At 40.2% G+C, this 134,291-nt stretch overlaps 2 protein-coding genes across 7 annotated transcripts; one reads left to right on the top strand and one right to left on the bottom strand.

The window, feature by feature from the left end:
* The first annotated feature begins 21,884 nt into the window (after positions 1-21,884).
* Positions 21,885-55,318, top strand: rtn4a (reticulon 4a). 4 transcript variants are annotated; one of them, XM_036540591.1, is made up of 9 exons: positions 21,885-22,531; positions 30,409-30,465; positions 31,004-33,106; positions 43,015-43,222; positions 45,781-45,919; positions 50,702-50,771; positions 52,022-52,068; positions 52,319-52,377; positions 54,380-55,318. In XM_036540591.1, exons 1-9 carry the CDS (start codon positions 22,093-22,095, stop codon positions 54,420-54,422), a joined length of 3,165 nt encoding a protein of 1,054 aa, XP_036396484.1. In that variant the 5' UTR covers positions 21,885-22,092; the 3' UTR covers positions 54,423-55,318. The 4 variants fall into 4 exon arrangements, with proteins under 4 accessions (XP_036396484.1, XP_036396492.1, XP_036396503.1 ...); XM_036540599.1 differs by lacking the exons at positions 30,409-30,465; positions 31,004-33,106; XM_036540610.1 differs by lacking the exons at positions 21,885-22,531; positions 30,409-30,465; positions 31,004-33,106 and adding an exon at positions 38,862-39,137.
* A 1,253-nt stretch (positions 55,319-56,571) lies between these two features.
* Positions 56,572-131,908, bottom strand: LOC118785780 (echinoderm microtubule-associated protein-like 6). 3 transcript variants are annotated; one of them, XM_036540715.1, is made up of 42 exons: positions 130,756-131,908; positions 104,830-104,989; positions 103,471-103,569; positions 102,166-102,234; positions 101,279-101,464; positions 100,066-100,201; positions 97,267-97,468; positions 96,863-97,000; positions 93,093-93,349; positions 92,423-92,635; positions 91,813-91,980; positions 91,229-91,335; positions 89,149-89,267; positions 87,901-88,087; positions 87,233-87,338; positions 85,849-85,942; positions 85,511-85,611; positions 84,734-84,936; positions 83,650-83,761; positions 82,267-82,394; positions 79,955-80,096; positions 79,084-79,236; positions 78,708-78,839; positions 77,965-78,053; positions 77,028-77,195; positions 76,707-76,908; positions 76,031-76,157; positions 70,095-70,176; positions 69,561-69,690; positions 69,221-69,319; positions 68,630-68,650; positions 67,311-67,484; positions 66,839-67,047; positions 65,896-66,053; positions 65,310-65,424; positions 64,935-65,123; positions 63,212-63,384; positions 62,953-63,115; positions 60,848-60,951; positions 58,207-58,360; positions 57,404-57,504; positions 56,572-57,276 (listed from the first exon to the last, which is right to left on the bottom strand). In XM_036540715.1, exons 1-42 carry the CDS (start codon positions 130,950-130,952, stop codon positions 57,252-57,254), a joined length of 5,892 nt encoding a protein of 1,963 aa, XP_036396608.1. In that variant the 5' UTR covers positions 130,953-131,908; the 3' UTR covers positions 56,572-57,251. The 3 variants fall into 3 exon arrangements, with proteins under 3 accessions (XP_036396608.1, XP_036396615.1, XP_036396621.1); XM_036540722.1 differs by having other exon boundaries at positions 70,095-70,173; XM_036540728.1 differs by lacking the exon at positions 68,630-68,650 and having other exon boundaries at positions 70,095-70,173.
* Between the last annotated feature and the right edge of the window lie 2,383 nt (positions 131,909-134,291).

The raw sequence follows: 134,291 nt of genomic DNA, 5'->3' as shown, positions 1-134,291 counted from the left end.
CTGAAGTGTTGTAGTGATTTAATCACATTGCTATGCTGCAAGAACCTGCTGGAAACTTGATCACAACATGCTTGACAAGACAGATTTCTGGAAAAAACAAAACAAAACAAAAAACAATCTAGTTCCTGCTCTTGCTGATGGACAATTTCATGAACTTGTTCTGGCTTTACCATAAATATTAGTTTTGAACCTAAAAGTGTATGTGAAGATTTTAAGTTGGGTGCGTACAAACATTTAGAGCTGTAATATATATAGCTTCTGCTATTTCCCCCACATCTCCTCATCCATAACATTACTGTAAGGAAAAATGTGGGCCTTTATGACTGAACCTGGGACATCAAAACCACGAGTGTATTAGAAGTGAAACATTTCAAGTCTGCCAGCTCACAGATTGATCTTACTTAAGTGAACAAACCTGCTTGTTGGGAGGTCACTGCCATATGACTGACAGCTTGTTGATTTTTTTTTTTTTTTTTTTTTGATTTGATTGTTGATTTGATTTGGCCCCAGAATACACATCCAGTAAATGTCATGAACACAAAGTACACCACACACTTAAAATGAGGAGAATTTGTCCAAGCATGAAAATGGAATGTCTTATCTATCTGCCAGAGCATTTCAGCTTCCCAGAGTCAGGAGGGCTTCATCTGTGGGTGAAGGTCCATTGGTTTAAATTGCTTTAGGGTGGCACAAATGCATTTAAGTCAAGTCAGTACAAACCAGAACCATTCCAGCCCTCAGAAACTGGAATTGCCTACCTCTGAGATACACCATATGGACAAAAGTATTCAGACGCCTGACCATTACATTGTAATGACCTCGTATTCAAATACATATACTTTAATATGGAGTTGGTCCCCCTTTTGCAGCTATAACAGCTTCCACTCTTCTTGGAAGGCTTTCCACAAGATTTTGGAGTGTTTCTGTGGGAATTTATGAGGTCAGGTACTGATGTTGGACGAGAAGGCCTGGCTCGCAATCTCCGTTCCAGTTCATCCCAAAGGTGCTCGATGGGGTTGAGGTCAGGGCTCTGTCTGGGCCAGTCAAGTTCTTCCACACCGAACTCATCAAACCATGTCTTTATAGTCCCTGCTTTGTGCACTGGGGCACAGTCATGTTGGAATAGAAAAGGGCCTTCCCCAAACTGTTGCCACAAAGTTGGAAGGATAGCATTGTCCAAAATGTCTTGATATGCTGAAGCATTAAGATTGCCATTCACTGGAGATAAGGGGTCTAGCCCAAACCCTGAAAAACAGGTGTGGCCAAATACTTTTGTCCATATAGTGTATGTTGCATTTGTTCTTTTTTCCCCAGACCTACATCGGCCCTGGTTTTAATTTTGCTGAATTGGTGACATCAGAACTGTTTCCCAGGTTTCTCCCTGTCTTACCTTTACATTGTATTACATTATTGGCAGATGCTCTTACCCAGAGCAACTTACATCAGTTACAATGTTATCCATTGATAAAACTGGATGTTTACTAAAACAATTTGGAGATAAGTACCTTGCCCAAGCCTGCAACAGCAGTGCCCCAGCAGGGAATCAAACCAGCAACCTTTTGGTTATGAGTCCTGCTCTGTAACCACTTTGCTACACCACCAGCTTTGTGTGTTGTCTGTCCTCTGGGGAAGACCATACAGCACTACTTTGTTTGTGCATTTTAAAGATGGATAGATAGACAGACAGACACATGAATAGACTGATACACATTAATATAAAGTACAAAAAACAAAGACAAAATACACAGTAGTAACAACCATATATGAGGAGTGAATAAGAGGCTGAAGACTGATGTGAGACAACCCTTCCACTGCCCCCTGAGGAAATCCCATGATGTCTGTGACCATCCTTCAACACTGAAGGCATGTCTCCTTCATTTGCAGATGAGGGTGAGAAAAATGTGTTAATGGAGAGACAGACACTAGAGGGAGTTCTTGAGTCACATCTAACACCTGCCTGATGTAAAACAGCTCTGGCAAGCCTATCGCAATGCAAGTCATGCATTTTGCAGACTGCCCACATATCAGATTAACAATACTCTAAACTAGTAAAACAAGTGAATCTGCAGTTTATCATTAACACGTATGGTGTTCAATGTTAAATGTAACAGTGAATGCTCTTCTATAAGAGTGCTGACTATGATCCTTACTCATAAATCACCATACAAATAACGCATAACATTCTCATAACAACATGTTGATATGATAGTAACTTTGGACTACATTTTCACATTATGAGAATGTCACGTCAGCTGAATGCTAGTGAGTGGTGAAAGGGAGGGTGTATGTTTCAGTAATTTTTTCTCAAGAGCTTGCAAGACTAATTTGCAGGAATAATCAAAAATCCTGTGTAGACTGATCATGTAACACAGTTTAAATGCATTTTAAACATTTTCCATCTAGATGAATATTTTGGTTTCTATTTCACAACAGAGTTTCATTAGCAGAGGCAGTAATGAGGAATGCATTGCCAGTCTTTGTGTTGCATGCTGTTATATCACCCAGAGCATAAAAATTCAGTGGCGGATAGAGGCTGTGTCTGTGTTCTCCCAGTGCACAGAGGTCGCTTTGTTGGACTGCTGGGACACTTTATGTTAATGTGAGACATCAGAGTCAATACAGCCTCCTTTGTACACAAACACAACCCACAGTCAGCCAATTCTTCAGTTTCATCTTTGCGGTGCTCATTAAACACATTAAACCCTGTCGAACAAATCATGAACTGTTTGGATCTAAACTATCTCACAACAAATGCGTTGCCCTAAAATTCCCTATAGAAACAACGTCGGACTCACAAAGATCCTATCACTTTACTCATTGGTGGGATTTTTAAACGAAACAACTCTAATTGCGGTAGCTGCTTGGTGCCTCATCAGTGGGGCCTATTTGTAAACAGAGGAAAACAGGAAATCACTTGATGTTCACCAGGAGTGACTCATCTGCAGTATGGCTTTTGTCTTTGGTTGTGATTTTTTGCTGAAGTCACCTGTCAGGAAGGCCTGGTGATTGTATTTCAAGGGAAAACTCAGTAATCATTCCAGCCACTGATTGCTTGGTAATATGACTACCACAAAAGGATGTTTTTTTTGTCATTCTGGTAACATTCACATTGACTTTCTGTTGAACTGTTTGCTGTGGTCTCTAGGTGGTCACCCCCAGAACATGGCATTAGCTTGGATCAGTGGATGTAAGCCTAAGCAGTATAATTGTTGTGTGTATTGTGTTATATAAGCTTGCATTCATTAGTTTGGAAATCAAGAGTACAGAGTGATCTGACATCAGGGTAATTGCAACAAATGAAAACATCAGATGAAAAAGCAGTCAGGTTCTTTGAGTGTAAGAAAATGCCACGTGAATAAAAAGGAAATAGTCTGATCTCTCTGTTAAGCAGTAGTCATCAGGCACTAATATGAATAATTATGAAATGCAAAAGTTTCAGGTCAGTGTCTGGGTGAGAATCTTATGAATTGAGAGCACTGCACCATCACAACAGAGCTTTCTTTTAAAGCCAATAACAGACTGCGTAGGCTGTACAGTCACTCCTGGCCAAATAAATGAAATAGGCCATGCATTAATATTGACTAGAAAGCTGTTAGTCTGCCCTTAAGTAAAATATGAACATTTTTACCCTTGTACAGGATCTGTTGTGTGGAGTATAATTTAATGCCTGTTTTCTTTTACTGTTGGTAAACTCACAATGCATACAGGTCATCATCAAATCCACTGGGACCTTTCAACTGACAGCACATACTGTACGTATGTGGCAAGTGAATGTCCCTGCTGTGTTTGTTTGTTTGTGTAGCATGTGTAAACTCCTGCTTGTATGTACAGTGAGAATACACGTACATTTGCAAACACCACAGTTGTCTGTGAATCATCACATCTTGTTGAGGCAGGCAGGAATGAATGAGTCTCCACCTGCTGCTGAGCGCATGGCCATGGGCGCGGTGTTGCATCACACTTGGATGCCACCTACAGCTCCTGTGCCGACGGGCAGGACTCAGGCAGCTGCTGAAATTTGCACAACACTGTAACAAGGTAGTTCAGTGTGGATGTAACACTGTAGCAGCACTGTGAGGGAAAAGTAAATGAGGAATGGTCCTCTAAGAGCCTGTGGCTGCCTGACACCAGCATGATTCACACACAGCCTCTCCCAGCTCCCTCCCCACAGCCACCGCTCATTTAATTTGTTTTTCCACAGTGGCTGATGGGATATGGGACATGCCACTCCCAGTATGCTGTAGTCCATTGTGTCTGTCAGTTGAGTTTAACAGATGGTCGTTATAGCTGGCCTTATAGATGTTATACAGTGTGATATAAGATTTTCACTCTCCAGTAAAGCTCACATAATGCAGTAGTTGTACACACTATGTTCGCAAGTCACTGGATGGGGATTGTCAGGTCATAGGTGTGAGGTGTCCTGCACTTCAGCTCATTTTGTCTGGCCAAGCAATCCAGAGTGGCTGTGTGGAGCCAGACTGCATCTGCAGAGGGTGTGGGTGGCCAAGGGGGGGGGGGGGGGGGGGGGGGGGGGGGGGGCAGAGACAGCAAGAGAAATGGAGAGAGAGAGAGAGAGAGAGAGAGAGAGAAAGAGCATTGTGAATGCAAGGCAGAGAGAGAAAGAAAGAGAGGAAGAGCGATTATTACAGATGGGTAGGCAGTGTGAGAGACAGGGGATGAGAAGAAGAGAACAGGTAGATAGAAAGGCAGAATGAAAGAAAGCAAGAGGGCTAGAAGGGAGACAGGAAGGCAGAAGAGGAGAGGGAGGGAGAAAAGGGGGGGGGGGGGGGGGGGGGGGGGGGGGGGGGCAGACAGAAGGGCAAAAGGAGAGAGGTAGAGGGAGCAGGCAGGGTGGGAATGTTAGCATGCCGCATCAGCATCTCCTCCCCTTACCCTGCTGTTATTGATCTGCCGGTCGGGAAGGGGTGATGGGAACGGTTGGAGACACACCCATGCTCAGCCGAGGGGGAGGAGATGGAGCTCTGTGACAAGGCTCTTCAACAGTGCGCAGGTGCTGGGGGTGGGTGGGGCGAATTACATGCGCACTGACTGCAGACACGACAATGAAAAAACAAAGGCTCTCATACACACTCCAGACGCACTTAGAATTAAACAAACACACTTCTGCTCTGACAAGGACATTTCTATAGAAAAATGTATGATAAAATGAAATCCAAGTGAAAAAGTATATATCTTAATGTCCTTTATAACAAAATGTTTAGCATATGGTTACAAGTATAACCATTGTTACCTCTTGCATACAGTACATGCAATTTTATACAAGCATTTAAGAGTATATTACACTTTATACATCATTTTACAATATCCTCTACAACATGGCTAGGAAACCATGGTCCTGGATTGCTGGAGATATTTTTGTTTTGGTGCAACAATATTGATGAGTACCTGTATTCATAACATTAAATTGGATGAATGGAAGTGATTTCATTTGGCATTTTGACATTTGACATTTTGGCATGAATTATATTATAGATATATTAAGAACATATTCCATATATTGTAAATTTATATAAGCATATAACATAAGGGCAGAATTGCATACATACACATAACAAAGAGAGTAGGAGATTTAAAAAGAGGAGCATATTCTATTGAGTAATTTTAACTTCATGGTTCTTTTGTTAGACAGGAATCTATTACACTAGAAAGCAACTGGCAAATTTCAGCCAGCTATTAGTCCTGATTTGCTTTACGGAGAGGTCAACCTGACATTTACCTTTACAGAAATGATTGAGGAGGTGAAACAGACACACCACTTTAATGCTCTTTAGCTGATGAGATGCAGGTTGGTATTTTCCATTACAGTTTAACTGCGGATCATTTGAGTCTAAAATGTACTATTCTACTTGTTTTAAGGACAACCATGACTGTGGAACATTTTAAAAGGGCAAAATCTCAAACCTCATACCATTTACAGCAGTAGAAAAGGCATAGATAAAATATTTTAGTGTCAAAAGCAATGGGGCAGGGACCTTGAAATATGTTGCTATCTATTTGTAGGAGGATGAAAACACCCTAAACTATGCAACAATAATAAAGGAGCCATTACTGAGGGAACGTCATATTTGCAACAGATGTCCTGTACTAATGTGATGTAAGCCTTGCCCCAGTGATCTTGCATAATCCCTCTCAAATAGAATTGTGTTCTTTACTCTGAAGCAGGATTAGGTACTTGAAATGCCAAGGAAGTCAAGTATTTTTTGGAATTAAACAAAAGCAACAAAGCCTCTTACAACTGTTTTTGAGGCTCAGTCAAGGCTGAAGTCAACTCACAGGACCAACTCACAAGGTTAACCTATGAGAGCTCCAGCTATCGCAACGCTTTCTTGGCTTTGGTATGGCTTCTCCTCTGTTAGGTCTTGTAGTAACCTGTCCATCTTTCATTTATATAATCTTTAGTGACAGCACACTGCACCATGTTACAGTCAGTGCCTGGAGCAAGAGGAGAGGTTCACATGGCACAGGACTGTGAGTGTTATTACTCCCTCTCAGTACCTGCCTGCAAGCCTTCCCCAGGTCAGCACAAAATGTTCTCATTATACTGCTGTATCACAGCAGCTTTTGAACATGCCCTCAGCATTACAGCAATTACTAAGCAAACATTACAGATCTTTGGGTTTGAAGTATATTTATTTTTGTCCAGCATTCCACCAGCCTTGAAAAACATTGGCAACAACCCCTCCAAAAATGACTGGAATTCTGTTTCCACCTGGGTATCCTTTGAAACTATTGCTTTTATGGATACAGGTTGTTGTTTATGTATTCCTGAGTGGTGGCAGTTGCACTTTTACTGTGGCATATTCTGAAAGGCTTTTCTGCATTTTTGTCAGAGTAAAAAATACTTACTTCTCTCTTAGTGTTTTTTTCCCTAAGTCATTACATGTCTTCAGCCTTTAATGCAGTGGGAAAACATTGGGGGAAATATTGCTGAGAGAAGTCTGGAACTGGCTCAAATCAGTGCTGGAAATCTGCATCTTTTGTGCCTTCAGCATTTTTTTTATCAGCACCACTAAATATTTGAGCATAAGTTAGTAAAGTTAGAATATCCATGCTCATGTCCTGTAGTCAAGTATATAGTGTTACGCATGGCATGCTTTCAAATGACACTCACTCAGCCCAACAGAATTTCTCAAAATATGAATGGAACCAAAGGGGCTATACATCAACAACATGGCGAAATTAAACAAAAGCAACTGAAAGCATGCTAATATTAATTTGTGAAGTCTCAAAATAAGATAAGATATTGGCAATTAAACATGCACTATTTTGTGTGTGCATTTTCCCCTCAGCAACCTGTCTAAAATGGAAAGCGAACTGCCATTGCATTTCATTGATATACTAGTGCCAATTCATTTTTCATCTTCAGTTCAGCCCCTCTGCATTATATGAGCTGACATGTCTGCCCAGTGAAAACAGCCACCAGTAAAAAGGCCCCAGACAACAGAGGGCAGGGGAAGGCTGCTATTGCTCCACAGAGACTGGAACAACTAGAACAACTTGCTACTTCCAGTAGCGTTACTGCATCTTAAGAAACTGCCATTAAAAAAAAAATGTTCAGCTGAGGAACAAAGGCATTGGTTACCACAAAAAATGAGAACTCAAGTCACAAGCTGCCTTGATAACACTACTTTGCTGTCATCTGTCTTCTGGCTTATACTGTTGGGTTAGTAAGGACAGTAAGCATCCATAAATGGTGATGTTTGCTTCTCTCCCAAAGGCAGTTTTCCTGCTTTACATCTCAAACTGTGGCATGTTATTATAAAAGGTCCATGCTCCTTTATCTCATTTAATGCTTTCATGTCACCCCTGACCAAGGCCTTCAATTAAGCAGTGGCACTGATCGCTCCGTCTGACTTTCATTTCCGTGGATTAAGGCATTGCCTCTCTGGTTTTGCTGGGGAGTGGGAAATACCTCTGTTCTTTCAGCTGGGCAGCTGGACATATTGGCTGGAAATCATATCATTCTTTGAAGTCCAGCTGTCTCAACATTGTGTCCCCAGGAACACCGGAGCCTTGAGAACTTTGTTATCACAAAATCAAAAAAAGGTATGTTATATTAAGGTACAAAAGACTAGGAATATATTTTTACTATCTGTAAAAATATGGTTCATATATTCTATATACATTATTGCCATTTCCATATGTGCAATTTTACATTGTAACAATGTGTAGAACAAAGTGCAAAAGTACATGTATTTTACCCTGTTTACAAGAAAATAGGTGTAATAGTGCACTTAGCCCGCCCCTGCCTGTAGCCTCTCCCATTTTAAATCTAATTTGTCCCAGATTCTGATGCCGTACAACTGACAGGATGAGACTGTGAAAAGTAGTGAACTGAGAGATATGTTTGCTCTATATCACATTAATAATTGATATTACAAGTCTTCCCTCTGTTGTCAAGGATATAGCCTTAAGCCATGGGCCTAACATGACAGTAAAACTGACGCTACCTTTGGCTTCAAAGCCTTAGAACATGAGCGACTCATCATTTTTAGGTCTTCATGTATTTTAATGTGAGGCAACAGAAAAGAATAACAATTTGCATATCAAACGTATCACATACCAAGCTGCAAGGCCAGAAAAACTTAATACTTAATTCAGAATTCCCTCTTGTGCTGTTCCCCAAAAGAACAGTATTTTAATTGGATTAGCTAACTGAGGTGTTTCATTTTTATGAACAAGTAAGATGGCTTTGGGGTTACTGTGTTGCTTGTTTCAAGGCCCAGGACGTGTCTAAGGCCCTGTTCACACCTGGTATTAACATGCGTCTTTGGTGATCTGAACACAAGTGGACTGCTCTAACTACGTCCATTCACACCTGGCATCTCCATATGCGTCTCGAGTGACCACTTGTGATCGGATCTCACTTCCCCGCTCTATATGCAAATAAACACATAGGCCTACATCATTTTCGTTTGCAAATGAGTATGGACGCTTGATTGGAGATAGTGTTTATGACATGTGAGATGACAAATTTGGTGATCATTGATCGCTGTTTTGGGACATTAAGCCACGTTAAGATTTTTCCTTATAATGGGCGTCAATGGAGAGGAAAACGTAGTGAGATAACGATCATACTCCTAGGATTTTGGTTTAGATTTTTTTGACAGGAGGAACTGTTTCTGACAACAGATGTCAGACAGAAATTTGGTGATCACTGATCGCAGTATTGGAACATTAATCCACGCTAAGTGTTTTAGAATGCCCCTCTTGATATTCATGATATCGTAAATCTTGACTCCCACTAACATTTATTTGTAGAACTACAACACTTCACGTATTATTCATAATACCATTTTCCCATGTAATATATTGCATTAGAACTTGCGAACTCTTGGATCTTATTTAGATTGGATCTTAGCGCTGTCCCCTTGTCATCGGCTCACCAAAGATGCATGTTAATCAGGTGTGAACAGGGCCTAACAAAACCAGAAAAGTACTTCTATGCTGCTGGATTTCTTTGTTGTTGTCTGTTGCTGTTTAACAAACCCAGATAAATTTAATTATATCAGTCTTCAGTTTTTGCAGGACTAGTGACAGTCGAACTATTGGCCAGCCAATGGAGAGCCTATGTGGGAGTATACTGCAGCCTTAACCCTTGGCTCTGATGCAGTAGCATACCTCTTCTGGACCAATGGTGTCTCTATGTTTGTGTGTATGTGTGTGTCTCGAAGCCAGACAGTAGATATGAGACCAAATCTGTGACGGCAGCCAACTGGAGTGTTGATAAAGGGGGCCGGTTGCAGGTCTTGAGACCATCTCAGCTCAGATCTCATTATTCTGCATGTCTAAGTAGTTTGTGCTGTTTTGCTTGTGTAATCAGGGCTGTGATAAAGATGCTGTGCATAAGTCCTCTGGCTGCATTTTCTGCTGAGCACTGCTGTTGGACCCATTCCACTGAATTCACAAATGAGAGATGCCCTTAGATATGACTGTCTTTTAAGTGCTCCTTTTGTTCTTTGGCATGAATAGTTTCCTCTCTGCAAAAAGTGTGTTGGCATCAGTAACATCTGCAAGGAGACTGTACTGCTCTGAATGGTCTAGAAGTCTGACATCATCAATCCCAGAAGCCTCTACTGGCACTTCACATACAGCTCACTATCTCTCACTGGTATAATAGAGCTTTCCCCCTGGTTTGCTGAAGGGGATATTTAGAGTTTCTTTAAGATGGTTTACCTGGAGTCACCATTTCATTCCCTGTGTTGTGTGATTTGTAATCTTCTCCAGCATCCTCCTCCAAGCTGCCGGGTCTGCTGACACTCTGTAGGCTGAGGAGATGGTAGGCTCATACTATTCAAAGTCTTGCACCTTTGTTGGCAAAGATACAATGTTCTCATAACATTTCTAAGATATTTTACCTGTATTTAGTATGACTCACAACTCACAGGTCCAACCCTTACTCGCCGATGGCTATCCACGCCCCCTGTGTTGGCAAGCACTTTCTCCCCACTGGTGCTCTCTTAACTGACTGCCTGACAGAGAGGAGCTCTTTAATGCATGTCAGACTCAGCACACAGCATATATTTCACAATATCTTAACCAGTATCATTATATTTGTGTATTCAGTTTGATAAGACTTGATCAAGAATCAATGATCAAGAATTTTGCAGTGTACTCTTAAATGTATGCATAATATTATATAATATTACAAAGTGGCAGTAAACGATATAAATGTAGTATATGGTACCAGTTGTGCTCTTTCTGTGTATAACAGGAATGCTAGATGTCAACCAATGAAATCAATAAAAACATCTGATCCTTGCACTTACTGAAAAGACACCACACCCCCATCAATAGCTGGCTTTAACTACAAATAATACTGACGTGCTCACTGGGCTTATGATGGCATCAGCAGGTTGCAAGCCTCTTTCCCCTCGACCCAATGCAGATTTCACTTGGCCAGCAGCCGCTCCCTCTGCAGCAGCAGAAGGAGCAGACGTGGCTGTCTGGTGCCAGGGATTATGGGTATTGCACGTCTGCCTTACAGAGGGACGCAGCTGGAGTGCAGACCTCTCCACGGGCTGAGTGGCTCCTGAAATATTGATACGGTTATATCATCTGCTCAGTCCCTGTTACCCAGTCATTAGCTAAAGCCCGCACCATAGAAACACATCCACAAAAGACATGAATGTGTGAACATGACCTGCCTTTATGGGTTTTATTAGTCAGTCTGTGTTCCACACTTCCCACTTATGGATCATTATATAAAATTTAAAAATCTTTTTTATAAATGTGAAAATACACTGTATTTCAATTAGTGTCACTTTCAGTTATGCAATTTTATGCACACTCTATAAAAGTACTAGTACTACTAGTGCTACAGTGTAGAGTACTATGTTCTACTACTATTATAGTCCTACTACATATTCAAAGACATTCAATGCAGGATATGTATGTACATTTGAATGTGACAGGGTTTATTTTGTTTGCAAGGTTTAAATTTCATAATATAATGTTCAATCCTAGATTGACATGGATTAGATTTTGAAGTGTTTGCATTATTGAAGAGTTGTGTACTAACACAAAGCCTAAAAATGTGAAGTTGACTCAAACCAAGGCTTGCATGTGGAAAAACTGAGTCTGCTGTCATTGAGGAAGGGACTGATCTCAATGTCTGAGGCATGTGAAGGCTTTACCACATAGCTGTATGTCCTGATGAAATTGTATATCAATCATGGTTATACTGGGATCATTAGGACAAAGGGTTGCTTCTGTTACTAATCATTCAGGCACAGCATAGTGTGTGAGCATTATGAGCTATCAGCTAAAGAATGTAGAATATCCTGTATGTTTTAGCCTAGATACTGTTCATACCTGTCTAAGTGTATGCACCGCTTCAGTTCTGCCATCTATTAGATATTGTCACAGTGTAATGTTATTTGATGAAGGGGGGACACCAGAACTTTTAGTTTTAAAGTATTAAACTGTATTATTAAAAACAATAACACCAGGCTCATTTGAACCTATAGCATAGACAACAGATATTGTAAAATGATGTAATCCTATAATTACTCTGTAGTAATGTGGGATTAGGTTGACATTGTTAGAGAGCTGGAGAAATGTTGAAATAATCTGCATTATCTACAATATAGTTTACATGCACTCTTATTTTTAAATACAATCGTATCTAATTGGTGTTATCAAGAATAAATAAAGTTAACATGTTCTATTTCTTATATTCTAAGAAAAAAATATTCAAGAAGATAACATTCTAGGAAGATTAACCACATCTGTTATGTAATATTCCTGTTGTAAACTTCAGGGTCTCCTTACTTTGTGGTTTTACCTCATAGCCTGGGAGAAATAACATATCTATCTGTATGTTTGCAGCTGACATGCTGTGCTCTGAACATGACAGCAATAACAGAGCAGTAATACAAAATGAACCAGCACCACCATGATGATCGCTATCCAAGCCAGGGGAGGATACAGTAGGCAAACATCACTAGAGCTCAGCTACTGCACAAAAGACAAGCCCTAATAGAAACACTATGCCACCAGCCTTTAACTGTGGCCAGTCAGCTGAAAACAACAACAAATCTCTTGCATGACAGATCGCGAGGAATATTTGTGCCAGTTTGTAAGACCCAACGCCCCCCCCACCCACTGCAATCCATCAGAGCACTGTAAATCAGACTCGACTGTCTGCCAGCTTTAGAAGAATTTTTTTTTCTAAACACAAAGGCCTTGCAGAACTTGTTTGAGGCTTTGTTCAGGGGTGGTTGAAGGTTCCCTGCGGCTGCAGCTGGCAACCCGGAGAACAAGCTGAGCGTCTCCGGAAGACAGGCCTGGCTCTGTGCTGGCAGCCTTGGCCCTCTCCTGCCCTGTCAAGGGCAAAAACACCCAGTGCCACAGAGCCGCCATTACACTGCACACTGCAATGTTTGTGCTCAGTCCCCGCATACCCATCCTACATGTGGAAAAACTGAACTTCCTCTTCTGAAGGAGAATGAAGGCATGCTCCTATCCTTCCTTCATATGTGTCCTTCAAGGAGATCCGCAATGGCTCAATGTTCTGGTCCCTGTCATACATGACTGACAATTATAATAGTTATGCTGATGTAAGGTGCCAGATTTTTTCATCATCTTATCTGAAATACCATAAAGGTTGTAAATCTCATTTCCGAAAAAAAAAAAAAATGTTGTCTTTCTTGGGTAGATGTTACGCCCAAGGCACTGACAGCAACTCAACTGTTACAAAACAACACCAATAGGAAGGTGTTGTTTTGCAGAGGGCTGTTTGATTAGGAAGAGATATCATTGTCTCCTATCAATGGAATCCACTGTGAGGGGCTTGCTCAAAGATGATGAGTCACTATTGCACACCCACAGCTGATTTCAAATGATGGAAAATATAGATGTACACTCACTGAGCACTTTATTAGGAACACCTGTACACCTACTTATTCATGCAATTATCTAATCAGTCAATCGTGTGGCAGCAGTGCAATGCATAAAATCATGCATATACGGGTCAGGAGCTTCAGTTAATGTTCACATCAACCATCAGAATGGGGAAAAAATGTGATCTCAGTGATTTTGACCATGGCATTTCTGTAACTGCTGATCTCCTGGGATTTTCACACACAACAGTCTTTAGAGTTTACTCAGAATGGTGCCAAAAACAAAAAACATCCAGTGAGTGGCAGTTCTGTGGAAGGAAATGCCTTGTTGATGAGAGAGGTCAACGGAGAATGGCCAGACTGGTTCCAGCTGACAGAAAGGCTACAGTAACTCAGATAACCACTCTGTACAATTGTGGTGAGCAGAAAAGCATCTCAGAATGCACAACACGTTGAACCTTGAGGCGGATGGGCTACAACAGCAGAAGACCACGTTGAGTTCCACTTCTGTCAGCCAAGAACAGAAAGCTGAGGCTGCAGTGGGCACAGGCTCACCAAAACTGGACAGTTGAAGACAGTTGAAAAACGTAGCCTGGTCTGATGAATCTCGATTTCTGCTGAGGCACACAGATCAGAATAGGTAGGGTCAGAATCTGGCGCCAGCAGCATGAATCCATGAAACCAACCTGCCTTGTGTCAACAGTCCAGGCTGGTGGCAGTGGTGTAATGGTGTGGGGAATGTTTTCTTGGCACACTTTGGGCCTGTTAATACCAATCAAACAATTTACCCATCTTCTAATGGCTACTTCCAGCATGATAATGCACCATGTCACAAAGCAAAAGTCATCTCAAACTGGTTTCATGAACATTACAATGAATTCAATCTTCTTCAGTGGCCTTCCCAGTCACAGGATCTGAATCCAGTAGAACATCTTTGGGATGTGGTAGAATGGGAGATTCGCAACATGAATGTGCAGCTGACAAATCTGCAGAAATTGCATTATGCAATCATGTCAACATGGACCAGAATCTCAAAGGAATGTATCCAACATCTTGTGGAATCCATGCCACGAAGAGCAAGCACTATACTAATACTGGCCCTACCCAGTATTAGTATAGTGTTCCTAATAAAGTGCTCAGTCAGTGTATATTTTGACTGGCGATTGCACAAAAACAAGAACATGCAACACCCTTGGCTCATGGCTTGGCTGCTGCAGTTATCCTACACAGCTAATTCAGATAATTCCTACTACAATGGCATAGATGCTATAGTTATGTTTACATTACAGTGTCAAAGAGAGCAGTTTTTGCAAAAAAAAAAAAAAGTGCTTCCAGTAGTGAACATATGGCAGCGCATTTTCACGTATTGCAATTGCATGAAACTGACCTGAATGATTGCAAGGACGATTTGAGCTGCTGGTGATGACAGTATAACCTAAAGCTGTGTGCAAAGTTATCTGTTTCTGGCAGACCTAATTTACATTAAAGGATATTATTATGCATCATCCAGAACTGCATATGTTGCCTGTTGTGTAAATGGTAGGATTTGGTTGAAAAGTAATTTTCCTTTTAAAGCACTTTACCTGTTTCCAGTGGTCTATTCTTACATCAGTCTAATATGAACAATGTTGCAACAATAACAGAATTATATCAATTGCCAGCAGGGTATTGTACCCATATCAGGTAGAGAAATACAGTAGATGGGCTCTTCAGGGTCAGGACAAGTCATCAAGCCTTAATTAAAATAAAGGAAATTATAATCATTGCTGGGAACCTGGAAGCATATGGAAAATGTTTCCATTCAGAATTATGGACCATAATTAATATCTTGTAAACAGCAAGCTGCATTATATGTAAATACAGAATGAAGGAGCAGCACCAATTAGTGTAAATCCACATTACAGTGCTCACAGTCAAATTCCAGCATACAAATGCAGGCACTTTTCATTCGGAAGAAATCCCTTGGTTTGTGTTTCTGCACTCTGACAGACCCATATACTTTTCATTTTGGGTCTTTTTAAAAATGCTCCCAGAGCTTGGAAGTACTCCTCAAAAACCAGCTATTCTGAAAGGTAGTCTTTCCTGAGTCACATTTTTGTTTCTGCTCTGACACAGCTTTATGCATTATTCAAAATCAGTCTTCATGCAGTCCTAATGAATAAAGGAAGAAGGAAAACACACTACAGGAACGAGGTGGACTGGATTTCTTGTGGTTGTGGCAGATTCGAAGAAACAAGAAATTTGTTTATTTACTTTGATATGCTTTCTGTTCAATGAATTTTCAGCATTTTTCTTATTCAGCAACCACTATGCATTATTTTCTTTGTGTTTTTCATGCACTAGCTTGATCTTCCACAGTCATTATCCTAGACATGTGGACGTGTAACATGTGTTAAATTTGTACACAATAAGAAGTAAATTTGCTCATTTGGAAGCACTGAGGTGATTGAATCTGCATTCACATTCAAACTCTCTGGAGTGGTATTTAAAGAGTGGTACACTGGAGGGCCAGGGTGAGGCTCACCATCAATAATGCAGATGGAGCTGTGTTTCAGTGTAGCCACTGTGTGCATTACACAAACAGAGACACCAGCCACAAATGAAAACCGCTCAGTTTATACTGTACGGCTACCACACAAAACCGTCTCTTTTTCAGGATGGCCACTTCAAAAAAGTAACATAGCTTCAAAGATTGAATATTCAAATAACTGAACCACAGTTTTTATCTCCAAATGAATTCTTCACTTTCAGGCAGGAAAATGAATAATATCAACAAATTACCTTCCATTAGGTGTAGTTCCAAGGCTCTGCTTCTTTAATAGTAATGAAAGAGAATGAATCTTCTTTTCTTCATTAACAAACACTGTTTGAATAATCAGGTATTTGCACATATCCCTGTTTATGAATACCCACTTTAACATCAGCGCAAATAGGAAGTGGCAGTTTGCCCCATTATGCTTAATGCAGCAGACAAAGTTATTTATTGTTTTTGCAGCACCTCCTACAGCAATAACAAGCAAGACCAGGCACTGCTCAGCAGCTGGGCCTCAGCAGTACAGTTTTAACTACTGGTCAAAAAAAGGTTTGATTCTGTTGTTTTGGGGGAACAATTCAGTGAGTCAGTGCGGGACACTATTTCCTCGGGTGCATTATCACAGTTAAAAAGTTGGGTGATAAAAAATGAGGCACTTTAATGCTAGTACATAAGAACATAAATAGGATGCACTTGAGTTGTATCCTGACCTGTAAATCAAATTGCTCAATTTTTATCATGCTGGAAGCACACAGTGGCAAGCCAGTGCTTCTCTGAACCTGTAGGCATAAACCACAGGAAAACTCTCATCCCACTGCTTGGTGGTTTAGGTTATCCAGGATGAAACAAGAGACAAAGTGTTGAACAGTTTTACCCAGAGCATAGGCCCTCCCTCGCTTAAGTGCTTCCCAGCCTCTGAGAATGTAACTTCTTATGAGGGTTCAGGGATCAGAATACTATCTGCAGATCTCCTTAGTCAGCTGAGATCCCCTCTGCTGTGCCAAAATGTTTGTTATAGTTTCCCTCATACTTGATAAAACATTCACATACATTCACACGGACAGGTCTGTCATCCACTGCTACAACTTCCATTGTGCAGTAATGCTCCTAGTGAATATAGTCGAATCAGGATGTCTCTTGTTTCACAGTCATAGTCAAGTGCAGTAGCCAAGTACAGGCCTGACCCCTGTGTGTATGATAGAGATGTATTTAGTGCTAAAATGTGGATAAACAACATAGATCATGATAAAGCTTTTGTGCATGTGGTGTAGTGGTAACAAGTAGGGCTTGTAATAAAAAGATAGCTGGTTATATTCTCCACTGGGGCACAATTTCAACAGCCTCTGTACTGCCTGAATCATCACCAGCTGCTCCAGTCCTGCCTCTCTAGCCCAACATAGACCTGCATCTGCCAGCCCCAGAGTGATATGATGGTAATCCAGACAAGAGCTGGTGGTTTTTGACCCAAACCTCACTAGCTTTTGAGTTGCAATCATCCATGTTCCCCACCAGCTGCTTGAAAGTGGCTTACATCTCTCTTCTCACTGGCAAAGCACTTTCTTGGGCCACAGCCATCTAGAAACAGAAGATCCCTACCTGCTCAAGTATTCAGCTCTTCATCAAGGAAAAGAGCGTTTGATCATCCAGTTAGCAGTCAGGAGGCAGTGAAACGACTTCTCCAGATTCACCAGGGCTCCCTTAGTGTTTGGCCATTGAGTTTTGAACCCTCACTGCTGAAAGCCAGTGGAATCCAGAGGTTCTCATTGCTACATTCCATCATAACCTTTCTGAGGACATTAAAGATGAGCTGTATCCAGGGAGTCTGAAAGATCTAGAGTCCCTCATCAGTATGGCCATCCAGGTGGATAATTGCCTGCAGGAGAGGAGGGGAGAGCGTTAGGTTAATGCCCCAAGTGTTAATATCAGCCAAATACCACTTGAGTGTTCTCAAGCCCTCCCTAGTCCATTGATGCTTGACCCAGGAGAGCCCATGCAGTTGGGCAGGACTCGACTCTTTAAGTCTGAGCCTGACTGAAGAATGCAGGAAAAGTGAAAATGCACATAAAAACAATACTTACCTAAATTTGTAAAAGTACACAATGGTCAGATTGAATCTGGTCCCTAGTGTTGTTAGCAAGTGTTAACACCCAAAGTGGAAAAACACAGCTATCCTGGGGGCAGCACAGACTTTGTCCTGAGCACAGACATATGCATACATCTTGGCAAAAAACACACAAGCCTGAAGTCACACTACCATCAGAAAATTGTCAGCCTATCTGCAAAGAAATGAGCAAAGGTTTAGCAGTGCTCACACACAAAATCAGCCAATATAGGTCACTGCAAAGCTTTAGCTAAAAGGAAGATAAGTTATAGCAAAGCATAATTTTGTTAATGTGCGAGATGATTGATAACCTTGTGTTAATGGCTGGTGAGCAAGGGCAAGACAGATGTTTGTGCTCACTAAAATCAATACATTGGAAACCAGATGGGAAATATTGAATGGAATATTCATACTGCCATTTTTTTGTGCCATCTTCATGTTTCTGTTAGGTGTCTGATAGAGTGGCTTCACATGACATGTCCTGTCATATTTCTGGATATTTTATTTGGGTCTCTAAAGCAATGATCTACACTTTATAGATGTTAACTCAAAGCACAAACGGCCTGACAACTTTGATTTGCAGCTGGAATTGTAGCAGTGGAAGAAAGAGGCTTGAGATGCAAGAAGACATCCTCATTTGTCAGGAATATGAGGAGGATCCAGATGCAGACCAGACTAGTGAGAAGTCTGTTTGACAGCTTGGAACCAAAAATCAATGTTGCAAAACAGTCCAAGGTCAAAAGTCCAAGAGGGTTAGAACACACACACAACCAATAAAAAAACCCAAACACAAGAACCCTAGTACAGGCAGAGCTTGTCAATAAGGGATCAGATAGGCACACAGGAACAGTAGGCACAGGCAGAAGTCAAAGTCAATAAACAGGCAGGAACAACCAAGCAGAGAATAATCCAAATCAGCAGGCAAAAAGGGAACTCCAAAAGGCACACAGATACAAATTCACAAAGGCTGCAACAAAACAGGCAAAAACACTGAGTCAATCTGAGAAAGGACAGGGAAAACAGGGAGGTTTAAATACACTAATAATGACAAAACAGGAAACAGGTGAGTAGAATGAGCTTCAGGTGGTGGGAGCGGCGGGAGGGCAGACTGGCAGGACAGGAAGTGGGATGATGGAGCACATGACTTCTGTAAACAAAAGCACATGCAAGACAACAACAAAAAAAACAAAAACAAAGACACACCCACAAACACAGACAGGAGAAAACAAATAGAACAGGAAGACTTCAGATGGAGGTCCTGACACTCATTAATATAATTATTTTGAGTACTAGTGTGAGTTGTCTAGGCATGTCAGACAAACTGATTTCTTCCAAGGTACAAGACCATGTGGATTTGTGCAACTAAATCTGCCCACTATTTCTCAAAGAGAATTCTTCTATATTTGTTTATCTGAGAGTAATTACCATTCATACTGGTAAATGGGGTTATTTGAGGTGTACACTGCCTGAACATACCTGATCTCCAGCTGAAGTGTCAGAGGGGGTTTGCCTATTCCAGTGTCACTGCCATTCATTTGTATAAAATATAACTGTGTGCAATGTGCCATTGATGCAAACCCTAACACACGAGAAAGCCAATTTCTTCTGCTGGTCATAATTGACACAGCCGGTTCAACTCCGGGCTATAGGGATCATTTACATATTTTATAAGAAAACAAAAGATGTATTTTAGCACTAAACTTCCATGTTCATAACAAGAAGTGTGATTGCTCACAAGCAATTGCATTTATATTGTTTTACTTTGTAAACTATTATCATATTAAGAGAAATTACTCAGTTTTTTACTACTTTTTTTAAACTATCACATCATATGTTTAATTCATTACATAACAGACATCATATAAGGGCCTGCACTAAAAATGTATATATATATATATATATATATATATACACATACAGTGTAGCATAGCGGTTAAGGAGCAGGACTCGTAACTGAAAGGTTGCCGGTTCGATCCCCACTGGGACACTGCTGCTGTACACTTGGGCAAGGTACTTAACCCACAATTGTCTCAGTAAATATCCAGCTGTATAAATGGATAACATTGTAAAGAACTGTAACCTATGTAAGTCGCTTTGGATAAAAGCGTCTGCTAAATGAATAAATGTATATATCGAGTACCATATTAAACCTTTACACTGATTAAAGAGGCAGCATTTCCCAGGAAAATAATCCCTGTTGCAATAAATTTCATTGCTACATAACAATTGGCAAAAGGGATTTCCACTGTGGGTTCCAATAACCACAGCAGACATCTCAACCTGCATCTGCTCAAACCGCTGCTTACATTTAGAAACTGCGTTCAGAACATTGGGGTTAATCAGCATGTTACGAATTGTGTTTCTTGGAGGTGTATTTCCAGGGGCAATACTATATGTACTGCTCTTACCTAGAAAGTCGTTTTCTGCGTATAAATTACTTGCATGGAGACATATTCCAGTCTAGATTTAGTCTACATTTAAGTCAAAAAAGTTTACTTTGAAATACACTGTTTGGTGCAAAGTCAGAATAGATCATCTGTCATACAGAAATCAGAGAAAGAGTCAGAGATCCATAGAGAGACAGCAATGGAACCAGAAGCAGAACCAAGGAGAGAGAGCTAAGGAACCAGAGAGAGCCAGACACAAAAACAGAAGGACAGACACAGAGAAAGGGGGTTCGAGCCACAAAGCCAAAGATCTCTTGGGGAAACAGACTGTGACAGTCTTTGTTAGCTAGAGAGTGCTCACTACCTCCACGATAATGGCGGCAAGGTGAGGAAGATTAGAAAAACATGGAACTCCACTAACTTGCTTAAACGAGCATTAAGGCATAAAAACAGCGATACATCCACAGAGTGGCGGTGCACCTCAATGTTTATTGAAGAAACCACTGGAACTACAAAGGCCCACTGTATGTCAGTTTTGTATGTGCGGAGATAAAGCATTCAGCTCAATCCCAAATGAGAAAGAAGTAAAATATCCCAGTATTCTGTGCACTTTTGCGTCACCCACTGAACGGCAATGTTTATAACAACTGAATATTTGCAAGAAGAACATAACTTTAAAATAATCCGATTTTACTGTATTTGAAGTCGTGGATGTCAGGAAGTCAGTCCAAGAAAACTGCATATCGCGTGCTTCCATCTTTTCTTCCTAATAAAATGCATTTGCGTATTTCAGAAAATGACATTCAACAGTATACAGTATGAAGTGTTGTATGAGGTGTTAACGTTAGTCTACACCAGCCGTGAATTTCGAATGGATATTATTTTCACTGGTTCAGCGAACTATTGGTGGTCTGCAAGAAATGTACTATTTAAAAGCCTGTTGCTTCAATCTCGATCAAGATTTACTTCGAAAACATACTACAGCTGTACGAAAAGCAAAGTCGAAAAAAAATCCGAATTATTAAAAATCTGGATGCTCCGGTCTTCTGTATGATTTAGAAGGTTCGCTATCAGAGATTAAGCTAGTTAACTGCCAAGGGAAGATACGCTAGACTTTTGCTAGCAAGCTCTGTGGGTTCCATATGTATACAAGGACCTTCATCTTTATATTTTTGTAGGGAAACTTATTTAAAATGTCTCGACGTTGGAGCATTTAGCCACCTTGGTGTATTATTGTTAAAGATATAAAATCGCAGACATATCCCCCAACAATTTATCTTCCTCATGACTAGCTTTCTGGCGTAGTAACCCCTGTGTGTGGCGAGCAAATTGCCCTGCTTTCCATTGGCTAGGTAGAGAAATGGACGTCCTTAGTTGGGTGGCAAACGACCGTCTATGCAGAATGTCATTGGTCAGAAATGAGATCAGTCAAAATTGTTTTTTGCAGTAATTGGCCTAACAGTGCTCATTTGCATCCCAGTGTTCTGCAGTGTGTCTGATTGTATGCAAGCGGTATTTTCTTTCGGCACTCTGGTCGCGATACTCTTGTCCGTTGGAGCACTTCAAGCTATCAAGCTGCCTGGTTCGACTCTGCTTGGAACTGACAACGGAAATATATCTTGCGCCACGTACAGTCACTGGCATTTTACAGTATAACGTTTTGATCAATTGTCTACTGTACGAAAATCACTTTGTAGGAGAAAAAAGATGGAACAGATATCTTCCACAACACCCCCAGTTGATGAACTTAAACTTCATGAAGAGTGGGACGAGTATGGGATGAGGGATTCTCATAAGGCATTCGATGACACTGCAAGGTTTCTTTTAGACAAAGAACCCGCGGCTGAAGACCTACTGGACGACGATATCTTAGATTTAGCCGGTGGGGCTCGGGATGCTATCGAAAGGCACAAAGCTACCCTGCCACGCTTCGAGGATCCACCGAGAGATGCATTTTCGGATTTCACCCTCTCTGGCCCTGCGCCTTCAGAAAAGGAGTCAGAGAAAGCGTCGTTGTTTGGCGGTTTCGGGGATTCTACGGAAAAGCAGACAAAAGCATTGGATGAAGTTCCAGATACAGAAACACTTGAAGCTGCTCCCAGTAGTCGAGAGAAAGACTCATCGCCACCGGCGGCACCATCATCTTGTGAGTAACATTAGCTAACTGTTAGCTGACACGCTAGCTAGCAACTTCTGCTTGAGGCTGAAAAAAGGAAGTTTTAGGTTTGCGGTGCATTCCACGTTGAAAGTTCTTACGTATTTAGATCTAACTAGTTAGCCGTGCTTGTTGACGCCAGTTTGCATTGCAACGAGGCTAGTTAATGATCTGGATCTAAAGATGGGCGTCAACGCAAGTGAGATGTGAAAGCCACATGCCCGTGTTTTTCTTGCCAGCTCACAGTCTTTGTGTTGGTGTAACACGACGCAGTCAATTTCTAATGGTCTTACTAGCTACCTAGTTAGCCATCTGACTTGTATCTGTAGACTAATATTTATAGCAAACTAAATACATAAGGACAGAATGGCCCACGTCCGTGGTCTGGAGAAAATAATTTAATATTAGCAAGCTTAGGTGAGTTGTCCGGCATAGAGCGCAACAGGAAGCTAGCTCGTCTGAGGTGACTGTAAACGCGCAGCTGACCTTAATTAGTTTAAATGTCAGTTTCTTTCAGTAAATATATAAAACGTGGTTATATAGCTAGCAAGACGAGGCGAGGTTGTTCCCAGGGCTTACAGTTACAGAAATTAAAACATTTCATCTTTACCTAATGTTAAACAGCGTTATATTTTCTGATGAAACTGCATAGCAATATGTTTTCGGATTTGTTAAGAAAATTTGAGATTGGCATTAAATAATATTAAAAGCATACAATGTTTTGGAATGCATTGGCTCCATAAATTAAAAGCTCAGATAGCCACGGAGGCCAGCTAATTGTCAGTGACAGTGCATTCATAGAAGGGGCTGGGAGGGGCAAATGGAGAGCTAGCTGTTGACAGACAGTTCTGAAAATCGCAATGAAAACCTGACTGTAGACTTTCTCCATTGTAATACATTGTAATAGTGGTCTTGGAAAAACGGGGTAACACATATTGTGCACATTGGGAAATTAAGGCTTTGCATGTGAATGTCAAAACTGAACCGTGTAATTTGTGTGTTTCCGGGACAGCCCTCATCTGTCTGGGAGTGCCCTGCGCTGTAGGGCGAGCATGATGTGGCCCTACTGTAGCGTCAGAACGACTGAGGAGAAACTGGCAGTACTGTAGCACAATTACGTCTGTGCCTGTCCTTGTAGGAAAAGAGTCACATTTTTTAAAGGAAGCACTGACAACTTAATTTGTAAATAGTATTAAGTTGAACTTAAATTGATTTTGTATAAGTCATAACTACAGTTACAGAAAAAAATGCTTGATATAGTTTTAATGGCTGACAGGAAGATAGGCGTGGAATATTTTCTCAATTTGGCACGGACAGAAATAGTTTCTAGCACAAGTTGTCTGTAATTTAATACAACCTACTCTGTTACTGTGTGTGTTTACAAATAATGTTGGGATACCAGTTTGAGTGTTTTATACAGTGTGCACAACGTTGACTCTCGTTGTTCATCTTTTCAATAATTTGGCAGTAATGTCATTATCCTGATGGCGTTGTTTTCTTTCTGCTAAAAATAACCATAATGCCTTGCAAAGAAATAAACCCCTCAGTCCTTGATTAGCAAGTCTCCTTTGAAAGGGATCCAGTAAACCCTGATCAAGGTATACATATTTTTTGTGTTTAACCAATGAAGCCTTGGTTTAATTAAAAACCCCTGTAGCACCAGCTCATTTGGGATCAATCATGTATATACTGTATTAATGGGGTTATTTTATGTAATTTTCCATTCAGAAAGTCTTTAAAACAAGTGATTATTTTTTATGGGGAATATTTTTAAAAATGAAAAGGAAGTGATCATTTTTGTTACCCATAAACCAAGTACTCAGTGCCAAGTTAGGTCTCATTTTATTTGGATGTCCAGCCTTAAACTTCAGGCTTGTCTGTGTATTATTGGAATTGCTTGACTCCATTTGATACTGAAGCCCATTCTTGGCTGCCTGAAAGGCAATGTTATTGTTTTGTTCCATTGTTGTGTATGCTTTGTTTCTAAGGAATTAACTGAATATAATTGTCGACTGCATCAGTCTGTTGGTTATCCCTCTCTCAGCTGTGTTCTGTGCATCATGACAGTGAGTCAGTGTTGCCACAACAGCTGTTATGACAGCTTTCCAGTTCACTGTAGTCACATTTACACTGACTAGTTAAGATGCTTGTGTGCCGTCCCAGTGTGACCCAGTGTGGTGGTTTGCATTTTAGCTGATAGAATCCCAAGTACTGCTCAAGTTAAGATTAGCATTCATGATGAATAGGCTAAATTAATTTATATTTAATGAGTTTGAGTGAAAGCTTTTTTGGTGAAAATTCCATTCTTAACGTCACATTCTAATATAACATATGCTACTATAATATGAATCAAACATATGCCAGTCTTGAAACTACCAGACCCCATTGCACACAGCAGACAAGAATATATAAATAGCCAAGACATAGTTAAACAGGTCTAAAAGGCTGTCGCGCACAGCGGACAGGAACATATCCACATACGCACAATATTTTAACAGCACAACAGCACAGGTTGGATGCTTTCCTGGATCCGCTGGTCTTCCATTGTGCTCTTTTTAGAAGCTGGTGCTTTACTAAAGAAATCTGAAATTCGTTTCTGTGCCATTGTGATAGCTACCTTGTATGATGGAACATTACTAGCTACTAGATGACTAGGGACATTCTAAAACGCTTAACGTGACTTAATGTTCCAAAACTGCGATCAATAACCACCAAATTTCTCTCGGACATCTCTTGTCAGAAACACTTCCTCCTGTCAAAAAATCAAAACCGAAATCCTAGGATTATGGTCGTTATCTCAAGTTATGCGTTTTCCTCTCCATTGACGCCCATAATAAGGAAAAGGCTTAACGTGGCTTAATGTCCCAAAACAGTGATCAATAACCACCAAATTTGTCTGACATCTCACATGTCATAAAGTAAACTCTACCTCTTATCAAAAAAGCAAAACTGAAATCCTATGAAAGGGGTAACTATCTTGCGTTAAGCCGTTTCTTGTCCATTGACCCCCATTATAAGGAAAAAGCTTAACATAGCATTATGGACCAAAACGGCGACGTATCAGGACTACACTTCTGTAACATATTTTTGATCATGACGTTAAAGAAGCAATACGACGACCCAATGGGTTTAGTATAAACACTGACGTTTTCATTGAAGTTTTCCCCATAGGAACCCAGATTTGGTGATCATTGGATGTTATTTTGGAGCATTAAGCCACGTTAAGCCTTTTCCTTATAATAGGCGTCAATGGAGAGGAAAACGTTTAATGTAAGATAACGTCCATACTTATAGGATTTCGATTTTGATTTTTTGACAGGTGGTTGTGTTTATGACAAGAGATGTCCGAGAGAAATTTGGTGATCATTGATCGCTGTCTTGGAACATTAAGCCACATTAAGCCTTTTCATGTTAAGCGTTTTAGAATGTCCGGATGACTAGGCTACGTGATGTCCGTTGACCAAGATGCTTGGCGTTATTTTAATAATTAATAATTATTCAGCATTGCTAATTATTTCTCAAAATTTCCCCAAGCATTAAATTCTTGGGTAAATAACAACAGAAGAATTATTTAAAAAGTTTTAATACGTTTATCTGGCAGAGAGAGCTGTGCCTGTGATGTCTGCCTTTTCCAACAGGAGGTGCTGCAGCACCCGCAGCACCCCTACTTCCCACGGCCCTGCCTTTGTCACAAGGCTAGGTTGCATTTACTGCTGGAGAACAGAATGACATGTACACAATTGGTTTTAAAGCATTTGTTTTTTCAAAGTGAACTAATAATAAGCTTCCCTGCATGCTTTTGGTATTTAATACCATTATTAAGTATCCACTAACCTTGCTTATCAGGAATGTGCCATCACAGAAAAGTCTTTTTCCTTGCGAACTGGCCATAGTGTGACACTCATGGATGCAACATGAAATGGTTCTTCTTTTACACACTGTAACCTGATGACGTCAGCTTGTTTAGGAGGTCTTCAACTACTGCCTTTGGAGTTACAGTTGTCACTCAAATTGTTAGTCTCACACCCCGTCGTGCCAAGATAGACATTGTCTTTTTTGCAGGGTTACCACAGTACCTTAAGATTTCTTAATAATGAACAATATAATGAAAAGTAGTAAACTTGGCTTACTGGGAATTCCTTTGTAGTCATCTGCAAACTTCTGCTGGTCAATGACCATTTACCTGCAGTTTTTAGAAAGATTAAACACTTGTGCTGTGATTTTATGTACAGAAAATTGATAGCAAACATGGAAAACGAAATGCTGTGTGTTGTCATGCTGTAATATTTTATGTGGTAAAGGTGTCCACTCCTGCTTGATTCACCTGTGCTATGAGTGAGTCTGCTGTCTGCTCTGAGTTCGTCAACACGCTGGACACAAAGCCTCAGTCAGCTTGCTGTGGGAACACCTCATTTCAGATTACATCAGCTAGATTTCTGTAGTGTCATCATCTCGTAAATTAGTTTATAACCTAATTCATTTCCTTTTCACTCATTACAGTGAGGGCAGTGTATTTGTTGATCTTCAGAATTTGCATGTATACTGAATGTATACTTGTACTGAATACTCAGAAAATTAAATAAGAAATGTCTGTACAGCCACTCTCCAATGTAGTCAACAGTGCATATCATTTTAGAATCTGGTCAAATTTTGACTGATGTTTGCTTTTGATTTTGTGTGAAGGTTTGAGTCAAGTTAAGATGAGCTGTCTAAACTATTAATAAGTAGCGATACACTTTTGTCATAAGTGTAGCTAGCATAGCTTACTTAAGGCACTATAGTGAAGCCTGCAGTTTGGTGTGTGTTCAGTGTTTGATTTCAAAGCTTTGAAAGAAATGACATTCATCTTTAAAATCGGCTCTGCATTGCAGAGGGAGAAAGTTATGAAAAAATTTAAACCCTCATTTGACAATATTATGCTGTTTATTTATTTTATACTGTAAGATGCGTGAGTAAGCATGGTTAAACCACCATTCTTTGTTCTTCCTTCATGGTGGCATTTGTTAATTGTAGAACCTGTCAACATCACTCATGTTTAATATCTTATGTTTGTTTGTTAGTGCACATGTGATATTAAGTGGGTTACACTGCCATTTAATTGAATTGAAGAAATTTCTAGATGTTTCCCAAGAGTTGCTACTCAGTGTTATTATTTTCCGGTGTAAAATGAGTATGCCAACTGAAAAAGTTATATTGGCTTACCTCCCTGTATTCTCTCTCTGGATGATATTGCTCCAGAGACACTTTTGCCAAAAGGAAGCTGGGCATTTTAGATGAAGCTGATGAGTGAAACAAGTTCTGGTGTAACTTTGGATGTGTTTTTTTAATGTACAACATCCCCACGCATTTCACGTACATGCTAATGACAGGTAACACTGAGTAAAAGTAAATGATTCATACAGATGCTGTAGTAGAAAAAAATAACTCAAAACTTGGATGTATAGCCAGGTGTTCTTTGTATGCATTTGTCAAAAAAACTCAAAATGCAAATCCAGTGGGCTTAGTGATTAGTCAGTTTTAAACTGCATTTTGTATTACTGCCTTCAATAATTGCAATTCTGAATTCTGCAATATCTTAGACAAGAATTGATGAATTTTATGAATAACAGGCCAAAATTATCTTCCTGTCATCCCACTTCCTAATGGCTGAAATGTGCGGTATAGGGTCCACTGTTGTAACTGTCATGCTCATGCTTTTGTCTTTGTCAAAATAGTAGGTCTTTGATCCTGTCTGAACACTTCTAAATTACTATTTACCTTAACTTGTGCAGTGTATGCTGGTGGAAAATCATGACCTCAGGGTTTGCCATTACGAAGTGTCTGAGGTCAAATGATGCTGACAGCGAACAGTTTTTACGTAGTCACATGTCTCAGTACTTGATTGTGTCTGGTGGATCCCACCAGAGTGCAAGAGAAGAGTGTACTACTAGAGGAAGAAAAGAATTTACTGTCTTTGTGGTTTACTATGGTATGAACTAAGAATGAGTTAGGTGTAAGGAGGCTGAACTTACTGTCTATTTAGTGAACACTTGAAGGGTGTGAATCCACTTTTGATGGTGAATGAGGACTCATTAGCTGCTGAGATTTCACAGAATATAAAGTATAATTTACTTTATTAAATTGATGCAACACAATAAATGATAACAAATAATGTATTTTCTAAGTTAAAGAATCATTGCGACTAGGGGTGGACGGTATAAATGGTATAGAAAGTACACCGGTATACATTTGCCCTATGGTATGGATTTTGACTATACCGTGTTGACCGGTAGAGCCCTCACAGATATGGTTGTAACTTCATCGAAAAGACGCGATACACATCTCGATACATTGCCAGCCATCTGATACATTAAAGATACATATGAAGCACCTACTAATGCTGTACGATATGATTCAACCCTATTGCGATGCAGTACAATTTGACATGATTTGATTCAACACAATGTGATTCAACCCGATACGATGCGATGCAAAAGAATATGATGCCATGCAATTCAGCATGGTACAGACAGTTTGATTTTATTTCTTTGGTTAGTTGTGCTGCCTGTGTACTTTATAGCAGCACGGCATATTTTGCAAATTACATGCGTCTTGTCAACATGTCCGTCTCTTGAAAAATACGAAGTGACGCCAAACATTTGATTTGTAGAAATTCGCGTGGAATGTGTAGCTCTATATGTTCCATGGTAATCCGTGACTCGCCCAGACACGCCTCCAACTCGCGCGAGACTTGGCCGAGAGACTTGACGAGAGAGCGCACTTGAGAAGCAGTTTAGAGAGGAGGAATCTATAAAAATATTGATCTTTAATCCCTGAGTCAGTTTTTGTTTTCACTTTGTCCAGTTTGATTTTATTGTATTTCATGAAAAAGTGTTTTTCAGCGATGGAAGTTACTTGAGAAAAGGTTTTGTATTTTTTTGATTTATTATTGCAGTTTTGCACAATAAATGTTCTTAAAATACCTCTGTACTATGTGAAATATGTCCTAGTAATACAGTTAAGAATACAGTAATAGCTGCCATGCAGTTGCCATACCAGTGCTTTACCCCTTCAGAAGCATTTATATTGAAATTTTAAGAAAAACGAATATACTGGGATATATACCGTTACCGTCCGTGCTTCAAATTATACCGCGATATAAATTTTAGGCCATACCCCCCAGCCCTAATTGTGACCCACCTTAGAAATGCAAGCACAGATATGTTTAAAAAGCTGTTAATGTCAGCATAATAGTACAACATGATCACATAAGAAATGTTTTTGTATGAAAATTAACACCTTCCTTCTTTCCTCTGCCCATTGTTAGCTGTCCACATATTGTTCAGTTGGTGTAGCCTTTTAATCTTCGACAATGAGGACCTTTCACATGTTTATGCTAACATATGAAAATTTCGTACATAAATATGAACAAGCATTTGTGTTTGACTGATTGATGTAGCAGTTCAATGCTACTCTTGAAAGAATGCTGAAAATAGATCAGCTACTTCTTTAACTAGTTACATGAACACTGCTTGATTGCCACTGTTGAGAAAGATCTAATTACTCTTTTTAATTGAAGTCATCACTTCTTTAACAGCACATTTTAAAATGCACTTCTAAGCAGAGTGAACTAGCTGAATGACCCATACCTGGTCCTTAGACCCGCTGTGTTTGCTGGTTTTTGTTACTGCTGATGGAGAGTTCTCTGTTAAGCATGCTTGATTGCAGACTATGTACATGTTTAATAACCTGTTAGGCTTAATGTTAATGTACTAACAGATGTGCATACAGTACCTTGTCTTCCACGCATACCTCAGGAATTCTGTGCTTTTAGCAGCAGCAACTGGCTGTTTGCTGGCTCACTGAGCTGATCTCTTTTACTTTTTCAGATGAATCCATTTTTTCTTCCTCTGCTTCATCTCAGCCTCTGATACAGTCCTCTGCAGGCAAGTTCCTTCTGCTGGCCCTTACTTATCTGTCTCTGCCTTGCATATTCTGCTCTTGTCCTTTCCTTGCTTTTTTCCTGAACTCAAGCTGAGTCGCCGACTGCATGTTTGTAGCTTGTATCTGTTCTCAGCATAGCAAGTGTACTTACCCTCTTCAGGAATTGTTGTTTGTGTCCATGTGCTCCTGTGTCTGTTTATTGTAAATTAGTTACCTGTCCTTGAGCCCTATCCCCATCGTTGTCATTGTGTAGTGATGAAATTGAAATAACTGCAAGCAAGTTTCTGTTTTGTTGTTCTGGGTTTTCCCTTCACTGAGCACCTTAGCTTTTTTTTTGTTTGCATGCTACTGAGATTTTTTTAAGATATGACATGTATCTCAGAGTTTTGAGGTAGAAAGGTTTGTTACTGTACTGAGCTTCTGTTGTGGTCACTGATGGGAAACCCAGTTTAGACTTAACCGCTTCCATGACCCCAATAAATATTTTTGATAGTGAAATGTGTCTTGATATATGCCATTTTCCTTCCTGTCTGGGCACAGGGGGCAGAAAACATCCACTGGGACAGGAGGGTGATAGCTTCGGTCTGGGAACTGTTGCACCTGTCTCCCCTCTGTCTCCTCTTCATTCTCCTGATTCTTTGGAGGAACTCTCTCTTTCTGACAGCCCCAATCAAGCCCCCTTTACATCAGTGCCATTTGGCTCTGGCCCAGTTCCGTATGCTAAAGACTACTCTCAAAAGGTCCAGGACATGCCTTTTGGTGAAGAGGTGAAAATGCTTGAATGTAAAACTGGAGTTGACAACTCAAACATCACATCAGGCCTAAATGTTGATAATGACATGTCAAGAGAGCCAAACAAAGAGGGCTTGAAGGCGGCTACCTACTCTGAGAAAGATAGTGGTCAGTTCTTGAGCTCCTTTATTTCAATGGAGAAAGATCTGGGATCCAGTGCAGATCGATCAGAATCATTGTTTTGTGAAGACAGTGGAGTTGCTTCCTCACCTGATGAGAAGTTAGGCAGTTCAGTGGAGTCTCAGGATGGGAAAATGGATAGTGATAAGGAAGGGTTTGATAAAGACTCTGAATCAGGAGAATCCACTGGATCCACTCCAACTCGATCACCCATGAATCTAAACGTTACTACTCAACCTTATGTTACATATGCCTCCTCTAACCCAACAGCAAACTCAGAGGCTCCATATCTTGACTCTCAGGACAACATCAAGGCAATAGATGGAACAACTCAAAGCTTGTTTGCTTCAAAGAAATCTTGGTATGAGACTGACCTGCTGACAGGCAAAACTAACACAGATGATTTTCTATCTGAGATGAAGACCTCTTCTGCTTCAAAAAATCCCTTTCAAGAGTTTTCCCCTATCTGCGACTCTAAAAGTGGGTTTTCTCAGTATGGTGAGATGTGTTCTGACAGTAGGGCTGTAAAATTGTCTGAAAGTCCTACACCAGACTTAGTGCAATATGCACAAGATGGAGAAACACAAGAGGTCACCTCAACAAAGCATAAAGATGAAACGCACTTTGATTTGGTTCATATGGCTTCTGATTCTTTTTTGGAACCTTCCAATCCCTCATTGCCCCTTTCAGTGTCACCTAAAGAGTCTGAGGACTCTACTGCCCAACCTTCTCTCCCAGATATCCTAGAGTCATCTCCTTTGAGCTCTGGCAAACGAGACTCTGATTTATCGGAAAGTAGCCCTGATTCTGAACAGAGCCCAATTCAGGAACTACAAATGGAGACCTATAATGTCCCTTCTACTCATTTGGCAAGAAATCCATTCGCTTTTGATACTGACCCCAAAATGTCAGTTTTGAAGGACATGTCAGTGGACATCGGAGCAAGGGGAGCCGAAAAGACAGGGCATGATGTTCAGATGGGTCTTGAGAAAAGTGTTGGTGCCTTTGATCTAGTGAAGGAGGTGGACAGATATGAATCTGTACTGTGCATGAACTTGCCAACAGGTGTACCATTGAAAGCAGCTCCTGAAGATTCGGATTCTGAGAGCCTGAACACAGATTCCTTGTCTCCAGTTTTGGAAGTGATGGCAAGGAATCCAGAAAGTTTTCCAGTGGAGAATGAAGAGAAAATGAAGGATTCCAAAGTACCACCGGTGAAGGAGACTAAAGATTTTGTGGAAAGCGGAATGTTTACGGAAGAGCCAGAATCAAGAGAAGTGCTAGAGCAAGAAGTCTCCTCAGAGGAGTTTGAAATCATAGAGAGGCCCCCTACGGGCATCATAGATGAGTTTTTAGAAACGCCGGATCACTCAAAATTGGCAAAGGCCGCTGACATTGGTGCAGATAATGACATGTCAAATTTCAGGCAGGACAAGGTAGTCGTGGAGGTTGGGTCAGAGTTACATGGAGTTACATACAGCTCCTACATGCCGTTAGTCCAGGCGTCACCTGGTGTTGCTCCCCAGAAGACCAAAGCTGAAGTAGGAGACCCATTTGCTCCCACAAAAGAGTTCACACATCAAATCAAAGAGACTCTTGGCCACTTCGCTGGTGAAGACCATAATAAGTCCGCTCCCTGCCAGAAGATGGTAGAGAACGTTGCTCCTGATAAGGCAGCCCTGTCTGATGCCTCTAGAGGTGCTGGGTTGCCAAGCCTGAGCTTTGAAGCAGGTAAATTCCGCATTTGTGTGCCCGTTTCTGTTTGGCACATGATCATTCCATTCACCCAAGAGTTATTCCCATCACTCATTCGTTTTTAGACCTTTTTGTATTTTTTTATTCCCTTTGCATGTGGGCTGACCACCACACTGCTTTTAAATGTTGTGTGTGTGTGTGTGTTGGTATGGACTGCAACCTTGATGAAAATTTACCCATTCAAGGGGTTCGCATGAAAGTTTTTCCACATAGTGTTTTCCACACGTGTAATCTCAGAGATATTTCATTTCATTGCATTTCACTGTTCTCAGAGTTGTGCATCCTTCTAAATGGAAGTTAAAATGAACACTTAATTCAAAATTAACGTTTGATTCTAAAACATCTTGGATTTTAAGTGAACGTCTTCTGATACAGCCACATTCATCTGTTACACGTGTAGAAAATTCACATGTAAACCCAGAGGTTTTTGTCTGTGCTTGTCCCTATTTGTCCGACAGTCTCCCTGTATGTCTTTGGTTTTACTCTACTTCTGGTTCCTGAGTCTGTAACTAGGTTTAGTAAGAACTGAAAAAATCTAGATAATTCTTCCCAGCAGAAATTTAATAGAATACCCCTCAAACCATGAAAGGCCATAGAGTCCACTAATAACTATATTGTTTTATTTTTGATTTACGTAACTCACTTCAAATGGAAAATCATTCAACAGTGTGATACCATATCCACTGTCACGTTTAAGTTAAATTTAAGTTTAAGTTAAATGAACAACCTGAAGTGAAAATATGCATTGGGGGGCTGTGTAGCATAGTGGTTAAGGATAAGAGTGTCTGCTAAATGCCAATAGTGTAATGTAATGTAATGCACTGGTCACTGGTCATGTGAGATACAGATGTACTGATGAGCTGCCAAAATGTTTCAGCAAGCCCAGTCATCAGACTATACAGCTGAGGGCTCCTTAAATCACAGGGGAAATGAGAAACGGTTATATTGTTACATGTCTCAGGATAATCCTCAGAACTGATGACAAATTTTGACTGTATTCATCTTTTTGTTGTGCACAGTAGTACAGCGTAACACACTTTAAATCACCTCTACCATGTGTGTATTCGAGGGCTGTTATATTAAGCAAGGTGATAGTATCTGGGTTCATCTGTGGTTCTGCTCAAAATGAAGTCCTGAAAAGAAATATCAGACAGTGGTAGCCTTGTATTTTGTAAGACCTGGTTTATCTACCACTCTTCAGTACACAGTGATGTTTCTTAAATACTTGTATTTTGGTATGTGTGTGTAGCGAAGGGCCTTGTCAGTCAGAAAAATAACTGTTCTTTCCCTTAGCATTTGCCATACCTTCACACAGCTGGGAATATAATTATATTAGCAAGTTATGATATTGAATTACAGTGCCATGTTTAGTGGGGAATAAAGTAACAAAACCATATCTGCTATGTACCTGCTGTATAGACAACTCATCAGTGCTGTTGAAATTTTGCTATTCTATCAACATCAGTTTTTCTCTCTGTACTGCCTGTAAAAAGCAGGCAAGTATACTAGGAGCATAAATCTTTTGTTCTTTGCTCAATGTATGAGGAGTATAGGAGGGCAGAGTACCTGGATTTACTTGATTTCAAACTCATATAAGAAAGCCAAGACTGTAATATGGAAAGTGGTTCAGTCTGTGCATGCTATCTGATCAGTCTCACTCTAGCCCGTGGCTCAGAAAAGATCCGCGTAAATAGTCCAGCTGGTATGTTTTGCTTCACTTCAAAAGAATTTGCTCAGTGGAATTTGATTATCACTGTTCCCTCAGCCTCGTTGGAGCCGTGACTGGAAGCAGTCAGATTAAGACAGAGGATCTAGAGTGGTTTCTCCTGCCAGCTTTGTTCCCACCAGACTCCCTTCTCAATCCTATTAAGGGCTCGGCTCACATGCCAGCATTGGCCCCACTCTAAAAATTTGCACCATTAGTTGTCCACCATTATTTGTCTGGTTTCATGGAACCAATCAGGAAGAACATTTTAAAGCTGAGTCACTTAATTCTCCTGCTTTAGAGTGAGCTGGGGTAGCCCTACTAAGGAAGGTCTTTTACCTTCAGCCTGGCAGTTAGAAGTGCTGTTTAATTCCTGATACAGTTGCGATGGAACGTGTCTTTTGAATAAATTTTATTTTTTAAATAATCTTAGTGGTTCAGGATGTACATTATGATGTAAGTTAGTTTACTGGTTAATGATGACAATAATTGACATAAATATTTTGTATAATAATTACCTGTAGCAATGTACACTCTATGGTCACAAATATTCGGACGCCTGACCATTACACCAACAGGGACTGTAATGACATTGTATTCAAATACATATACTTTAATATGGGGTTGGTCCCCCTTTTGCAGCTATAACAACTTCCACTCTTCTTGGAAGGCTTTCCACAAGATTTTGGAGTGTTTATTTGAATGAATTTGTGCCCATTCATTCTGTAGAGCATTTATGAGGTCAGGCACTGATGTTGGACGAGAAGGCCTGGCTCACAATCTCCATTCCAGTTCATCCCAAAGGTGCTTGATGGGGTTGAGGTCAGGGCTCTATGCGGGCCAGTCAAGTTCTTCCACACCAAACTCATCAAACCATGTCTTTATAGTCCTTTCTTGTGCACAGTCATGTTGGAATAGAAAAGGGCCTTCCCCCAAACTGTTTTGCCAAAAAGTTGGAAGTATAGCATTGTCCACAATATCTTGGTATGCTGAAGCATCAAGATCGCCCTTCACTGGAGATAAGGGGCCTAGCTCCAACCCTGAAAAACAGGTGTGGCCAAATACGTTTGTCCATATAGTGTATGTGTAAAGAAACCTGTTTTCCATTTTCCATTTGTATTGCGGTCTATTTGCGATGTTGCCAGTTCTTGGATTTCTCACTGAAGATTGGTGCTTTATTTTCACTGCGCTGTTGTCAGGTCAGTGGGTCATGAGAGCGGGAAGCATTTTTTTAGTACCGAATGCTGAGTAGTCTTTTTGAACATCATTGCTTATTAGAGTCTGGCACAGGTACAACACTGGAAACATCAGCCCAGCAGTGCACACTACCATCAAGGTTAGTGTTTCCTAAACCTTTTCTCAGGGGCACTCTATATGTGTGTGTTTCTTCCATAGTTTCTTAGGGTTGGTCGAGCTGTGGATTGAACACTGACATGACTAGAATACTGACTTGTATTTAGTATCGCTTGGCAATTAATCTACTGTTATGCATTTGGTGGATGTGCATTTGTTCTCATAAAAAATATACAAGACAAAAGGTTCATTCAAAATGGTTTTGTTAAAGTCTACCCATAGCTGTTACAATGAATTAACAACCGAAATGGTTAATTTAGCAAGTAATAAAGGTGTTGAATGGAGAACTAATTTGTTTGAAGGATAAATATTTAACAGACCTTTAAGAAATACCTGGTGGAATGGTGTTTTTCTGTTGACACCAAAACACCATTCCAGTAATGCATTTCTCTTAAAAGAATCTGTTAAATTATGCCAAAGATTAACACTTTGATGATGAGCAACAAACAAGAATCATTTTGTGGCAGTTTTATTAATTTATACATTATTTGTAACAGCTGTGTGTTTTTCGTCCTGTATCTAGCCTTAAATACAAAAGTAAATTGTAGGTCTTCCTATAGTGCTATAAACACATCATGGACAGGGTTCCACCTGTTTTTTGTAAGTACCCTATGTGATCACATTCCAGTCAGCAGATGAGCCAACAGAAAATACTGGAGCTAAATTGTCTGGCCAGCTGCGATGTGTATGCTTGTCAGACATAAAAATGCTGTATGTTGTCTTTATGTGGAGGCATGAAGGCTGTGCTGTATTACTATTTAATCTGTTGTGAAGTATGAGGCATCCCCTCAAAGCAACATTCTGCAGTACTGTATGATGTATAAGGTCACTTTACACACTAAATTATGAAAGAACATGGTGAACTGTGATCCATGTTCCAAGATCTATGTGTGCCTGAATCCCTTGTCAGAAGGAAAACCATGTTGTGCCAATTGATTTTGATACAACTCTGCTTTAGCTACAGTTTTTAGAAATGCTATTTGGTTAGAATGAGACAGATCTGTTCTCCAAATCCTTATGAGACAGTCCCCCATGCTTATGGAAGTAAAACTTGTTAACAAATGTCTTGCAATTAAGGAAATTATTTTCAGTACAGGAAAAAACAGTAGCAGCATCTGCAGATTGTTTCTCTATATACACAGCAATGTATTGTGTATTTTAAATCAGATGAATGTGTCAGCATTTCTGTATCTTAAATAATAAATTTGCCTAAATATCATTGTAATGATTGAGACAAGACAGCTAACAGCTCATTTAAAACCGTAGCAGTAGCCATAGTATCCCCAACAATATGAGAGTGCCACCTATATGCATTGAAGAGATAATGTAGTTGTAGAAATACTGCATATTTAGAATGCAGTATTTTTATCTTGAGCAGTAAGATGCAATACCTCAAAGTACTCCAAAGTATATCCCCAACTATGTCAGCAGATTATTTTTTTTTATCTCACCTGGGATGTCTATACTCATTTGTCCTCTCAGAAATAAAGGTGGGAACCTGTATACTGTAATAAGATTTAAAGCATAAAGGTGTTGTGTGGGGTGCTGTTGTTCCTAGTGCAGTAATTATAAATGAATTATCCAACCTGTGATGGCAAAGGAATAGCAGTAGGGATTGTGAGAGATAACTGAGAGTGCGCAACACTGGACTGTTAAACAGTGATAACCAATATGTTTTACTGGCTATTTTATTATTGGGTATGTTTCTTAATCTGTTTTACATGTGACCGTTTTGTGTGTTGCCTCTCAACTCCACTTATTTCAAACTTGAATTTACTGTGGTTTGGGTAACTGGAGTTCTGTACTATCAGCTTTGACATTATCAGTTGGACTACAGCTCTACTGACTCACAGAGTGTTGAACGTTGCCCCTTGTGATTGGTGCATATTGACGGCCTTATGTGTTGGTTCAGAGACTGAAGCGGATCTGATAACACTGCTTACATTGTGCACTAGTGTAAGAATGTTTTAATGTGCACCAAAAACTAGAATTTTGGCATGAAACAGTCCATGAAATCAAGAACAGCCATATCAGATTCAAGGTCCAAAGAGGTGAGGTGAATGCACGGTCTTGTTGGTCCTGTAGGAAATTTTGCGCTATGAGTGTGGTGCCCTCCAGTGGAGGTAATGCTAATTGCAGTCTTTTTTTTGGTTGCAGTACTTCAAGATGAAGACTCTATGCTTTTATGGCGTTAATTATTAATGGTGATGTGATTAAATTCTAAGATTCATACCTTGACAGTTCAGTGTAGTCTTGAGTAGTAAGGTTTTAGACACCTCTTCATTTGCTGTCTGCCTCTCGATAGTTGCCACATAAATTGGAAAATCACATTTGTTCTCTTAATTGTCAGTATGACCAATGGCAGTGTGGCTGTAAGACAGCAGAAGATAGGGGGACAAAACTTCAGGAGTGCTCTTCATGTCACTCATTGTGGTTATAAGTATCGAGCAGACGTATCCCTGAACACATGGCTGAACTCTGATTAGTAAAGTGTGATAGAAAAGGGAAATGGAAAACTGCGTAGTTGTAGACAGTGATTCCCCCTTGTAGTGTGTGTGTGTGTGTGTGTGTTTGGGGTGTGTGTATGTGTATGTGTGTGGGTGTGTGTGTGTGTGTGAGAGAGAGAGAGAGAGAGAGAGAGCGCTTGAGGGGAGGGGAAGCTCTGCCACTGCGTCACTCTGCTTGGGTGTGCAGACAGTCAGCTGACCACAGCCTTGCACCAGCATTGCTCCAGCACCGGTGAGCTGCAGTCTTTTTCACTGGGGGAGCTTGTCGTTGAAGTCCGCCACCACCCTGGGGCTGCAGGAGAGTCACACCCCGTCCTCCTTCACTTCCACCACCCCTGGAGCCACACTGGAATGCCTAACTGATCCCAACAGCTGAGGGTTACGTAGCTCATCCGCAGAGACAAGATGGAAAGCCAGCCTCCAAAACACTGGAAAGACCAGGGTATCTGCCTTTTATTCATGGCACCCCTCCTGTAATACAGCAAATTTCTTTTGCATACGAGAGAGTGCTAAACACTCGTACTTGCAATGACTCGCCTGATTAATTTACAGCAAAGCAGCAAAGCTCTTTGACGGTGTAACTAAGTAATCCTGAAAGTTGAAATGGCAGTCTTAAGTGAACAGTTCCACTGTGTCTTTGTTAACGTGTGTGTGAGTGTACGGGCATGTGTCAGCAACTGTGCTTTGTGGGTGAAAAGTGCTGTAGGTATACAGTCAGGATTGCCTTTATTTCTTATGTGCAAACTGCCCTGGAGATTAGCTGAGCAACCTTTGAACAGAATGCTCCTCTGCTCCAGTGATAGTAGGAATTCTGCTCAAAGGTACGGAGGGACTATAACGAAAGGGGTGCTGGAATTAAATGTGGTTTTCCCTGCTAAATAATTTACTGATCTCTTCAGTCTATTAAACATTTGCTGACAGAGAGGAATTTAATGCATCGGGGAGCTTCCACCCTCCTGAGTCCTAAGTCTTTCTAACAGTAATGTCATTTCAGGCCTACATATATGTAAATGTGTTGACAGACTTCTGGATCAGCAAGCTTAATTTGAATTGGCGTCAATTTTCATAGTGACAAAATTCTAATGAAATCATAATTGGATTATTTGTGTGTTAGGCAAATCTGTTGCTCCCCATTTGGCTGTCTGAGAGCAGTGTTTTCCCAGCTTTAGTTTTCCCCTAGTCTGCTGTGCAAGTACCCTGTTGGGTCAGAGTTGGTGCTGCAGAAGCATTAATTCTACTGGGCTGTCTGTCAACAGGAGCTGCTGTTGCAACACTGCAAAGTGGCTCAGCATGTCGGCAATTCATTGGAAGATCACTGTGCCATGGGTCAACTTCCTATAAGGGTTGAGTAATGATGGGTGACAAAACGCGTTGTCACTGTGTGTGTGTGTGTGTGTGTGTGTGTGTTTGTGTGTGTGTGTCTGTCTGTCTGTCTGTCTCTGTGTGTGTGTGTGTGTGTGTGTGTCTGTGTGTGTGTCTGTCCGTTCCATGGGTGTGTGTGGTTGAGAGGGAGGGAGATGTGGATGGGCCTGTTTGTCCTATTGTATAGTTTGGATGCAAGTGTACTGAACATTCGTAGGACTATTGCGCAGTACGGTAGAGAGCAGCATGGAGTAGTTCCAGTTTCTTTATTTTTTATTTTTATATTTGCCACCATCCTGTGGCACAGTCGTACACTTGTAGGCATGTACAATGAAAGCTGGGGAAAGGATAACTGTTTCTTAGGGGTAATTGTGCCGCAGTATTTGAAAAAATTATGCTCTCAAATAGACCTGTAACTTAATTAGCTTCTAAAATGGTACTGTAGGCCTCACAGTCCAGAGAGCTGTAATTATGTAATAGTTCAATAGTAAAACACTTGTCTGGACTATTAGGCTGCCAAATGTATTCCCAGTCCTTCTTGAGCTGTGTGCAGATTTGTGGTCATGTTTCTCTCTTTGACAAATCATTTCAAATCCCGGGGTGCGAATTAAAAGTAATAAACTCATATTTAGGTTATTTTCTCGCTACCTCCAAAAGGTACAGGGTGAATGTTTTAACATTGCAATGCTTAATTAATAGTTTCCCAAATTGTAAGGAAATTAACGTATATTGGTTATTTATTTAAAAAATTGTATTGTAGTCTGGAAATTTGATAGGCACATTGCACAGCATAGTCAGAGTTACCACGCTGCTGTTTCACCTACAAGCTGTGGAACTGATGCGCAAGGAATTGGGAGTGAACGCAGTTTGAATGACAGAGTCGGGGGTTTTCAGCTGCTGCGCGTCGCTCGCACATTCCACTCGGCAGACCGCGAACGAAACGAGCCCGCCGTCACTGTCGCCTTGCTCGGATCATTGTAAAATAAGCGACCGAGAAAGCGAGGAAGACGACAAAAACAGCGAGTTGGACGCAAATAACGCCTCGGTATCTGTGGACCTCCAGTGACCCTGCAGGAAGTGAAAAGCCTCGTCTCTGTTCGCTGTGCTCGGAGCTGGTGTATGCAAGCAGCCACAAGATGGATGCCAAGCGGGGTTGGTCCCTTCATCAGTGCCTGTGTTTCATTGTTTGCATTCCCGATTTCTGCAGTACCATTGTTCGGGTTCGACAACAAATGTTTTTGTTGTGTGTTGAATTGTGGCACAGAGGACTATTAGCTCGTTAACTACATAGCTAGCAGGCTACCTAGGTAAAGAGCCAACCAGATTGGTCATGTCGGAAGACAACGCACTGGAGCTCGTGATGACAGGGACAAGATTGATAGAAAAAAAAAAACAAATATGAGGATACACTAGGTTAATATGTTTTGGATAACGAATAAGATGACCATAAAATTGTCGTAACGTTAATTGGATGAAATCAACATCTAAACCACGACCGACAGCGTTTGGTTGTGGCTAATTTTAGCTGACAAGACGCTTGTTCATGCTTACATCTACCCAATACAGACTGCAGCGTTGAATGAGGTCGCTCGTTTGCGGCGTTTATATCAGACAAAGCCGCTCGAGAACAGGCGTGCTTGCAGCATACATGATGATGATTGTACAGAGTCGCTTTGACGTCTGCGTGGCGACGATTTCTTTAGCAAAGCGGCAGCCAGCCGGCCAGCTTGTAAATAATTCGATTCCCTTTTGTTGCTTATGTTCAGCGCATGCGAAGAGCTGCACTGTTGATCTGTATTTTTTTTATACAGACATTGAGAGGAAAATCAATGCTTTCGTCCAAGTTAGAGCTGCGTTAATGTGTCTGCAATCGGTTATAGGGAGCACAGTACATTTTAAAGACTTGTGTTTATCTTGGTTGTTAACCTCGTGATACTGGCATAAATTCGGGTGAACAATTATAAAATCTGGCGTAGAAATAGGTGAGGAGCTGTCTAGAACCCTAATTAGATAACACGGTCGGTCCATAATTTAGCTGAAAGCATGTAGCAAACAAAATACAATGACGTAGTTTTTTAATTGTCAGTTTTTTTTAATTGTAACATTTGTTTTATCATTTTATCCCTAGTAGTAGAACTAGAATCAGAACTGGTTTATCTGTGTAGCATGTTCCATGTTAATATGATGTCAAATTTGTTGGAAAGTTTTCCCCTGTAACAAGTGTAATCCTACTGCCTGAGACTGACCAGTGAGGGATGAGGATACTGTAATGCTGTCTGTAATGACTTGTGTACCAGCTGTAAGGAATTACATGGTTTTCTTCTGTGATCAGCACTTGCGTTGGAATAAGAGGGACTGTACCCTCCTAATTGTACACACACCCTTTACACTGCACTGTGTTGCTTTAGGGATTCCTGTTAAATATGAATTTAAACAAGGTGAAGGTCAGCTTGTAGCATGCAGCATTGCAGTTCAGATATACCTTGCCATACCATCCTACTGTCTCAGCATGGTTAGAATGCATTGGAGACTTCTTTCATGACCTCCAACTGTTTTGTGATGCAGGCTTAAATAAAGGATTTTGTCTAGAGCTAGACCATTTGTTTGTGCCCTGCATTAACAAGCATCTGGAGATTTGTGCATAACTGTTGCTGGCGTCCTTGGTTTGATATCTGCCTGGTTTCTGTTTGTGTCATTTTATTTTGAAGCCAAAGAGGAGCTATTTTAGTAACCTTAGAAAATACCTTCTCTTGTCAAGATGAAAAAGGATAATTTCATTTCCAAAGAAAACGTGTCCCTTTGTATTTTCCCCTGCCATCATCACATTCCTCATCATTGTTGTCGTGTTAAGCCTGTGGCCTGCTGTTGTGAGTGATATTTGAATAAACCTCCTTAAGACGGGACCTCTGGACCATCTTGCCCCACCCTGACTTCTTTTTTCTCCTCATCTTCTGCAGTGGTGGACCTCCTGTACTGGCGTGACCTCAAGAAGACGGGCGCGGTGTTTGGAGCCAGCCTTTTCCTGCTGCTCTCCCTGACCGTGTGCAGCATCGTCAGCATCTGCTCCTACGTGGCCCTGGCCCTGCTCTCCGTCACCATCACCTTCAGGATATACAAGGGCATCCTGCAAGCCATCCAGAAGTCCGAAGAGGGACACCCCTTCAAGTGAGTCCTCACCTTTTTGTCACCCTTCTGAGAGTCCTGTTAGGTTCTCTCCTCTCCAGTCAACTCCACCTCCCATGTAAACATCAACACGCTCAGTCCTTGTTACGTGCCCAATGGGTCCAGTTGAAAACAACACAATTTAGACTGCTCTTATTGCAAACAGTGCCTTTTATTTAGTGTGATCTCACCTCGGTGGGTCATTGCCAGTATGGGAAATATCTTTTCCTCAGGTTATTCCGGATCATTACTTTATGCTTTTGTGTGTGAGACAGATACTTGTTGAGCACTGGAAACTGCTGCAGTCTGAATTTACTTTATTTCCCCTGCTTTCTCCATGTGTCACATTGAAGTGATTTTCTCAACATGCAGACCTGTTCTACATGCATGTGTTGTGTGTATGTGTGAGCGAGTGCAGGTAATTACACTGCCCAGTCACGGGAAGAGTGTGGAGCTGTTCCCTGTTCTTGGCAAAAGTACAAGTCTGTAAAATTGAGTGACCTGTTAAGATTTAATTGCCAGGTTTTTCCTCAGAAGGTAAAGTACTTACAGTGTTTCCCACAGGTCTGAAATATACTTGTGGCGGTAGCCGGTGGAAAGGGCCAGCATTATCTGCCGGCACAAAAATGGTCTACTACATGTGACAAACAACAAATACGTGTGACCTTTAACACAATGTTTTGATTTATTGAGTATTTCTATCAATTTCACATATTTCACAGATCCAACCCCCCCCCCCCCCCCAACCTTCCCCTCCATCGACCCACATGGGGAAAATGAGATAAAGTAAAAAAAAAATGAAGAGTAAAACACTCTTTAGTGTGTACAAAGATGGCACTGTTTGTCAGAGCACTTGATCTTAATCTTTCTTATATTTAGCCAGGACAACTTTGCTGCATGTTGCGCAGTGGTCAGATTACGTGTTCTGAATACGCTCGAGTCTTGTAGCTACCAACGCAGCATAGTTGCCGCTTTCTTTCATAGAATGTGAAGCTATGACCAAAGTCAGAGTACAATTAAGCTGCACACACTAGCGTTGGGGCGTCAACGCAACACTCAGCATAGGCTTGACGTACTGCTCAGTCCTCCACATGACAAGTATCCTAGATATGTAATCAACGCTATTTTAAAAAGTAGAGAGTGGGAGAAATCAGGCAAAGACAGAACCTCAAGTACTTACTATCTCAACAACTTTGCTGAACGTGCATTTCAGCAAACAACAGGAAAAAAAGCCCTGGCAATTGCTCTGATAGTTCACCGAAGGAGGAAAAGAGTCCGTAGAATGTGTGTTCACGAAACATTGCTGTCTCGGGATCTTTGATGTTTAAAATGTTTCAGATGTTTTACTTTTACCTATAATTTGTTGTTAAACTGTAGACATTCAAATGTGATGAGTCAGAGACGTCTTCCAGATGAGCAAATGCTCTTAAATACCTCTTCCAGATCTATCGGCATACCTCATCTCGGAGATGTATGTGTGCTTACAGGGATACTAATAGACTAGCTAGCTATCGGGTTCTTTTGTAGCTCTGTAACATTAATACTATAAACTCAACTTTGGATTTGTGAGAACAACTAAGATAGCTAGCTAGCTAATAACTGGGGACGTAGCAAGCTTCTGAGTATGTAGCTAATAACTATAAAGTATTAGGCTTACAGCCGAATCTACAAACCTGGTAGCCCCATCTCGATGCTAACTTTGCGCCATGCATGGTTTTTTTTTTTTTTTTTTTTTTAGTGAGGTCGTGGTACCGCTTCGAAGTGGTGTCATACAAGCCTGACACACAGCCTGACACACACAGTATAAGCTTCTCCAGTTTGTCCTCCATTTTGACTTTGATTGCATCTTTAAATTCAATGTTTATATTTCGCGCTGGTGTCGCGCCGCCCATGTTCCAGTACGTCATACTGTAAAATCATTGGTCATACTCGGAAAGGTCAGCGCAGAGCGGTAGAAAATAATTGATCGCAGATGGCGTCGTTCTCTCGGACGGATAAAAAAAATAAAAATAAAAAATGCTAAAATGGGTTGCCAAATATACTTTGGTGGCTGTTAATACACCTGGGCGGCCTGCCCAAGTAAAGTCTGTGTGTGGGAAATACTGACTTATGCCACTTAGCTTTTCATGACTTTAGATAGCTTGACCATTCTTCTTGAGTGAAACAAATCCACGCTTTTAAAGACCAGCAAAATATACAAAATATACAATATACAAAATATACAAAATCAAATTTTTGACACTTCTGACTCTTTAAACTCTCTCCCAGACATCTCCAAAATTCTGAGAATTTGTTTGTTGCTACTGAGCAAACTGAGCATAATCCCCCTTCCAGATGTTCAAACTTAGTGTGTGCAGTAGTCAGCCTGGCCATGGATATGTTTTCTCTGATGATCAGATTGAAGTGGGAGATAGCAAATGAAGCAATAATGAGAGGTTGAACCAAGCCGAGACCCAGAATTCTCACAACAAGGTGATAATGTTGCCGCGGCATGACAGTTACACCTCGCGAGGCGTGTTGACTGGGAATGCTAGTCTGAGGCCATGTGCTCCTGTCTGCAGGGCTTACTTGGATCAGGATGTGGATCTCTCTCAGGAAGTTGTCCACAAGTACAGCGACATGACCCTGGCAAGAATCAACTCCAGCCTCAAGGAGCTGCGCCGCCTCTTCCTGGTGGAGGACCTGGTGGATTCCCTGAAGGTAAGAGCATGCTCCTCTCTCACAGAGGTGTTTACGTAGGTTTGTTCTACCAGTACTGCAGCAACAGGACCAAGCTCATGAGATCCAACATGGAGACACAAAACATTACCAAAACAAATCTTACCCACTTATGGTCATAGCCTTATGTAGTAGTTGGGTGTGAATGCACCACCTTAGTATAATGCCACTGTCTTGTCTTTGGCCTAATGAAGTGGGAATCAGTTCGGTTCAGAAAACCCCAACCCACCATAATCCCTCCATTGATGCCTGGCATTTCAAACTGCTCAAACAACTGCAGTGGATTCCCACCGGGGGCCTTGTTGAAGCAGAATGGGTTTTTTTTGTCTTGCCCCAGTGTTCACCTTGCTCCCTCATTGTCAGTGTGACCATGCTGGCCAGTCTTGGATGCTCTGTCAGTTCCCCAAAGCTGGGCCCCTGTGGACCCCCCCATCCCCTCCGAACACAGGCCCGTATCTCTGAGGCTGTCAGTTCTGCTGGTCTGCACACACTGTACAGAGACTGTCAGCATACAGAGTGTGACTGTTCTCTCACAAGCTGTGTGTGCATCAGGTTAGAAAAGTCGCATGCATGACTCTTTTACCCAACTCTATGGATTAGGTAGCGCTGCAGTGGAAATGCAGTGAGTTCCCCTCTACAGGAGGTCAGTCCCTAATACATCAGGAGTTTGAGACAAATCCAAGTCTTGGATCATCCACTCTGCAGTATTAGATATGGAAAACGTCAAATTGCATTGGAATCTAAGCTTACTGCTTTTCCTTTTATAACAGGATGTGCAATGTGCCTTCACTTCAGTGTAATTCACATCCTGAAGTCCACGAACAAATGGCGTTTTCTGTCAGTGTGTGGAAGATGATCGTTTGGGTAGGGTGGTGTAAAACCATTTTAAGAATCTCTTGGTATGTGATTTACAGCCGTGCTTTATGCTTGTTGTTTGAAGCTGCTGCCGGGATGTGTCTGTGTGTTGGAGGTGTTGAGTGCCCCCATGATCCACAGAGATGTTGTTTCCATTCCACCTCTCTGGCCTAAAATAACCCTGGTGTTCATGTGTGTATTACTGGGGCTTTTTTGACTCTAGAAAATCTTCACAATCAACATGTAAAAAAACAAGGGGACCCATCATTTTCTCTCAAGCTATGTTTTTTCTCTCTTGCAGTTAGTCAAAGTGTAGGCAGGTTGAGGTAGAGGCAAGTCACGGTTTCTCAGTGATTCTATGAATGTTTAGACTGTGGACTGCTGGTCTCAGGCTGATCTTTATTCCTGAAGGCAGGCTGTTCAGCACATGATGATTTGATAAGTGAGCGTGCGCATGTGTGAGTGTGTGCATGCACGCCACAATGTGCTGGGCTGTGTGACGCCGGAGGGCCTCCAGCATCAGGGGAGAGCTGCATGGAGGGCTCTTGCAAACTGAAAAGGACCGGCCCCTCCGCCTCCACAAAGGGCCCTTTGTTGGCCATAGTGGAGGGATTTGGAGGGCCTGAAAGCAGTCCAGTGAATCACAGGGGCAGCGGCTCTGCCAAGAGACGGGTCCAGCTCTCTATGAACCCATGGAGGCATATGCAACAGGAGGACGAGCTCATCGTGTGTGCGCCGGCTGTTGTTTATCAGCCTCTGAGTGATGCTACCGTAGCGCATGGCCCCCTGCATACGCAGTCTCAGGCAGCTTACTGCCTCACCTGCTGCCGCAGGCCTGGCGCTCTGCTTCTCCCGGGAAGCTTCTGGAAGTACCCGGCAGTTACCTTTTCAGCGACACACAGGACTGTGCTTTAGGCTTTGTTTACCTCAGAGCTGAAGGAACAACAATTTGTATCTGTTGCCTCAGTAAATGACTAAAGCATGCAGTGAAATTAAAGCAGTGGAATGTGTCAATACTTACACATTTTCAGATCTTTCAAAGTGATAGCTTGATTTAATTAACAGTAATTTCAAAATTTGGAGGGGTCTGTTTCATTTCACATTTTTTTTTCTGGTCATGTGGTTTTAATAGGTTTTAATAGGGATTGAGAAGGACTGTACTAAGACCGGTAGCTTAACAAAGTGCGATGCTACAATTCAGAATTGGTTTGTTTTGGCGGACTATATAACAGAGGAAGTAAAGCAGCCAAATTATTGTAATGTAATTGTTGCGAAGAAAATACATCATCACCATGATAAGAACTGATGTTAAAAAGAAAAACATTGATGCCTGCTGATTAAAACACTGAAAAGTGAAAGGCTGAAGTTAATATAGCCCTATGTTTGAGTTCTGTAAGCTTTATTTTTTGCACAATTTCACAGGAACTGCTGAAATGAGCAAAAGCATAATGAAGAAGAGACACTTGAGACTGAATTTATGTTGCCTATGTTTTGTACTGTTTTCTGGTCAATGTTTGTATTAAATGTTTATATTAAAGTACCTTTTAAAATCTTGAGTGGAACACACAATACTGCTTTTATACAGAGCTGTTATTTTTTCTGTTGAGCTCAACATATAATCTTCATGGTAGAAGGCCACTCCCCCGAAGCACAAATTGGTATTATTGAAGAGCTAATGTGCCTCTTAGTACTAGTAAATGAATGGTATGCCTTTGAGGAGAATTGTTAGCTTGGTAAAAGCCTGTGAAATATTTGTTCATCCTCATTAATCATTCAAGACAACTTCTGCAGTAATGTATAACTTTCTTTACATTGTTTGGTAACCATTCTGTAAAGGATGATGGCTTGGCTTAAGATCTTTGTTTTGAGGAGACTTGACTAATCTAGGTGTACGTGCTCTCCCAAAGCTGTAGGATAACAATTAATTATTCAGCACTGCTGAATGCACAAGGGTCACCCAGAAAGTAATGGCCCTTTTTTACCCTCTGCTTAAATGTATGCCTGCTGAAGAAAAGTTCTGCTTGTTACATCTGGATGAAAAACTTTGATCTCTGTGACAAGCAACAATATGTTTGGCAAACATATAACATGCATAACGTCTTTGTCTTAGTTACCCACATGTTGAGGCTTTTGGCTATATTTCACAGGCTCTGATTTCACTATGATCTGTATTGAGATTTGTTTTATTAATCAGGTAGTTTGTAAACAGATGTGTGAGTAACAAGTACCTTTGCTGTAGTGCAGAATGAGATGCAGAGGATTAAAAATGAACTGCCGTGAGCTGTACAGCACAGGGGAAAGCACGTTCATGTTAGCAGTCAGCAACAACAACTGAAACATTTACACTTCTGCACTACAGTAACAGCTTAAACACATCCAGCTGAAAGGCAAACTGTAATGTCGCTTGAGGGCAGAACCTTAAACGGTGATCACTTCTGTTCCGATGCCAGTCTGACTGTTAGCTGCATATTTGCATCAAAGGAAGATGACTCGTTTGAATTCTGCACTGTATTTCAGGGCATGATACTCTCAGTATTTTTCTGCCATTTCCCAAAAACGGAGCAGGATGGTTGAAAGTGGTATAAAGTTCCTATCACATATGTGATCATGGCTTATTCTGTAACACAGTCAGCCTTTGGCCCTGCTCCAGGAGGCATTTGGCACCAGTCCGTCACGATGGGTAATGATGTCGTAGGGAGGTCACCTGGTTTGGCCTGGGAGAGAATACACTGGCCAGGTAGTTTATTTTTCTATCCATAATCACCCATCTAATCCAGGACAGCTGTTTAATTGTTCACAGAAATGGATTAGCTAAATTGCTCTTGCAGTCGAAGAAGCAGCTGTGTGCAATCTAGAAATTAGTTGTTTCAGACTTGCAGGCAAACTGGTATAGGTTGTTTCAAAGTTGTGAAATGTTTTTCTTTAAAATCTGGGGAGCTTGTTAAATACTGTGGTCTTAGCGACCTATAGCTTTGTTATCCGAACGTGTATACTGAACGGTAGAGTCTTATTGTCATGCTGACGGAGTGCTGTGGAGTAGGCATTAAGTACTTGGGCCCTTTCTCGCCAGCGTCTTGGCCCACAGCCCAAGCAGAGTACTGCATTGCGTACGTGTGGGGAGCATGGCTGGCAGAGCAGGCTTGAGGATATGGAGATAGGGTTTCAGGAGTACCCGTTGACCTTTTTTGAAGGTCTGGCACCCTGCGGCCCCAGGATAAATAATTCATCTGGCTCCTGGCTGCTGGTGGCCTGTGGTGAGATTGGGGGAATCTCTAGGTCCTCGTTGGCCAGACTGAGGAAGCTGATGGCATTTCACTGTGAAGAAACTGGGCCTCTGGCACATGGGCATGTGTTGAGTCAGCTCATGGAAAACACACTGGCTAGCTGGTGCTTGGGAGACTGGAAATGGCACTTGATTCTACACGAGGTCTTCACACCTCTTCCCAACTGGCGCATAGAGTGCACAGAGTAATGTGTGGGCCTGCTTTGATTTTATGCAGAAACACAGTCCTGAAACCATAGTAGTGTTTGGGGTCTCTGCCAATCTTAATAAGTAAGGCACAGTCTGTACATTGTTCTGTCATTCTGGGACCTGTTAATTTGCACATAGAAACACTTAAAAATGTAGGGCTTCATTTTTTTTTTAATTCACCCTAATGAGTTTATTCATGCAAGTTTTTATAGGGCAGTTCAATAATAGTTTTATAATGTAGGTTACACATCATCAGAATAGCTATGAACATGGTCTGTTCTCCACTCTCTCCCAAAACACATAAATGATTATGTGTCATAACCATGCAGTAACATGTTAGTTGTGGATTACTTGATGCAGGGTAAAGGAGTAATGTTACAGTAAATATGTATTCAGAAGCATTTTTAACAGCATGGGTGTTGTTTTTTTCATTGCAGTTTGCTGTGCTGATGTGGATCCTTACATATGTTGGTGCCTTGTTCAATGGATTGACTCTCCTCATCCTGGGTAAGTCGTTACTTTCTTCTCTGTTTACCCCAAACCCAGTGGATTCAACACATTCTCCAAATCTCCTATGTGAGAGTTAAGTAGACTAGAAGGCATATGATATGACAAGCACCAGATAATGAGTATGTTTGTCGACCGACTGAGTATTTGGAATTTTGAGATAGTAGTTAATTATATATTAATCTGTATTAGGGCTTGAAAATCTTCTTGAAATCTTTGGATAATACATTAGATAGTGATGCAGTGTTATATATAATGTTCATTGTTGTTTAAAAATCAGTACATACACCATAGTACATGCAGTATCCAGATGCCACATTGTAAACTAGGCATCTATTCCCCTATTTAACTGTAGTTAAATTTTATGATTGACAGGTGTATTTGGTTATGTGAACTGTCCATCATGGATCCTCCCAAAATAAAAAGTAGAATTCCAATGTGGGCTCTTTGAAATCTGTAATGGTGGACTTTTTCTCCTTTTCATTGTCTTGACCAGAATAAAAAGCTTCAGAAAAAGTTTTTGTTCTGCGAATCATAAATGACTGAGCAGGGCTGCTTTTATTGTCAGTTTAATCAGATGTGGTTGTCAGTGAGATTAGAAGCTGTTTTTGTGTTCTCCTGTCTGGCAATATTATTTGCAGCACATGGTTAGCATTGGCTGCTGTGTTGTATGCTTCCAATTCAGCTTAAAGTTGTCAAAAATAACAATTTTGTCATAATACCAAGACTGTAAATTTTAAAATTGGTTGAGAGCTTCATTAATGGTGCATTCAGTATTCCTAAAATAGTGAAGGTGTTGGAGCTGTCTGTATCTGTTTGATGAAAATTTTGCCTTTGTAATTATGTAAAATGCTGAGACAGTTACTGAAAAAAAAGCTTCCCTCTTCCCAGGGCACACCATATTCAGTACACACTTTTTATTGCTGATCTGTGATCAGATTTCACTGCCACAATCCTAAGCCTTATTAAAGCAAAATTATCTTATTTTGGATTTTTCTTTTACCCTGATTTTACCCTAATTACCAACTAATCAGTTCAAAACTAACTTTCAACAGTTCTTACTCCAGTAATACTATTAGCTTCATGACAGTAGCTTTAGCATTTCAACACAGGTCATTGCTGGAGTGTTAATGAAACATATGTTCTGTATTACAGGTCATGCTCAGGAAAAGCTTTAATTGTGCCCATTTACACTTACTGTAAGAAGGGCAGTCTATTGTTTGTAAATATGTCCTTTGTTCCTTTTTCAGGTCTGATTTCAGCATTCAGTCTCCCGGTTGTCTATGAAAAATACCAGGTATGTACTCCAGCTCAACTGACACACTGTTTTTTGGAAGACTGTTTGGTAAGCAAAGTGGTTTAAGAGAGATTAGCTGGTACTTAGAAATCCAGTATTAAGATTAACAAGACCTCTTGGGCTGAAGTTTAAATCTGTAAAGGCGATATTGAAGTTATTGGCAGTCTTCTTTAACAGTGAATTTTAAGTGTAGCTGTTGGTACTTTGTTATAGAAGATAAACTGAATGAGTTCTCTTTTCCCCCTTGTAGACGCAGATTGATCATTACTACGGGCTCTTTAACAACCAATTCAAAGACATTGTTGGAAAGTAAGTATTCATTTCCGTTCTGTTATTCTGCGTTCCCATGCTTGCCAGTTTATCCTGGGTTGCCAGGGCAGCATTTGTAAAATAAAGTGAATTGGTCCTTAAACCCCATCTGTCAATCATAAATGCTAGCGGTAAAAGTAGCTTCAAGATTTCAAAGGTACTTAATTGCTGGAGAATATTCCCTTCCAGCTTCTGCATTGCCTATGTTGTGGCCTGTATTTTGTTGAAACAGTCTTGTCATTTGCAAATGTAAAATGCTGCATCCATGTGTCCATCTGTATCCATGACTATTGTGGTTAGTTCAAGCTTAAGTTCTACTTTTATGAGAACAAATCATTTAACACATTCTGAGTTGCAGATCTCTGGTCTTATCATTTGCCCAGTTATCATTATTCTTTAAGCCATGATTATTTGGCACCTTTGCATGCGCACAAATTGGTCTCACGTTCGGCTTCAAGCTGTGACAAATTTGTCGTCTGACAGTAGCCCCAGATTTCAGGCTGTTTGATTAGCTGTCACATGCAGATATACCTCCCTGCAAAGCACCCAAGACACAAACAAGGTACAAGATGTTGACGTTGAGTGCTTTGGGTGGGGTTGTTACTTGCTAGATATTGTTGAGGTGCAGTGCCTTTCAATGGAGACTGGAATGATGGTGCAGAACCATCTGCACCTACTGCAGTCTGATGGAATATCAGAAGTGCATTTGCCACTGTGCACAGAGCTTAGGACACTCACTTCTGCCAACAGCAATCTCATTGTGTAACTGCTGACTTCTGTAATAGGATGTGTGCACATGTGGGTAGATATTTGGCATTTTTGACAGTGTATGAACTTGGTTAATGAAATGAATTCTTTTTGGAGAGGTAGATTTTAATCAGGTATGACTACTTGTATCTGTTTGTAAGCATGCAGTGTATTTATTGATCTCTCTTCTTTTATGTATTGATTCTCTGTTATTTCCTGTCCTGCATATATTGTGCATTATAATTGCAAGACACGATGCACTTCTAGCTATTGCCCAATATCTTTACTAGCCAGTTCAATTCAGGACCCTGCGGGAATAGTTTGGCTGTGACTTGAACACCTGTCACTGGCATGCATGGTGAAACACCATGCAGTACCAAACACAGTGCCAGCCAAAGGTATTTGGAGGTACAGTTTGTATGTCTCCTTCAAAAAGGAGTTGAGGGAGTTGGTAAAAAATTTGAATATTTGATCGCTTAACCTAAAAAGTAGTAGCTTTGCTACTTTATCAGAATTCATACCAATAAAACAGCATCCTCTGCCGCATTCCTCTACAGGACTGCAGGACTGCCATTGATGGCATTATTGTAATATTAGTCTCAATTAACATGTAGTACTAGTGTTAGTCCTGCTGTTGATTAAGCTGTGCCCGTGCATTTTATGTAAACTGCGCCATATAAATCACTAAGTCACCCTGGAAGTCTTTGAAACAGTCAGAATAGTCTGTTTCTTCCCTCAGTAGTTTTCATTTGATTTGTTAAAGTACTTTGATTGATAAATCAAATGAAAAATATTGATGGAAGAAACATAGAAGAGGGAAATCTCCTGTTTTGAGTAAAATGTCCTCTCGCATTTAAAAATATGTACTACTTACCACCAAGGGCAAGACTGGTATGACAGACTTATCCTCATCTTACATCAGGTCACAACCCTGCTGTCAAATATGCATAGAGTGGAATTTTGTAAATGCAAGCAACATTTCTGCTTTGTATGGAAGTGGTTACATTAATGCTGAATCGTACCCTTTACGCAGTCACATTTGGAAAAATGTTTTTTTTTTTTTTTTCTTTTTCTTTAAATGGGACCAGTCACTCGATAGTCAATGCGAATCTTATTTAAGGTTGAGATTTTTTTTTCCTTTTCCCAGCTTGACCCTTTTATTTATACATTTTTTTAACAAGGTCTTGACTTGCCTTGACATTTGACTCAACTGTCTCCATTTCTAAGCAGTGTGCCTCTTTTTCTTCCCTGTCAGGATCCAGGACAAAGTCCCTGGGCTGAAGCGCAAGTCAGAGTGAGGAGCTGCAGCTGGCCAGCACGGCCGGGACATCTGTGGGGTGGCAGGGGGCGTGGGAAGGGGTGGGGTGAGGGTCAGCACCCTTGACATTGCAGTGTAAAATTTCTGTCCAGTTCAGTAGTCCTAGTGTCGTGGAAAACTTAACTCTTGTCATTGGTTTTCACCAGCTCAAGTATCTGTCACTGCATATTAAATTAGATCTAATTCTTATTTATCCTGTTTAAAACACTGGTTTGTATTTAAGGAGGTAAAATGTGGTTTGACAGGTTAACACAGCACCCTGTTGGGGTTTGTCTTATGTCAAGGGAAAATCGTGGTGAAGCCAGAATTCTGTTTTTTTTTTTTTTTTTACTTTTAAAGAGGGACTAAACTTATGAGATACAATGGTTCCATCGTGGCAAAAAATTAGTATTGATTTTTGGTATGATAAAAGCGTAGTGGTATTGTGATTTTACTGTTTTATCAATTGACTCTGTAGTGTTTCACAAAGAGCTTCTAGCTTTCTCCAGCAGCTCCACAGCGTGATCCATGTTCCAGAACTGATCTGAGAGCAGTTCCATAGCAGTTCCATAGTATTTCTAGAAACATTTAGTATTTTTGCGAAGAGATAAAGCAAACATTTTACTGTCGTCATTTTCACCTCATTGCAGCTGCCTAGTTAAAATTCTGGAGGAACACGTTTACAAACATCGATTTAAAAAAACGCCGCTGTGTTATCTGTGGACCCAATATCTAAAGCTGCAAAACTATGTAACTTGGAAACTTCAAGCATTGTTTGTCATGCAAGTAATTGTGAATGATACTTCATATAATTGTGATGAGTTCTGCTGAGAACTGTCTGTGGAATGCATTGTGAAATGTAAACAAGTACCAATAAAGCTTATAGAGGAATGCTAATGCTCCAGTCTGTTTTGCACAATGAAACTCAGGATACCAAGGAGCCAGTGGCTGTGTGTGTCTGAATGTGTGGAGATGTTCTCAGTCTTGCACTCTGCAAGTGTTTTTGATGAAGTCTCGTATACAGGGAGAGTAGGAGGAGAGACTTCTTGGTGCTGTAGGTTGATCGTATGCCACAGGCTTATCCCAAAATTAATACTGGCACCGTGAGAACTTCCAAAAATATGATTTTTCACTTCGGGATTATGAGTATTGCATTTAGGATGAATATTAACTGGGATGAATATTAGGTTTGAGAGCTTTGTAACTAAAAAGACCACATGTTTTAACAGCATTGTGTATCTTTTAATCTGTTATAACTTGTACCATATATCATAACATTTGAAAGTTTGCTTTTCCACACATTCTTTATCAATCACAAAAAACTAATAGCCTTCTCACAGCTTCACAACACGTACATTTGGGCACTCATTATTGTCAGCATACAGAACCAGGAAAAAAAAATTGCCTAACCAATAACATTGTAAAAAAAAAAAAAAAGTTTGAAATGTATTCAGTGTTAACACATTTCCATGGTTATTATAGATACTGGTATTTGTACTATTGCTGTCACGCTGATTGACACAGGGATTACAGTAAGACAAACATCACAGTACAGGTAAAAACACAGTAAGGCGAAACGAACAGCAGGAATGGAAGGAGAGAGGAGCGAGGCTATGAGCCGCTGCAGCAGTAGACCACACAGTCAGCTTTGGTGTGCCAGCTCCCTTTGGCCTTCACTCCGATCGTCTCACCTTTTCTTTATTTGTTGTTGCCCAAGTGGTGCACAAGAATCATTTGGTTCACCAAATTTAGCAATGGAGGTTACTTCCTTAAATGAACAGAATGCTGAAGTGTGTCTTCAACACATCAATATGTCCATCTGGACCAGTATTCTGCTCACACTTACAAAATTGCTTCACACCCTTCATGTTTGATACACTAAGTACAATAACTTCAGTCATATATAACTAAGAACAAATACAATGACATTTTCACCAATATAAAAATAAAATGCATTAAAAAACCCCATAATCTTAAGTACAGTACTAGTGCCTGGAATGGCTCCTGAGTACCATGTATTTGGGTATTTCAAGGTGGAAGAGCTGTCACAGAACATTATCCAAGTACAAATTCTACACTTTATTTACAAAACCACAAAAAAGTTTCTGCATATCAAATGAATGAAATTAACACTATTGATAGCCCTCGATTTCCAATCTGTAGCACCAGATAGTATTAAAATCTATTAGGCACTTGCATGTGTGTTGAGGATTAAGAACACAATGAAAGGCTTTTTTAAATCAAATGGCTAGAAAGTTACATTTTCATGAAGACGTCTTGATAAAAATATTTCAAAACAAAAAGTTAACAAAAAGCTCCTGCCACTTCCTGTTGTAAGTGGGTGATAATGTAAACAGGACTGTCGGTAACTCTGTAAAACGCCATTCTCCTATGGCAAAAAAAATCTTCTAACACATTATTAAATTTATTATAGTACCCCGGACACACATAATCTGAGCCATGGGCATTATGGACAGATGAGGTATTAATTAATGTCTGTGAACAGTATTGCTCCAGGCACAAGTTGCCCCCAAGTGCTGGTCCAGGGTCAGATTTCTCTATCACAATTCTGTCCTTAACCATTACAAGTGGAAAAACTGGTCTTACATTAGCACATAGGGTCAACTTATGCTTAGATGGAAAGGTATTGCACGGTGTACCCCCATCCCTCGACCAACACCAATGTCTTCAGCATCCCTGTTCAACACTGAGGATGTGTGAACGCAGCATTTCAGGAATAAATTAGTAGCAGCCGCAGGTTTGAGGCATTAGAGTCCCCGTCATTTCGCATAGGCCGGAATTGAGCCACAGTGCTTTAGGTGATTCTTCATTAGAGGCATTTCCATACAAATACACTGCGAGAGAGAGAAAAGACAGTCAGATGTCAGTCAGTTAAATAACACTCAATTAAAGTCAGTGCGGTACCTGCAAGCCTTCTCCATTTGGAACATTCTGCAACATTTGGGATGTATGTCAGCGTACCTGCAGTCATCACCTCCTGTGCTAATCACATACTTGTCATCGTAGGAGAAACGTATGTTGGTGACATGAGCCGAGTGTCCAAAGTAACGTTTGTGTTTGGCCTGCAAAAAAGTATAGGAATAGTCCATACTCTATTAACGTCACACACATCTCAATGACAGACATGACGCATTGATAAATTTGTTTTACGCTAATGCCAGTTTTTTTCACATTTGAATAATATTTATATTTACATTCGAGTCAACATACTGGTGCCTTCTACAGACACAAAACAAACTCCCAATCTGCATATGATGGAGGGTGTTAGGCAACTCTGATAATCCAGGTCAGATACTCTGCGGATATTAAACAAAGCATACTTATCTCCACCTTTAAAATTTAAGTTTCACACTCGATAATGAGAAAAAAATATACAGAGGGAAACTCATGAATGCTTCATGAATGTCAAAAAGCCAATGTGGGTGTGAACACATGACACATGCCTCTCTGAAGTACATATCAGTATATGGTTGGATATGAAATAAAGAATATGTAATATATAATGAACATATCTTCTAAAACACACCACAATATAAAAAAGTCAATACAAATTATTTTACATTATTTTAAAATGTGTCCTTTTACAGTATATTCTACAACACATAAGTTCAATTCTTACACTTAATACATACATGAAATCATCTAAAACTCACATTTTTTAATGAATTCAGTTCATGAATTCAAATATATTCCTTATATTCTTGATTTTCTCATATATTCATTATTGCAAAAGCGCCTTTGCACAATAAAATAGTGGTGCTCACAAATTTATCCGGGCATGGGAAGTCGAAGAGCTTGACCAGGCCGAAGTCGTCCCCGGTAACCACATTGAGGCCAGCGTGAGAGACGCAAGCGCAGTTGACATCAGCCTTGTCCGAATTTCGTGGCCAGATCCCCAGCACCTCATCTCCTAGGACGCTACAGAGATGCCAAGCACAGTCTGAGGGTCAACCCTCACAGTTTGGTCTGTACCCGCACATACACACACATACAATGCACATTCTGCATGCCTGTGGCTGACATCTCCAAATGGATGTCAGCCCACCATCTAAAGCTGAACCTCAGTAAAACGGAACTGCTCTTCATCCCAGCCGGCCCTTCCCCCCTGCATGACCTCTCCATCACCGTCGATGGCACCACAATACCATCCTCTCAGTCAGCAAAGAGCTTGGGCGTCATCCTCGACAGCAACCTGGACTTCAAGGAGTACACTGCTCGCACGTCACGGGCCTGCCGATTCCTCCTCCACAACATCAGGAGGATTCGTCCGTTCCTGACAACATACGCGATGCAGCTCCTTATCCAGGCCACAGTTCTCCCTCGCCTGGACTACTGCAACGCTCTCCTCGCAGGCCTCCCAGCCTGCACCACCCAGCCTCTCCAGCTCATCCAGAACGCAGCTGCCCGACTAATCTTCAACCTCCCCAAATTCTCCCATGTTACTCCCCTGCTGAAATCCCTCCACTGGCTTCCTGTTGCAGCCAGGATCAGATTCAAGACCCTGACCCTCGCCTTCTCTGCAATCAACAGGACAGTCCCTACCTACCTCCAAGAACTCATCCAGCCCTACACACCAGCCCGAGCCTTGCGCTCAGCAGCAACTGGACGCCTCGCTCCTTGCATGGTCAAGGCAGGAGGTGCTCGTTCTGCCAGACATCGGCGTTTCACCTACATCGCTCCCCAGTGGTGGAACGAACTCCCCGTCTCGCTACGGACAGCTTCTTCACCCCATTCCTTCAGACGGGGCCTGAAGACACACCTCTTCAGACTCTACCTGGACTGACCCAGCACACAATTGCTGCCCCCCCCAATCAGTGCTGTCGTAAATTGCTGTGCTTTTTAAATTGTGCTTTTTAAATTGTTTCTTGTTGCCACCTTTACCCTGACGCTCATTGCGCCGTTTGAAGTTGTTGAAGTTTGCCGTGTGAAGGTGTATCGTATTAGTTGCCCTATAGGCTGTAATTGTACAAATATAATAGTACTGTGTCCTCAAACAGACGCTGCTCTCAGCTGAGAACTGTCTCATTGTGGAACTGTACACATCCTGTCCCCGTACTGTCGCTATACTTGCTGTATGCACTTTTGTAAGTCGCTTTGGATAAAAGCGTCTGCTAAATAAATAAATGTAAAATGTAAAATACAAGCACATAGCTGAACAACAGGCTGGCTCTGGACAGTAATAAAAAAATAATGGTGCCGAAAACTTGAAACAATATGAAAAATAAATTATTTTGTTAAAAGACGACACTTAACTTTGCCACAGTTTGACAAATTGTGTTAATAAAAAACGGAGAACCTATCACTTACCATATTAATGATGTTGATCTGGAGGAAATTAAGTGGCCATTACGATGGCCTTAGGGTCACTGTTAACTATTATATGAATATCTCTAATGTATTTACCTGAAGTTGAATACTGTCTTTTGTGAAAGATATGTGTTGTTTGCAATCTGTTGTGTTTGAATGATTAAAGTAGATATATTTCTTCAGATTCTCTTTAATATTAGTCCCTTAAAAAACATTTTTGAAAAACAGACTTACACTTAACAATTTTCTCAGTTGATTGTTCCAGACACCAAAAAATTATTTGAATAAATAGTTAATCTTCATCAATTTCAATATAATATTAAATAATGATTAGAGGCACAAACCAACAGTAATCAACTGAAACACTGTAAGAAGGTTTAGTTTTTATTAGTGCAAGCTTCCAACAACATATGACACTTATCTGCCACAGATAATATCTTATAAATAATTAGACGTGAGATGCCGATTGTTTCTTCGTTAATATCCTAGTCAAGTTAAAGCTTGAATGCAACACAGGCCTGGGACTAGGAAACTTTGCCTTGGGTAGTAAAACACACAGATGGTGCTGCTGGCCACACAAAGAGGGTGTCTGTGCTGGAGGGAAACAGACAGCTGCAGACAGTATTGATCGCCCTGCATCCCCCTGATCATTATCAGACACTCCATGCACAGCTACAGCACACTGTCTCTGGCTACTGCACTGGCTCAGCTTTTGCTCAGCAGCTACCTGGTTTTGAACTTATGCCTTTAGCTGGACGTGCCAAAAAGCAGGCGGATTTTCTCTGAATGGTCAGCATTGGTTGGAATTACATCAAGGAAAATGTTTTCCTCTTTTTTAATCCTCAGATGTAGATCATTTATGTAACTGGAGTTCATTTTGTGTTTTTCTACTAAGCTATCAAGATCACATTGAAATTACAGGACCTTATTATACAAAATACTAAGGCAATACAAGAATACATCTCTGTTTAACAAGCAGACTTCCCCTGTCCTTAACTAATGGCAAACACAAACTCGCTGATCATGGGATGAGGCAAGGGGTGAGGTGGGTATCAGCTCACAGCCCTCACAGGTGTCTGGTGTTGGTGGCTCACTTACCTTGTCCAGGTAGCCCAGGTGATCCTGTCAATGACAGCTTGCTCGAACACCACCTTCCCTGAGGGCACCTCATGCACCTGCCGTTTATAGGCCCCTGTGGACACCTGCAGAGACACACCCATGGGTCTGGTGACTGAGGTGACAGCCTCATCCTTGTTGTGCTTTTGCACTCACAGACAGGAAATCAATCAAGTTGGGCAGCATCTGTCATATAGTACAGTTTGCACATTTAGAGGGTGACAGTGGGATTGCACGCAAAAATAAAAGCTGTGTGTGCAGTAAACCCAGTCACATAACCTCCTTTCAAGAGAGCACAAGGAACCTGGAAGTGAGTTTGGAAAACAGGTCTTTGTTATTGTTGTCTGGCAGCCCAGGTCAAGGTGCAATGTAATTCATATGATAACATCAGAGGGCATTAAATATCATGCACCCAGGACACTATGCCCACGCTAATACAGAATTAGCATGTCAGGCACACAGCACAGTGTCAGTAACATAAAACATTTTTAACAGCTGAGCACCGTGGTTAAATTTGGAGCAGTAAACTGGATAGCTTTATAATTTGGCCATCAGACAACCACCTTAACTACGCACATGGAAACAAAACACATATACAAAGCATCATGAGAGGTAATATGGACACTTGTGTATGATCATATATAACATACTGAAGAGTCCATAACGTAAAGCTTGCATTTTCTTTTCCATACTGAAATGTAAATGTTTTCGTTTATAAGTTGTGACAGTAAAAACATGTCTCTAAATTACTGCAAGCATGAGTACAGTTGAGCATTACAGCAATATCTAATACTGTATCCATATGGCATTACAACTGATGTTCAGCACATAAAGTGCTTCCCCCATCAAGAAATTTCATATTGCTTTGTCAAAGCAAACTTTCAATGTTGAAAACATTACTGGCAAGATAGAGGATTAATTAATTTTCATTAATTTCATTAATTCATTCATTTAATTTCAATTTTCATGATTTTTTTCCTGCATATTACACAAAAATCCAAAAGTGTAGGGAAATCTCTGTTTAATATCTGTAGTTCAGATAAAGGAATGGAATTCATTTCATGGAATAAATTTCTCTTTAATACAGTCTCTGATGTCTAAAACATACATAAAACATCATGGTTTTCAAGATGTCAATATAAGTAATTGAAATATTATTCAAAAGTCCTTATTTAGGCAAATGTCTTTTTAAGCTTAAGTTTTTTGAAGCTTTTTTTAAGTTGCTGGCAAATAAAACTGGTCATCAGTGTATTCCTCTAACTGCATTATGCAAAATAATGAATGTTTATGTTGCAATAACATTATGAGTAGTCTGACAAAATGCCTGTCTATTGTATATAGATTTACTCTCATGCCTCTGTTTACAAAAAGTGCCTATATCTACCACAAAATTTTTCAAGCAAATCGTTAAATTTCCCCTGGTTTTAAAACTGGTGAGCTGCAAATTGGGGATGCAGAGATATGTACTTGGCCAGTTTCTGATTGTTCTGCAAGGTTAACAATTATGCTAATTTAAGTAAGATTCCCCCATTCTTTCTCATTATGTAATTACATCCAAGGGATAGTATTATCTTTGTTTTGTTCACATGGAAGACTTTTATCTGTTTAATTTAAAACCAATCACGTGTCTCTTCATTACAATCAAAATAATTTAATGTAACTCAGTCTCATGGTTGCACTTAATTTAATTTAAATGAAGTACGTAAAACACTGTGCTGTTATGTTGCAAGCCAATTAAGTGAAAACACACTTGAAAGTGTTGTAAAAAGTAATCTGCTGCAAACATATTACCAGTTTATGGCTACCTTCCGCATTTATTCATTTCAGGTTTCAGCATTTCATAACTACTTAACTGCATAACAACAGATCCATATGGTTAGAAAACTCATTTTTATGTATAATTTTTTATGTATCATGTATCATTTTGAACCTTCCTGTTTTTTATTTTATGCGGGACAAAACTGGCATACAATAGGTACTCTAAACCATCAGTTATTGTGTGAACTATACAATGAGAAACCCACAAAAGCTAAGAAATTATCCTTCTTAAATTGCTCTGTGTCTGTCATCCTCCACTCCACTCCTACCTTAATGTACTTGCTGTCAGCAGAGAAGTCCAGCTGGATGACAAAGCCAGGAATGTCCTTGCAGAAGCCGATGCGGTTCAGGGCAGGGCCCAGCGTCAGGTCGTAAAAGTCAACTGTGCTTTCCACTGACCCAACTGCAAGCAGTCGGCTGTCTGGGCTGAACCTGCCAGAGAAACAGAGACGGGAGCACCTCCATACCCAGGTGCTTTATACCCCCTATACCCTTAGGTAGCTCTTATCCCCCTGCACTCAGACTCACCGGATGTCCTGGATAGCCACACTGCGGTCACGCTTCTTGCCCCACACTGTGAGCGAGCTGACCATGAGGACGATGAACTCGCCGTTCTTCATGCCAATGGACACCATCTCCCCTTCGGGGCTGTAGGCCGCGCACTTGGCCGGGTGGCCCAGGCTCACCTTGTTCAGCAGTTTCTGGTGGGCCAGAGTACAGCAGAATCTCACTGCTCAATGTGAGGTCATAGATGAAATGTTCTTAATAAACTGTTTCTGTAACATGATGGCAACATTACGTTATCACATCACAATGTCAAAGACAAAGGCAGACATCTCTCGAGACTGTGGTTTCTGCAATGGTTTAGAATGAAAATGGTGCAGGAAATGATTAAAATATCCTGCCATCAAACGGGGTGAAAACAACAGGTAGAAAACGAACCAGATCCAAGCAGTTGACTTGCATAGAAAAAGGAACTGCGAAGAACAAGCAAATCAAATGAGGCAGTGATATTACAGGATGTCAACATTGCTTATAGAGATAAATTTGGTCTACTGTTGATTTTTTCCAGCTAGCTATGAATAACCTGTTGTTGTTGATCATAGCTCTGCCAACGTAGCGCATGTGGATGTCAAAATCATTGTGCATGCCTGTTCCAAATCTGTTAAAAAGCCCTTTCTACTATGAAGCATATGGCACATGACTCCTGATGACGGCCTGTGCTTTATTGCCTTCCGGTTTTAAAAATGATTGGCAGTGCTGAGAGTCAGGTTTGCACCAATATGCAGCTGCTGTGAACAGGCTGAAACTGACACTGAGATAGGCTGCCACCTGACACAGGTCATGCTCTTAGTTCTTTCACTATATGTGGCTGCGGTGTTGGACATGTCTGCTAAATCAGAGACAACCCACCTAACAGGCACATGAAGTAACATGTTTATGATGATGTATTCATTCAGTCTGTTTGAAGTTAGCTCAATGGGCTAAGGTGAAAATGAGCTACAGCTGAAATACTTCAGCTTCTGCAGGGGATGTCAGAACAACAACTTTAGATGTCTGGATGGCAAGGTTTTCTAGCCTTGCTTACAATCCTGACTGAGTGATGATGCTATTTAAGTAAAAGGTTTTTGAGAAATTAGTTATAACTATTATAACAAATGTTCCTTGTGCCGTTACACATGTATAAATAGGCAGGAAACGCAAACAGCATTATTTGGATGACAAGGTAACAGTGGTTACTTTGTAATGCACATTACAAAGGTAGCTGGCTAATTATTGATAACTTTATCATATATAATATTATAACAGTGATCTGATCACTGCACACAATAAAGTAAACAGAACCTTGTCACCTTTAGATATATAATATTAATGTAATTTTGTGATGATGGAATCTTGTTTGGCAGGCAGCTAGAGATATTGCCTATGATGCCTATGATGATAATGAAGCTTACAACAAAATTTAAGCTTATAACTGAATGATTGCTATGTCAACATGAACATTGTTCCATATGGTGCTTGTTATCCGTATGGTGCTTTTACATTATAACTTTGTAGCATTTCTCTTGCAGCCTTGTTTAGTTTAGTTTATTAGCTTATTTAGCAGGGATCATGTACATCACATTAGTAGGGGATGTAGTGGCATTCTTATGATGTATCTATGGGGTATGTCACCCACAGCTCCCATCTAATCACTTCCAGCAACAGCACATTTTTAAAGTTTTGCCTCCTCTGATGCCCAGCAGCTTACCTTGTCAACCAGGTCCCAGATGCGGATGGTCCCATCATCGCTGGCAGAGATGAACATGTCTTTGGAGGGGTGCGTGGCCAGGCCCCAGATCTCCCCCCGCGTATGACCGTTCATCATGATGTTGGAGGCAGCATTCTTCTCCCCTACCTCGATGACCTCACCATCCTTTGTTCCAACCAGTATCTTACCCTTCATCATAAAGGCATCAAAGCACACGGATGTGAAACAGGGACACAGTCCTTTTACGGGGTGAAATTACATTCAGTGTAAGCCAGGTCATTTAGTGGGTCAGTCAGTAAAGTAAATGGTTGAAATGGGACAGGCTGTACACACTACGGATGAGATCAGCCGCATTGCCTTGTCATTTGTTCTTACCTTTCCCCTGCACACAGACCTCACGTTCTCCACCATCTGACCCGTCTCCAGCTGGAAGGCCCGGCAGCGCTTCATCTCCTGGTCCCACAGCTTCACTGCCCCGCCCTCCTTAGTCCTGCAACACACATGCTCACAGCTCTTCTTATGACTAAACTCCACCTGAGGGCATCAGGGAACCACTAAACCCATTACGTTTTACAGGGATCACACAAGCTCCAATGGGAAGACCAATGGACCAATCAGGTTTAAAATATGATTCACACACTGATGCTGAGCTATCTGTCTGGTTGATTACTATGTTGATTGAGAGTGATCTGTAGGGTCTGCAGCTAGGATGACTGTCATCTGTGGTTCCTCAACCCTGAGATGTCTGTGTCTCTCAGGAATTTAAGCTGACGGATAGGAATGAGGGGGGTGACGGATATGAGTGAGCAGATGTCTGTCACCTTGAAAAAATAACGCTGACCTACCAAGCCCCCTGAGCTTCTCTGAGACCGACCCTTTGCCTCCCATCACCTCCTCCAACCCACACTGCACCGAACTTCTCAATCCCTACTCCCTTCTTCAACACACACAGGTCACTCACGGCCTCTCCTTGCCTCCCGTGACGATGAGGCCATCCCTCAGCGTGGTGTACATGGTGCACACCGGCCCCGTGTGTGCTTTGGCCACCACCCGCACCAGGAAATGGTCCCGCCAGACGTACACGTCCCCATTAATGGCACCTGTGAAAGTCAGGTTATTCTGGAGGGGAGAAAAAAACAGACACACAACTTGCTTTTAGTACAAAGCAAAATGGAGGCACGGATAGCAGGGACAGAAAAATCTATATTCATCAGTATGTCATATCGTTAGTATTTATTTGCTTGGCAGACAATCCAGTGTGATTTACAGCACTTTGCTTACATTTTATATATTATACATTAGATCTCGTTATTTACAATAGTAGAGCTCCAACTGGAGAACCTACAGCTTTTAACAGGTTACAAGCCAGGTTCCTTATTCCCTCTACAACACTGCCACCCCATATCACAAAAATGCGCAAAATGATACATAAAATTCTGTATCTTATGGGCTATTCTGAAACAAAAACAATAGACATGTGGTCATGGTGTTTAAAAAAGCCTTAAATAATCTTTTGTTTTTCAAAATAATTTTGAATACATAACCACGAAAAAAACTGTGGGAAGTGTTTTACATTACATTATTGGCATTTAGCAGATGCTCTTATCCAGAGCAACTTACATCGGTTTCAGTTTTTACAACGTTATCCATTTATACAGCTGGATATGTGCTGAGGCAATTGTGGGTTAAGTACCTTGTCCAAGGGTACAGCAGCAGTGCCCCAGCAGGGAATCAAACCAGCAACCATACATTTACGAGTCCTGCTTAACCACTATGATACACTGACATTTTGGTATGCCAAATCAGATATACAAGAATGCAACCATGCAAGATTATTCCGATAAACATGTATAACAGCCAAGGAAAGATGGTGGCAGATGTGACAGGTTGGCTGCTTTACTTACAGCACCAAAGGCCACAGACAGCATGGTCTGCATCTTGCCGTCTTCCACAGAGCCAATAACCCCCTTCTTGTACATCAGGGAGCCTCCTGCCAAGGTCCAGAACTTGATGTGTCTGATCCCCACAGATACAAACTGTGTGTCGGAGTCAGGCCTGAACTCCACCACGAAGATCCGATCTGCATGGCCTCCTTTACTGGTCACTTTGGCACCTGGGTACAAAATACCAAAGCAAGCTGAAAAGCCTGAAAAGCCTGCCTCCATAAAGACAGACAGACTGACAGACAGGCAGATACATACCTGCAGATACTACATGCAAAGCTAATCCTGGCATTGCTGACCTGGGAAATGTGGCATGTGAAACCTTACTTTCAATCACTTAACCAGTAACCAATTCCCCCCAAAATGGAATATTCTCAGCAAAGAAGCCCCTACTTCCTGCTGCCTGCCAAAACAGGAGGAGAGGCGGCCTCACCTTCCTGCCATCGCCACACAGTGATAGTGTGCTCAGGTTCCACGCCCACTGAGAGCAGGAGCTTTCCCGTGGCACTGAAGTTGATGTAGCCCACACCCTTGTTGTGTGAGCAGCGCAGGACAGACAGAGTCTGCTTACTCATGGCGTCCCATATGTGGATGGATGGGGTGGTGCCTGTGAGGGAAGAACAGATGGTTGTTCAAGAGTATGCTTTGGGTCTCTATGGCAACAAGATCGTTGTTCAGAGAGCTCTTGGAGACAGGGCAAGAATCATTTGAACCCTTTCTGTCGATCTATTGTGGAGTCAAATACAATATCCAGAGTGGAAGAAACAAAACCATGTGATAATGAATATGGCATGAGGTTTATGAATGGAGTAATGCCATGGAACTTAATGGACAACACGACTTGCTGTGAGAAGAGTAACTAGTCAGACATAAAAGAGCATTGATCTAGGGGGCTACTAGAACCATCTTTACAAAGAACATGCAACTTCTGACCCAGAATGTACATAAAGGCAACAGCACAGCAGACATTACCCAGTTCCTGTAAATACATGATTACAGTTGGCAGAAGTTTGATTTCCAAACACCTTGCTGCTAGCTGCCTGTGTTTTTGCTGTTTGCAGTACTCCTGTATATGTTTACTATATTTTGCCACAATGTCCTTGCAAGTTGCTCTGAATAGGAGCATCTGCAAAATAAATAAATAGATAAACCTAATAATAAAGTTAACAACAACAATATTAATAACATGCTACATTGCACATGACCTAAATGAGTTATCCAAATGAACTGCACAAACCCATCAGAGAGGTAGGGAAATATTTAAACTTTCAGTATGTACGTGCTCTGAAGTGTGTATGTTACCCTATTTACGGACACCCTGCAAGAAGCCAGAATTTTTGATTACACACCCTCAAAACATGTCCATGTAGCTGTCTTGGACAAACTAAACCACTCATATTTTTGCAAGAATGTATAAGAATATTTATTTTCTAAAAATAGTGACAGTGATCCCTTCATTGTTGTTCCTCTTAATATTTATATATATTTAATATTTATTGTTTAATAAAATGGTGTAGATTTCTTCAAGAGCAAAGATGAAGGACAACATGAAGGACCCCAAAATATTTTCATAACTACTGGAGTGATTATCACAACTTGTAACCGTGGAACAAAACAGGGAGGTGACTAAGTAAATATGTAATAATCCATCATAAACAGGGAGGTGACTAGGTATATATGTAATAATCCATCATAAATGAACAGGGAACCCCAGGAAAACATGAATGAGGAGGAGGAATGGGGCTAGCTTACCTGGCAGGTCTGTGACATCACCTGTTATGTGTGGGCGATGGGAAATGAGGAAGTACCAAAAGAAAACAGCTGAAATAAGTTGTTCATTTGTAATGCCCAGACACACAACACCAGCACAAGGAGACAGCCAACACGCTCAATGCAAACAAAATGATCTCAGCAACTGACTTTAAACTAAGACTCATAAAATCACAGCAGTTCCAAAAGGGACATGACCAATGAATTAGGAAACATGCAGTCAGAGAAGTACCTTATTTAACGAAAGCATTCTCAGGTAAGAGTATGCCTATAAAGGTAATTCAGGCTAACCTTAGACTGTGAACTCCATAGCCTATTTTATTGGAGTATGTGGTAGGGGTAGTCAAGTTTGGTCCTGGGGAGCCTCAAAGTTTGGGGCTTTTATTCCATCTCAGTTCTTAAACAGAATCATTCACTAGACAGAAGCTGGAACAGCCTTTTTCCCCTGGTTATAATAAGATGTCTCTAAAATCTCTAAAATTTTTTAGCGTTGGTTCTCCAGGATTAAACTTGACTTCACGCATTTACTGTAACAAACATGCACAGATAACTGAGGCTGATGCAAACACTCACCAATCTGCCCAGTGGCTATGACGTTTTGATACTTAGGATGTTGGTTGACGGTCAGACAGAGGATGTCATCTGTGTGCTCAAGGTAGAAACTCTGGGTCCCTGAGCAGAGCATAACAGTAAAGCACTGCTTGTGCACTAAGTGTTGTCACTTTGGGTTTAAAAGAAGTCCATGTCATTTATAATGCTATTCTGTTCTAGGGGGCTTCTCAATCCTTCCATTTAGTGTTAGACTAACAAATAATAATTACTTACAGAGAATATTTGTTACAAGGTTTCCATGCAATGCCTATTATCCTGCCCCCACCCTGTCACTGAGTGACAGACTCCATACTGGAGTTACCTGTGGAGAGGTTCTGCACTATTGCAGCTGCTGCTGTGTGGAAGATGATGTCAGCACCATCGTTGAGGTAATGTAGGTTATTGCGACAGTCAAAGCCCCTGTATCCAAACACATGGTCCAGCACCAACTCCTGGAAACAGGATGCAGACAACAACATGATCAGGGAGCAGGGCAAACCCACTGCTGCCAGAGCTCTGGTCAGATAGATAACCAGATAAATCCCCAAAGACACTAAAATAAAGCTCCAACTCAGCTGAGATAGTGAGGCATTTTTTTAGTCTTCTTGCACTTTTTCTACACAAAAAAGCCCTAATGAAAGTACAATAAAAATGTATTCTTAAAAATATGAGTTTATATATCCCAAATCATGCATTTAAAAAACATTTTTAACAACATTTTTCTCACATGACATAATTTGCCTCAGATTGCAGATTGCTAACTGCTTTGGTGCGTGTAATTTTGTGAGAACTGGCTTGTTTCCAGTAGTACGTTAGTCCACTGCCACATGTAAAATGAAAAGCCAGTTGGACAGACCTCCACCAGTTTCTTCTTCTTGGTGACATTATTCTTCTGCAGCTTCTCTGGCAAGGGGGCACCTCTGCTAACAGGTGGCCTGCTGGAATCAAAGAAGGCATTAATACCAGCCCTAATTCCCATGTAACAGCTACAATGGACCACATCAGTGTTCCCTGTCTGTCCAGATAAACTGAACAATAAGATGCTTATCACAGACAACTACACCTGCCAACTTTTCCAATGTTAGACATCGTTACTACAGTAAGTGTAAGGTTATCTCAATTTAAGTGGAGACCAAGACCTAGATGCACTTGGAAACGTCAGTTTGTATATGTCCTCAGAAAACCACAATGTTGCCTGTGACACATGCGCCTTGGCCACGTTTCTAAAATAGGATCACATAAATTTCCTTTGATGTACAGTATGGGATGTGACAAGGCCATGAGAGAGGATGAATCAAACATGGCTCCATCTCTCAGCTGATATGCACACATGTATAATCTGTTAATGGCAGAAAATGTCAAGCTTCGAGTAGAATTACTCCATTTTGACATCAATACAGTAAATGTCTGTCTTATTTGCAAGGAAAAGTGCTTAATTTAACACGGCAGCTTCTCTCACAAGCCTAAAATGTAAATCTAACTGTGAAGAAAAAAAAAAGCCTGCACTGCTGTGACAACTGAAGTGCTACTGACCTGTCGGAAGAACGTATTCCATATGCATTACACTGGACTTAACATAGCTGCATTACTTTATTGGATAACACACTAAAATATGCCAAGCACACAGATGATACAAGAGTAAGGCACAGTGGTGCAGTGAGAAGATCTGTCGCTTTGTAGCTCCTGAGTTCAAGATAGAAACACAATGCTGGCTTTGTCAGTGCCTTCAGTTCTCATCCGATGCTATTTGCTATTTGAAACAGTTTTTGTGTACATGGGTCTCTGCAATGGAATAGCATCCTATCCAGTGGGTCATATGCCTGCTGGGAGTGACTCACTGCTGTCCTTTACAGTAAGGATATAACACCGGTGCTTGGTGTTTTTTTTTTTTAATTCAGGTTTTGAGCTTAACGCCTTAATTAGATCAATTATTTACTCTCTTTGGCATTTTGGTTAAACAATACACTGCAGCTGAAGATGCCCTGCATTAATTAATAACTGGACCAATTCAGTGAGGGCAAGTGGTCAGAACTGAAATAAGTTAGCGTATGACTTAAGGAGTTGCTAATAATGGATGAATGCAAAACATGTGTAATTGAGTAAATTAAAATGACAACATACCTTATTAAGCATGCTTCAACTGACTGAAGTTACATTCATTTTCAGTTACATTACATTACATTCATTTAGCAGACGCTCCTATCCAGAGCGATAGAATACAAGCACAATAGAATACAAGAGTATCCATTTAAGTTGAATGAGCAACAGTGTCAGACCAGTTAATAATAACCATAATCAATAACTGAATAATAATGAATAATTTAATCACCCTCCTCACCAACTGCCACCAACAACAAATTATGATATTCTGACACAAGAAATATTTTAAGAAATAAAAGAATTGCTTTGACCACAGCATACATCTTCTCAAATTTCACACAGAAAAACTGGTTTGGCCATTCACAATTTAAGCCATTTTGATTTTCAACATGTAACAATGATTCTTCTGTTCTCCATAAAATCTGAAAAACAACACAATAAAGTCACAAAGCTCCTTCACCAGTTCTGAACAATGTTAGGCTGCTGCCTCAGAAGAGTTCACTTTAGCGTTTGCATTTGCTTTTCCTGTTATATTTTACATTGCTTTATTAAATATCCTGTGTTGCTTGCACCTAACCTCTGTCGTCATTTCAAAGCATGGCATAGTTATATATATGAAGATACTTCTGAAAATGAAAAAACCATTTCAGATGCAGGAATGAAACCCAGGATACCTCAGAATGCTGTTTACAGGAATCACTTACAGTGCAGGGGGAGAGAGTGTGAATTTCAGCAGATCTGATTCCTTCACTTAAGACCCCTTTTTGCTCTGCCTTTAAAATGTTACACAGATGCTGCCTGGAGACAACCTCAGAATACTATTCTTGTATGACACAACACTGTTGCTCACCCTGGGACACAATAATTTAAATGAGAGAGCACTCATTAAGAGTGTGTGTGGTGGGGATGGTTACGGGATTTGTAAGGATGACAAGGTGAGAAAACCATGTTAATGCCTGAAAGGAGCTCTCTCTCATTCTCTCTCTGTAGCTCCCCCTACCTAACAGCAGAGCAATAGAAAAACTATGCCACTATTCAATGACCAGGACTATTCAGGGTTCCAACTCTAGGGTTCATTCTGAATACCTTGAGCAAAAACCCAGGTGGAAATAATTACAATCACCTGAGTGACACGTGACTTATGAAAAGCAGCATAAAAAGCCGGACAGAACTACCAGAGTCAAGAAATAAAACAAATGAATATTGTCATAGAGCATATTGGTGTACAGTCACTTCACTCTAAACCCAGACTTCATGATGGATTGGTTGCCAGTAAGAAGCAGCAGTCAGACACTCCAAAATAACCTCTGCTAAATTACTCCAGTTCCAGTGCTCCTGGTTGTTCTTATCTAGATGCACATAGTAAGTAAACCTATTTTTGCAGCATTCCACAGAAAAATGCCTTAGTCACATGGATGAAGCTTTTCTGTTGCATTTTTAACTACAGTATAACCCATACTTATATGCAAGAAACAAATATTACTCAATATGTCCAGACATTTAAGAATCAGTAGCTGTGCTGCTGCGTAAAACTGAAATAAATCTGAATATTACAGGGATGAATCAACCATTTTCCTGCATGTGAGTTATGTAACGCAGTACTTACTTGACAATTTCCTGCCTCCAGAGGAATGCAGGTTAAAACACAATACAGATATTAAAGAGCTTCTGAGGAGAGTGTACTGGATGGAGCGCGCATGCTGAGTGATGATGGGAAATGAGTGAGGCTACGATTTTGTCACAGAGGTCATGGATCCTCGAAATTCAGTAATGTTGGTGAAATATGATTTTATCACAGAGGTCATGGATCCCATGATATTCAGCAATGTCTGAAAATTTCTAAATAATACCCTACGGGTAGCAGGGAGAAAAGAAAACAAGACAAAATCCAAAAAAGTGCTAAATAATTGCAAATATACAAACATACAGAGTATATTTGGAGTGGTACTGCAACTACTACCTTTTCACAGGCTCAGTCTTCTTGTGTTCACCTCAGTTTCTTGTGTTACCATCTTTGTCAGATTATTATACAACACGTGTGTAGCTAATTATGACTGTGAGATGACAGTGGAGACAGTGGCACACCGTATTTTTTGTGTGCAGCTCTTTTCCTATTTGAAAATAATTCATTCTGTCATTACTGAAGACTTAGGCGCACAGTACACTGTTGGTTTCTCTAATGGCCTGTAATGGTTCTTACAGATTTCGTTCAATTCATTTCATTCTCCCATCAAATGTTAATGTTCACTGTACTCTCTGAAAATATCTTTTCATGCTAAGTGCACAAATAGGAATTAAGAAAATTCTTTGTAAACCTATGTCCTTTATTTACTGCATTAGATGTGCACATTTGGGACTTACTGCTAACCTGTGACGTTCGCATAAAATTCCTGTGCTAAAACTGTAGCCCTGGGGAGATGGAATGGCTGGCTTTGAACAAAGGCAAAACCCAATTCTTTCTCATTTGAGGGATGAAGTAGTTAACTTCACGAAATGAGGATCAGATTATACAGTAGGAACAAAATTACTGGAATGTTATTACTCATCAAAACCAGCAGTCAAATGTATGCAAGAACTAGACCGCCATATTAGACAGGATCACATCAGAACCTTTGTTCCTAGTAAAACATAAGTCTCGCAGGGATTCTAGAATGCCCTGTTATACTTCCCTGTGTGTATGCCCACTCAGAAATCCATATTGGGATGGGCTGAAGCTTGAGAAAAACATTCAGATGTTTGTGTTTGTCCAGAGTATACAGTATTCAGTCTATGAATATGTCCAATCCAATAAAACGTTTGCCTCTCATGCAGGTCCATATATATATATATATATATATATATATATATATATATATATATATATATATATATTTATGTATATTATATATATAGACCTGCATGAGAGGCAAAACATATATATATATAATGTATACTATAAATAAATGTATATACTGTATGTCAAAATATACCCCATATATTACGAAGGCACACCTTTTGAAATAGTCAGTTTCTTGCAATTTTATATTTATCTTTCAATATGCATGTGTGAAATTGAACGTATAAAAGAAGCAATAATTATTGCTTCTATAACAATAATACAATAATAATTATAATATAATATAATAATTATAATAATAATTCATATTAATATGAAAATATTTTGCAAATATTTCGACATACGGCTTATGTATTCTCAGAATTTTTCATTTCATATTTGCCATAAATAGGGACAAATGTATTTCTACATGAAAGACAAGATTTCAGATTTTCAGAACACTAGCCAAAGATAGATTGCTTTTCAAGCATGGATTATTACAGGTTATTATTATGGGCTTCAGTTTCTGAAAATCATGGAGATGCAGGGGGAAATATGGCAGTATTGTATACTGTGGGCAGTGTAAAAGAATAATGATAATTTGAACATGGGATATGTTGATTCCAGCCAATAACATACCACCTTGTTAGCAGAACACAGGGAAAACAGGAAATTAGTAACATGCAATGAGTGGTATAGAGCAAGTCAAGTGACACTGGTAAATCAATAGCCATCCTTTCATATGATGAATGATAGGAACAACAACAATGGTGGGAATGATGTTGAACAACACCACCACCAAAAATGTATCTTGTGATGAAAAAAATGACAAAATCACATGGTGTATTAAAGATGGCTCTAAAAACAGTGAAATTCTCATGAAGCTACACTGATTGAGAGATAAGGAATGACAGTATGTAATGTCTTTGCGGCCACACTGTGTCACTGCCTACTAATTACAGAGGTGAGCTCCAAACAATCTAAGGTTAAACAATGGTCACTGCTAAATGGCAAACATAAAGGTCATTGCTAATATACAACTCCCTCAATTAGACTGATTTTACTTTGGGGATGTTAGGGATCAAAGTTGTGCTGTTACAGTTTCATATTAACTGAATTGCACTGAATTGACCTTTAATCCACTATGCTGTTAAAGCCCATATAATGAAACAAAACAGTGAGCTGTACTGTAATCTGTCTCATTGGGAAATGGTATTGTAAATGAAAAAGCAACATTATGTATTAATAATGAGAGAGAAATAGTGTGACATCAATGTTAGCATACACTGAACTCAGTCACAGAAAGATGACCTCAGCTAGGGGACAGTGACAACACTGCCGCTCCAGCACACACACGTTGGCTGAGTCATTGCTGAAATTGGAATATGAAAGGATGTGAGGTCACTATAGCTGCCGCAGGAGCTCACTACTACCAGATAAGTCAAAGCTATTGTGAAAATTGTTGAAACAAATGACTAGAGTGAACTAAGCATTGAATTCTTTGTGTATAGATAAAAGATACCTCTTGGCCCTAAGGACTGGGACCCTACTTCACAGGTGTTTCCCCCATACCCGTTATAAAATAATGTAGCACTCGTTTTTAGTTCCATAGTGACACACTCCTGCTGAAAATGGGGACCTCAAACCACCATTAGATGGCAGCAACATGTAATTGAAAGTTAAGAAGGTTTTGGGAATTCTAAATGCCTTCTCCTTACCATTAGACAGTTACATTATGTTCACCTGAAACGTACGTTCAACCAGAACCCATCACCTAAAAGCATGAGGAACCCCATTTCTGTACACAGTCATTATTGAGAGAGCAAACATATTGCGGGATTGCCATATTAAATGAGGAAATGGATGGTGGGGTGTACCTTTCTTCTGTCAGCACCTCCTTCTGCTGGTGGTGTGGTTTGGTGCCTGTCATCTGCCGGATGTTGGCCACGTAGATCTTAGAGACGTAGTCTATGCTCTTCTCCCGGGCAACATCGCTGTCGTAACCTGCACCGATATACCTGTCAGCCTCCCAGCATGTCAGAGAGCAATTCAGCCATTCTCAATAATTAACAATTAATTCATTGTTACTAGCTACTAAAGCAGTAACTCAAACACTCAGATCAAGAAAACTGAGCTCACTCAAGTGACAGAGCTCTTAATAGTTTCTCCACTGACTCAATGGTTAATTTCAATTAAGAATTTGTGGACATGCATGGGGCGATGTTGTAATGAGAAAGCAGGTGCACATTAAAGCAATACACACATACTCAAAATCACCTTATGATGAAGAAAACCATAGTTCTCAGCAACAGACCAAATCCAATCCTGCTTTCAAGGAAAAAGAATGCCTTACCACTGCCTCCCTGAGACTAAAACTGGCAACTTGGATAGCATGCCTCTTTCTGTGGATTTTCTGTGGACTAGGGGAGAGGACGCCCTTCTACGGGCATAAATAAACAGACTTGCCAACGTCAAGTTCCCCTGAGGGGTAAGGCTGGTGCTGCACACTGTGAGATAGTACGGTAAATATAGACGTATGGAAGGACGACTTACCCCCGTCCTCCTCTGCATCATCGTCTGACTCTTCACTGTCCACGGGCTTGTTCTCTCGGTTGACCCCCACCTCCCTGGACCAGATCATGAGCGCCGTGTCCAACCCCCCCACTGTCAGTAGCGTGGTGTCGTCATGGGACCACCGCACGCTGGTCACATGGGCACTGTGGGCTACGTACTTCTTAAACTTTGCATGCTGACCCTGTGGGGTGGGCATTAAGGCTTTATCATCATGGAAAAGCAGCTTAGCCCCAGCATTTGGCATTCAGCTGGTGACTCAGCTGAAATTCACCACTGTGGAGATCTTCTGTGCTCCCTTACCTTCACTGGGTACACAAACAGCTTGAGGAAGCCAAAGTCATCCCCAGTGGCCAGCAGCTTTTTATCTCCTGTGAGGGCGGTGGCATTGACGTCACTGTGGGAGGTCCAGATCCCCTCACAGGTGGGCCCTAGTACGGACGTCCAGGTGGCCCACTCGATCTTCTCAATCTGCTCGGGGGCAGGCATATTTATTCTTACTTTAGCAGGGCCAAATGAAATCAATTTTATTATTTTCAGTTTTCAATTTTTTTATATTTTGTTGATTCCCATTTCCTTGGTTTAAAATCATATTTTGTTTCATTGTAAAAATGTCCAGAGTTTCATCTTTATGACAAAAAGTACATGTGGCAGTTTTCACTTAGAATTTTTTAAATTGAGAAAAGAAAAATATTAACAATGGGGTGAAAATTTGAACAAAACAAAACTTTGTATTGTATATGTTCATGTATCTTAAATTTACTGTGGAACAATAAACCCCCAGATTCATAATAATAATCATTAATAATAATAATAGTCATAAACAATTGGTATACTCATTTGCCCTGAACTTTTCCAACAGGGCCATATTTCTAAGTATCTCTACTGCTTTTTTGGGCATTCTTTTAGACATGATTGAAGTCACTAGCTAGTGCTTGCTCAGGAACCCGTGCTTCACTTCTCTAATTGGAAGCAGAGACGGCTTTGTCAGGGCATTCAGTATTTACAATGTATCTGTGACATTTCCCAGCTGGAATTAACAGTGATTCCTCAATTTACCAAATTCTGTAATAAACCTCAGATTCTATTAAATTCTGTTTTCTCTGCAACACAGAATTCATTTATCCCTACATTAGGATAAAAATCTAAGAACGAAAAATAGTCTTTTACTGGAAAATCATTTCTGTGGTGCATCAAGGGTATAAAAAAGAATCGTATTAATTTTTCTTTTATTTCCTACCTCAGTGGGGTGGATAGTTTGCCTCTTTCCTCTTGGGGCTTCGAAGAATAATTGTTCTTTGGCACCTGAATTAACCTGTAGCAATTTACCTACATTTTGGAATAAAATAATGAGTTACAATAGTATAGAAGTATAGTATATTGCAGTATAGAAGTACAGAGATATCACAGCTGCAGGCATCTCTGTAGCTTAGTTCTGTTCTTACGATGATAAAATGGTTTTTAAATTAACTACAATTGTTTTGGTATTAACTTACAACCCACATCATTATGTTTGGACAAGAATTTCTTACTGTTGTACGTTTCGCCTCTTACAAAAAGCAAGCTCTTCAATAAAATCAGACAACCTGGCAACCTGTCATCACAAGATCTTTGCATCTTCATTACAAGATCTCTCAGAGAACCTTGGTTAAGCACATGGGATCATGAGGGAAAGAACACTGGCAGTAGACAGGGATGAACAGGTGAATGAGAGACCAAGCCAGCGAGGCTGAGCAGGTACACAGTTCATCTTATATTCTGTAGGACGTTTCTGATTGAAAACTGTCATGTGGTAAATCCTTTGTCTAAGGGCAAAATTCAATCTTAATAATGACAAAACACGTACAAACTCTCATCAAACATAGTCTAGATAGGGTGCTGCTATTACCATGCTAAGGGCCTCTACCCTGCAGTGCAGGCACAAGTGTACACCATGGAGACCCAACAGAAGCCTGTGACTGACCCCTCAATGGCCAATCTTACCACGTGTGTCCCAGTCAATGTGCCTGATGTAACTGGAGGCTCCTTTGCAAATGCCCACTCTCTTGCTGGTCAGCACATTGTAAATATCCACAAAGGAGTCATGAGAAGCCACTGCTAGGTATTTTCCAGCATCTAGATATGAAAGAAGTAAGAATTACAGGTTTTCACAGGTATTTCAGCTAAAACTTATATATTCAACACACTTCTTTAATTTAAGAATCTCTGTGTAAGTCTATGTTTCTAAGAGTTTGCATTTGGTGGGAGGATGCAGAGATGATGGGTCTTGTTGTGGTAACATTAACAACACTGATGCAATGTAACAGTAATGCTGAAAGAATCCGGCGTCAAACCCATAGTGATGCCAGACAGGAGTTACCTTGTGAAAATCTAATATCAGAGATAATGTCTTTCCTGTGGTGGAAAGACACCATGTCCTCCAGGGTGTCAGCGTTCACCACCAAGAAACTGCCATCATTCATGCCAACCGCTAAGGCTTTCCCATCAGGTGAGAAGGCACAGCATCTCCCACCTGAAACACACAGACACGATGTGTCAGGATTTCAGCGGCTGCTTCCCACAATGACCAACAGGCGTCCTCATAACAGCCTGTCTGGATTTTCTGGCTGTCGCTTCCCCAGACTTCCAGCAGATGTCCCGTCTGCCTGTTCGTGCATTGTCTAAATGAATTAATCTGTTTCATCTGTGTTTAGTTAGCTTGATCATGTGTTTTGCGTGGCATATAAGCTCTGCTTGTTCACTGGTGCATAGCTCAGTCTTGAGCTGCCATGCCCTCTGTATGTCCTTGTGCACTAAGCCTGGTTTTCCTCAAGCCTTTAATAAAACTTTGTTTTTCTATACCCCATATGTGTTGCTGTGTAGCCTCTGCATTTGGATTTTTCCTGCTCCATGTAACACAAAGAGGAGACTCTCTCCAGTGGAGGGCAGCTCAGAGGCAGATCAAAGACCTGCAAATTAATCAATCTGTCTATTTTCAGTTAAGCCACATATACTGTTGAATGGAAATACATTTGTCTAGATGATGAACTGTGTAGATTTGAGGGCCTTTTGGAGCTCCAGTACTGGATACCATGCAGAACATTTCAGTTTTCAGAATGAGGATCCATCCTCATCCATCAGAATGAGGAACATTATATAAGATGAGCAATCACAGAAGCGTGGAAAGACGATTTCTCATAGCACATAAAGTGGGTGTATGGAGCCCACATGTGGAGAGGTGAAGGCTGTACCTCTTTTGAGCTTGCGGACAGCGACCATGCGATGGTTGGAGGAGAGCTCCCAGATGCGAAGGGTTTTGTCGTCACTCACTGTGGCACATATGGGGAGCAGTGGGTGCGTGGCCAGGCCCCAAACCTCTCCCTCCATGTGACCCTGCACACAAGCAGCCATCCTGTCAGGGTAAGACATTCCTAATACAATGTTTGACACATCAGGTAGCCTTTGTGCTCAAACTACTGGTCCAGGAACAGTTTATCCAACCCTTATCCTTACCCAAACCATTATGTGCAAGGAATGCAAACTGATCCATGATAAATATTCAGTACAGGATCTATTTCCACATTTTTGACAGGATTTTTCTTGGGAGGTTGCTAATAGCTGATTGTAGCTAATACACCACACTACAGGTGCATCTAAAAAAAAATAGAATATTGTGAAAAAGTTCAATATTTTTCATCAGTTATTTAAGAAAGTGAAAATTTAATATATTCCAGACTCATAACACGTAAACTAATGATAATTACGGCCTACAGCTCAAAAAAATAAAAAATGTATCTCAAAAGATTAGAATATTTCATTTTGAGTTCGATTAAATTACCATTCATACATACGTATAAATACTGGGTATCTCTCTGTCTAGTTCAGTACACGCAACCACAATCATGGGGAAGACTACTGACTTGACAGTTGTCCAGAAGACGATCATCGACACCCTCCACAAGGAGGGTAAGCCACAGAAGGCTTACCGCTTACTGCTTATCGTTGAAAGTGCTGGCTGTTTGCAGAGTGCTGTATCGAAGCATATTCATGGAAAGTTGACTGGAAGGGAAAAGTGTGGTAGGAAAAGGTGCACAAGCAACAGGGATGACCGCAGCCTTGAGAAGATTGTCAAGCAAAGCCGATTCAAGAACTTGGGAGAGCTTCACAAGGAGTGGACTGAAGCTGGAGTCAGTGCATCAAGAGCGACCACGCACAGACGTCCTCAGGAAATGGGCTACAACTGTCACATTCCTAGTACCAAGCCACTTCTGAGCCAGAGACAACGTCAGAAGCGTCTTACCTGGGATAAGGAGAAAAATAACTGGACTGTTGCTCAGTCATCCATAATAAATATAAATGTAATAAAAATAAATGTAAATGTAAATGTAAATGTCCAAAGTCCTCTTTTCAGATGAAAGTAAATTTTGCATTTCATTTGGAAATCAAGGTCCCAGTGTCTGGAGGAAGAGTGGAGAGGCACAGAATCCAAGTTGCTTGAAGTCCAGTGTGAAGTTTCCACAATCGGTGATGATTTGGGGTGCCATGTCATCTGCTGGTGTTGGTCCACTGTGTTTTAACAAGTCCAAAGTCAACACAGCCGTCTACCAGGAGATTTTAAAGTACTTCATGCTTCCGTCTGCTGACAAGCTTTATGAAGATGCCAGTTTCCTTTTCCAGCAGGAATTAGCACCTGCCCACAGTGCCACCATGCCACGCCGCATTGATGCAGTAATTTGTTCTAAAGGAGCCCCAACCAAGCATTGAGTGCATAAATGAACATACTTATCAAAACGTGAACATTGCTGTATTGTAAATCCTTTTTTGATTGATCTTTGGAAATATTCTAATATTTTGAGATACTGGATTTTTCATTTTCATGAGCGGTAAGCCATAATCATCAAAATTAAAACAAAAAAATGCTTGAAATATTTAACTTTACGTGTAATGAATCTAGAATATATGAAAGTTTCACTTTTTGAATTAAATTATAAAAAAAATAAACTTTTCCACGATATTCTAATTTTTTGAGATGCACCTGTATACACAACTTTTCTATTGTGGATAATCAAGTCAGGATCTGAGCTATGAGGTAGTATACACACATACAGTATCTGGCTTGTTAGTGTATAATAATGGTATAATAATGGATGGTGTCATCACTATCACTTCACCATCTCAAATCTCAACAACAACAGTTCAGTGTGGAAAGCCCAAGGGAACAGGCACCTTTTCTCAACCACTAACTGAAACTTTCACAATTGTGACCCATGCACAACTGAGAGGCCAGGATTCTGCATATACTGTCAGGCCACCATGTAGAAAACATGTTTTTTCATAGTTGTTCACATTGTAGTTCATAATATTTGATTGTGGAAACAAGCCCTGTGCTGTAGGAGAGCGCTGGCTATAACAGAGACATAATGTCAACAAGCAACAACAAAGAGGGGAAAGGAGGTGAACTGAGAAATCTGACACACATGTGGACATGCACACACCTGAATGCATGCAGACACACACATACACACACACAACTATACATGCACTTGCACACAGACACACGCACCTGGACCAGCAGAGTCATGGGGCCGCTCTTGTCGATTTCAAGAATCTCTCCATTCTTGGTCCCCACCAGGATGTGACCATGTCCCAGAGTAATGGCACGGACTGAGGGGTTATCCTCCAGCAGTAACCCTGAAGACCATAAGAAGACCACTGATCTGTCACCTAATGCCCACTACAGACAAACTATGCAAGCACATTCTTGCTGTCGCTGCTCAGGAAGCAGAGTTGTTGAAACAAGGAGGTGGTTTTTACGAAAACTCTTCCCTGCTGATCCCTTTCAATATTATCTGAGAGGATGCAGGTAGCATATTACTTGCTGAGAAGGCCAGCACCAGATAAATGGTAACAAGATGATAAAGCACACAAAGTTACATGAACAAAGATGGGACAACGGTCAGATACTAATTTTATGATAAATTATTATCCATCATTTACAATTGAACCCTTTTTATTAGGGCAGCGTCCTACAGTTGGAGCCAAGAAAAAAGACTTCAGAAATACAATGTCTACACAAAATCCATACTGAAAAATATGTATAGTTATTTTCACTTTTAAGATACAGGACTTCTAAAACAAAAAGCCAGAGAATATGAGGTGACAAATTTATACCCAACAATCACTTATCCTGATAAGGCCCTTGAGAGAGGGGAGATATACATGTACTTATCAGAAGCCGGCGTGTTGACTTGCTGTTCATGCATCTGTCACCATGGGCGACAGAGACTGACAGTGGACTGGGACAAAAGTTCACTTTAACAAGTGCAGCCCCCAGCTGCTCAAAGGAGCCCCTGTACGATGAGGGCAATCGCTGTTATGCCCAGCTCATCTGACAGCTGGGCCAGAGATGTCACAGCCATCAGTGCCAAGTGATAATCTCAAGAGGCTAACCGTCAGCAGAGTGCCACAATGGACACGTGCCACCCAGACGGCCTACGGTAAACTGCAAAAAGCGCAATGAACAGATGCATATTTCATGTTTTTTTTGAGGGGGATCTATAGGAACTGAATGAGGTGGAGACTGAGGGAATTGCTGTTTTAGTATTTGTTCTCTTGTTAAAAAGGCATAAAGACTAGACTTCATGCATTTCAGGTTCAGACTTACTTAGATGATTTGTATGTAGAATATGTAGAATAAAGAATAGTGCTTTTCATATTGAATATGAAAAAGTATCCATCAGTATAAATTTTAATACATTTTAAAAATAGTATAAATTATTTCCACATATGTAATTGTATGAAAATATTGTAGAGCATGCTCTAATACATGTTTTGAAACCATTATATTTTGGATATCACACATACATAATTTTACATTGGGGAAATGAAGACTGTTGTCTATGTGACGTGGTCCAAGGCCTTAAATAGCCAGACTGAACTCTCTTACCTTTGGATGAAGGCGACAGCGCTGCCCTCTTGATAGCGTATGTCTTCAGACACCTTTCGAACATGTCATCCCATAGCTCCACCACACCATCTTTGCCTCCCGTCACAAAGCCCTGGGGAAAGTATATGGCATGTGCCGATGATGATGTCACCCCATTTTCAAATCATGAAATCACATGGTTTGGCTTTCCAAGAAATATGTGCTGAAAAAATGCTGGCAGCTATACTTGTTGGGGCCAAAACCTACCAGAAGGACTGCTTTCAATCAAGAAGTCAAGCTTTGAATTTGGATGGGAGCTCTAAACTGTTCTAGGTATGACAGGTATCCTTTCATTTTATCTACCAAAGTCATGGCACCTGTTGCCATGAAATGACAGCAGTTGTTGTTTGCCACAGCCAGCATTCTTTTTGCTGGATATCTTTAAAATATACCACTGAGTCAGCTGAGTGCTTCCATTCAGCTTTGATCAAAGTAATTGCTTTGCATTTTTTTTAAAATGACCCCACAAAGAACATAAACCGATACTGTTTTGTTAATTAGTTAAAACACAATCAGTGAAATCACATAATGAATTCACACTGTAAGATGGAAGAGAAATGCCATATCTGAAATTAAACCAGCAAATTACATGCAATTAAAAAAAATTCAATTAACAAATTTATTTTGAGTAGGACAATTAATTAAATGGGTTCAAGATGGTGTCTTTGCAATAGTTGTGAGAGCATGAATGAATGTATGTGTCATTCTGGAATATTCCTCTTTGTTGTTGGGAGTGCACTGTTGTACCCTAACCATGCAGCTGCCAAGAATTTATTTAGCTAAAAGAATTGCTCCTCGAACTAATCCATTCACTGGTTGCTCTTTATTTGTGCTTTAACTAAACTGAGCAAACTATGAGGTCAGTGGGACAGCAAGTGTTCTACAGTCTACCACACAGCACATCAGACATCAGACTTGAGTAGGTGTAGAATCTACTTAGCCTCTCCGTTTTTAAAAAGCAGTTCATCTGGAGTCAATGTCTTACATTTCACATGGCACCAGTCGTGACTCTACATGTTCACTGTGCCAAGCACCAGCCCCCTACCTTGTCCAAAGAGTACATGGCAAACACCGGCCCGTCGTGGGCTTTGACGGTCTTCAGCAGCATGGTGTCCTTCCAGATGTACACATCCCCTGTGGCCGCCCCGGAGAACACAAGGTCCTCTGAGCGCCCGTAGCACACTGACATCATTGTCTCCAACTTGCCCAGGTTCCCGAAGATCCCGCGCTTGAATATGAGGCCTCCACCTTCAAAATACCATTCCTCCATGAGCACACATTTCTCTCACATGGACTGCCTCTCAATGCACATGGCCAGTGCTGCTGCCTGTTTGAGCTGATAACAGATCTGTACTGTTAAGGAATACAAAGTTCCTCCCAGACGAACAAGGCTGGAAGATCTGTCACTGCCTAATGTTTCTGCCAGATATCTGTATTAAGAGGTTTTGTGGATAATTATGGTTGCTGAGAAGCCCCCAGTGAAAAAGACCCTGGTGAATAAGTACCTTATATATGAAAATGTGGTAACATACATAACTACAAGAAAATACACATTTTCAAAGCATGTCATATTAGACATCATAAAGTTATTTGAAAATATCTTGCTACTTTCATATATGAAATTCCCATATAATACATTACAAGTTTACAATCTTTCAAATGGACACAAAATAACTGCACATATACAAAAGTAGCAGTAACAGATAACATCTTTTAAGACATGCAGAATATTTTCTGCATTGACAATATGCATCCATTCATCCATGGATTCTGGATTTTCAATTTAATTGTGATTTCATATTTATAAGGGATGGAACAGCACCTGTGTGTTGCCAAAACCTGATGTGCTTCATGCCCACTGTGACCAGCTTGTCCATGCGGAACGGGTTGCACTTCACTACAAACAGCTTGTCCTTGTGTCCTCTAGAGAAAGAGAGAGCTGCAGTTTCAGATGCGGCCATTTTTATTTCGGCCATTTGTTTCTGGAATATTTCTAAGAATGCACATCTGGATCCAATTAACTGGGTGTATTACATTTTTATTGCATCACCAAATTGTTGTTGAACCCACTTGTAATTATTGCATCATGACAGACATACATGTAAATCACTGCAATTTAATCAGTCTTGCCAATAACTCCAGCATGTGAAAGATCATTACCTTGCTGTTGCCAGCTTCTCACCCTTCTTCCAATCCCACACCACTATTGTATGATTGTCATCAATACCAACAGATAGCAGACTCTTCCCATCCGCTACAAAAAATAGAGAGGAAAAAACTTCCATCCCTGCCTTTGACCATTTCATCTCTCAAAAAAGCATGGCAGCAACAGCATTCAACATTTTCTTGGACTAGATACAGTTCAAATACATACAGTACAGGCCACGAAATGCTACGAAAGTAGTTCTTGATGCTCAGAATCAGGCTGAACCCAAAGTCTACCATGGAAAAACTCATGTGTCGTTCACATTGCATAGTACCCTCTGCACAATGTACTGTGGGCATGCATCATTATAGTAAAGCAATGGCAGAATAATTCTAGTGGAAGAATTCATCTGTATGCAAATGTTTGTTTGAAAGGCACACAGTGCAATGTGATAAATGCACTGATTAAACTTCAACACACATCTGTTAAAACATGCTGAATTTCAGACCTTAGCACAGCCACACTTTCCCACCGCATGAAGAATATTCTGTTGGCCTAAACTGGATCAAATAGGGTTGCCATTTGATGATCACACATGTATTATCATGAATAAGCATTCATATAATTATCATTTCAATTTAAGACACATGAATGCTTTAAAATCAGCTAATAAAAGAATGAGAATGTGTAAGAAGTACCATCTAGTTTCCATATACATTGCATTTTTCAAGTTGAAATTCGAAATAAGATTCTAACCCCATAACTGAGAGCTAATTTGCTTACTGCTACTTTTCCTTACTGTCATATACTGTAACTGTAATGGTTGGGCAGGAGGGACCCAAATGCAGAGATCATTCAAACACACGGGAGGATTGCAAACAGACAAAGAGTCCTTACTGAACAAGCAAAGCATAGGCACAGCATGCAGGGAAGCTCAAGACTGAGCAGGGAACAACACAACAGGTGGGGTTTAAATACACCAAACACTCAAAGACTAATTGCAAACAGATGTGATCAATCGGTCAATGATGCACACACAAGAAAGTCCCTCTGGTAGGGGCTGAGAGAAGCAGCAGGCAACCGGGACAGGCTGGCAGTCACGAGGATGCCTGCTCGTCATTTTGGGAAGCTCCTTCCGAAACCCTGACAGTAACACCTATCTACACTTAGGCCATCAAACTACTGGATACAGCTAATTACTAACTACTCAGATTTCCATCAGGGACTTAAGTCCACATTTGTCAACTCACAAATCCAGTGACCAAACTTGACCTACAGTCCATGTCATTGTGTGTGACTCTGCACTCTGATTAACCAACCACCTTGTCCTTCAACTGCAGGGTTTGACCAGGCCTATGTTGTGTATAGTGGAGACTGCCATATGCGGAATGGGCATACCTGTGAAGTCCAGTGCACACACCCCTCTCTGGTGATATCCTCTCAGGAGAGATAGGCACTTCAGGGTTTGGATGTCCCAGACATGGATGGCTGGATCCCGGCCAACCTGAACATAATTGCAGCACAGTGGCCACACAGTTTGACCACAGCACATTTCCACCAACACAGCTGGACTGTAGTGATCTTTTTCCGTGACACCGCCATCACAGGCTGCAGCCTCACTCAGTCAGACTCCCATATATCTGGTGCATGACTGTGCTCTTCACTGAGATCATTATGCATAAACTACAGGGAGGAGCATTGCTTTTTACCCACTTGCCCCTTTTGTTATGGGAAACGGCAAACCCATGCTAACTGAGCAGGTGAAGTCCACACTGCTTTTGGGTAGTTAGCCTTTGCACGTGTATTATCTCAGTTTTGTGCACAGTTGTCACAAGGCGTGCTATAAGGCTAAGTGGGGTTAAACAAACTGTGCTGTGAGGCTATAGAAACTTGCAAACAAATGACGGACACTGCTCCTCCCATAGATCAACAGAGGTGGACACCAATGCGCATGTGCATTATGTATCTATTGCTGTTGACTGACGAGGCTTAGGCTTGAGACGGTGGCATCTATTCATAGAAACTGGAAGTGGCAAGAAACTGTGAGGCAGCCATTTTGGCTGTACCTGTCCTGTGGCCACATAGTCCTTCAGTGGATGCACTGCCAAGCTCAGGATGTCATCGTCATGACCCAGGTAGAAGCGCTGCGTGTGTTGCCCCCGGTTGTAGACAACGGCAACAGCAGCCACATGGTACACTGCCTCCCCCGCCTGTGTGTAGAAGAGGTTGTTCCTGCAGTCCCATCCACGGTACCTGCAGAAGCCCAGGGGAATGCATAAGTTATCAACACTACAGGGCAAGCGGAACATCTAATACAACAGCAGGTGGGAAACATGGGACATGTGGCATGAGAGTGCTTTTAGAGGGTGTCCGAGCTGTCCCTGGGAAATACTACTGATGTTAGAAGTTTCTTTCACACAGGGTGGAGAACCTCCTTTAGCTATGTGCGTTCTGTGGATAAAGATTACAAACATGAAGAATTAAATCATTTGACTTCCAGCTGCTTAATCTTGATCCTAAATTCATGTAATGTGATGGGATGATCCAGTTTTAACTTAACTGAAACAATCACTGATCTTCAGATTTTCAAGGCATTAGAGAAAAAAACCTACCTTTAAAGCTAACAACTTTGAAAAATGAAAATAGCCACTGTACTTTTTAGAAAGTTGGTCACCGCAGTATTCCCAAATATTTAACTATTGGCTTCTTGATCTACTCCTTGAATGTGAGAGGATAATAACAGTATTGGGAGTTTTTTTGCAGACATCTCATCTGACTTCTATTCTATTCTTTTGCTTCTGCAATATATAAAGTAGTATGTCATTTTAACCTCTCCATTCCAGTTCATCACAAAGGTGCTCGATGGGGTTGAGGTCAGGGCTCTGTGCGGGCCAGTCAAGTTCTTCCACACCGAACTCATCAAACCATGTCTTTATAGTCCTTGCTTTGTGCACTGGGGCACAGTCATGTTGGAATAGAAAAGGGCCTTCCCCAAACTGTTGCCACAAAGTTGGAAGCATAGCATTGTCCAAAATGTCTTGGTATGCTGAAGCATTAAAATTGCCCCTCACTGGAGATTAGGGGCCTAGCTCAAACCTTGAAAAACAGGTGTGGCCAAATACTTTTGTCCATATAGTGTATATGTAAACCTAGATATAAAATTTCAGTACATATGAAAAATATGCTCCTTAGATTTGCGATCCTGCATTTTAAGTTTAAGTGTAAGTTTTTGACCAGGACCTCTCAGCATAAATTTGGCGGGGTCGTACTCAGATGTCTAGGCATCTTGGTGCTGCATGATGGGCAGATATTACCCATGAACAAACTGCAGGCGAAGCCCCTCCTCCGGGGCCTTCTGCCGCTTCAGTGAGCTGACCAGCTGCCTCTGCTCCCTGCGCTGCTGCTTCAACTGAGGTAGGTCTTCCTTGTATACCTGCAATGACAGGAAGAGGTAGGAGGGATGGGTAGTGGGCTGCTTCCAGTGCCACACAAGGAGGCTCTAAGAGCTCCAGCAAATGGCAGTCTGGGAGCAGCCACCAGCCCTGAGATTGGAATCTAATCAGCCAATCAGATGTGGAAATAATTAGTGTTGCGTGTAGCTTCTGCACTGATCTAAATATAACTGCTTGGGAAACTCCACTGCTTAGATGTGCTTCAAGTGCTTAAGTGTGAAGATTCTCAGTTCGTCTATATTCTCTTTTCAATCATTTATAGCACACTGGCCACTACCCCTAAAACATGTCCCCTCTCCATGTCTCAGGCCACTGTGGATGGGAAGGTCATTTTGGGTGCTAGGCCCAGATGATTATCATGACATCACGTTAAATCATCCATCTGCTGATATAGGCCATTTGATAAAACAGAAGCATCTACCCTGTTATACACACTTTGACCTTGATGTTCAGTCTTTTGCCTCTCATCTCTCAATCATTTAACTTCTTCAGCTGCCATTCTCTTAAATTCCTGTTTGATCTGAGCTCTGAGAGAAATATCTCTTTAGTTGTCTCATGAGAAAGCACTGTACTTCCTGTATTACTCTACTGAGGCACTGGATGAAAGATAGCATTGAGAATAAATTGCAGACTTGAACCCGGGCATGAAGCTCCTGAGAAAGGAGATCTGAGAGTGTGACCTTTCTCTGAGCTACTCTAAGATGGGACAGCTGAATCAGTCCTGTCGAGACAAAGAATGTGGTCCTCCTGGAAGGGTGACTTCAAGGCTTCTAATTAAACAGAATTACTTGCATGTTTCACAGGGACAAAATAACCATAGCTTTTCTTCAATATGCTTTAATTCATACAGATGACAGTCTGTTTTGAGAAACTAGCTAACTCATGTAAAGTGGATTCAGTTTGATTTCAGGTAGTTAACAATTCCTGTCTCCTTTTCTGGATCGTTATTTTTTACTATAGCATGGACTCTGAAGAATCTTTTGTCTCATTTTCTATCCGTTTTGTTTCCACAACTGACGACAAGACATAAAATACCCACTGTGTTGTAAGCTCATTGATTTAGCCCTATTGTTACCAATGCTTCGCTGGACAATCACAATGACGGATTCTCAGATTTGTGGGATATGTGACGTCACATGTGACGTCTATTGCAACGCCACAGTTACTTTCGTTAAGGTCACAGTCCGTAGAATCTATCTAATTAGACCAACAATGGCATTACTGGAACCATACAGCAACCTAATAGTAGAGATGTTCTACAGCGGCTTCATGCATGAGGACATTGCTTACAATTTGTCGCAATTAGGTGTTCAGCATGCTCAGCATGCTTAATTTTGTGTTGTCCGACATCAATGGTAAACAAGTAAAATAAAAAAACATGGCAATTCTGGATTTCTGTTTCTCAATCAATTGAAAGAAAAGAAGGTGCACGGAACCTGTCCTTTTTTAACATGGTTTGCCCTAAGGCAGGGCATATTAGTAGAAAGACTGTTTTATGTCTTGCACTGAAAACTATGCTGAGGGTAAAATAATGGTAGTTTCAAGCTGAAGACAATCTCTGTTGTGATCCTTTGGCTGTCCTACGGTCTAGAATAAAAATTCATCCTACATCTAGCATGTTGAGCAATGAATGAAGCAGGTTTTACTCACAATGTTGTGTAAGTGTCAAGGAAATAATAACACCTGCATAAATTTTCTACAAAAACAATTAACAGCAAAGTGCATTGTGGTTATCAGAATCAGAACATTAAATAGGTCCTGTCACATATAAGGAGATTTGGATTAACTCAAAAAACTGACAGTGTTGCTCTTGAAAAATTCTTTGCCAGTAACCTAAATAAGCAAATGGGAATGGTGAGAGGACATCACTGACAAGAGTATACTTTATTCTTACTTTTACCACACTTTCACCAAAGCCTATAAATCCAAGAGCGGCTTGTACCTGTCGCTCATAGTTCATCTGGGCCTCCTGCTCGATGTCAGAATCCAGCTCTGGAACATCTGACAGGTCAGAGTCAGACGCCTCACTGTTGGAATCGGCATACCCTTCTGAAGATGACAGAAGAGACAACGATGATGGCACAAGAGCTAATTCTTCTTTCACAACAGAGACCAAGGGAGACGAATCTTCCCATCTCTGCGCTGGAATGATCTGCCTAACCTGGTGACGCTAGAAATGTACAGTCTCTTATTAACTTCTGTTCATATTTAGATCTTCTGTGAACAGTAAATCTGCATAGCCCATGCTCTTGTATTTTTCCTTCACATATTTCTCCGTTAATATCTACACATTGTAGCTGTATCTTTCTTCCTACAAGAATGCAATAATTGTAATAATTACAATAATAATGTCAGATTTATGCTTAACTGTGAAACCAGTGCCTCCTTAATTATTCAGTGACAACTCATGAAGCCAAGTTAAACCAGCTGCACTCTAAATTCTAAAGGTTTCGCAAATTATGTTACTTTCACAGTTCAGAGGCAAGGTCTTTACATGGGAGAAATCTTTATGCATTGGCTGGTTACCTTGGAGAAGGGGCTCTAGGACTCCATTCATGACACCCTCAGGCAGAAACCTCCACTGGAACAAAGAGTGATCTGCACCTCCAGTGCTCAACAGCCACTGCAAGTCATGTGACCAACGCACATTGGTCACATGCGCGGAGTGGCCAATGTACCTCTTGAATTTTGCCCCTGTGCATAAAGTAAGGTACTGTATTTGTGATCAAACTGATTCCACCTTGCAAGCACTGGTACTGTGAAAGCTGTTTTATGTGATTGTACAACCATTGTACAAGAGAATAGTTTCAACCTTGAAGTTAACAACACTTGTTAAAAGTAGAGGTGGGGTTATCAAAACGTATACGTAGCCTCAAGGACTTCACTGTCAGGACCAAGTGAGAACTGGCCTCACTTTAGGAGAGGAGAGGTAACTGTGAGAAATATTTTCTCTATAGGACTGCATGCATGTGCACATCAAACTTTCTTTATGTTCCTGCGTAGAAGTGAGGCAAAATATGTAATAAGGGTTTTGCCATCATCATGCACGTATAATTGCTTATTTAAAAAAGCAAAAACACACTGAAATCACATCTTACAAACTACATTATGCTTTGAATTATGCCATATTGTGCACCTTTTCTCAAACCAGGGAATCGGAAGAGCTTGACAAGGCCAAAGTCATCCCCTGTAGCCAGCACAGCACTGCTGTAGTTGGCATCCACAGAGTTGATGTCGTTGATGTTGGAGTACTTGGGCCAGATCCCACTCACTTCAGGACCAATCACACAAGTCCACGACACCCAGTGGACCCCCTTCATTTCCTCTTTAGTGGTCACATTCTTCCCAGCTGCAACAAGACAGACACAGAGACTGAAGGTGCTTTTTCAAACAGTTACTACTGTAGTTACTAATAATCCAATAGTTTATCCTTTAGTATGCTTTCAGATTTGCCACAACAGAAGCCGACTGTAGCAGAGATGGAAGATTAACTTATCTGAGCTATTACCGTTCATTGCACCTAGCAGCTTTGCTCCCTCCAACAGCAGGCAACATCTTTGAGTGTTTGAAAACTCAAAGTACTACTAGTAGTAAATATAAACTTTGTGTTCCCTACCCATAAAGAGTTGGTGCCTCTGAAAAACACCCCATAGAAGTTACTCCAGAATGGCCACAAGCATGCCTCATGACGATATCTTATGAACAATGGACTTGCCATGAGGCACACCGCACAGACCACACCATAACCACTGTAAACACCCTTAACATTCCAGAAGTGCTGACTCTGACATGTAGTGGTGACTCACATGGCATCCTGTAGAAAAGTCTCTCCCCAGCGCCATCATTGGTCTGCAGGAACCTGCCGTCCACTGACCAGTCCAGGTGCGTGATGAAGCTGGATGACTTGTTGCACTCGCCCACCTTCTTATAGCGCTGACCCACTGCGTAGATGTCGACCAGCCCATCATTGGAGCCCACAGCCAGGAAGGAGCTGTCTGGGGAGAACTTCATCTCGTGGATCACCTCCTTCCTGTCCTTGATGTGAACGACCTCCGTCATGTCCCTTAGGGTAGAACATAAGGTGGAGGGGCTGAGATGACACCTCAACAACAAACACATAAAAGAGTGAAATGAAGCAGTAAAAGTTGTAATCTCTTCAATTTAAACAGCATAATTTCATATCAAAGTATTGAAGAGGGGGGAAAAAGGAGTGAAATTCTATGTAATTTTGTGGGGAAAAAAAATGTACCATCCATTCAATCATCGTGTTCCTCAAAGACCTTTTGGGCCACATGTATGTTGTGTGATTATTAAGATAACAGAGAAGGTCATCCAGAGGTGACATCCTAATTAAATGTGTTTCCTGGTACAAATATAGAGGTATCATATAGTATTACTAACTGTCTTGACAACAAGATACCTCTCTCCATTTATAATCATGTCACATCTCTTAAAGTACATTCTCTGCCATCTATGGCTTAACTGCACCTCTGCTTCTCCTCAGCTCTGATAAAATAAAGAGCAAGGGTGAAAAGAGTATTTTTATCTCAAAAAAGAGAAAAATATATATTGTGTTATATAGTACTAAAGCTAAAGGCAAATGGCTGAACTCAATGAAATCAGTCAACAATTTCATTTTTGCATTTCAGCCCTTTTCTTACTTCCAGTTATCCAAATAATGAGGACACTGTCTTAAAAATGTCATACCATGTGGGCAATTAAGACAAGCTGTTAACCATAACTAATTTGGAATAATGCACTGTTTGGTTCTATTCCAACTAAAAGACATCACTAATTACAATGGGAGGTTTGTAAGAGCACAGGGCCACAGTTTCTATAGGGCAAGACCTCATTTGTCAAAGAGACTCAAATGACACCAGATGAAGACAACACATTCCTTCTCATAACAGCTCAGAAAACAAAGCTGTTAAACGTTTATTACTGACTCAGTTACTACCCTGATAAAGATGATTTGATTAATTGAATCATCAAGGCTTTATCAGTCTATGTTTTCACGAAAAATCAGTTTTGCTTGCCTCTGCTTATGCTTTTCACCAGCTGACTGACTCTTCATTTGACCAGAGAACTTGTGGCAACTACACACACAGCAGGTGAATTTTCAGGAGTATATCTATTCTCTTTGGACTCTGATCAATTTTATACTGAAAGACAAAAGTGTAAATCATGCAACCAGTATAACAGTTATAGATGTGCCACCACATAAATATAACGACCACAAATCCATCACAAATTCATCCTGTGAATCATTATAATCATTATAAATACCTTTCTGCCTTGCAAGCACTATTTTCACTACATCAACATTTGACTTTGTTCACCTCTGTCCTTGCTGAATCCCCATAAACTGTGATGAATTATGGTCCTGGCTCCTGAAAATTGCTTCTAAAACTAAAATGACTAATAATAAATAAGGTCTTCGAAACACAAGGAGATAGCTGATGCTCCTATACTCTGTCATTGCTGGAAAAATCATTACTGCACTGAGACTTACTGCACATACTGTCGATTTACAGAGTCTAGAAACCCTTTCAAAATGTCTTGTTTTTGGTGTCTTAAAGGCTGAAATCAAGACAAGTGAACCTACAATATCGAAATGAAAATAAAATGCCTCAGTTTTTGAAAACATTTCTAAAAATGAAAAACTTTGAATGTCTTGGTTATATAAGGCTACACACCCTTAAATTAATACTTGGTGGAAGCACCTTTTGCTTTGATGCTTCTTTGCAGTAGAGTCCACTACATGCTGCACTGAGACATGAGCCCTGACAGAAACACTATAATACGTGGTCTGCACTTGTGAGCAAGCGGTGAGCAGTGAGATATGAGTAATACTCTCATAGTTTAACCATAGTTAGATATAAAGCAACACAGTATTTTTCCGTTCCAGTGTCTAGGATGAACAATGAATGTTTTTTCAATGGTGTCAGGCCCTATGAGATGTGCCACATCTTTAGAGAGTAAATATATAAAAATACATTCTTTGTCATGCGTGTTATAATAATCATAATTTAATTTATATGTTCATTAATGATTGATTGCTTGATTAATTAATTAATTAATTGATTGATTGATTTGACACTCTGATCCAGGGGGACCTAACACTATGTAATTTCAGAAAATACATGTAGAAAATAAGCTCACATTATACAGTACATTAAGAGTAACTACTTAAAACATACATAAAGCCTACCTATGCAACGAGTAAAGGCTACAACCAGCATTCAGAATGATACATGCATGATGCATGATACATGACACACTTCATCACATCACACACACACACACATCACACAAATGCATGAAAAGTGTAGAGACTTTTAAATATACGTGGCAGTAATGCTGAGGTGATCATTAATATGAATAACTTGGTATCATTATTATGCACATAACCAATTCAGCAAGATTTGTAAACAAATTACGTAGTGCTGTATCACCATAATATAATTTAATGGTTTCCATTTCATTCTTGTCATGGCTCAATTCTTCAGATTGTGGAGGTTATTCACTTTCCTTTTGTCGATGGAGTGTTTATTCTGTTAAATACTCCATGCATGTATCTGCTTTGTTGATCCTGTATATTCATAGGTACAGCATGAACCTGATAAAGGATTATATGAGGGTTGATAGAATCTGTGGTGACAGTTATGGAGTTGAACAAAAGGGGCTGCAAGAAGCTGGAAGAAGTTTCCTGGACAGGCATCCACACATTTCCCGCTCACAGGCTCATATGGCACTCCTTTCTACAGTGCCCCTGGTGTGGTTACACACACTGCGCTGGAGAATATCTTACCCTGGCTATTCAGTTATTAATCATTTTGTTTGATTAAATCACACCATGATTAAAGTCATAAGCCTAAAATAACTAAGCCAAAAATTAAAGATCATTTAGGTGAAGAATGAGGTTTTTAGAAAGGCTTAAGTCTACAATCAAACTCACTGTCAGCACCTACAGGCAGACATCATTCATCATGAGCTAATCCTCTCAGCAACTCCTTCATCCTTTAAACACTAAAATTTCAACCTCATTTATATTGCAGGAACTCAGAACAATTAAGATACTGTCTGAACTCTGATGGTGGTTTCTGATTAAATCTTAAATTGAAGAATATTGTTAATGTAGGGAATCTATATTGTCACACACACACACACACACACACATATATATATATATATATATATATATATATATATATATATATGTGTATTAAATCAGTTACAGAATCCTTAACTGACATTGCGCCTTCAGACTGTCAATTCAATTTCAGACAAGGGGTCCAGTTTTTTCAGCTCACGATGGTTAGATTTTACAGACCGTTCATCTTGTTTAAGATGTTCTGGTTATTCAGTGTTTGCAATGCTAACACTGGGCATAGCATTGCAGCATAGCAGACCTTTAAAGTGAAGTACATTAACTGCCTAGACAAAGAACTAGTCATTATACAAACCAAAATGGGTTACTATTGCCACAAAGGGCACAAAGGAAGATGAATGACTGGAGTCGGACCTGCCAAAGATATCGCTGCAATACCTGGCAAGTTTTGAGACAGTGTAATACCTGACACGGAGCACAGTGAAGGAGCCATCCTTCATGCCCAGAGACATCTGGGAGCCATCGTTGTTGAATGCCACACTGCGCACTGCCTCCTCCATGTTGCAGCGGGCGATGAGGGCATGGTTCACCAGGCTCCACAGCCTGCGCAGTCACAAACAAAGTAGGCATTCAGATACAAACGCACTTATATGTACAGTATGTGAAATAATGAATCAGACATGTGGCTTCAGTTGCTTCACTTCTAAGAGAGCAATATTCTCATTTTCGAAGACAGACTACTGCCTTGCAAACTTATGGAAGAGCTATGATGAGTGGAGAAACACTGCAGAGTGCGTGATCACTGTTTGAGAGAAGTGATCGCTCGCAGGGTGCTTGCTGGGTGAACTGGAGCGAGAGAGGCCACTGACCGTACTGATCGGTCATCGCTGCCAGTGACAGCCAGCGGTTGCTTGGGGTGGATGGCCAGAGCCCAGAGCTCGCCTTCGCTGTGGCCCTGCATGATGAGCACCGGCTTGTCCCGTTCCCGCACCATCACCTCGAAGATCTCGCTGTCCTGCGTGCCGGCCAGGATCCGGTCTGCCTTCCAGCACACACTGCGGATGGACAGCCCTGGGAGAGATCGCCAGACAGACAGAAGGACGGACAGAGCAGGAGAAAATAAGCAGAGGAAAGCAAACAAATGGAAAGAAAAATGAGGGAGTGGAAGGAAAATCCAGAAATGTATCATAAAATGTTTTCATAAACAATAACTGTCAAACAGAAAATTACTACTAGAGGCTGATGCTATTTGCTAATATAGCGTTGTACATTTACCCAAGCACTTCTATACTTACATATATTCATATTTGTCTCTTTACCCAAATGCCTGTTGTGTATCATTAGATGACTCCTGTCTTAAAATATTCATCCATTTCAATTTGTCGTCTAATTACACCTTCGTTGTACATCTGCTGAACCCACTGGAGCAAAAATCATTTGGAAAGTAGAACTCAAAACTGATTTAGAGAACATCATTTTTGACTTTCCGTTGCTTTCTCTTGGTTATTTTTTGTTCATCACTTTCATGTTCAGGCATGGCAAAGCAGCCACATGCTTCACAAGTGTACTGTGATCAGAGACAGCAAGCCTACAATGCCAGCATGCTGACTTTCCAATGCGAGCAAACATATTCAAATTTGGAAAACGGCGTCTTTCAGTCTTTGACAGCAATACAGTGAAAGTAACACAGGCATGGTGGCCTTCAGTTACAGTACACATGGAATGGGAGACCCAGCACAGTCTTGGTGAGGTGAGCAGTAGACAGTTTTTGTAGGAGAGGCCCAGCCTTTACTGCCATGCCCTCAAAGGCCCTGGCCTAGACATAATGGATCCACAATTAATGTGGACTAATTACTGTGATTCTAATCACCTTTGTCACAGAGGGCACTAGGGTAAAAGGAACACAGACAGCCAATGAATCCTTAGAACTTCTATAAATCAAAATTTAACATGAAGCTTCAAGAGAGAGTGGAATTAAGTGGGCACTGCAAATGTACAGTATGTGTTTTTAGCCCAAAGTAAATGACATACAGAACAATCCGATTCTCATTTAGTTAAACTTTTGCAAAATTCCTACTGGGTGGAACTGGCCCCTGGTTCAACAAATTGGAACTCAACTCCGATTAAAAAAAAAAAAAAAAAAACTGGCTGGATATTTTGAACTCACCAATTCACCAGAAATCAATATTTCATGAATCATACTGGTTTCATGTCAGTGGATGACCTTCTCGACACCCTGGCAAGCCATCCCTCTCTTCTGATGTTATAAATGGTCTTTTCTGGAAGCAGTTTTTTTGAAAGACCAGTGTCTGTAGTCCCTCATGCTTACACTGAAAGGTCATCCATGTATATGCAGGATCCTGGGGGACAGTGGCGACCCTGCTGTGCTTCTCAAAGCTCACACCCTACACAGACCTATGGAATGTCTTATTATCCTCCGTAATATGTGAACTCTCCCAGGTCTCCTTTGGGATCTCAATGATGCTCCTCTTCTTCCAGCCCACTGGCATCTCTTCTCACATCTCTTCATACAGGTAAAATAGCTTCTCCACTGCTATGTTGATAACTGTCTTGGCTTTATCCATCCACCCAATTCTTGTGGTGTCATCTGTCGCCATGAGATTACTCTGCTTATTTCTGCTCTGGTGGGCTTGCCAGTCTATTGATGGAATAAGCTCTGCCAGAGGAATATCTGCTACTGCTGGTTGGTTCACAAGGCCTTCAAAGCACTCCTCCCATCTGTTCAGTCGTGAAGCCGCTGCTGTCAGATTCATTTTTTTACGCTTGACTAGTTGCAGGGCTAGGCTGCTACCTTGCTCCGTACTGGCCATTGTTCAGTGCTATCTTTCTAACCACATCGTTAAAGTTATTTATCAGTGTTTCCTTTTTTGATTATCATTCTGTGTACAAGTGTGTCCCATCAGTTTCATACATTTATTGTAGCACCTGTTACTATCTAGAAAAGGTGGTCATAGCCTTCTCTATTGTGTTGGAGAAAACATGCTATTATATGCCAAAGGGGTGGCCACTGTCTTTATGTTTTGCAGCATCTGACTGAGGCAAAGGTCTGAGGCTACTGTCACAGGAATTTTAACCCTTGCTGCAGTAGTGTAGCACGCTCCAGGGGCTGAATCCCCTCGGTCTTTAACAGATTAAAATGTTGTCTGCATGAGGAATTCAGCACTGTGATTTTTCATCCATTCCTGTCTTTGTAGATTAAAAACATGTGCAAGTCGAGAAGTGTCAGGGAAGCCTTTGAGGATCTCCCTAGATGTAGTAGGTTTTCCTGCACTCGCTCAAGGGGAACTGTGGGCATTCATAAATGTGGTGGAAAATACCTTATTAATCCAGCGATGTAATACAACATGGGGTATGCGTGTTTGAAATGAACAGATTCTGTTGACCTTGTTGTTTTCTCCAAGCTAAAATGGCGCCAAGCAGTTTTCACATCTCAAAACATCATGAACACAATGCACCCATTAATGGCAATTAATTAAAAAATTAACAATCACATTTGTCTTTACAATGGTAAAACTACAAGTTACTACAATGGAAGTAGCCCAATAAAGCTATTTATTTGATATGATTGTGCAATCCCAGCAAGAGACAATGGTTAACCCAGGATTGTCTGCATTGAAAATACAATTGTCTCATACTGTGTTTCTCACCTTTGTAGCCGTGCTCTCCCTCCCTGAGGTCAATTTTGGTGATGGGCTTGAAGTCCACGTCCCACAGTCGTATACAGCCATCCCTGCCCCCTGTGGCAAAGCCTTCCTCACAAGCGTACATACTGAAGATCCCTGCCTGTATGGACACACACATTAACAACACCTACCTAGGCAGTCTGACTCCAAGGACTGAACTAGGATTAGTTTCAGCATGCCTGACCTGTTCAGATATTGGTGACACTGTTGTCTCAAAGGCGCATTGGGAGAAAATATACTTAACTGGACTCACAGAGAATAGCCCCTCTAAACAATGATTGTGCCTACAGTGGTCATACCAATACAAACTGCATTTAGAGAAAATGCACGTACACATGACAAGAAATGTGACATGTACAATTTTGTTGCCTTGGATGTGGTTCTATATAAAATTATACCCATCTGAAGCCTGAAGCTCAAATTCCATTTTGAATACTTTGCATACTAACAGTACTTAAAGTTCAAAAGGCTCAAATTCTAAACAGTAAACCTTCTTAAGGCAAATCAGTATTCTGTACGTTCTGATGTATACATGATATTGATTCAGTGCACAAAATGAAGTGCTTGGTGCATAGTTTATATTCATGGAATCTAATTATTAGCTGACTTTTCAGTGAATAAGCCAGTCGTAGCTGTGTGCTTTTCAGTTTCTTAAAAATTAATGCAAATCCGTTTGGGTTTTAACTACTCAGATTTACTTACTCACACAGACAGCAAATGCTGATGGAGCAAATCCTTTGATTCCAAAAACCAGCATGTTGCTAGCCTGAATGAATCATGTTTAGAAACATCTGAAGGAACATGTGAAGAAACGTGAATATTGCTTAAGAAAGGAAATTAGCTGCTCATTTTCTCTTTAAGCAGGAGAAGAATAGTTTTTTTTTTTTCGATTTACACCAAGTGGGCAGATGTGCAGTTTCCTGTATTTCTACTGATCTTCAAAATCTTTTAAAATGTTTCACTCTATCCAAAAATGGTTTTCTGCTTCTTCTTCTGAGAGTCTCACTTGTCTTGAACACTTTTGAATAGACAAGAATGACTAATTCCTGCCAGATCAGACAGTTAACACAGGTGTAAAAAAAATACTGGGCTAACTGAATGCTCCAACTGCAAACAAACACAGCATATTGAGGACTGGAATGTATATTAATGAATAAGGGTATGATGTTGCACTCACCCCATGTGCTGCCTGCAGCGTGCGTACCAGGTTCAGCCCCTTCCACACATAGATGTCTCCATTCAAAGCCCCAGAGTACGTCACATCGTCCTTTGCCGAGGCCAGGCACAGGATGGTCTGCAGGTCCCCCGTCTTGCCGAAAATCCCTCTCTTAGGGGTTAGTGCATTTCCACACAGGGCCCAGAACTGAGGGTGTGGAGGAGGAGCCAGGATCAGAAACTGTCACATTGCATTTGAATGTCAGATGTGACATTCAAATGCAATGTGCAATGTTTATTTATCATTACTAACTTGCATAGAATGGTGTATTGCCCTGGTTGGATGACCTGTCTTCAGAACAGTTAGTATGTATAACTTTGCTTCAAGTTCATTGAAGCTATTTATCAAAGCACCTTGTTACATCAAGTGATATATACTTTCAAATACACTTTATAGTATGTTAATAAATAATAAGGTAAATACTATAGTTTGTTTTAGATAAGCAGTAAGTATTGTGATTTGTACTGAAGCAGACATTTATCTGCATTATATCATATAATGCTGAACCGCCTTCTTCACAACTGCCAAGATACACACACTCCACATTGGCCAAAATATAACAGCTTTTAATGAGACACTGTACTCCTTGGAGCAACATTCAACAAAACTGAGACCAAAACATGTCCTACAAATGTACAACAACACAGATCAAAGCAATTAAGATCCCCTTGGTTTCCTCAAACATCCTTGAACTGTAATGTTAAAATGGATGACTTCTAACAAACATGACAATGGGCAGCCCTGTTTCAAAGGAGCAGGCATGATGACTTCAAGACATTGGCGCTAACACAGCCTGGTCTCCATGAGCTGTACCCTCCCAGGTGCTCTGTGTGTGGTGCTGTACTCACCTTGATATGCTTCACACCACAGCTGACCAGTCTGTGCTGCTGGTAGGGATCCCAGGCAATGTCAAAGATCTGCAACGCAGCCAGGCAATCAAGGATCAGATGGGTGTGTGCCAGAGGCAACAGAAGTCATTGAAATGCAAAAACAAAAAGCCCAGTGTTTTGTTTTGGAGTCCTGCATGCACACTGCTCTTAACAAGGCTCTTAAAACCTTTCTCTCTGTCAGAGCAAGGAGACACGGATGAACAAAACTGGTATGCAGTGCACCAGGGAGACATTGCTGAAACACTTCTTCATGCTGTTTATGTCTCCATGTCTTATTTCCTCTTCCCTTACCCATTACTGCATCACCTCTTTGTTTTGTATCAATCAATTCCTAACTGTTGCAAATATACAACTGACTGTTGTATAATTACTCACATGCCTATGTTTTTAGCTTTGTAGTGCCTACAGGGGCACCTAGAGAAAACAATAATAATGAAAGAAAAAGCCCCATATGTCACATGGTGAAGTAAAACTGTGGGCTGTAACTATATAATGATATAGAACATGAATAATGTTCTAGTATGTTATGTGTAATGGAATATGTTCAGTAAGTACTACAGACTTCATTCATATATATGAGGGGACAAACAGGAAATAAATATAAAGCTGAATATATAAATATAATTCCTGAATATATAAATATAAGCCTGATTATATAAATTCAATTCCTGAATACATAGATATAACTCTGAATATATAAACATAATTCTGAATATATAAATGTAATTCCTGAATATATAAACATAATTCTTGAATACATAAGGTAACTTGGCAAGAACGTTCTTCTTAAGAACACAAATATGTTCTTAGCGTTCTAGGGACTCCCCTCCTTGAAAGGTCCTAAAACCAAGAAAATAAGGACCCCTTAATGAAGTCCAAATTATTGCCTCATTCAAATTAAAATTATTTAACGTTTTTGTTTGATTATATTTGATTGTTCTGTAAAATTTTGCTGATGCTCGTGTTAAATTTGTTTTGCTCACTCAGTAGTCTATGAAGAAAAAAAAGAGAAATTATTCAAAAATAGAAAAACAACTGTCTTGATATGCCTGAGTATAAACTAACTTTTATATATTCAGAGTTACATTTACATATTCAGGAAATATATTTATATATTCAGAGTTATATTTATATATTCAGGAACTGAATTTATATATTCAGAGTTGGCCCCTCATAATATATATATAATATATTACATTATATTTATGCTTTTTTTTTTTGCAATATACATTACAGGTCGGTAATGTATGTCATATACATTACCCGGTCAGAGTGTCCAGTTGCCGTGGCAAGGACCTTGCCTTTCTTCCAGTCCCAAACACACACTGTGTTTTTGGAATCCAGGCCCACAGAGACCAACCGCTACATGGATGAGAGAGAGAGAGAGAGAGAGAGAGAGAGAGAGAGAGAGAGAGAGAGAGCATTGATGTTAATGTAACTGTTGATCTGCCATTCCAGGGGCATTCAACCCTGAAATGCTGGTGATTTTCAGGTTTTTTTTCAATCTGATCTGTAAATGACACAGATGTAACTTGAATTGCACTGAATTAAGGCAGGTGACCATGAGTTCAAGGTATTGAGCATTGTGCCATTCAGAGTCTGAACATAAATTGGCTTCTAAAAAAAGCTCATATGCTTGCATTGGCATTTCTGGGCCTTTAACGGTATATGTGCTCAATTTGAAGTTGGGTAGCTGGAGTAGCGGGATCTGTTACATTAACAGTAATAGATGTTGGAGCAGGACAGGGCCAGTTGAAAAGAGCTTTGTGGATTAAAAACCAGTTCAGGCCACTGCAAACTCAGACACCTAAACTGCTGGATGTGCTTCTTTCTAAAATTAACATTCTAATCATGATGTTAAGAATTTCCTGCATGACCAGATTTTGTTCTAAGCATAACCAAATGTCTCTTGTTGAGTTTGTAAACTGATTCATGTTTTAATCTGCTCTTCTTCCATGAAGAATTTTTGCTTCTTAGAAAATTTTGTAATTCTGTAAGACAAATGAGTCACATAACACAATTCTAACGTTAAGAAAACTGCAAAAGGTCTAATTGAGATCAAGTGAAAAGTTTATTTTGTCAAGACAATCTACACTGTTGTAAAAGAGTTTGACAAACAGTATAGTATATCTCAGAGTCACCAGAGTATTTTCCCTAGGCATAATGATCAGCATGTTCTCAGAGTGTGTTGAGGGGAAACTACAGAAACCTGTATGTAATCACGAAAACTGAGATTCCTAAACAGCTGTGTTTGTCTGTGACATGAATGGAGAAATGTGCACATATTTGATCTCAGTGAAATTGTTTCAGGGCAAGATGATCACCATGATTCACCAAAAGAAGACAAAGTACATCAACCTTGCCACCGACATAGAAACAAGAGGTTGCAGAGTATAATAAAATTTGTTCATTGTAACTGCAAAAGTTATACCATTCATGCCTTAGTCGAAGCAAACCTCATAAGTAACAAGTAAATCAATACTGTGAGCCACCCTCTATCACAAATGGCAAAATCTGTGCTGACACTTGTAAGTGCCAGAAGGCATCAGACTGTGTCTCAGTTTTGTGTGTTGAATGTCAGCCATGAAAGACAGAGCAGAGAGTACAGAGAATGAGTCTCACCTGTCCATCTGCATCAAAAGCCAGGCAGGCCACCCCATGTGTGTGAACATCTTTAAGAATCGACACGGTCTGCACACCGTAAGTGTCCCAAACACAGATGTACGGTTCCTTCCCCACTTGTCCAGTGGCAACCTGAACTCTGTCCGGGTGCAGAGCAAGGCTGAATGAAGACAAAAATAAACAGGTCTGAAGTATATGGTCATTGATCTAAATTAGGTATAACTATAATGTTATCACAATCGATGCTCAAAGACATAAATCTTTCATCATCTTCCTTTATTGCACTCTATACAGATGTGGAAAAGAAACTGTATTCAGTCAAAACATGTACGGACCTTAGATGACAACCATACATGTAAGTTACATGCATATGAATTGCTTTTATTACCTTCACAAATCCACTGTAGAGTTTTCAAAATGTGTCAAAAATACAGCTTTTATTTTTAGCTATACATTCATGAGAGTCATAAATTCAGATTAATTTAGAAGGAAAACGGTTACCACGTAAGATACTCATTGATTAGATTTTCATATATAAATGGACTAGAGCCAGATTCGTAAAACAGTGTGAGGTTTTTTTTGCATAATAGACAGGATGCTGGCATCCTTTAAAGTGGCAAATAAAATATTCCTTAACCTAAATTCCTGAAGATATCACATCAAAACCTAGAGTACTGCTATCTGCATCCACATGCAAGGCGAAAGTAACAGCCAAGAAAGGTCACATAAAGACAAAAAAAGACTCTGTATCCTGGATTAAGAGGCCAGATTAGGAAACACCCTTCAGGGCCCACCATATGTTCCCTTCAGAGAAACATATCATGTTGACGTAATCGTAAGTGATTGAAAATACATTTTCTGTTACGCTGAATACATTAAAAACATCTGTACCTCAGCAGTTAAATGAACTATAATGATGTTAATATCTCCTTAAATGAGTTTGCACTGAAATCTACTCTATGTAAGAACCGATAAAAAGACCACACACCCTCCAAGGGTTTCAATATTTCAGTTGACTCTTCAATATCTGATGGCACCACAGTTTGATTAATTGTGATGGTACATCAGCTCTTGCCCACCCACAGTTGTATTACAGCTGTAAACCCAGTGTATTACACATGTAATACATCGTAATGTGTACATAATGCAAGATGGCTTCCCTGCCGGAATAAACATGTACACAAGCTAAACATAGAATATACATTTTACTGGCATAAGCATGGGGTATTGAAATCTGAAATAAATAGATATGTGATAATTGTTCATTTGATTCAATGGCCTGTAACAAACAAGCAATTTATCTTAATAAACTGAAACAGCTGTCTAACATTACTTGAAGGGTCATATATTAATATTAACAAATAATACATACCAAATAACAGTTGTAACAACACGTATATTTCCCAAAGACTTCTGTGAGATATATAAAACCATCAGTATTCAATTATCAAATGAAACCAGGTTAATTGTGCTCAGCTGGAATTTATCAAACAGACTGGGTCATCAGGACATGTATTGAAAAATACTGAATTAAAGTAACATGCCTCAAATTGGCGTATTTAACACAATTTAAAACCATCTTATTGTTGTTAAACACTTCACTCAAACACTAATTTTGTGACATTGGTGTCAGCTTACTAAGGATGACACTGTCTACGATTTGAGACAACACAAAAATGCAAGAGTTACATAATTATTTGTCCTCCTACAGTTTCCATGTTTTGTTAGTTTTCAAGATAGCTTCCACAAGGACAACTGCAATTAAAATGCTGACACAAAGTCAAGTATACCTGTGGATATTCAACAAAATCGTTAGATAACAATTGCTCCAAGCTGACATGCTACAGGACCAAGTACATGAAAATTTAGCCAGCAAGAGCATACCATATACCATACTGTTTCCTACACATGAGATATTGATAAAATACTTTCAGGTCTTTCTTTGATGTACTTTTTTCTCTGAGGACAATGACAAACTGAGCATATTAAGTCATGGTGCAATCACTTATCTAATAATATATTTAGATAATTGATGGCAACATTTTGTGAGGTTGTTAACTAGCTGAGATTAATGAAACATTTGTGGAAATGGTGACTTGGTGACTAAAATCCCATTTGTCAGGGAGAATTAGGAGATAAGTCTTATGTATAGTTGTTGGTCCTAATCACAATGACAAGATGACCTTCGCAATAAGCCCTGTGTAGGGTAACCATGTGTAAGAAGGAGCTGGCTTCGCATACCAGATCTGAAACAACCATGTCTGCTTACAGTATTCCCTAGGTTTTTATAATTTTTTTAAAATATATTTTTTATACAAGTGAGCCTTATAAGGGCCACTGACTTCATGTTTTCTTCATAAATCCAAGTAAACAATTTCACTATAGTTCATCATCATCTCACATCTGCTGCATGTTAAATGATATTTGTATGGTAAGCTACTGATAAAATTTTCAGGAAATAGCCCTTAGCACCTCATAAGAAACAAGCACAGTGACTGCTCATTATCTTCCCAATGCAGGAGTGAGAGGCGCTGAGGGCAACCATAGCACAAGGGTTAGATGACTAACCCACAAAGCAGCACAGCTGAGAGGAGCCAACACAACAACACCAGTCTTCCAACTGGGAGTTTTACACTGGCTGAAGATCAGCAAGGGTCTTTGGTATATCCTCAGCTCAGACTAAGGACAGAAAATCCCCAAGGTCTGTTTCTATACATCAAAACAAAGCTCTGTCACTAAGTAAGCCGGCATCCCGTTAGGCTGACTAGAACTGGCTCGAAAATAAATAGGTGACCTGTAATCCTTCAGTGCTAGCACACAGTTCACTGTTCAATACTATGTGCTAGTTCTGAGGGCCTGCAAGTTCATTTAAGAGTCAATTCAAGGATAACCTAAACACCAGAAGCTCAGCCTTCAGATCCGTTGTTTTGTGGACAATAATATTGATTATGGTGCAACTGTGTTATAAAAATTCTTTGAAAAGATTAAAATGAGACAGATGATTTTGTGAATCCATCTTTAATTGCTTAATCCACTGTAATCAGGTTTTTATTTTCAGGTTTGTACCATGCCTGTCCACAGTTACAAAATTGGGATAAAAACAATGCAAAAATTACTGCTGGCAGCATTGACTAGGTTGGAAAAGGACAAAAGTGGAGAACATTTTAGACAGAAAACTGAGTTCTCATGTTTTTTGTGATGCTATGCTTAGTAAATATGCACTGTATGATTTTGTTTTATAGTGCTAACAAAGAGTGGAAATAAAATGGTATCAAAGAATCTAGAATTACAGACCCCATTTGTCCTGGTTTTTCTGGGGTTTCCTACATAAGTCATACTTTAATGAATCTGTATCCTACCCATGAGTTATTACACTACCTGCATTTACATTTATTCATTTAGCAGATGCTTTTATCCAAAGCGACTTACATAGGTTACAGTTCTGTACAATGTTATCCATTTATACAGTTGGATATTTACTGAGGCAATTGTGGGTTAAGTACCTTGCCCAAGGGTACAGCAGCAGTGTCCCAGCGGGGATTGAACCGGCAACCTTTCGGCTACGAGTCCTGCTCCTTAACCACTATGCTACACTGCCGCCCTAATTGATTCATAAGTGCCTAGTGTTTTTTTGCCAAGTTTTACAATAAAGCTAAAGCACTGTGCTTGGTTAGAAATGTGGGCCTTTGCCCGATTCTTCTGCACTCCACAGTACAGTATGGTCCTAGAGTTTATTATTATATGAATACATTTTCAATGAACATAATATACAAATGTATACAAAATGTATAAAAACATTATTCTTACTATTATTATAGATTGAAAAAAATGTTTCCACGCATTGCCTGCTCAGAAGTTTTTTTCCCAGAATGCTTCAGCTGTTACCCCAGGCCAAAATTGCTTGAACTGAAATCAGCTGCAGTAGCAGATTTAATCAGCTGAAAGCAGCACATTCTAATGCAAAGTCATTGGCTGCACTATAATTCAGGCAATTGAGCTCCACATATGTACAGACTCCATCTTTCATTTTGAAATTTGTCAGATTTAAAACAAAGTAATCAGCATTACCCACATGTCTGTGTGTGGTGTGTGTTGTGTGCACGTGTCTGCATGTTTGCATGTGCATACTGTTTGTGCAAATGAAAGGGAAATGAACGGGTGGCATATTTCTACACATTTTTCCATGCATCCTTTTTCATCTGTGCTTTCTCAAGAATGGAGAACCTTAGGCCAAGGAGATGCACGTGACTCCGAGCAGTGGCTCCTCATGCATCACTCAAACTCACCAAGGTCTATTGCCACCCACTGAGCCCAGCCGTGACAGCCAAATCTTAGCCCCCGCAGTTGACTCTGATTCACTTGTTCAATTATCACTAATTCAACTCATTTCACATCCTTCCAGTCTGAAAAAGTGGCAAGATATGCTTAAATGTCTGTTTGTGATGACCAGTCTATTCAACTGCCTCTCACTTTAGATTTTTTTTACTCTATTTGTCTTTTTGAATTGTAGTTTTCTGTATTCAATCTCAATTTTCCCCTTATGAAAAGAGCAAAATAGGCCAGTTCTGTAAGTTAATCTTTATTAGCTGATGCCTTCTTTTCTTCTAGCTGATGCCTTCAGTTGTACAGTTCTGACCCACGGACCCTTTTTTTGCTCTGAGACACAGCACTTACTGCATCGCAGCAAGATTCCCTCCTCTGGAGGGATGGGAGGAAGTGTAGGAGAGGGAAGACCTGGCAATCCCTCACTGCAGCAAAAGGGAACCAGGCAGCTGCCTCCCAGTGGGGCAGACGAGAGCTGAAGCAGCAGCGGCGAAGATCTGCATCAGCTTGTCTTTTTTTAGCTCTGTCACAATAGAGGCATCGGGGGTTGCCTCTGCGAAGCATCCGTGAATAGAAAACACAGAAGGGTGAAATGAGCAGGATCTGCAGCAGCAGCACGCTAACGGGCAGTGAGGAAACGGTTCTTGAGCCGAGGGGGAGAAGATTAACTTAATCGTTGGTGATAAATGATGAATGTATTCTCCCCCATAACTTCGCAAATAACATCTTAGTCTCATGTCACTGCAGTTGCACAGGATGGGAATAAATGACTTGGAAGAGACACACTTTGTCTCGATCTGATTTCCACTGATTATGAGATGGTCCTGTTTAAACATACCTCCTGTTTGCACTATTTAGATTTAAAAAATTGCTAATCAAAGGCTTAAGCCTGTTTATGTTTGGCAAACAAAAAAACACAGCCCTGCAACAACCCCTCCATTAGAGTTTCAAAACATGATTGATGCTACCCTGTGTTCAGTGGCCAAGACCTGTAAACTCCCACTGTAAAATGTTAGATGAAGTGTACCAATCATATTTAGTGTTGTCCTGCCCAGCCACCACAACAGCAGGTTAATTTTGAAGATATAAAACTGAAACAGTAGACATCTTAAAAGGAAAAAAAAAACATGATATCCCATTTATATTTTAATTACATCCCTTCTTTGAGTGAAATAATAAAACTAAAAGTAATTTACATAATCAGACAAATTGGTTACTCTAAAGTGGGATTAAAAATATAGACTGGGGAAAAGTCAGTTAGCACTGGCTAAACTTTAGCCATGACAGATTCTATCAGCGGATAATGTTACAAGTCATGATATCAAAAATCAAACATTTATGTTGGCATATTCAACCATTTACCATTGACGTTCATTGATGTTTGGAAGAATAATAAATGTTGACTGTAGAATCTTATAAAGTGGCAATGCAAATACTTTTTGTATGTAACATGAGTTACAAACTTGAGTACATATAAGGCAAGCAAGACTGAGAGACCACCTTGAGTAAAATAATAAATTACATTCCCTAACACACTGAAGACAGTACCTCACTTCCATCCATTTTAGGTACATGTTGATAGCCGTTTACATGATATCAAGAGGTGATGAATGCTTTAAGCTATATCTGTATACACACTACATGTGCTATGGGCTGTTGAACACAGATACACTATAATTGATCACTGTAGCAATAATGTGTCTTAAGTGCTGATGTTTCAGTGATAGATCAGCACACATGATTTCAGCAATAAGCTGAATTTGGGGAGTGGGAATTTAAAGCAGTACTTAAATGTCTGTACCAAGCCTCCCTATCTACACATCTGTAAAGGAGAGGGTAAAGGAGAGCATACTAAACAACCACAAAACCACACAGTCAACTGTATTATAGAAATGTGTTGCTTACACTAATTATTAGATCTTATGCAAGGATGGAAATATAAGAGAATAATTGAACAAGTGCAAAATTTATTGACTCAAACACATTTACATGTTAGAAGCCAGTTCTCACTATTGCTGCCACTTCACACACTGCTGTTTATAAGCTGAATGTGTATTTGAACACATTGTTTGTAAATGAAAGCCAAATACATGAAGCATTTAAGTCAAACACACAGAGCCTTTTCGCTCTGTGTTTCAAGTTTTAAATGCGCAAGCAGTTCATTCTCATGCAGGATTACTGGGCGCCAGCTCATAATGGCCAGGAGGCAATACACAAACCTGCTGACTGCAACCGGGGAGAGAGACCCACTATGTCCTCTTGCCTTTTTTCTACATGCTGAGTTACAATATTTCAGAGCAGCAGAGGAATGCCAAGCAGAGCATTAACAAAATCAGACAACGAAAGAGATGAGATGGAGTGCCTGTTTTGAGTTTCAATCAACAGGAAGATCAAGATTCTGCTGTGGTTCATTAAATTTGCCCTCAGTCCCTGTTGTAAAATGTCATTTGAGAGATTATGCATGGTCAAGAAATGGCTGGCATGAGTGAGACTGTAGAACAGCCCAGCCCATGTCAGCCATGGCCTGGCATTCAGGTCACATGGTCTCAAGAAAAGGAAAGCCTTGTAAAATGAACTGTTAACGACAAGCATAGATTCTACAACAATGCTACCCAAATAACTGACCTGCTGACCACATCCAGGCTGAGATTAGTACCTCACACAAAGTTTCCTGGTATGCGCAATCAACATGCATGTGACTAATTTTTTAATCATACATTATGCAAATTTAAATGCATGTGACATTTAAAAATAAACCCTGACACTATGCAATGCAGATGTGAACTATATATCCATTTGACCTAAATCTCTTTGTTAGTGATGGGTTATAGTATGGCTGTATCATTCTCAACCTTGGTTTGCAAGGGTGGTGTTATACACAAGTTGCTCACTGCTCATGAGACAGCTGATATAGTCAAATTGGTCACAGTATATAACTTGAAGAGAAACCAAATTATTTTCACAGTATGCTTGCGATGATAATTGGTAGTTCATATCAGCTTCACAGCTTCTTTGAAGCTCTGGTCTGTGATAGAAAGTCATTGGAGTGACTGTTTTAGAGAGCTGTCTGATTTTCAGACTTTTCTTTCCCGTCCCCTTGTCTTATATGTGAGGTGGGGGGTTGTGCTGTGCTGGCCTGCTCATGCAGGCGCAGCGCAAGCAGTTCACATGTTCTGCCTCTCTCATCTTTGAGTCACAGCGGAGTGAGTCATCGCTCCCCTCTGGGATGGCCACACTCGGCCCTGTGTGCAGATAGACACCAGCCTGCAGCGTCAAGTGGGGAACGGCTAAAGTGGCACGGATAGGAGAATGCTGCTATGACACTGTATTAAACACTATGACAGGCAGCATGCACTCGGGCAACCACCTTCGTCTGCTTGGTTTGTAAGGAGTGGGGTTTCTCTGCATAGCGGCTGGGTCACCTTAGGTGCTTTACAAGTTGCGGCCTTAAGAAAATAATCAAAGCCTAGTTGCATGTAATAGCTACAGTTCAGCTATTTATACAGTGAAAATATTTTCATTTCTTTATAGTGTTGGCATTTAAATAAAATGTCTAAACATTTCAAATGCATTACAAGTATGATTTCATCTATTGAATGTAATTCATTCAACTGATATAACTGCATGTTTACTTGTATATAGTATATTCATATGCTACACTATCAATATTCATCAATGATATTTGCTAGTCTATGCTGTAAGAAAGGCAATAGTGGAAAGGCAATGCTGTGTCTAATACCAGAGAGAAAGGAGGCTGCATATAGGATAGGATAACAGAGCCTGAATTGCTCTCTAGAGCTTCGGATAAGCGTTGTTACCTTGTCATTTACAAACTTCCCATATGCCCCTATTCCTTCTGAGAGGAAACACACACAAGATGGGAAGAATTTGTGTGCTGCCCCAGAGGCATATCATCAGCCTTCCAAGTGGAAAGGACTACTGGCTATAATGATGAACCTGTCATGTGGACAAAAAGAACAGCAATCTCCACCACCAAATCTTATAACTGCATTTGGATATGGTGGTTCTATTGAAGATAACAAGAATAACAAGCAATTAAGAAAATCTAGTGATTTCTACACAGCATATTCAGCATGTGGTGTCCATGGGGGTTCACAATGTGAATGGATTTCGTGATTCCATGCATGGCCATGAACAGGGTTGTGAGGTCTGGGGGGGCGTTGCTGTTTGGGTTTTGTGAGTGCCTGCTGCTGCCAACAAGCGTAAATTCTCTCACAACTCTCACACACAGCGGACACTAAATAACAATTCTAAACTGAATTAAGCATGTACTCGTCTCAGAGGAGAAGTTCTCAACCACTGTTTTTTTATCCAGTTGTATTTAGCTTCAAATTTTATTTTTAGCTCTAAAAAAATTACCCTGGTTACGGGTATGATTCCATGTGGCACAGATGAGAAGCAATATATTTTTTTGTCAACACATGGGGTTTAACATCTACCACATATAATGTTTCTAAATCAAAGATTTATTATGAGATTAATGTCTGTACCTGGTTTAAGTATAATATAGTAAAGTAATGAAATCATCTATTGTCTGTAGTGACATTAGTGACACTGACCTACCCTTTTCCAAATATATCATTATTTTACTGCTTTGCTAAACGTACATCCTTGTCATAGTTGACTTATACAGCTTACATTCATTCATTTATACAGCTGTACATTTATCAAAGCAATTAAGGTTGAAGTTAACCCTTGCTCAAGGGTACACTCACCGTGCTCCACCAGCAAATCAGACCTGTGATCTATAGGTTTCAACTACAAGCCCAGCTTCTTATCCACTATGCTGCACTCCTGCCCTAAATACACTATGTAATACAAAACAAAATCACCTAAAATGCCATCTAAAAAGCATATGTTAGACACTGGGATATAAAATCATTCTATAATATGCCTTTTAAAAAATTCTGAGATAACTTGCATGGCATATATTACAACTGTGAATCACAGATCATTGTCTCTTGTGAGTAAAGCAATCTGGGACTACAAAGTATAAGAATTAGCCTAAATCACTGTAATCCAATGGACCGGAGAGACTTGGCAGCAGCTAATCTCTCAAGCACAGACACAAGCAAGTTAACAGAATACAGTACTTGAATGCTCAGATTATAGCAATTGTTATGATGACATTAACAAAAATATAGCTATAGCGCATGACATGGCAAATATATAGGTATAATATGGCCTAACATATACAGAAGTGGGAAGTAAAGTTCATGGGAAGTTAAGTTCAGAGTTGGTGGTTAGGGAGAATGTTTAAACTAGATCTGGACTTGACCTCCCATAAGTTTCTGCCACACATTGCAAGACATTTACCTAACTGAATGAATGTCTAGTGTATGTGCGTGAAATGTAGGAGGTTTAGCAGATTATCAGGGTAATGTGCTTACGGTGCTTAATTTTGGCATGTTCCCCTCCCCCCATTAGCCTGGAAGTTGACCCCAGCTCTCCAGGTCATGAAATCACTACCATCTGCTGACAGGGATGCCAGGATATGAAGTACTGCCAGTAGCTCGCATATTTGAACCACTGAAATTCTGTTTGAAGAACGAAGCACTCAGATGTTTCAGGTCACTCAGGGGTTGACTGAATGTAGGAGAGATGAATTAATGCTGAGACATGAATTACTGGTAAAAGACATGACCAGATTCAAACCCCTGGCTGTAGGACTCAGCCTGTACTCAATGTGAGTTATATTAAGACTACGTTTGTTGAGACCTAAACAGACTTTAACAAGCAATAACATCAATGAAGACCAACTGGGACTAACATCTCAAGTTACAGGCACATTGTTCATAACTACATTAAAAGCCTAGCCTTTTTTTTGCTTATTGACATGTTTTCTGGGACAGATGAATGAGATGAGGGGATACCTTGTCTGTGAGATGAGGGATGACAATGTCTGTAGCCTGAACTGAACTCAGCCAGCTATGAAATCACAAAGGTTGTTAATGGACATATTACACCTGGATGACATAGATACCTTTGCAGCAATAACATTTATAAAACAATATTCATTTTGTTCAAGATGTTATGTTTCTGTCAGTTCATTTTGTCAGAAGCACCTTAAAACTGGGGGAAACTAGCATTTGGGCAATTTGTTCATGTATGCATCTGGAGTATCTGTGTAGTTATATTTCAGTGCAATATGTTGCTGATATATCCAAATTGCAAATACCAAAATGTCTGTAAAATGTCTGCTCCCATAAGAAATGAAATCCCATGTGTGAACATGAAGTAGGATTCATTTGAGGTTACTGATTCAGACCAAAACACCCACTCCAGATCAGTTTTGGCATGATTGCCTTTGTCCTTCATTAATATTTCAGGATACCCAGAGACTTTCTTCCAGGACTTAGTCTGTGTTAAAATGGCTCCTTATTACTTGAAAGAAACAGTGTGACAAACACACATTCTTGAAATTTTTTCCATTTAGAAAAAAGCACATGTGGAAAAATGCAGAAGAGCTCCAAATGAATCCCAACATTTAAGGTCATACTCTGTGAAAAACAAATTTTTCATTTTCACTTATGCATATAACTGTTTGACTCATTTTTACTCTGGCTAAATTTTGTCAAACAATGCAAGCATTTTAACAATAATCTAGATTTTATCTTTCTGTCTTACTCAAGGATACTATAATCTTGCGCCTGACTTTAAAGCTGGCAAACTGCAAAAAAAAAAAAACACACATTTCTGACAGGCCTGCCTGAGAGAATAAAAATCCTTGGTCACATCCCATATTTTCAGGATGGATGGGAAACTCTCCTTTGCATTCTGCAGCACAGAGAACAGGCATTTGAGGTTCATCACCGATGATGTGCTTGAGCACAGTCTCCTTCTTTATAGCCCACATGAAGCATGTAGAAGGGGGAGGTGCTTTTGACCAACAGGGTTTGGCTCTCACCCTCACATAGCAGATGCCTCTAGTCATATTAACTTTTTTGTTTCCCTTGCCTTCATTATTCATGAGCCTTTTTTGTTTTTCCATGTCTGTATCAGACAAGCCCTACCTCTCTGTGACACCCAAAAATAGAAACCAGGAATACGCAATGCGCATGAGAGGGGTGAGTGGCACTGCCTGTCAGGAGAGAGTGCCCCAGGAGATGCACTGTGGGAAGAGAAAGAGGAATTCTTGCTTTTTCAAACTGCCACTGCAAAACATTCTGCAGGAATGTGCAGGAATTTGAGCAATATATCCACTTAATTCACTACTGAGTACTGGTGGAGAGCAGGCTCCAAACAATTGTTTATTGCTCGTATGCTGGCTTTTGCTGGACATCTGCGGGTGGTTGTATTTATTGGAACTCTCTGGTTACATCTGATCCATTAATACATTCCAATGAGGAATAATGAACAAACATGTCACACCCGCTCCCAGTCAGCCACCTCAGCCACGCCCAGTTCAGCCTGGCTCAGCCACACCCACTCAAGCGCACCTGTGACTCATTCCTTCAGTCAAGCCCTGCCTATATAAGGACTCAGTTTTAGTTGCCTCATTGTGAGGTATTGTTCCCTGAGACTCTACTGAGCCTGCTCTCTGTTACGTCTACCGTGTTATCCCTGTGTTCGGACCCTCACCTGTTCTCTGGACCTTGATTGTGCTCTTGGATTTGGTTATTGTTCTGATGCTTCTGTTAACGGCCTGTTTTTGCTCCTGACTACGCGTTGGCCTCAGTGATTAAAACCCGTGACCGCAATTGGACCCCAGTCTGTTTCATTACAAAATAGCAACCCGGAAAGTAACAAATGCTACAGAAGCATATGAATGCTATTCTATACACATTTTTCCTCTGTTATCTGTCATCAGCAAAATTCAGAGCTGAAGACTTTATGGTGAAACAAAACAGATGTTACATATCAAATGTTCATGCAATACATTGTCTTCTGCTTCATTACTTTCATTTCATGATGAAGATCACATCCTATTCTTTGCAAAATTGCCTTCATGGAATGACACTGAGGGTTTCAGGCAAATCAGGCTGATTCTTTCCTCATCTGATCTTCAACAAGCAGAACCAAGGCACAATACATTCTGCAGTCTGTCTGAGTGCACTTCTAAACAGAATCTTTAAATACCATCTTCCCTGCAGGCACAAAACAAACTAGGCTAATGCATTGGTTTCCTTACTGGTCACATGTGCCAAAGCCAGAGGACAGAAGCTGCTGGATGTATACATTCACATGTCATCATGGTTTCTGAATGTACACAGATAAACTTGCCCAAATCAAAACCATCATTCTCTGATATGGATCAAGGACACATTTGGTATGTTAAAGTGAAACCCTGTCCTTAGAGGACATGTTTATGTCACAGCCTGGTGCAGCACCTTGTGGACTCCATGGATTCACAGGATACATTACCATTTAGAATGATCATATGTGTTCTGATACTCTCCTTCATCTCAACAACTGATGACTAATGAAAAATAATTTACGTAGACAGGAAGAAGTGTACCCTTGGGTGAAAGTGACCCCATGTGAACTGCCCTGGTTCCTTGGGTCAGTCCTACAATAATCCTCGACATCCAGGTAAAAAATCATTCTGAATAAAGTAACATGGAATAGAGCACAAACATACACTGGCCTGTGCCATGACCATCTGGAAGCAGCTGGTCTGTTCTCTTCCTAATTAAGACAAAAATGAATGTAGTAAGTAATTAGCTTTGATAAATGCACCAACTTCAATGCTCCAAGCCTCAAAATCCTGCTGAAGCAGAAACAAGAATGGCTTCACATTATTGTTGTAGTTCAGTTGTAGTTCAGTAGATGGTTATTACTAATAACTTATACCACTTACTTACACCATTTCAAATATGGTTGTAACAGAATTGTTAACAGCTGATAGTCATGTTTCATCTGTTTCATGAAGTAAATGCAAGTCCATTCAAATGTAATGATTAAGATTAATGTAAAGTTGTACTCTTACATTACACCAAGCTACAGTTACAACTGTGTGGCTATACAGCAAATGTTTACCCTTAGCCAAAAATTACATCAGCTATGGACAGACTTTCATTCTTTCCAATAATATTTGTGGGGGAAAAAAAACTTTATTAGCAACTTCATTGGCTTTCAAGCCATAAAAATGGGATCAAGCCAATTTAAGGCAGCATATTTTCATTCCCATCAAAATTATGTGTTAGGCATGTATTTGGATGTATCAATAACAGTCAAGGGAAATAGCTTTCATTCCATTAATGTATATTAGTCATTTTCAAAATGGCCAACATCTCATGTGAGCCACCCCACATCAAATGAATGTGACATTATGAACATATTTGGAAAATGTGAAGGTTATATAAACATCCTACTCAGAGAAATTCCATTCAACCAAATTAGTTTATATCCACAGAATAATACAACCTAATTATGTCTAATTATGAACGACATGTCAAAAAAAGTATTACGCTATGAACCTTTTTTCCAAGATTCGAAGACTTTGTGAAGGATACAAGCCTTTCAACACATGCAATATGGCCACCAAAGGAAGTATTTTGGTCCTATCTGGTGCCACCAAAGTGCTTGAAGGCAGGTGATTGAAGACATGCGACCTCAAAATTAGTATAATTAAAACCAAAAAATGTTATGACATAGGAGTGGTGGGTACAAAAAAGGTACGGAAGGAAAACAGAAATAGTAAAGATAAGCGTCATGTCCTTTGAGCCATTTTACCACAATGACTTCCTACAGTATTTATTAGCATAAGACTATTTATTACATATTTATTATTTATTACTGAAAACTATTACCATTATTCACACATAGCCTTTTCAAATATTTCCGTACACAGTAAACAATAAAACACAATTAGCAATAATATACAAAACTATCAAGATATCAAAATTTTAAATAAATCTTACACAAAAAATAATTCAAATAAATCTGAATGATACTCTTAAATGTAAAGTACAGTAAAACTGAACTTACTAATCACTAGCACAATGTCTACATTAAAAATTAAACTGATGCAGCTTCTCCCCTGGAGAGTGAGTACTAAGCATACTTCTGCGTATTGGACTGCAATTAACCTCACCATCTGTGAGGGTAAAAGACAAGGCTAATGTTCTTACTACTTACTACTTACTACTTACTACTTACTACTTACTACTTACTACTTAATACTACTACCCCTTATTGTGAATCTGAGCAGTGATCCATTATATTTACACAGAGATACACATGATGGGTTGCTTTTATTTTGCATTATATTCCTATTTACTGGTTCCTGAATAGTTGTACAAAAGTGTTGCGTCAGAAGTGTTGAGGTGTGACCGGGTTTTGTTTTTACATGAAAGCATGGGAATAAGCTTGCCATCATCACATTTAACCATGGTTTGTGGCTATGGTGCTACTAACATAAATGAAGGAGACATTTTGGTTGCTTTTTATTGTGCGACTCCAGCAACTCCCTATACACATGAATGCCTGCGCAGACCATCAAGCAATAAAAATAGTACGAGTCCCATGGGGAATACAGCTCCTGATTAAATCACTTTAATCCACTTTTTCCTGCTCCTTTAATAAACCCACATTTGATGGCACATTAATTTAAAAGCATTACAGAGGAATTGTGTGGTATTTCTCCAGATCTTTTACTCATGCTGCCTGTCACAGCTTGCCATATGATGTTACATATATTTGAAACTAATTTTAAACATGTACACTCAAGCAACTGCATGGATCTCAGTACGTGTTACACTAGGTAGACTGGCTTTGCTTTTTGATGAATAACTACAGAAAGGCACAAGTTGTTTGTAGGGTTATGCTGTTATTCTTCTTCCACAATTCTTACCAGCCTGGGCAAATGGGGTATAGACCTCAACAGCGTTATTTCATAGGCACCAAGGAAAGTGTTTGATTGGATATACCAAGCATTCAAAAAGCTTTATTCAGTCCATATTTGGTATATCCAGCAAACTCCTTTCCCAACACCACCGTCTGCTTAGCATTAAGAAAGAGAGATAGAAAGACAGGGAGGGTCTAGTCCTGATTCTTTGCAACAGGCATCTGGAGCTTGCTAATAATAGCCTAAAACCTAATTTATAAATATTCAAATGTCAGGTGGAATCTGTGTATTTATTTATATATACAGAGTGGTTATGGTATGGGACAAGTTGTTGTCATCCTCAATTTGAGAGAGAGCTTCAGGACTACTCTGTTTTTGTTATGTACATCCACAGTGCTCTTTCCAGATACAGGGATTTCATTGCTGTCATGGTGAAGACTGGAACTGCAGGGCAGCTGGATAAGTCACCAAGACAGAGTGATTCTTCAAAAAAATGAATTTCCCTCAAGTATGAGAACTACAGCCTTCTAATCTGACAGAATTGGCCTGTTGAGAATCTGGTAAACACAACTCCCCCTTATCCCCCTCAAAAGCACAAATCCTCTGAAATCCTTTGACTTAATGGCTCATCCGATCTGCTACAAAGTGTGAAATCTGAAGGGACAACCCAATGTCATGAACACAAGCTTTGAAAACCTTTTTTTATTTTAAGATGATCTTAAAATAAATATGTAAAACTTATTTTGTGGCATCAGCATTCTTCTCCAAACTGCATTTTTTCCTGCATGATCCTCTCATTGTACATTCTGATCACAATCTACAACACTGAAAACCCTAAGACTCGATTTGTGTTGGTCTCAGCGTTTGGTGCTTTTTTGACCACTAGAAATAGTTGTAAATGACTCCAAGAAAAGTGGAAAGCTTATCCAAGTGACTTAGTGGCTTACTTGAGGAAAAAAAACTCCAAACTGGGTCAAAATTTCTGTATTAAGGATGACTATATTCAGTATCAGTAGTATAGAGTTTGACAGGGATCACAGCACACTTGGGAGATGACAGAAAGGTTACGGTAATGCTGAAACACTTAATTGCTTTTTTATTATACAATATTATGAATAATTATGCCCTGGAGGACAGAAAACATACATCCTATAGGTCAACCAGCTGGAGGCTGAATAGAGACAACACCATGCTGTGATGGTCTGTTGCAATAAGGAGAACAGTGATGAAGTATGTCAAGTAAAAAAAAAAAACATGCTCCAGGTACGAGAAATGGAATTACAATGGAAATACATTTGTAACATGAACCACTTACTGCAGAGGTTTCACTCCTGAACAAAATTTTACACTTCTTTCCCACTAGAAGGATGTATCAAATTAATAACATAATATTGCTGCTAAAGATTCCAATGTATCAGATTTTTTTTTCATAGCAAAATGCAGAATCAGAGACAATGCCAAGTCTTTGTTTTTTTGGTTCATAGGTTCTCCACATCAAAGCTATGGGAAGGTGACACTGCAGTATATCTCCAACAACCTCTATATTATCGTTTCAGGTTAGCAAATTAATAGAGAAACTATGAAGTTATTTCATTTCATTTTGAAATCTGTCTAATTGATCTCTCAGGCATTGTGATGTTCACAGCACATAAAAAGAATTTGGTTTGTTGTGCTTATGTAATTAATACAAACAGTTGTATGGCCTGGGTTAAATCAGTCTTACAAAATTAAAAACTAGGTATGCCTGCAGGCGGGAACTGAATCATGAATCAATATGAATGCATTAATTCAGTGTGGTCTGCAATAATTATTTAGAAGGGAGGTCAAAGTTACAATTTAGTCAATCCCTGCGAAGATCCTGTATATTTCCATTTGAAATGAATGAAAACAAGAAAAAGGGTATCTGATGAACTCACTGACTGAGGTGTCTTGCTTCACAGACTAACTTCATAGGTGAATATCTCTCTCTCTCTCTCTCTCTCTCTACCCCCTTTGGCAAGTATCACAGCTTGTAAACACTTTTTGTAGCTTTTGAGTCTTTCTGTCTTGCATGCACTGCTCTTTTGAGGTCTATCCACAGATTTTCAATGATGTTCAGGTCGGGGGACTGTGAGAGCCATGGCAAAACCTCTTGAGGTAGTCCATTGTGGATTTTGAGGTGTGTTTAGGATCATTATCCTGTTGCAGAAGCCATCCTCTTTTCATCTTCAGCTTTTTTACAGATGATGTGATGTTTGCTTCCAGAATTTGCTGGTATTTAGCTGAATCTATCCTTCTCTCTACCAGTGAAATGTTCCCTGTGCCACTGGCTGCAACACAAGCCCACCCAAGATCCACCCCCCGTGCTTAACAGCTGGAGAGGTGTTCTTTTCATGAAATTCTGCACCCTATTTTCTCCAAACATACCTTAGCTCATTGCGGCCATAAAGTTCTATTTTAACTTCATCAGTCCACAGGACTTGTTTCCAAAATGCATCAGGCTGGTTTAGATGTTCCTTTGCAAGCTTCTGACACTGAATTTTGTGGTGAGGTCGCAGGAAAGGTTTTCTTCTGATGACTCTTCCATGAAGGTCATTTTTGTGCAGGTGTTGCTGCACAGTAGAACAGTGCACAACCACTCCAGAGTCTGCTAAATCTTCCTGAAGGTCTTTTGCAGTCAAACGTGGTTTTGATTTGCCTTTCTAGCAATCCTACAAGCAGTTCTCACTGAAAGTTTTCTCGGTCTTCCAGACCTCAACTTAACCTCCACTGTTCCTGTTAACTGTCATTTCTTAATTACATTACGAACTCAGGAAACGGCTACCTGAAAACGCTCTGCTATCTTCTCATAGCCTTCTTCTGCTTTGTGGGCATCAATTATTTTAATTTTCAGAGTGCTGGGCAGCTGCTTAGAGGAGCCCATGGCTGCTGATTGTTGGGACAAGGTTTGAGGAGTCAGAGTATATATAAAGCTTTGAAATGTGCATCACCTGACCTTTCCTAGCGATGACTGTGAACAAGCCATAGCCCTAACAAGCTAATTAAGGTCTGAGACCTTGGCAAAAGTTATCTGAGAGCTCAAATCTCTTGGGGTGCCCAAACATTTGCATAGTGGTCCTTTCCTTTTTTTCCACTCTAAAATTGTACAACACAAAAATAATACACTAATCTTTCTTAAAATGTTGAAAAGAATGTTTCATCTTTAACTTTATGTCTTTTGGAGATCAGTTCATCTTCTACTCACTTAACAGTAACATACATTTTGACCAGGGGTGCCCAAATTTTTGCATGCCACTGTGTATATACACACACACATATATATTTATATATATATATACATATATATGTATATACATATATATATATATATATATATATATATATATATATATATATATATGTGTGTATATACACACACACGTATATACACACACGTATATATATATATATATATATATATATATATATATATAATACTGCTGTTCATATTTTTAGTGAGTGATTTAGTCTAGCTTTGCCAAAATCTCAATGAACAGATTGACAGTTGGTGAGTGGATGTCATTCCTCATCAATCAAAAACACCAGAATCCAGATGGCGAGACAAAGGACAAACAGTTGTTGTTGACAGATCTATTACAGTGAATCAAAACTGGTCAAAATCACATAGTAACACTAAAAGTAAACAAAAGAACGTGGAACTGTCAAGCTGTGTTTGAATTGCCCCTGGCCTCAGATGTCACATTCATGGATTCAAGGGCACTAAACTGTGCTCTGTAGTAGTAGTAGTGGTAGTATTTAGTATTGCCACTATTTACTTATCATGTACAGTATTTCAGATTGCCTAAAATAGGAATACAAAACCCCAAGCAGAATGTTTATTTGGATAAATTTTACACACCAAGAAAATGATCCCACATATGGTACATTGGGAGAGAGACATACAACTCCTGGAGATGATGTGTGTAAATCAGCATATCTTCGGTGTTTATAACAGATCCACGAACACAATGTCAATCTGTCTTTCCACGTTATGATGAACTAATTTAAAATATGCTTGGCAATCATTTCAAATTAAATCCAGCAGACGATACAAAAACATCAACAGTCCACAATGTAAACTAAATAAAGCCATTTAGTTTTAGGGCTAAGATGTTTATCGATCCCTGGCTATTTCTGTTCCCATCTACCAACTTAAATGCAAGGGGAAACAGTATATATGATATGAGGTTAGGTGTATGAAGTGATAATATTTACAGCAGTTATCTATTTTTCTATTAATATTGTAAATCTTGTCTTATATTTCAATGTGCCAATTTCAATGTGATGGAAAGTGATAGTAAATTAGATTCTACCTATTTACTGTTTGATGAATTGATTGATTTACTCAATAGTTGATCATTCCTGCACAAGGCCCAGTGAGAGACGGAGCATGCTACACCTTCTAAAAAAGTTCCCATTCTTTAGTGCACCGCGTCCCAATTCCACTCTCAGTCCAACTCAAACAATTTACTATCATTACTAACATGGCTACTTGCATGAACAAGGTCAACAGCATTTCCAGTTGTCCTTTAGAACATTTTTGCATGTGTTAATTCTATACTGGGAACACTACACTCTATATAACCACCCCAGAGCTATGCCCAGAGACAGCCAACACAACACTCATTGCTTCAAACCAGCATCATCATCAGAGCAGTGACCTCATACTTTCACTGGCAATTTCTGTGCACAGCAAGACCATCCGTAGGTACAACATGATAAGACGGTGAATACCACTAAAGCCATTTCCAACATTCTTTACAGGATAGTATTTTAGCACAGAACTCACAATGGCATACTTCATATTCTATTTTCTGTGCTTAGCACAAGTCCTTATTAACCCTCTAAGCACCCCTCAAATTGCTCTTTTGACCCACCAGGACCAAATCAATCTTTAGAGTGTCGAGATATTAATAAGAAATGATAAAGATATCCTGTGACAGATCAAGGCCAAATCCATGAGGCATGCAGGTTCTTATTACCGTATACATTTAATGAAGCAAAATGAGACATCTAAGCACCGTGTTGCAATTCTATTAATGAGATGAATCACTGCACTACTACACTTACTGACCACATTTGCATTTCATCATAGAACACTGGCCAGCATAGTCCTTTTGATTAGTCTGAATTATTTCTATTTCCTCTTATCATACAGCAAATGCATTATATTACCAAATATTGGTCTTCTACCTGTAACATACTTTGAAGTAATGTTATCACAACAGATTTTCCACTCCATGAATAAACTGTAAGACCTGTATTTTTAACCTGATGATAGGAGCTACAGTATGGATCAATACATTCTGTTAAACAATTTCACCTTTCACATACCTTACCTGTTCATAAAGCAATTCCCATAGCTTACAAGGGTTTCCTGTCTCTGGCTTGCCATCACCGTGTAGCATGGTTTACTCTCAGGAAGTAAAGCTTCCTATGTGAGCAGATAAATCCTGTTTCTTTCAGTAGTAAAGTAACATTTTTCTATCAAATTGTTATTAACTTGTTTTCAAAGTAGTTATCTCCACAAGATGTACTGTATGATGTTAGATTATATAAAGAATATTATCTTTATTTTACAATTTACAACCTGTGATTAACCTCTATACTGATAAATTACTACATTGTGAGTAGCATATCTTTATATTTTGTATCATATTTCTATTCATTCAGAGTCATTTTTAATATGTTCAGGGTTTTGACATTCCTATGATTGATGTTCAGAGTACCACACTCAACTGCTGGCTGGAGGATAGCTACTGTAATGATGACCAAATAATTACATCTGAATAAGACATTCAGTGCATGCATGATGACATAGTGAAGTATTCTGTGTTTTAAAGAGAAGTAAAATTGCAAAAATAATATATAGTGACTCAGTGTGCTTTTCTTATTATTGCACAATGAACAAGTAGGCCAAAATGCATTACACTACATACATATTCATTATTGGATTTGATGCAGAAAACATTTTGAAAGGTCACATCCTTGAAGACACTCCTTTGATCTGTCAAATTATGGCCACTTAGCTGCACAACCTTTTGCACTTTGGTCCCAACAGAGCAACAATTATTACCCTCAGACCCCTTTAAAACAGATGAAAAGACTGTCAAGAGGAAAAATGAGTTGACATAACCTGACTAATTGAATCATTGATTCTGACATCTCAAGTGCACGCTACAGGTGGAGACTGAGACTTCTTCTCCCTAAATATAATGTCAATAATGAATTGTGAAGGAGGGGCTTCGCCTGTCATCAAACTGCTGACTTTAACAACGTTTCACCGATATTTGCATGAAATGGAGGATCTCTATCTTAACTGTCAAATCTACAAATTTGCCAATAACACATCTCTTTCAATCAGCTTCATTTCAAACATGTAGAACAGAACAACTGTAAATGTCTGATTGTTTGTCTGGGTGTCAGCCATTGTCTATGGAGCCCCTCCTATTTGATAGAGGGACTATTAAACGCAGGTATGCGGCTGGAGCGCTGAGAAATTTTGACCTGAGCACTGTCTGTGGCTCTGGTAATGCTGGTTACTTTGTTTTGTTTTTTTTTTTTGTGAAAAAAGTCTCCATTTGTAGTTTTGTGCGTGGTGCACTGGCTAGCACTGATCTCTGTATGACATGAGTGTGCAGCCTCATTAGTGTGTTTGCTAGTGTGCTGAAGTATTATTGCACTTAAGCATTACATGAAAGTGCAACAGCAACCAATTATTTGATAAGCCAATCCAGAATGAATAAGCATTACCCGGGAAAAACGGCAAAGGGGAACAGCTATTTTCTGCAGCAGATCAGCTCTCCCCTTTTAGTATTTGCCTCCTTTTAAATAAGCCAAAGCTACTGATCACTTGATTCCATACAAACGACTCATTCCATCTGATTCGCTGATACAGCAGCTACTTATTTGTTTACATTCACATCATAAAATGCTCCAAAACAATATGATTTTGAGTCAGCTGATTCTTATTGCATAAGACTCTTTATTGGTTATGTACAGTATATTTAACTTATCGCCAACATCAAATTAAACTGTGAACAATACCATACCAAATGCGTTACTAATAGGGTAAAAACCAAGGCAATGGCAAAACATATTTTCCGTATATTTTGCTATATTTTCCTGACATGTGTGTGTGACATAAATCTAATTTTGCTGGTTGCATGAGTGTGTTCAGTCAAGAATATAGTGCAAAGTCTCTCTATCACACAGGTGAAATACCAGTGAGAAACAATCAATAAAAGCAGCCCTACAGAGGTGATGGGAAATCTAGAATGGATCTGTTAAACTAGACAAAGTGTTGTGGATTTTTAAAGGTTTTGGTGTCGACCAGATTCCCAATTCAAACCACAAGCTGCCAAGCAAGTTAGCCCTATGTGTGACAGACATCAGTTACACTGATGACCTCATTCTGCTCCCAGCACTCCCACAAACAGGACAACCAAGACTAATACACTAATATAAATTCAAATGGACCCCATTACACTGTAGTGATTATTATTCAAAACATTTACCAAAGGACACCAAATCTGCATCAGCTAAATCAAAAAACAAATTATTAGTATCTAAAAGCTATTAGCATTTTTTCACAAGTAAGTTTCTTCATTGTGAAGACAGGTCACCTGTTGCACCAGAAAGAAGGCTAATTATGGGAATACCAACAGGAATGCAAATTTACAGTAATTTCCCTCATGAAATAGATGCTTTGTTTTAAGTGACACGATATACTAATTAGGTCATCCCATGGTATCTTCCTGGCCCAAGTTTGCACCCCCACCACCAACAGAAAGATGGAAGGGAACCCCCCACACACACACACACTCACACAAACACACACACACAAAAAGTTGCACAAGCAGATTCACCAATATAAATGTTAAGAGCCTCTCATATTTTCAGTGATGACATGCTTCAGTGATGACTTGCAGTGATGACATGACTTGCTTACTGATACACTTATTTTCCAGTTAGCATCCATCAAGCTGATGGCACATTTTAATCTTAATCTTCACAAGGCTTCCTTCTTAACATGATGGCTAAAGTATGGACACTGAAGTTTAAAAACACAAACACAGTCTACCTGATTGAAATTTCTCTGATGTCACTATAACAAGGACATTCCTGGAGATCACATTGTAAGTTGGGATTTCACTGCTCAGAAGCAACCTGAAAGGCACTGGTGAAACCGATTCAGGGAAAGCCATTAAATAAGCAACTGGATTCAAAGAATAAAACATCAGTCATCCAAAAAGGTGAGAATGCAAGATGGTGCAAGGCTACCTCAGGACCTAATAAGCCTACCGACCTGTGGCACTACAGGCACTAACAATGTGTAAGGGCAATGTGGAATGGGCAGACTGTAGAACACCCTTCCCTATGGAGGTAATAACACAGTGCCAGCCCAGAAAAGGGAAATGGCTTCACAGGATTCCAGTCTGCAGAGAGGCAGTGGTATCTGTCCTCCTCCTTAAAGCACAGCTTGGAGTCTCAAGCTCAAGCTCAGTCGTGTTGGTGGAAACGTGGTCAATTAATGGAGGCCCAGAGCACAGTGCTCTGTAAAAGGCAGTGAGGCCTACATGATCAGCACATCAAACCAGCATTCACACCTCATGAAACACTGTCAGCCTCCCAGTGGAGCCCAGATGGGGTTTAGGTTGGGGTCTGGGTCCATGAATCCTTGGAGGCAAAGCCATGCATTGAAAACAAGTGTGAGGTACATTTGCACTGGTCCTGTCCTTTATGACCAGGGAACTCACTGAACTTCGCTGGACATCTCTCTGCCAAGTGTGCTGCTATCCCTAGGGCAATAACAGCGATTATCTAGATTCTGTGCTCACTTTCTTGGTTGGACTACTCTGTTGCATGGATGGTAAGCTTGGATGTGAGCCTGTGACCTCTGGGGTAATAATATCAACAATAAAACAAAAGCAAAATATTATTTATTGATTATAGACTCATCCCAAAACCATGACTGTCAATCTTAATTCTACTTGGAACTGCGAAAGAGTAGGTAAGACAAGCGATGTACTGTACAGTTGACACAGGATTTTGTCTGAGTAACCGTTCTGTCCCCCTTGCTTCAGGTTTAACAACAACAATTTTGCCAGTAAGACTCTCCTCCTATATTCATTGGATTAATAAAGTGACTGCCGCTGTATTCAATGAGTGTGTCATCAACATGAGAGATCACCTTTTAATCTGGTGAGGGACTGACCCATCTCTCTTTGGAAATGCCCACAAGATTGGAAATGCCCAATCTTTCCACATATTCGACATGGTAATAAGCAGTGAAAGAAACAGAAAATGAAAATGAACACCATGAACGAGCAAATGACTATGCAAATGAGGTTTTCCATCTGATTGCCTGAGTGAGATTATGTTCAGTGCCCCACTGCCCTAATGAAGATACAAACAAGCATGCCATCTGAATTGAAAGCTTATCCCACAGAAACGTCTGATCAAATCAGCTTATTGTAGCCTAGGTTATTGACACCCTAATGACTTTAACATTACTAATTACATTTCCTTCTAGCTGAATTTATTCCCCACTTCCTATTAATGCTTTAAACTGTCTTTACCAGACAGCATAGATGTAGTATTACATTACTGGGAAACACAGGAACATGTTTTAGAAGTGACAGATCCCATATGAAAATGTAACATGTTAACACACATGGACAATAACAGCATTTAACATTATATTCTGTAATACTTTTTGCAACTGCATAAAAAATGGAGATAATAACTGGATATTGCTCTATCATACTGTGCACAATATTCTTTGCCATGAATGACAAAAAGACTCATCAAATTTGCTGTAACTGTAAAATGTGCTTTGGCTTGTTGGGCACTCAAACCATAAGGGATCTTATCCACAAAGACCAAGGGATACACTATATTGATATATCAATTTGCCTGCTTATCGCAGATTACAAAATGCATGCTGGTCCAGCATGGGGTAAAAAAAAATCAATCACTGCTGAAAAAAAAAAAATTAAAAGCTGCTAGTCATCAGTTAGTTAGAATCAGGTGTGTGTGTGTGTGAGTGTGTGAGTGTGTGTGTGTGTGTGAGAGAGAGAGAGAGAGAGAGAGATTTACTGCATCGACGCGTCTTTCAAAGAAGTTTTATTCCCATTCTATCAACAGATCGGGGACATTCCTGACACGCTGCAGATCTGGGGTCTCAATACTCGAGAAAATGTTGAAGCTTTGCGCGCCATTACTTAGGTAGCAATCGTCGCGCAAAAGAAATTAAAGCTGCATCTTCCATGAGATAGATCACTGATGCTTCTTGTGGTCTTGCCTGATAGTGGCAGATTGCTTTGTCACTACCTGGCATGACATGACATGACAGTCACCATCAAGCAATTAACACACCGCATAGCTACATATATTCAAAGATCACACAGACTTACTCACCCCCTTTAGTCGCCCCCCATACCATAACAGAGCAGATGCACATACTGGAAAAGGATGAGACGGTGTTTTGAGGTCTATAGTTAGGGCTATTGGGAAATTGTGTCATTAGTTGATGTGGTTGTAGGATTATCAGCTCCTCCTCCTTGCTCAGTTTACACTGCATGTGAATAGTTTCTCTAATAACGAGACACGATAGCAATGGATGTTGTTTCTTACGATCAGCAACAGGTTAAATTTGTACTGTTTGGAAATCTCGCAGAATTTGTTTGCCATTGATTATTTAGTGAAGAGGTCGACCGTGAAGCAATTTTGGTGTATTACACGAGCTATGTATGCATTGCCGTGCGACTTACCTGATAATGTCGTCATTGTGCCCAAGGTAGAACTTCTGAGTGTGCTCCCTCGTGTTGAAAACCACGCCGACTCCAGCAACGAAGTACACGATCTCCTTGCTTGCAGTGTAGTAAAGGTTGTTTCGACACTGATGCCCCCTGTACCCGTAAATCCACTCCAGTCTCAGTTGGCATCGGGGAGCAGTCCGGTCAGCCATACTATATTCACACTGTACTGTATTGCACTCTATTTAGCAATTTACACTGCACTTTGGTTCGATTTAATTTCACCACCACTTCAGAGACATTCAGCTTAAAGAGACACCCGCAGAGTTCTATCTAACATTAAACCAAACAAGCACACTTTCCTATACGTGAGCCCTTCGGTTCTAATAATTATAAGTCCTCAAATAAATTATGCCGACAATTATTTACAATGAACCGCTTTTACGCGTGCATCCAAGCGCCTAATGTTACAGAACATTTCACTGCCACATGTCTTAAAACGAATTCGTCATTATGTCTGTATTTAATCCGTGACTGGAATTCATTTACATAGCTGTTAGTCAACTTCATCCATTGACAGAGATCGACCATTTATTTACACCACTAAAAGAGCCATCCTCATCATAGTGCCGAAAACATGCTTAGTAACATATGTCCCCAGCGGATGAGAATGGATGTTTATCTAAATACAAAAAACAACACCAGAGTAAAATTATTTTCAACAGCAAATTAGCATAAGTGGTAGTGGACACTGCACACTGCTTGAACCTTATCCTCACGTTAATCCTCGATCTGTCTTCAGTATAATTGACGTTCCTATAGACTTTCAAGGCATAAACTATAATGGGCAGTGATACATTAAGATGAAATTCAAACAGGCCAAAATGGATGCCGGAACATCAATCATGAATCTGCTGGAATAAAATTTCACAGTGATAAGACTAGGCATTCCCAAGGTTTAGCGAACCTCCACCGCGCAACTTCGTTTCACAACCACAATTCCCGGTTGTCTTGAGTCCATCCCAGCGGAGACGCCTTAAACTGCAAATTTTCTGTTAACTTCCTTGTAGTGTCAAATAATTGTACAGCTTCCAACTTCGGACTTTCTCTGCCCGCACACTCTCTCCAATCTGCATCGTAGAATAGTGTGAAAAACCAGAGGTACGATACACCGTGAATGACCGGAATGACAGCCACCGGTTCGGTGAAAGAAAAAAATAAAAACCACTGAAAAGCAGAGAGAAAGGCCACTCAGGATCCTTGCTCTGTGGACTACAGTTTAGAAAAAACACGTATGGTGTAGGCGCTCCAAGGTGTTTCTAGCCGGTGTCTTTGCGTAATATTTTCAAGAATAGGTGCGCTGGTTTCCAACTGACAGTCTGGTTCATACGAGGCTTTGAGGACCGCCCACTGTCGCCTCGCCGACGCAGTACAAGAGCGGCCGACTGCAGATTGGCTTTTGCGTTATCACCCAGAAGGAGTCATCCAATCGCAACCGGCGTTTGAGTGACTACAAATACCAGGAATCAAAGCTCGAGCGCTGTCCAAGGTTCCTCTTTTGGGAAACCTCCATTCAATCGGTCAGGTGTTTACGCGCCGTAGACTAAACAAGAACTATTATTAAATTTGGTTTGATTATAGGGTGATGCTGAGGTCAGATCTTGCAAGGTGTGGTTTATATGGGTCATAAAATTCGATACAGAATACAACTAATTTACCCAAGGGACCCCCCATTTTATTCATAGGTTTTAAATATGAACTCTAAATATTAAATATTCAAACGATAGGCCAAATAAGATAATGCACATTTTTATTGTGGTGAGTTCCCAGCATGTAGTACACATTTCCCGCCTTTATTAAATTCATTACTAACATATTTCTTGCATTTAGGGAATGATTTATATAATTAGATACACATTCAGTAAATATTTCATCAATTTAACAAATATTTAATACAACTGCAAGTGTTTCATGCATTCAGTAAATATTTCAGTCATTTGCTGAAATGCCGTAATGCTCAATCTTTTGAATTTCCCGTCTTTTGTAGCATGACACCTGCAGTGTGTGCTGACCAAACACATTATAGCTTAGCTTGCTTAGCATTATAAGCTTAAGGTAGACACCAATACAAATAATTTCACCCACAAGAAGTATGATTTGAACAATAGAAGACAACACTAGCAACTGAAGGAAGCTCTTAAATAAAATGACACCTATAAATATTCAGGCAAAAAACCATTCAAAACAATAGTCAACATAAGCACAACATGCAAGCTATTACAAGATGAAAACATCAGTTTCAGGATTCAGAACTGCAGAACAGTGAAATCCATTCATCTCTGTGTGTGTGTGTGTGTTTATTAGCACAATATTACAAATATTACCATTTAAGTGTGATGTTGATGTTAACAGAACAGTGCCATGCCACATCAAAACCCAAATCAGGAAATACAATGCATTTATAGCATTTAAAATTCAGTAGGGCTTTAATTGCAAAGAGGGGGTTATCTATTTGTTGCAGTTCATTAGAAAAAATAATAAATAAAACATGCACTGTTTCCAGAGTTCAAGAGGATTACCCAAAAACTGATGTCCAGCCAGCAATAAGGACACCATCTGGATCAGTTGAAAAATGAAAAAAAAGAAAAGAAAAGAAAAGAATCAACTTGTTACCTATCACATGCACCCACTACAGTAAGTGCCACAGAGAAAAAGGAAGGTTTAGGGCAAACATAAATTCATTACAAAGAAGAAAATCCATCATTAATGAAGCCATACAGCAGTGTTCAAAAGAGATACTATTGTTTTATGATGCAATAATTGAAAAAAGTGTGGTTATTCTACAAGAACAAATAACCCATTTGGTATATTGTTTGACTAAATAGGGGAAGACATGTTGTTAAACCACTGTTAAACCATACCACTATTCTGTAGGTAGGCCTTGGCCAAAATTCCTCCATCAGATGTTCTCATTTACAGAAGTGAGTAACCATTCTCTTACCAAACAAAACAGATATCCCTGTATTTTCTAGGCTGAGGCAGGACTAATTCTCCTCCTTTTACTGGTCTAGGTATAATGCCTTGAAGTGTGTGCTGAGAAGCTTTAAGAAAACCAGACCTACTTTGATCATAGATCAGTCATGTGATTGTTGATGTTTGTATTAGGGGTTATAAATGGGCTTATGAGGGCCTCAGCAAATCTTAATTAGCAAAATGTCACGGTATTTGGACTCAGGGATAATAGATTAAGTGGTTATTGAATTTGGGAAAGATGGGCGTGAGATTAATTTCTCACGCTCACTCACTCTGATGGAAGTTTTCACAGTACCAACATGTATTTGTACCTTTAAGCATGAGCAGTTATGGTTTCATCTTTGCCTATCAGTCAAATGTTTTCATATCAATGCAAAAGGGAAGAATAGCAAAATAATTAGCTTTTCACTGTAAACTGTCAAATGTCTCAAAGATGAGCACTGCCATATAATGTGGAAATCATGTTTCATTTATACTTTAGTATTAATGAAATACATGTATTGTAATACGTTGTTTTA

The sequence above is a fragment of the Megalops cyprinoides genome, chromosome 1 (assembly GCF_013368585.1).
Source record: "Megalops cyprinoides isolate fMegCyp1 chromosome 1, fMegCyp1.pri, whole genome shotgun sequence".
Classification (NCBI taxonomy): Eukaryota; Metazoa; Chordata; class Actinopteri; order Elopiformes; family Megalopidae; genus Megalops; species Megalops cyprinoides.
The sequence above is the reverse complement of the archived record's forward strand: the minus strand, read 5'-3'. Positions and strand labels throughout refer to the sequence as shown.

Excerpts from the sequence above, each read along its gene's own strand:
- LOC118785780 (XM_036540715.1), bottom strand. The coding sequence starts at position 130,952 with ATGGCTGACCGGACTGCTCCCCGATGCCAACTGAGACTGGAGTGGATT. Across the intron at positions 102,235-103,470 it reads CAACTGGACACTCTGACCGG|ATCTTTGACATTGCCTGGGA; the intron begins GTAATGTATATG and ends GCTGCGTTGCAG. Across the intron at positions 65,124-65,309 it reads GGTCTGTGTGCAGGGGAAAG|GGTAAGATACTGGTTGGAAC; the intron begins GTAAGAACAAAT and ends TTTATGATGAAG.
- rtn4a (XM_036540591.1), top strand. The coding sequence starts at position 22,093 with ATGGAACAGATATCTTCCACAACACCCCCAGTTGATGAACTTAAACTT. Across the intron at positions 43,223-45,780 it reads GAAGAGGGACACCCCTTCAA|GGCTTACTTGGATCAGGATG; the intron begins GTGAGTCCTCAC and ends TCCTGTCTGCAG. Across the intron at positions 45,920-50,701 it reads ACCTGGTGGATTCCCTGAAG|TTTGCTGTGCTGATGTGGAT; the intron begins GTAAGAGCATGC and ends TTTTCATTGCAG.